Source organism: Lampris incognitus, chromosome 9 (genome assembly GCF_029633865.1).
Source record: "Lampris incognitus isolate fLamInc1 chromosome 9, fLamInc1.hap2, whole genome shotgun sequence".
Lineage (NCBI taxonomy): Eukaryota > Metazoa > Chordata > Actinopteri > Lampriformes > Lampridae > Lampris > Lampris incognitus.
Window position 1 is genome coordinate 50,285,753 of NC_079219.1, and position 144,179 is coordinate 50,429,931.

Sequence of the window (144,179 nt, forward strand, 5' to 3'; positions counted from 1 at the left end):
GGTTTGTCGGGCCCTTTGAGATCAGGAAGGTTCTCAGCCCCGCGGCGGTGAGTCTGAAGCTTCCGGCTTCCTTGAAGACCCATCCCGTGTTTCATGTGTCTCGGGTTAAGCCTGTCTCCCACAGTCCTCTGATGCCTCCGGCCCCGGCTCCGCCTCCCCCTGAGATCGTGGATGGGCATCCCCAGTGGAAGGTCTGCCGGCTGCTGGACGTCCGGCGCTGAGGACGGAGGTTCGAGTATTTGGTGGACTGGGAGGGCTACGGTCCGGAGGAACGTAGCTGGGTCTCCCGCCAGCTCATCCTGGACCCTGGGCTGCTCACTGAGTTCCATCATTCTCATCCCGACAAGCCGGGCAAGTCACCTGGTGGCTCCCGTGGAGGGGGGGGGTACTGTTATGGCTCGCCGACCTCGCGCCGTGGCCCGCCCACCCTGCGCCAGCAGCCAATCAGCTCGTCAGGGCCGGGCTTAGCCGTCGGGGCTGGGCTTAAGTTTGGTGGCCTCCCACACGCCCGTTGTCAGTTCGTGTTGTAACCTCCTCGCAGTAGCGGCTACTCTTCCCTCACGGTCCTTTTCTCTCCGAACTCACCCCAGCCCTTGGTTTATGTTTTCCCTTGCAAAGTTTCCCCGTGGAAGTATCCTGCCGTGTTCCCGTTTTGGATTACCCGTGAGTTTTTCCCCTTGGACTTTCCGTTTTTCTTGTCGCTCATTGCCTTCCTGTGTTTGACTATTTGTACGCGTAAGGAATAAAGTACGCCAGTTTTCGGCTAACCCCATCTCTGTCTGGTGTCGTGCGCTTGGGGTCTTCCACAAACCCTAACACAGCATGTTTCTCTGTGAATTGATATTTCTTTGTTAGTTGATCAGCAGTCCAAGACACCCTAACACTGTCAAACAAATTTTGAAATTATCAGCAAAAAATCTGAACTGGTCTGATAGTTTGAGCAGTGTATGACCCGTGTAGGGAAAGCACGACATGAAACCAGGAATAATTTGTAAAGTAAAAAGGATCTGCAAAGTAAAGTCAGTGTAATATTCATACATCAAGTCTGATTTCACTTGGCTATACAGTTCCCATGGTCTCAACTACTTTCATAGTAGGTGTTTGTGGCACCTGTCGAACCTGCTATTAAGATTATTATATTATCTGTGTAAATATAAATCCCCATTTTTTTATTTTAGCATTGACTAAATAGCTTCTCAATTCTATATTGTATGTCCCAGGAAGTTTATTTAAAGCTTATTTAATTAAGATCAGGGTTAGCACGGATATTCTTACCAGTTGGTTTTTGAGGTCAGGGCTATTTCTTAGCCTCTCTTCCAGGTTTTCAAGAGACTGGCGATCAGCTAATGGCAGCAGATTTGGTTCAACACCCATGTCTTCTTCAGTTACGGATTTCAATCCCTGGACAGTTGTGAAAATGATTTTCATTTGGCCCAACATCATCTCTTGATTTTTGAAACTATTTCGCAGGAGTACTAGGAAGAAAAAAGGGTTTTGTGTTTAAGCAGTTTTTACTTACTGATCCTTATAAAAATGTGTGCAGCAGACAGCAGCAGCAGCTATAAATACAATAAAATACTCACACGTATGAAAACTGGTTTGTGATCTCCTTATAAGTTGATGTGTCTCAGAAGAAACAGTCTTTCTCTGGTGTAGGTTAGTGGAAGTAAGGCTTCTCTGGTGCAGGTCAGGCGATGAAATGCTTCTCTGGCGCTGGCTAGGGGACCCACGGCTTCTCTGGTGCGGGCTAGGGGACACACGGCTTCTCTGGAGCTGGCTAGGGGACCCACGGCTTCTCTGGTGTGGGCTAGGGGACACACGGCTTCTCTGGTGTGGGCTAGGGGACACACGGCTTCTCTGGTGTGGGCTAGGGGACACATGTCTTCTCTGGTGCGGGCTAGGGGACACATGTCTTCTCTGGTGTGGGCTAGGGGACACACGGCTTCTCTGGTTCAAGTCAGGAGAATGGTGCACTCTGCAATCAGCATGATTAACATTAGATTTTTTTGGTTTTGGATTGCAAGGATGCCCTTCCTTGGTTGGTGGTTTTCTGAATGGAATGTTTTTCAGAAATTAGAAATAAATAAAGATAAAGATTTCTAGTGCATTGAACAGTCCATCCATTACGCAAAGAGACATCGCAAAACAGTCCAGAAATCTTTTTAGATTAAAATAATAGCTAATCAAACCCAAATAATTGTAGCTGGAGTTTCCTGTGGTTTTTCTTTTGGTAAGACAGCCTCCTCGCCAGAATCCTTCCATTGGGGATCAGCACCAATTGGATTAAGAATCTTTGGTGCACTAGGCAGTTCAGTTGGTCTACAGTGAACCGGGAAACGACCAAGGGTCGGCCTAGAGGGGGACTGGCCGGCCCACACAACCTCCCCCCGGAGTAATAATCCCAGAGTCGTTGGACGGATTGGCGCTGGCTTCAGCCTCCATGTCTCCGGTCAGCTGAATGGCAATACCTGCATTGCCCTGGTCGACACCGGATCCACCATCAGCTTGGTGAGACCAGGGGTCCTAGGGGAAGAGATACAGTGGATGCCGACAGAAGTAAAGATGGAGACAGTTACAGGTCAGTGTGCTAGAATGGAGGGGAGAAGTAAACTGACCCTTAAGATGGGAGAAATGGAGGTACAGCAAGACTTTTGGCTAGCGGACATACGAGAGAGCTGTATCCTTGGACTGGATGCCTTGAGAGCCAGTGGTGCGGTGGTACGGGCGGCCAGTCCACAGCTGGAGGTGGGCAACCAAGTGCTGGATGCCATTACCGTACGCAGCAATCCGAGGGGCAATAAAGGTGGACCACGAATCTTGTGCTTGGCTTCAGAGCCATGGGAAGGTACATCACCAGAAACGGCCTCTGCACTGGAAGAACTGGCCCAAAAGTGCATGGAGGATTTGATCCAAGAAGAGGGGGAGCAGGTACGGAACCTGCTGATAGAGAACAGACACCTCTTCGCTTCGAGTGATCTGGAGTGTGGCCGCACCAATCTTGTACAGCACCACATTGACACTGGTAATGCGGACCCAGTCCGCCAGAGAGCTCGCCGTCTCCCTCTGATGAAATTTCAAAAGGCAGAAGCAAAGATCCAGGGGATGGCAGCTGCAGAGATCATTGAACCCTCCGATAGCCCGTGGGCGTCCCCTGCCGTGCTGGTTACCAAGAAGGATGGTTCCCTCCGATTTTTTGTGGACTATCGGTGACTAAACAACCTGACCCGGAAAGACTTGTACCCACTCCCCCGCATCGACGAAGCTCTGGACTGTGTGTCGGGTTCCCAATGGTTCAGCTCCCTGGATTTAAGAAGTGGGTACTGGCAGGTAGAGATGGCCCAAGAATCCCGGGCAAAGAATGCCTTCACCATTGGCCGAGGACTCTGGCAGTTCACAGTCATGCCATTTGGCTTATGTAATAGCCCGGCCACATTTGAACGCCTCATGGAGCGTGTCCTTGGCCCCATCCCTCGCTCTGCCTGCGTGGTGTACCTGGATGACCTCCTGGTGCATGCAGCTGCGTTTACTCTCCAACCTCCGACTGGTGCTCAGACGCATCAAGGCAGCCAACCTACGACTCAATCCGAGAAAATGCAATCTACTGCAGCGGGAGACAAGGTTCCTTGGACATGTGGTGGGGCCCGAAGGTGTGTCCACAGACAATGACAAGGTCACTGCAGTCAGGGATTGGCCAACGCCCACCTCAGGAAAGGAGGTGCGGAGTTTTCTGGGACTGGCATCATATTACCGTCGGTTCGTGCATGCCTTTGCAGACAAAGCCCGTCCGCTCCACTAGCTCGCTGAGAAAGGACGATGGTTCCACTGGACTGAAGCATGTGAGAGCTCCTTTCAGATACTCCGGAAAGCATTGACCCAAGCACCAGTGCTAGCCCTCCCAGACAGGCAGCGGCCATTCATACTTGACACTGACGCCAGTGATGTAGGTGTGGGAGCAGTCTTGTCGCAGCCCAGTGGGGAAGGGGAAAGAGTGGTGGCCTATTACAGTAGAGCCTTGAGTAAGGAAGAAAGGAACTACTGTGTGACTTGGCGAGAATCCTGGCAGTAGTACAGGCCGTAAGGCATTTTAAGCCTTACCTGTATGGAAAGGACTTCCTCCTGAGGAATTGATTAAAGCTTTCAAAACGTCGTTCTACTCCCTCCTTCAGACTTACTCTTAAAATTGAGGAAGTTATTTTCCTAATTTATATGGAGCAACCGGCGCCCTAGACTCCGGTTATCTTTACTATACTAACCTTATGACAGAGGGGGGCTCCAGTGCCCTAATCCTCTTTGGTACTACTGGGCTGCTCAGCTGAGAACTATCATTTTACTATACAACTAGAGTTGTTCCTAAATGGATGGAGATGGAATCTCATTCGCGTAGGGTACCTCTCCCTATGTATATGTACTCTGCAAATTTGAAAAAACTAAGAAAACAAACACCTAACCCCATTGTACGGAACATGATAAAGGTCTGGAACCAGGTGCGAAGATATTTGGGTGAAACACAGCCTTTATCTTGCTTCAGCCCAATATGGGGTAATGATAGCTTTATTCCTGGCGGGTCTGATGCTGGTTTCAAATCTGGGCTGATAAAGGAATATTAAAGGTTGAAGACCTATTTAATCCAGAGGATAAAAGTCTCATGTCATTTGAAAAACTGTCCCAATAAATATGGTATCCCACGTAAGCATTTCTTCAAATACTTACAACTCAGAAGTTTCATTACAAAAACCCAAAACCACTTATTGATCAAACCACTTCTCTCCACTCTGGAGATGATGTTTTCAAGAGACAGTCTTGGGAAGACTATTATAACCAGTTTCTATGACGTGCTTCTATGTAGTTCGCCTGAGTCCTCTGAAAAGACGCTTATGGCATACAGAGAAGACTTACAAGAGGATATTTCGATTGAGGAGTGGAGGGATACATGCACGGAAGGTCAAAAACAAACGGCCAACACTCGCCTGAAACTTCTGCAGTGTAACTGGTTAATGAGGACATGTATTACTCCAGTTAAATTACACAAATTCAATAGCAATTTTCCAGATGATTGTACCAAGTGTGAGCAGGCAAAAGGGACTCTATGGCATTGCATGTGGCAATGTGAAAAGATACAAATGTTTTGGGAAGAGGTGAGACTCATGACAGAAGAGATCTTAACAATATAACTGACCCTGGAGCCCAAATTGTTCATCCTTGGTCTGTATCCAAATGGGCATGATATACAGGAAAGTGAGAAAATCTTCTTAAATTTATGTTTGTTACAAACAAAACAATTAATAGCTCTTTCGTGGAAGAACGTTAATAGGCCACGAAAAGTCAATGCCTATAGCATCCGAACTCCTCCCCTTTCTAACCCATCTCATTAACAACCCCCTCCAGGCAGGATGCTTTCCGTCTGCCTTCAAGACTGCTAGAGTCACCCCCCTTCTCAAGAAACCATCACTTAACCCCTCTGATGTCAAAAACTACAGACCGGTTTCCCTTCTACCCTTTCTATCCAAAACTCTTGAACCAACTTTCTTTGTACCTCCACCAGAACAACCTCCTGGACCCCAACCAGTCTGGGTTCATGGTGGGTCACTCGACAGAGACGGCCCTCCTTGCAGTGACAGAATCGCTGCACTCTGAGAGAGCAAACTCCCTCTCTTCTGTCCTGATACTCCTGGACCTGTCAGCTGCGTTCAACACAGTGAACCACCAGATCCTCCTTTCTCCCCTCAAGGGGCTGGGTGTCACAGGCTCTGCACTCTCAATGTTTGCATCCTACCTGACGGGTCGCTCCTACCAGGTGACATGGAGGGGATCTGTGTCGGAGCCTCGCAGACTTGACTACAGGCATTCCACAAGGTTCAGTTCTGGGTCCTCTCCTTTTCTCCCTTCACACGACATCCCTGGGTTCTGTTATTTGCTCGCATGACTTGAGTGAGTGTTATGCCGATGACACCCAGCTTATCTTGTCCTTTCCTCCCTCTGACACACAAGTGGAGACACGCATTGCTGCATGCTAGACTGATATCTCGGAATGGATGACGACACACCACCTGAAGCTCAATCTGGACAAGACAGAGCTGATGTTCCTCCCGGGGAAAGGTTGCCCACACCGAGACCTGGCCATCACCATTGACAACACCGTGGTGACACCAACTCGGACTGCGAGGAATCTGGGTGTGATCCTGGACGACCAACTGTCGTTTGCTGCAAATATTGCATCGGTTGCTTGCTCCTGCAGATTTCTCCTCTATAACATCAGGAGGATTCACCCATTCCTCGCCGACGAGATTGCACAGGTGCTCATCCAGGCTCTGGTCATCTCCCGGCTGGACTACGGCAACTCCCTCCTTGCTGGCGCCTCGGCGTTGGCCATCAGACCCCTGGAGCTTGTTCAGAAAGCTGCAGCTTGTCTGGTGTTCAACCGCCCTAAGTTCTCCCACATAACTCCCCTTCTCATGTCCCTACACTGGCTCCCAGTAGCTACTCGCATCCAGTTTAAGACTCTGGTGCTAGCCTACAGGGCAGTAAAAGGAACAGCTCCTTCCTATCTCCAGGCCATGGTCAAGCCCTACACCCCCGCCCGACCACTTCGCTCTGCTGCCTCGGGATAGCCCCTGCTTGCCGATCGACCCGGTCATGGCTCTTTTCTGTCCTGGCCCCACAGTGGTGGAATGAACTCCCCACTGATGTCAGGACAGCGGAGTCGCTGCCCATCTTTCGGCGCAGGTTGAAAACTCACCTCTTCAAGAACTACTACCCTGTTACTTGTTCTTAGCACTTATTGTATTCACTCATTTAAAAAAAATCTTTTTCTTGCACTTTTACTTTAGCACTAGTTTTGCTCTTAGATGCTTGTTTAGAGGGAAGATGCACTTATGACCTCTGATGACTAGTAGTTCTGATTTCCTACATTAAATGCACTTATTGTAAGTCACTTTGGATAAAAGCGTCGGCTAAACGACTGTAATGTAATGTAATGTAATGTAATGAATGTAATGTAATCTTAAAACAAGACAAAATACTTTGATAACCTTGTCTTTTTACAGTGCATTTCCAATACATTCCCTATGTATTATCATGATTGTTATTATTATTTTAAGTTAAAAGGAGAAATCTCGTTCTTCATATGAAAAAAGTAAAGATGCCAGCACGTGGGATTTCAGTTTGGGATGAAAACATCACATCAAAGTCCAGTTGCCATGACAACAGCTCCCTACCTCTCCCATCCTCCTCCCTCTCCCATCCATCCCACTGCTGCGATGCATCACACCCCCTCCCTCCCCCCTCTTATATTCAGCCCCCCCAACACACACACACACACACACGCACACTTCCTCCACCCATATCCCAGAGACGACATGAGCGCCTCGTCCTTCCGGCGGATAAGTAAATCGTGTTATGTGATTTTGGCGGACACGTCGGGGGTAACGATGTGTTTTTCCCTCTCTCTTTCCATGTAACGTCGCGGTCACCTTCAGCTTTTCCCAAAGGACACGGCGCGCGTGTGTAAGGAGACGCCTCTCCCTCTCTCTCCCTCTCTGAGAGCTGTGTTGTCGTGCGTGGCTCGGTTTGTTTCGAAAGGACCAATACCGGCCCGTTTTATTTATTTATTTATTTTCCTTGGCGTTGTCTTGTTTTTTTTTTTTTGAATGAGCTCTTTTCGTCCCTATAAGGAAAAGCCGCTCTGGGAAAGGAGGACGCAGGACTGAATGAACGAGGAGGAGGAGGTAGGAGAGGAGGCAGACAACACATCGCACTTCGATTTGTCCGAGAAAGAGTCACGGCGCTTCGGGTTCTGCTCACTGTCAGGAACAAACGTTCTGTCAGAGGTGGGCTCATTGCGAGCTGACTCGTTAGGTCCCACCCAGAACCAGCGGAGCCACCGTCGGAATGCGTGACTGAGACGCTCTCGTGTGGACCTGCACTGACCACGGATGCTCTGAGTAAGAAGACATGTAAACAAACGCTCCGTTTATTCAATGCATAACTTTCAGCTGACTTGCAGACGTCTGCACGTGCGTGGTTTTCCTTCTTCTTCTTCTTCCTGTGACCGCAGCAGCCTGCGCTGCAGCCGAGGCTGCCAGTCCCACCCGTCGTGGTTTTATGGGTCAAAATCAACAAATGAAAGCATATGGCTTAACCTTGCCACAGAATATCTGATGCAGACACACAGCGGACGCTTTCACACGAAGCGGTTTACATGATTAACCCGAGTTAAGAAGCTGCCAGACACCGTCCTACATCACCGCACATCTCTGCACACTAGCTGCAGCCAGAGGTGTCGAGAGCAGGGTGCGTGTAGCTCGGGTCCTGCTTGTTTGTATGATAGAAACAAAAGCAATACTATTGGTTTAAGGCAGCAATAATGATAACAGCGGAAATGTGATAAATGTAATGTTTTCCGAGGACAAAGAGCGGTGGCCCTATGGTGAGAATTCTTCATATTTCCATTTACCATTTCATTTACACTGTGTTTTTGTTTTTGTTTTTTTAATTCTAGCTGTAATCCCTCCTCCACTCAGGTCAGATCTGTAGTCATGCATATTAAGAGGAACGACTATATTCGCTAAATTATTTAATGTTGAGTAGTGCATGTAGTTGTTACTGCGCTAACCGAACACCGCTCCAGAACGTTGCACAATTTTTGTGTCTTCCATTTGATGCACAAATTCCCTCACGCGCCACAATATAATTTTGCATCAAGGCAGCCCGAGTCTTCCGTGCTAACCTCACACACTCTGCATGGACCAGACAGGCTGAGGTTCAGAGTCTGATTCAGACTTCGGGAAGGTTGAGAGGTCAGACGAGACAGCATACCATCACCAAAACAAACTTGACAAGCTCACTAACCAGATCCATCGTCCATTTCTGCCCCCCCCCCATTCTGGAGCGACCACCCTTTAAACACCAAGCGTCTACTGAGGAGGAGAAAGGAGGAGGAACCAATCAGGGCGGAGGACTGGACCCCACCGTCAGAGGTAGATACCCCTGGCTGACACTTGGAGGAGAGACTTTTGGTTTTGGCGTTTGATGGGAATGCAAGACCACTCGCTGTGTGGAGGTTTCCATCAACTTGTCCCGCCTGCACCCTCCTTGCTCACATCCTAAGCTGGTTGTTGAACCCGGAATAGTTGTGGTGACCTCGCAGATACCTTGTCCACCCGTGTGTCACTCAATTTGAGGTGTGTGTGAGTGTGTGTGTCTGCGGGTGTGCGTGTGTGCATGTGTGTGCTGGCATCATTGACAGCCAGCCGCTTCTCTACTATCAGGATGTCAACAGTACCGGCGCTGCTGCTACCACTGGCCCTCCTGGCGCTGCAAGGTGAGTGAGCGGTGGCTTTGTTGTCACGGCAACACTAACATTTCTGGCATGCATGAGCCACCGTCCAATATCCAATATACTGAATATGAAGCCTGTGGTGATGCCTAGCTGTTATGGCCCGTCAGGGTCACTGTGTTTACCCCACATCCAGGAGAAGAGAGTGCCCCGTGTAAAATATACCTATGTGTTTGAAACAGCCGCGGGTTTGTGTTTGCGTACCCCGAGTCTGTGTCTATGTGTGGATGTGCCCCCATGCGCTTACTCAGTGCTCACATACACATGTCCATGCGTTTATGTGTGCCGTGTCCCCATGCAGATGTGCAGATGTGCCGGGTATTTGTGGCGGGGAGTTGCATCATTGTGCTGGACTGCTCAATAAAAGCCTCAACCAGCTGTTGTAGCTTTATACAGAGCACAGTGATGAGATGAGGCCATGTGGCAGCATTAAAAAAAGGGAGGACACATGCATTCTCTCTATCTCTCTCTCTCTCTCTCTCTCTCTCTCTCTCTCTCTCTCTCTCTCTCTCACACACACACACACACACACACACACACACACACACGGCAGCAGCCAGATATTGTGTGAAGGAAGAATGGGGAACAGTGTAGATTACTCAGACTGTCACAGAAGGACGTGTTTCTCTGTTGTGCGTGTGTGTGTGTGTGTGTGTGTGTGTCCCTATATAGGTCATGTCCCCATAACCCACAAATGTCTTCCAGAAAACGCATATAACAGTCGTTTGTTTGAGGAAATGGACTGCAGCTATGTTTTCTGGATCTGAGTTGGCAACGCACAGTTTGGCTCCATGCAGCAGCTCCACCTCGTCCCTGTGGCGCGGCGCTACTTACAACTTTAACGTTTGTGCCATTAGCAACATCTCTCTCTCATCCACAGAGGAAGGTGGCAGGAGTGTGTTAGTTCTCAATGTAAAAGCAGTAAAACCCTCCAGGGGCTCGGGTGAACGGCAATAGTGACATGTTTTTCTTAGCTGGCTCAAGAAGGCTAATTATTCTAATCACTGCAAATTATTCTTTGTGTTTCTGCTTCAGTCTGTTTGGGTGTTCACGTGTCAGCGTAAGTCAGGTCGAGGCAGTTAAAGTTATCCATTACAGAAAAGATCAGTGAAAATATTTCTTTTTAAACCTTTGTTGCAAAGGTGAAGTTATACTACATGGTTCAACCCATCCCTTCAACACTGCAAAGTGACCAAAAAACCCCCATTCTATATATAATCAGCAGTTATTTGACTCGAGCCCGTTTTTCTTTTCCAAACAAGTCTCCTTGCATGTTCTCTGCTTTTTTTACTGGCCTTTTTTTTTTGGGTGGCCTGCTGGCATAAGGAATAATCTCTATTTTGCTGATAGGCTTGTGGCTTAAAGGGAACGCAGAAAGGAGGCATTGCATTAAAGAGAGACTTGCAGAGAGCTTATCTCTGTGAGCCAGCCGCCACTTGTCACCCACTCTGACACTGTCATCCATACGGCTACCAGTACATAGACATGCATGCAAACACAAGATGCATTCAAAAATATGCACACACACACACACACACACACACACACACACACACACACACACACACACACCATCCAGACCAGGCGCTCCTGTGTGGTTTCTCATTGCATGTAATGGATTGAGAGTGATAATGGATCCGGGCTAAAGAGTGCAGGACTGGCCAGACTTGAAGGGGAGTGGTGGGAGTGGAGGTAAGAGAGGGCCTCTGCGAGACATAAGACTGATATACAACCCAGATAGATGTCAGTTTGGTACCCTCTCTTGCTAGCAGGTCAGTTCAGGACTGCAGTGAGCACATCTGGAGCTGATGCGGGTGAGGATATCAGACAAGACAAGGCAGTATAGAGACAGGAAATTGGATAGAACCCCCCCCCCCAACAGAGGGAGATAAAAACAACAAATAGGGGGAAAGATATGATAAAGCAGGCATAGAAAATGAACAAGTCAAACCCTGATTACATGCAAAGTGATGCAGAGCATTGGGAAAGGCAGAAAAAAGCATCACGTGGGGGATAGACTGTGAGCTAAATCAAGACATTGTTGAGTACCTGGTGTGCGTTTTCTAACAGTGTCTTTTCTAGTGATGCTCTTTAATTATTAAATAAAAACACTTACCTGCACTCGGGCTTCAAACTCAGTCTGTCTCATACGGCTTGCAACACCACACCCAACCATTAGACGTACTAAACCAAAGCAGTGAATGGGACAGTATGTCCTGTCCTATGTACTTTAGTACAAACTCCCCCAATCAACCAGACTGAGTCATTTGTCCTTGCTTTGACATCCTACCAGTACAGACGCACATTACGATGCCATTCATGGCGGCCTTGAAGAATGCCACAGCACAGACCCATTTAATATTTCCAGCAAATGGTGGAGCTTTACTTGCTGGACAAAAGAGGTCAATGCTAATGGGATACTAGAAGTGGACAGCAATTTGACCAATTGCTTAGTCATTTCGGCGAAGAAACTTAACAAGTTTAAATGACTGACATTACTTTTCCAAGTACTGTTTAGAACATACTTTAGTAGTACTTCTGCATGGGTTGAATACAACAGTCTTCTCTCTACAACTGGTTATGAACCTTTCCCTGCTAACGCTGAACTGACAGCAGGGTGAATAGCTGAATGCATGTTTGCTGGGTCTTAACAAGCGTCAGGTCTCCAAACGAAGACGTTCTTGATTTACGCTCTCCATTTTGAGCGGCCTCTGTAGGGACCGACGCCGCTCGTGGACTACAATACCCATAACTCCCTGCTCAACCTCCCTGGCGCTCTTCACCCACCCTCGCCTTACGTTGTAATAATATTGGTTACAGTAATACTGTATCCGGTGACGCAATTTCGCCCTTAAAACGGCGAGATCCCGTCTCCTGCAGAAGAACCAGAGAACGAAGGACCACGTGTCTTCACGCGACCGCTGGTCTTGGTTTTATTGGACTATAACCTAGTCTTGTCCATCCCATAACCGCCTGTGATTACCGGTTAACGTTTCCTGCAAGCCACTCAGTTTTCACATTAGCAGACGTCCGGATCCTTTTCATTTCTTAAACGTCGACGCAATCGCCAATTAAGACTCATTGAGACCATCCGACGGAGCGCTGAAGATCTTTCAGCTGCCGGAGGAAAAGAGGTGCCAAGCCGTTTTCCCGACGGCCCATTATTCCGAAAACAAAGCCGTTGTTCCGAAATTACACGCCCTCCCTGGAGTTGTTAATTCAGTGCCTGCCGGTGCCCGTAGTCCCAGTGGTAACAGGAGCACTGGGGGCTGTGACCCCCAAACTGGGAGAGTGGCTCCAGCAGATTCCAGGAACAACATCTGGGGTCTCTGTCCAGAAGAGTGCGGTGAGGAAAACACACACCACCCGAAAGAGGGCGAGAGGGAAGAGAGTTTGGTTTCCGCCGTTTTAGTCTGAGTAGAGCTAACCAATCACGTTGTTCGGACTATTGGGGTTTCAGAATAAAAACCCGCTAATGTCCGCCTTAGGTCAATGTAAAAAGGCGGATGTTAGCGGGGGGGGGGGGGTTGGCCAGCGGGAAAAGGGTATAATGGGAACCATGGGCAATCCCCGGAAGTTTTCCGTGGAGCCGCGTTTCCACGCCGGATATCCAGTTAAAGAAAGGTTGAGGCTAGTTCCCATCGATGCAGAGAACGGAAATGGAGTAGAGAACGGTCAACTGAGCATGCGCGAAATGCCTCTACCGTGCCTCCACACGCCCCGCGTAGCATCCAGGCGCTAGGATTCTAGGAAGACCCACCCCTACTCTGCGTCTGATTAGCTAACTTTAACCCTAACCCCGCCCTAACCCTAACCTTAACCTACCCAAACAACGGAGGCAACGAGTACTTGCGCATGCTCAGTTGACCGTTATCTGCATCGATGGGAACTAGCCTCCACCGTTAAGGAAACTTCTCTCGAGCTTGCGCCTCCTGCTGTTCATTGGACAGCAAGGACTCGGATCGCCGAGGAAGAGCTATCTCAAGTAAGGCTGGTAGCAGAGTTCGTATTAGTGGTTGGTCTGATTAGCTCACATGAGAAAAGAGTTTTTAGTTGAAATCATCCTTAATCAAGATACACATTCATTAATTAATTAATTAATTAATTAATTCACACACTGTGATTCATGTAGGAAGGGTTACATAGGCTGATTGTTAGTTTTATTGTTTTCAACTTTTCTTTTATTTGAATCGTACCTTCTCGCTTGAGAAAAGTGCTATTGCTTGAATTCATGCACTATTCAGTTGCGCACACTGATCCACATACAGTTTGCTAGATGGACGTTATTTTGTTCATTGGCGACTCGCATGTTCGTTTCTTCTGTTTGCTACCTTGGTAGGTTGTGCAAACGATCTCTCTCTTACTCTCGACTTTAACACACTGCGCGCTGGCACCCAGCACCCCCCCACGGGGGCGTAGAGAGCGGCCCTCCAACAACGTGCTGGGCGGAGAACGGGCCTTTGCGAGTGCCACCTCAGAAATACGCCTCTGCTCAAAGAAAAACTCAAGCTACATTAAGAAACGGTGCCGTTTTACTATGCCATCGAAAAGGCAAACCCATCTCTGACTACTACTACTACTACTACTACTACTACAACTACTACTACTACTACTATTACTACTACTTTTGGCTGCTCCTATTAGGGGTCACCACAGCGGCTCATCCGTTTCCATCTCTGTCTTCTGCATCTTCCTCCGTCACACCAGCCACCTGCATGTCCTCTCTCAGCACATCCATAAACCTCCTCTTTGGCCTTCCTCTTTTCCTCTTCCCTGGCAGCTCCATATTCAGCATCCTTCTCCCAATATACCCAGCATCTCTCCTCCGCACATGTCCAAGCCATCTCAGTCTTGCCTTTCTTGCTTTGTCTCCAAACCATCCAACTTGAGCTGTCCCTCTAATATACTTGTTCCTAATCCTGTCCTTCTTCGTCACTCCCAATGAAAATCTTAGCATCTTCAACTCTGCCACCTCCAGTTCCACCTCCTGTCTTTTCGTCAGTGCCACTGTCTCCAGACCATATAACATAGTTGGTCTCACAACCATTCTCTGCAAACCCATCTCTGACATGGTTTTCATTTTGTTTGGTTAAAAAATCTGTCTATAACAAAATTATATGCTTATGCTATATAAAATATAAAAACTGCAAAAGCTATGTAAATGAATAATTTCTTATTCGGTATTTTTGTCTTCTACATATATGCAATCATGATTGCTGGGTAATATGGACGTTGTTGTTCAACGTAAGGTCTCTGTTTGATCATGTGATGAGACGATAGGCTACAGGTACAAAAACTGAACGCAGCAGAGCACATCTGCAAGCCGAGTGAGCAGTCAGGCCTTTCACACATAAAAGCAGCACTAAGAAAAGACACGAGAACAGAACAGGAGAAGGTAGCAAAGCTCCCTAAATTAGATTCCTTTGGCTTTTTTTATAAACCGTCCCCAGCGCACGCGCACACACACACACACACACACACACAAACCCTTGTTCCAGCTGTGCGACAGAGGTTGCCTTACACAGGGTGTCATGTAGCTGATGGAGGTTGGTGGTGGATGGGTAATTATGGAAAGAGCAGCTTTCAATGACACGATAACCTTGCTTGTCATTCAAATTGACATGTTACATGGTGCCAGCAGAGTTTGAAAGGAATAAAAGCATAGCCTTTCTCCAAATAATAGTTGCTTTTTTCTTTCTTGCCTTTTTACCATGTTAAGATTTTCATTGGGGGTGCTGAAGACGGACAGGATTAGGAACGAGTATATTAGAGAGACAGCTCAGATTGGACAGTTTGGAGACAAAGCAAGAGAGGCAGGATTAAAATGGTTGGGACATGTGTGGAGGAGAGATGCTGGGTATATTGGGAGAAGGATGCTGAATATGGAGCTGCCAGGGAAGAGGAAAAGAGGAAGGCCAAAGAGGAGGTTTATGGATGTGGTGAGGGAGGACATGCAGGTGGCTGGCGTCACAGTGGAAGATGCAGAGGACAGGAAGAGATGGAAACGGAAGATCTGCTGTGACGCCCCCTAACGGGAGCAGCCAAAAGTAGTAGTTACATAATGCGGCATGGTGGCCCAGTGGTTAGCACATTTACCTGAGAGCAAGAAGGTTTTGGGCTTGAACCCCAGGCCGTACCAGGTCTTTTCTGTGTGGAGTTTGCATGTTCTCCCCGTGTCTGTGTGGGATTCATTTGGGTGCTCCGGTTTCCTCCCACCATCAAAAACACATGCATGTTAGGGTTAATACTCCTGTCTGTGCCCCTGAGCAAGGCAATGGAAAGAAGAACTGGAGTTGGTGCCCGGGCGCTGCAGCTGCCCACTGCTCCTACACAATAGGATGGGTTACATGCAGAAGACAAATTTCACTGTAACCAAACAACTGTACAATGACAGAAATAAAATGTCTTTCTTCTTCTCTCATAACTGAGTGTGATGTAATGTCATGTAGGTCACCTTGGGCCGATCAATGGCATTTATAATCTGCCCTAAATTGAAATCAATATAAGGTAAATCTATAAAACTCAGTGATGTAATCAGATAAGTTTCCCCGAATATTGAATTACTTTGCGTCCAACATCCACAGTGATTCGATTAAACGTCAGATTTCATGAACTCAAATCTGAGTACTCATCACCCACAGTCATCAACCACTTTTTTGACCATGTGCAAACCTATACCGTAGCAGAAACAGAATACTCGCCCATGTCTTTTTGGATATGGCAGATGTGTTTGTGCAGAAGGCCGTGCATGTTTACACACATCATCTCACGGACGCTCGTTTGTCTCTATGGAAGCGTGTAATGATGGCTGGTGGATGCACAGAACGACTTGAGCAGAAAGAAAGAAAGAAAGAAAGAAAGAAAGAAAGAAAGAACAAATGCATGGTCAAACAAATGAATGAGCCAACGAATGAATGAAAGAAAGAACAAATGAATGAAGAAAGAGAAGAATAAACAAACAAATGAATCAGCAAACACTAGAAAGAACAAATGAACAAACGAACGACTGAATGAATGAATGAAAGAAGAGAAAGATGAGAAGGGGAAAAGGAGAGGAAAACAAAAAGAAAGCAAGAAAGATGAGTGCAGAAGAACAAAAAAAAAAAAAAAGAACAAATGTCCTGAGTTCACTACTCTATTGGTAGCTAGCTAGCTAGCTTGCCACCCCTGTTGAGATGGCAGTCAGCTTGTCAGCACTTTTTCCTACTTTAATGTGATGTTGCAACATAAAATCAGGGCGAAAAACAAACTGAAGCTTTTAGAGAAAAAAAAGTAAATAAAAACCCAGGATAACCTGTTTGCCTAAGTGTGCACGCCCCTAAACTAGCACTTTGTTGAAGCATCTTCTGATTTTATTACTGCACACCATTGGCGTTCCTAGGATTTGAGGACATTCGGGGCTTAGCCCGGACCTCTGCAGGGGGGTCTGGAGAGGGGGGGGGTCCTTCACCGGAAAATGTTTTTGATAAACAAGCTCTATGTTGATGCTTTTAATGCACCCTGACGCCTTATTCACATTCAAAGTGCATGTCTTAATCATTGAAAAATATACCCCAAAAACTGCCGTTTACTTCCCAGATGTATTATGATTTGTGATGTTAAAAATAGTTGTTAGTAACTAGCATTGTGTAGAAGCAGAATACTACACAACTGCTATCATCAAGCATTTATTGACATGCTACAGTGCCAGACTAGAGAGAAAAACAGTTAAAATGCATTTATGTTAGCATTAGTTTATTGGAATATTAAATTTTCTTTCACTTACTTGCACAGACACTCACACACACACACACATTCATGCAGTGTAATGGTGCACTGCTCATCTCCATCGTCTGCTGCTGTCTCTGTCATCATGATTGTAGATACCGAATCCGATTCATATCATAACTCAACAGGCAGTTTCAACCATTACTGAAAAGTTACTAGGCTCATTTCTTACCCTCCAAAAAGATAGTTTTTCCCCCTGTCTGTTCAGCCTCTACTCGTCTCTTCCCGCTGTAAATTGAGTCACTGACCGGGGACGTGTATTACATCACTCAGCGCTGACCTTCAGACCCCCCTGCCCCCCCCCCCCACGCACACACAGAGTTAGTTTGGGCCTACATTTATCCTGACAGGCTGTTACTATATCACGAAGACTATCACAATTCCACACACGTTGTTGCTGTTAAGCTTCACGTAGGCTTACGTTTAGGATGATCTACGGGGCTACATACAAAACGTTTGGGGCTTAAGCCCTGACAAAACGACCTGGCCACACCGATGCTTGGCACATCTTGACTTGGCAATATTTTCCCACCCTTCCTTGCAAAAACCTTCTAGATCTGTCAAATTGTGAAGGCATCTCATGTGCACAGCCCTCTTCAGGTCACCCCGCAGATTTTCCGTTGGATCCAGGTCTAGGCTCTGGCGGGGCCTTTCCAAAAGGTGGGTCTTCTTTTGGTGAGGTCATTCCTGTGTTGATTTGGATGGGTCGTTGTTGTGCTGAAAGGTGAAATTCCTCTTTGTCTTCAGCTTTCTAGTAGATGCCTGAAGGTTTTGGGTCAAATTTGACTGGTATTTGGAGCTATTCATGATTCCCTCCACCTTGACCCAGTTCCAGCTGAAGAAAAGCAGCCCCAAAGCATGAAGCTGCCACCCCCCCATGCTTCTCTGTGGGTCTGGTGTTCTGTTGGTGATGTGCGGTGTTGTTTTTGTGCCAAACTTACCTTTTGGAATTATTAGGAACACAGGCCAAGCCTTAGTTTGTCTATTTGAAGAGATTTTCTTCATTCTATTTATTCTTATTTATTCTTCTTCTTTATATCTTTATTCTAGCTGATATTCCAGCTCTTGTATAGCGCCTTGAGTGGCTGTTGCAGCTAGAAAAGCTCTCTATAAAATGCAACTTGACTTTTTGACAACTCTTCCGAGCCGTCCCAGTCGCTGCACCACCCCCTCACGCTCTCTAGACACGGCGCGGGACCAGGACACATCCCCACATCCGGCTTCCCACCCGCAGACACGGCCACACCCCTTTGACAGCTTTTTGTTTTGGGGGGAGGGGGGGTTCTCCTTTTTTCTCCCCAATTGTATCCGGCCAATTACCCCACTCTTCCGAGCCGTCCCCGTCGCTGCTCCACCCTCTTTTGCCGGTCCGGGCAGGGCTGCAGACTACCACATGCCTCCTCCCATACATGTGGAGTCACCAGCCGCTTCTTTTCACCTGACAGTGAGGAGTTTCACCAGGGGGATGTAGGGCATGGGGGGATCACGCTATTCCCTCCAGCCCCCCCCCCAAACAGGCGCAGCGACCAGGACACATACCCCACATCCGGCTTTCCACCCGCAGACACAGCCAATTGTGTCTAGGGACGGCCGACCAAGCCGGAGGTAACACGGAGATTCGAACCGGTGATCCCCGTGTTGGTAGGCAATGGAATAGACCGCCACGCCACCCACCCGGACACCCCTTTGACAGCCTATTTTTGTAAGAATAAAACCATCTGATTGAAATTCTTCCCAATATGGAGTCCTGTTAGTTGAATATTCTGTTGCATGAGACGCTCCGGCACGACTCCGGTTCCGGCACCATTCATTTAGACGCCTGTGTCATGGAGTTTTGGAATTTGTGGGGAAGTAATGGATGCATCGCTTTTGTTCTGCAGAGCAGAGATTCTGCTCGTAAACAAGATGGCTTTAACTCCAAAGAGTAAAGCTTGTTCTTTGCTCTCAAGGAGAAGAAGCGTCCATGTGTGGGTCATTTCTAGAGGAGAAAGACGTGTAGCGGCAGGAGGGCGGAGGAGAGGCAGGCAGTCTGCACACACAGCAGTGCAGGCCAGCCACAAGACGGACTCTTATGGAAACTTCCTCACTCGGCCGGTGTCGAGGGACGTGTCCTGGATGCTTGACATTGCCCCAGGTGGCGAGCGCATGTGTGCACGCAACACTCTGGTGGCAACCACATTAAAGAAAACAGACGTCATCTTCCATCTTCTCCTTCGTTGTCTTCTCCCTCTGCTGCCCTTTCTTTTCTCCTCCATCTCTCTCTGATGTATACAAGTGGACTTTCAAATATATACAAACATCATGTATATACTAGGTATGGCGGTAGACTTGTATTCTAAAGTTGCTATAAGGATTTTTTTCACTGATTATTATTATTATTATCATTTTTGGGGGGGGATTTTTTCCCCCTTTTTCTCCCCAGTTATACTTGGCCAATTACCCCACTCTTCCGAGCCGTCCTGGTCTCTGCTCCACCCCCTCTGCCGATCCGGGGAGGGCTGCAGACCACCACATGCCTCCTCTGATAACCACTTCTTTTCACCTGACAGTGAACAGTTTCACCAGGGGGACATGGCGTGTGGGAGGATCACGCTATCCATCCCCCCAGTTCCCCCAACCGACCAGAGGAGGCGCTAGTACAGCGACCAGGACACATACCCACATCCAGCTTCCCACCTGCAGACATGACCAATTGTGTCTGTAGGGAAGCCCGACCAAGCTGGAGGCAACGCGGGGATTCGAACTGGCGATCCCCGTGATGGTAGGCAACGATATAGACCGGTACGCTACCCGGACGCACAGATTTCCCTAAAAATCTGATGAAAATATTAACAACACAGTGCCGGGGCCACAGTGAGAGATACGTCACCTCGTGGCTGTACTTTTTACAAACGGCTGTTTCTCCAACACACTTCATCTCTTATTCTTCTCCTCCAAACAAGTCCATCAGCTGCCATTAAGATCTGTACAACAAACAATCCTGATGCAAAATGAGGTTGTTCTCGTGCAAAACACAACTGCTTTACACGTAAACGCAACAAAGATCCCAAACTCCTCGTAGTAGCTTTCATGTACAGGCCGTGGCAGAGTGTTTCCTCAAGGCCAATAAAGAATCAGACTCAGTCTGTCAGGCCTGTGGTAAGAACTGTTATACTGATGAAACACCTCAAAACTCCTCAAACTAAAAGCAGGCTGGGTTTGGTTGGACTGTGAAGGTCTAGTAGACGCCGAAATCTCTCGGCTGCAGAGCCAAATAGCCACTACTACAACAAAAGCATTGAAAGTATCTTAGACGGTTAAAGCTGTTTGGCTGATGTATAATTATATAATAATTAAATGGCTTGGTCTGAAAGTGGGCTGCAGCAAGACGGATATACTCTGAGCTAGATGAGGGCAAACACGTATACCCGTACAGCTGCCATGTTAAAATCAGGTCTAATGCTCAGTGTGTATTTATGTCTCTCTCTCTCTCTCTCTCTCTCTCTCTCTCTCTCTCTCTCTCTCTCTCTCTCTCTCTCTCTCTCTCTCTCTCTCTCTCTCTCTCTCTCTCTCTCTCTCTCTCTCTCTCTCTCTCCCCTCTCTCTAAAGTCAGACCAGTGAATAAACTCCATCTCTCTATGTTCTCCGGAGCTCATAATGCTCCACTAAATCATTTATTTCAGTTTTTATCCAGGGAATGTTGACTAAGTATGTGCTGTGCAACTCAAGTCCCACCAATACTGTTAGCACACACATAGTTATACACAGTGTTGTAGTACTCGAGTCCAGGACTCAGACTCGAGTCCTGGACTCAAGCCCTGATTTTCAGGACTTGTGACTCAACTTGGACTTGAGCACTGATGACTCGGACTTGGACTCGAGCATTGACTGCATTTGGACTCGGAAGTTGGAGATGGGGACTCGGACTTATTCATTGACAAAGGCAGTTTTTTTGTAATAGGCCATAATAATGTGGCATAAGATATTGATCGCTATATTAATACCGTAACACTGATCACCACAGTCTAGTAGAATGTGGTGATCAATAGCTTGTTCACGGTGCCAGAGTGGAGCACTGGAGCCCAGCTTGGAACTCGACTCAGACTCAACCTTGATGACTCGGACTCAGGTAATGGCGATTTGACTCAGACTCGAGTCGGACTCTTCTTTGGGGACTCGGACTCGAACACCGGGGACTCGAGACTCGACTCGGACTCGAGGTTTAGTGACTCGACTACAACACCGGTTATACATGATACACATAGTTTACACATAACACACCGATACAGTTGCGCATGACACACACACACACACACACATGCATGTAGTTAGACTACTTCACATTTGGGAGCTCCCCAGTGCAGCCACAGTGAGTCTTCTACTTTTAGCGACTCAACAACTTCACTTTAGCAGTTTAACACCTGAAGTACCCAGACACACACCGGGCCAAGGCCAGTACCCAGACACACACCGGGCCAAGGCCAGTACCCAGACACACACCGGGCCAAGGACAGTACCCAGACACACACCGGGTCACAGACAGTACTCAGACACACCCCGGGCCAAGGACAGTACCCAGACACACACCAGGCCAAGGACAGTACCCAGACACACACCGGGCCAAGGCCAGTACTCAGACACACCCCGGGCCAAGGACAGTACCCAGACACACACCGGGCCAAGGACAGTACCCAGACACACACCGGGCCAAGGACAGTACCCAGACACACACCGGGCCAAGGACAGTACCCAGACACACACCGGGCCAAGGACAGTACCCAGACACACACCGGGCCAAGGCCAGTACCCAGACACACACCGGGCCAAGGACAGTACCCAGACACACACCGGGCCAAGGACAGTACCCAGACACACACCGGGTCACAGACAGTACTCAGACACACCCCGGGCCAAGGACAGTACCCAGACACACACCAGGCCAAGGACAGTACCCAGACACACACCGGGCCAAGGCCAGTACTCATACACACCCCGGGCCAAGGACAGTACCCAGACACACACCGGGCCAAGGACAGTACCCAGACACACACCGGGCCAAGGACAGTACCCAGACACACACCGGGCCAAGGACAGTACCCAGACACACACCGGGCCAAGGCCAGTACCCAGACACACACCGGGCCAAGGCCAGTACCCAGACACACACCGGGCCAAGGACAGTACCCAGACACACACCGGGTCACAGACAGTACTCAGACACACCCCGGGCCAAGGACAGTACCCAGACACACACCAGGCCAAGGACAGTACCCAGACACACACCGGGCCAAGGCCAGTACTCAGACACACCCCGGGCCAAGGACAGTACCCAGACACACACCGGGCCAAGGCCAGTACCCAGACACACACCGGGCCAAGGACAGTACCCAGACACACACCGGGTCACAGACAGTACTCAGACACACCCCGGGCCAAGGACAGTACCCAGACACACACCGGGCCAAGGACAGTACCCAGACACACACCAGGCCAAGGCCAGTACCCAGACACACACCGGGCCAAGGCCAGTACTCAGACACACCCCGGGCCAAGGACAGTACCCAGACACACACCGGGCCAAGGACAGTACCCAGACACACACCGGGCCAAGGACAGTACCCAGACACACACCGGGCCAAGGACAGTACCCAGACACACACCGGGCCAAGGACAGTACCCAGACACACACCGGGCCAAGGCCAGTACCCAGACAAACACCGGGCCACAGACACCTGTATGGAAAGAGTTGAGTGGTTGATTTAGTATTCATTTGTATAACTGTTTACGTGTGGGAAGATAATAGTTTTGAGTGAGGACAACTAAATAAACGGTTACACATTCTCTTAACTGGGCTAAATCACAAGTCAATATTAAGTCGTAGGGATGTTAGTCTTGTCCTCAGTTTCCGTCTGTTTGAGGGCCGCGGCATTAAACCGGCATACCTCAGCAGTGGGATGGCCTTTTCCGTGCTGCTACGTCTGCGAGACAACCTTTTCTACTTTGTAGGTTGCAGGGGCATGCAGCAGAGTGAACTGATATGAGGGATTAACAACCCCCCCGTCCTCCTCCTCCTCCTCCCCCTCCTCCTGCCCCGTGTCAGCAAAATCTCCTAATCTGCAGTTTCTGGAATAATGTCCGTTGCGTAACCCCTTACCTTAGTCGTCCATGTATTATGCAATGGATTTGGGTATTGCACGCTCTGTGTGTGTGTGTGTGTGTGTGTGTGTGTGTGTGTGTGTGTGTGTGTGTGTGTGTGTGTGTGTGTGTGTGTGTGATTCCTTAGTGAGAATAGCAGACATAGATGGTGAGAGGTCCTGAATCAGTTCTGTCTGCGTTTGTGTTGTGTTGGCCTCCTTTTTTTCCGACTCTGACCATCCAGCTGTTTCCTTCGCTCCCTCTTTCGCGGTCTCTCTTTTCCTTCCCTCTGAACTTGCTGACGGTCAGCTGCTCCCTTGCTCCCCCGTGTTTACTCTCGCAGTCGTCTCACCCCCTCAAGTACTGCTTTACACCGTCTCCTTTTCCTGTAGCTTACTGTAAAGCTGCTGTGCATGGTAGATTTTCCTCCATCTCTGTCTGTCTGTCTGTCTCTCTCTCTCTCTGTCTGTGTGTGTGTCTCTCTCTCTCTCATTATATTTCCGCTGTCTTGCAGCCACAGAGCATCAGCACTTTCCTGTCTCAGTGCGTCCCTTTTACATCTCTTCTACCATTTGTCTGATGGCCTATGTTCCTTTGTGGCGGTGTAATGTGTCTCCTCTGTCTGTCTGTCTGTCTGTCTGTCTGTCTGTCTGTCTTTCTGGCTCCTCTGTCTGTCTCCTCTGTCTCCTCTGTCTGTCTGTCCGTCTGTCTTCCAGGTTCTGCCTCCCTCATCCTCTGAGCTGTCCAGTGTGCCAGCCATCTCAAACACCTTTGTTCATGTTTCAGCTCGGACTGTCTTGCCCCTGTATCTGTCTGTCTCTCTTTTGCCTGTCTGCCTCTGCCAGTCTTACTCTGTGTCCTGTTCTGTCCAAGTTCTAACCCAAGCTGATGTGATTGAACTGTTTTCAGACTTGGATCAAACGGTATTTTGTTGTAAATACCCCTGGTGTCTGTTTTCACCTCTGGACAGGACAAATTGCGTTGTCACAACAGTTTAGACGGACAGTTAAAGGAAAACTCCGGCGCTTTTCAATCTAAGCACTATTTTCTTATTGTAAGGGGTCAAACTGAGCAATGGGTACCAGAATCTTTTAAATTGATTCAGTATTGCGCAAGCTAGCGCCAGCTGACTGCCGCGCACTAAGCTGCGGCGTAATCCTCCACCAAATGAGATCAAATAGAAGAGCTCCTTTTTTGGCCCTAGCAGGCCAGGATGTGGCGAAGCGAGTCTGCAGCCCTGTGCGGACTGGGGTAGTTCTTACATGATGTCTGGGATAGACTGAATAACACAGGATGTCTCTCTTTTCATATACCCATAGGGATGGTAAGGGAATCCCTGTAGTTTCCCCGCAGTATTACCGAGGTAGGAGTGGCGAGTCTCCGCAAGTGTGGGTCATGCACAGTCATGGGACGACTCGCGCATAAAGATGACCACAGATGTCGAGGAAAAAAAGGCTAAAGCTCGTCTTGATTTTTCTCCCCAATTGTACTCGGCCAATTTCCCCACTCTGAGCCGTCCCGGTCGCTGCTCCACCCCCCTCTGCCGAGCTGGGGAGGGCTGCAGACTACCACATGCCTCCTCCCATACATGTTGCCAGCTGCTTCTTTTCACCTGACAGTGAGGAGTTTCACCAGGGGGACGTAGCGCATTAGAGGATCACGCTATTCACCCCAGTTCCCCCTCCCCCCCCGAACAGCCGCCCCGACCGACCAGAGGAGGCGCTAGGGCAACAACCAGGACACATACCCACATCCGGCTTCCCACCCACAGACACGGCCAATTGTGTCAGAGGTAACGCGGGGATTCGAACTGGCGATCCCCGTGTTGGTAGACAATGGAATAGACAGCTACGCTACCCGAACGCCAGAAGAGACAATTTTAATTTCTGTTTGGCTCAAACCCAAATCCAACACTAATTACAAAATTGTGTTCATAACCATAAAACCCCCACCCAAATGGGGCTGCAGCATCCAGTTGTACCTGTATTTTAGGAGAATTCAAATTGATAGTATAAAGAAATGGGCCTACAGTATCCAATAGTGGTGAAAACATATTCACGACTAGTAATGTCCACATAGATTATGTAGGCTGCACTACAGATGGCAATAAGTTTCTCAGCGTTCCCTTGAGTTTGATGAAAAACAGAAGGTCATTTGCTCCGTAATTTTCGCTGCGGAGATGCATGAAAAACATAGATAGTATTGCGAACTCGGACAGGATTAAAATCCCTGGGTATGTCTGTGTTACACAAAAAAACAAACCCTGACCTCCCACTGAGAAACTGTTTCTGTCCAAATGGGGCCCAAGAGCCTTAGCCACGATACCAGTCATGTAGTCCTGACTTGACCAATCCATTTCCAGCAGAAGCCTCGCTCTGTAATCCTGCGAGGAGCGAGGAGCTGCAGCAAGACAGCAGTGAAAGTGTGAGCACTGGAGACAAGTACAAAAAAAGAAAACATGAAAAACGTACGTATGTCGCTGCACTGATTGACTGTGTTTGGATTGTCGTTTCATAACTGAAGGCGTCTCCAGGCACTTCTCAAAACAGTCGGAGTCTGTTAGTGCTAAAAAGAGAGAGAGCTCCTTTCCTGAGGAAGGATTTCACTGCAGCTTAGTTGCGCAGCAGTCGGCCGGTGCTAGCTTGCTCAGTACCGAATCAATCTAAATCTGCTACCCATCACTCACTCTGACTCCTAACAACTGCAAAAGTTGGTCTAGGTTAAAAAAAACAGTTTTCCTTTAATCTATTAATTACAGAGGAGGAGATGAAACTGAACAGCTGAACTTCATAGTACTCATTGTTTTGTCCTACGCAGCTCCCTCTGACCCATCTGGTACGCCGAGCTGCTTTAAACAAACACTATGAATTATTGATACCGTTTGCCTCAGGTCTGCTATGTGACTAACTTCTTCTCCTCCCTCCTTTCTTCTCTCTTGTCTTCTCCTCACTGCAGTACTTCAGCTCCTCCCTCCTGCTTCTCCCCTCTCCTGCTTCGGTAGAAATGGCCGTATTATTGAGGAAGGCCACGCTAACCTTTCTCTTTGTCTCTTCTTCATCCTGAATTCCCTCCCTCCTCCTCCTCTTCAACCCACCCCCAACCCCACCTCTCCCTTTTCTCTGCTGCTGTTTCAGCATTTCTGTTTGTGTGCATCTTAATAAATGTCTCACAGAGGGGCTTGCAAGCAGTCGGGTTCCAGGAAGTTGCGAGCGCGCTCGTGTTGTAGCGTGCACGAGGCGTAAAAACTGCTGACGACCGTGCGTCTGACCAGCCGTGTGCTATGTGTTTCCCGCCCCATCCCAACTCATCCCACCCCCAACCCCTGCCCCTCCCTTATCTTATGACTCGAAACAAAACCATCCCCAGAGGGTCAAAGTTGAAAATAGCACAAGATCATTGGTTGAGAGCGCTGCTGAGGCAGAGACATTTGGAGATACAGGTGTGTTACTGTCGGCCGATGAGCAGTGTGTGTCATGGTGATGATGATGATGATGATGGCATATATAGAGTCACGCTTCTATATATGAATTTAGCTTGGTAACTAACAGACAGACTGCCAGGAAATGTAGAATAACATCGCTCACTGCAATCTGTTTATTTCCCCTCTCGGTTTCTCAGGTCAAAAATAGCCCAAAAGTTAGACTGCCTCAAAAAAAGAAAAAGAAAAAAGAACAGAACAAAATGAGGGTAGTGTGATAAACCAAATTCACAACGAAACATACTGAAACGATGAGTGGAAATAAAAAAAAATGCAAGAAAATGGCTATGCCCAATTCCAAAAAAAGAGCATGTAATGAGCGATGGGAGCAAGCACGTAAAACTAAATTTACAGAAGTAACATTTCCAGCTAATATCAAGATAGTTTGCCTGCAATTAGCAAGAAATTGGAAAACACCAGAGCTTTGCCCTTGTATCACCCTTTTTCTCAAGACATGAACACATGACAAAAAGGATGATGGGTACCCACGCCTGGCCCTCTTACTTGAACACTAACACCTTACTAGCAGAATGAGAAAACGACGCTGAATGTTGCTGACTGCGTGTTGTCCATCCTCTCTCTGCTCTAGTCTCTCTGTGCCATGCCGCCTGCGTGGAGGTGGATTCAGACACCGAGGCCGTGGCCAACGAAGGCTTCAAGCTGGGCTGCATCTCCTGTAAGATGAGAGGTGAAGTGCCAGCCACGGCCACAGTCGACTGGTACTTCATGGCCAACGGCGAGTCGGAGTTCACCCATGTGAGTGGTCTACTTGTAGAGATTAGATTCCTTTCAGCTTCAGAATGTGAGTCGTTACAACTATTTCAGTGCCCCCTCTGTAAACAGAGCCAATTCTCAGGAGGTTGAGCAGGTGTGGCCCTGACTTCACAGGACTCCATTGATTGCTAACTAGCTAGCTAATTCGCATTTTGTTAGCATACCAAAACAGACTAGCTGACAGACTGATGATGACAAGTCATTGATTGTCCAATCAAATCACTATTATATTATGTAATTTTTCTGAAACAGTTTAATTGTGATGACAACCAGGAAGAAAGTTTTTCAAGGGGCTTTAGTCATATTTTCACAACAGCAGCAGTTCTAACATTTTGGGTAACTTAACATTCACATTTAAACAGGAGAACATGGTTTTCATGTTTTTCAAAGGAAGGCGCCCAGGAGGGCACCTTCCTTTGGAGGTTTGCCAGGCACGGCCAACTGGGAGGAAACCCCAGGGTAGACCCAGAACTTTCTGGAGGGACTACATGTCTAATCTGGCCTGGGAACGCCTTGGGATCCCCCAGGAGGAGCTGGAGGGCGTTGCTGGGGAGAGGGATGTCCGGAGTACCCTACTTAGCTTGCTGCCACCGCGACCCAACCCCGGAAAAGCGGCTGAAGATGAGATGAGATGAACATGGTTTTCATTGATCTGTATCATCAAACATTGCAGTGTTCATACCAACTAAGACATTTTACATTGATTAAGTGTTTAGAAAAGGTCTGAATGGTATGCACCTTTTTGGCTAAAACTGGGTTAAAATTTGGTTGAAAAATTAGTCTAGTGGACATCTAAATCTGCTTTTCCACAGCAAGGCCAAAAAGTTCTGAGCATGGAAAGAAATGATGGCACTGACATTTCCACTAGTGCACAGTTCGACACGGAATAGCTCCAAACCGTGTTCATTTCTGGATTTTCAGTACCATTTCATCACCGTGGTCAGTGTCGCCAGATGATGCCAGTTGGGAGGATTTAATGTCGTCAGTATTCAACGATAGGTTTTACATTCATGTCACATCCAATGATACCACATCTTACGGTGCCATTATTACATCCTGCTGTCATCCTGCAGCGCGTACTGAACTCACAGCGAGCAGGTGTTTATCTTTTTCGATCAGAAAACAGAACAAGTCAAAAATGTCAAAGACGTTTGAATCAGTTCAACTGGATACATTTGTTGTCAGATACGTTTCATCTCTCAACTAAGTGACATCTTTAGTCTAAATCTTTTAGGCTGAAGATGTCACTTAGTTGAGTGATGAAACGTATCTGACAACAAACGTTGTATCCAGATAGTTTAGTGATGAAACGTATCTGTCAATAAACATTGTATCCAGATGAACTGATTCAACCTCCTTTGATTGTCTTACCTGGATTATTGAGCATGCATCAAGACAAGTCAAAAATGTCTGAATCCATGTCATGGCCAGTGGAGATGTGTTGCAAGTAGGCAGATGCTGTTGCTTGCAGTTATTGTTGCTTTATCTGCGGGACGTCCTAGTCCTGATTTCCGCTTCAAAGTTAATGAAAACACAAACGATGACTGTGCACACAACTCCTTTCTGGCGCGGCATGCAGTGGCTTGATGACAACCTCAGTGCATTGATGGAAAAAAAGGTATAAACCTCACCGTGCCTTGCTTCCATAGCTGCTAAGTAAAACAAAAGCAATTACAAGCATTCTAGCAAGTATTCTAGCACAGTATACAGACTTAAGGAGTGTATCTTAGGCAGTTAAAGTTGTTTGGGCAAAACATGATTATTTCATAGTTAATCAAACAGTTTGGTCTAAAAGTGGGCTACATTTAGCCAGTATATATTCTGAACTACACTACCGTTCAAAAGTTTGGGATCACCCAAACAATTTTGTGTTTTCCATGAAAAGTCACACTTATTCACCACCATATGTTGTGAAATGAATAGAAAATAGAGTCAAGACATTGACAAGGTTAGAAATAATGATTTGTATTTGAAATAAGATTTTTTTTACATCAAACTTTGCTTTCGTCAAAGAATCCTCCATTTGCAGCAATTACAGCATTGCAGACCTTTGGCATTCTAGCTGTTAATTTGTTGAGGTAATCTGGAGAAATTGCACCCCACGCTTCCAGAAGCAGCTCCCACAAGTTGGATTGGTTGGATGGGCACTTCTTTGAGCAGATTGAGTTTCTGGAGCATCACATTTGTGGGGTCAATTAAACGCTCAAAATGGCCAGAAAAAGAGAACTTTCATCTGAAACTCGACAGTCTATTCTTGTTCTTAGAAATGAAGGCTATTCCATGCGAGAAATTGCTAAGAAATTGAAGATTTCCTACACCGGTGTTTACTACTCCCTTCAGAGGACAGCGCAAACAGGCTCTAACCAGAGTAGAAAAAGAAGTGGGAGGCCGCGTTGCACAACTGAGCAAGAAGATAAGTACATTAGAGTCTCTAGTTTGAGAAACAGACGCCTCACAGGTCCCCAACTGGCATCTTCATTAAATAGTACCTGTTAGAGCCTGTTTGTGCTGTCCTCTGAAGGGAGTAGTACACACCGGTGTAGGAAATCTTCAATTTCTTAGCAATTTCTCGCATGGAATAGCCTTCATTTCTAAGAACAAGAATAGACTGTCGAGTTTCAGATGAAAGTTCTCTTTTTCTGGCCATTTTGAGCGTTTAATTGACCCCACAAATGTGATGCTCCAGAAACTCAATCTGCTCAAAGAAGTGCCCATCCAACCAATCCAACTTGTGGGAGCTGCTTCTGGAAGCGTGGGGTGCAATTTCTCCAGATTACCTCAACAAATTAACAGCTAGAATGCCAAAGGTCTGCAATGCTGTAATTGCTGCAAATGGAGGATTCTTTGACGAAAGCAAAGTTTGATGTAAAAAAAATCTTATTTCAAATACAAATCATTATTTCTAACCTTGTCAATGTCTTGACTCTATTTTCTATTCATTTCACAACATATGGTGGTGAATAAGTGTGACTTTTCATGGAAAACACGAAATTGTTTGGGTGATCCCAAACTTTTGAACGGTAGTGTAGATGAGAGCTAATGTGTAGCCACCATTTTGAAATCGGGTCTAGTGCTCAGTGGGTATGGTATCATTCTATGCAGTATCATTCCAGGACTCAGTCATTTAAAAGTTTGTAGTGGTGTAAAACTGAGATTTCTGGACTAGATCTGTGTATTGGCATAGGCAGAGAAGAAAAAGCCCAGAGTCCCATTAAGGTTTTCTTGCCAGCTGGCCAGAAAATTCAATTAAAGTAATCAAGTTCTGCAAGCAAATTAATGAGTATTACATTCAATAAAGTCAATTCTCCGCTTGATATAATAAAGCATGTCAAGTTCAGATAGAGCAATTGACGAATACAGACCACAAAACATAAATTATGACCAAAGGCACCAGGGGCATTGGGTAATGTAGGCTAGAGAAGGCCAAGCCTTCCCTACTACTGGCACGCTACACTGCATACTACTAGGGTTGCCATATGTCTGGCTTTTGGATGAACAGCCCAGTTTTTCAGCTGTATGTCCGGCATCCAGCGTAACATCTGGATGGATGCCTATCCATCCTCCTTTTGATGGTCTTGAATAAAAATCATGCATGCTTGTAAATTCCCTCTCGGAGTGCTACAGCGCGATTTGTTACACTGCGTCTTATGTGAGAGAAGTCTGTGTTTTTATTGGCTAATGGCACGTGTGAGCATTCTGAAAATGCGTATTTACGATCACAGCTATTTTCACCGTCAATATTATTATTTTGCAGGTTATTGGCTGATGTACCTGTTAAATCAATGATCTTGTGTTTCATTGGTTTAATGTGTAAATGCTCGCCAATCACCAAATGTAATGTAGTAACAGTGTTGTTAACGTTGGTACCAGTTGATCATTGAACTTTTCTCGTCCAGTTCACCTAAAGTTAGTCAAGTCAGCCAAAATGCCAAAACGAAAAACTGTTTACAACTCTTGAGTGGAGTAAAGAACACACATTCATAACAAAAAGTGACAAGGATGAATTTAATGCATTTTGCAAGCTTTGCCGAACCGACGATGTGAGCAGCAAAGGAAAGGGAGCTATTGAACGGCATGCTACCAAAGACAAGCACAAGACCAATGTCCATTGTGCTGGTAAATCATCGCTTGCTTAATTTTGTACTCGTTCATCAAATCTGATTACTACTACTTTTGGCTGCTCCCACTAGGGGTCGCCACAGTGGCTCATCCGTTTCCATCTCTTCCTGTCTTCTGCGTCTTCCTCTGTCACACCAGCCTCCTGCATGTCCTCTCTCACCACATCCATATATCTCCTCATTGGTCTTCCTCTTTTCCTCTTCCCTGGCAGCTCCATATTCAGCATCCTTCTCCCAATATACCCAGCATCTCTCCGCCACACATGTCCAAATGCTCTATATCAATCTTGCCTCTCTTGCATTGTCTCCAAAACCGTCCAACCTGAGCTGTCCCTCTAATATACTCATTCCTAATCCTGTCCTTCTTCGTCACTCTCAATGAAAATCTTAGCATCTTCAACTCTGCCACCTCCACCTCCACCTCCACCTCCTGTCTTTTCGTCAGTGCCACTGTCTCCAAACCATATAACATAGCTGGTCTCACCACCATCTTGTAAACCTTCCCTCTAACTCTTGCTGGTACCCTTCTGTCCCAAATCACTCCTGACACTCTTCTCCACCCACTCCACCCTGCCTGCACTCTCTTCTTCACCTCTCTTCTGCACTCCCCGTTACTTTGAATAGTTGGCCCCAAGTATTTAAACTCATATGCCTTCATCACCTCTATTCCTTGTATCCTCACCATTCCACTGTCCTCCCTCTCATTCACACATATGTATTCCATCTTCCTCCTACTGACTTTAATTTCTTTTCTCTCCAGTGCATACCTCCACTTCTTCAGGCTCTCCTCAACCTGCACCCTACTCTTGCTACAGATCACAATGTCATTCGCAAACATCATAGTCCATGGAGACTCCTGCCTGATCTTGTCCGTCAACCTCTCCATCACCATTGCAAACAAGAAAGGGCTCAGAGCTGATCCTTGATGTAATCCCACCTCCACCTTGAACCCATCTGTCATTCCAACAGCACACCTCACCATTGTCACACTTCCCTCATACATATCCTGCACCACTCCTTCATACTTCTCTGCAACTCTTGACTTCCTCATACAATACCACACCTCCTCTCTCGGTACCCTGTCATATGCTTTCTCTAAATCCACAAAGACACAATGTAACTCCTTCTGGCCTTCTCTATACTTCTCAAACAACATTCTCAAAGCAAACATCACATCTGTGGTGCTCTTTCGTGGCATGAAATCATACCGCTGCTCACTACTCATCACCTCTCTTCTTAAGCTAGCTTCTGTTACTCTTTCCCATATCTTCATGCTGTGGCTGATCAACGTTATACCTCTGTAGTTGCTACAGTTCTGCACATCGCCCTTGTTCTTGAAAATCAGTACCAGTATACTTCTTCTCCACTCCTCAGGCATCCTCTCACTTTCCAAGATTGAGTTAAACAATCTAGTTAAAAACTCCACTGTCATCTCTCCTAAACCCCTCCATGCCTCTACAGGTATGTCATCAGGACCAACCGCCTTTCCACTCTTCATCCTCTTCATAGCTGTCCTCACTTCCTCCTTGCTAATCCACAGCACTCCTGATTCACTATCCCCACATCATCCAACCTTCTCTCTCTCTCTCTCTCTCTCTCTCTCTCTCTCTCTCTCTCTCTCTCTCTCTCTCTCTCTCTCTCTCTCTCTCTCATTTTCTTCATTCATCAGCCCCTCAAAGTACTCCTTCCACCTTCTCAACACACTCTCCTTGCTTGTCAACACATTTCCATCTCTATCCTTGATCTCCCTTACTTGCTGCACATCCTTCCCAGCTCGCTCCCTCTGTTTAGCCAATTGGTACAAGTCCTTTTCTCCTTCCTTAGTGTCTGACCTCTCATACAACTCAACATACGCCTTTTCCTTTGCCACCTCTCGCTTTGCTTTATGCTGCGTCTCCTTGTGCTCCTGTCTGCTTTCTTCAAATCAGTCGAATCGAACTGATGACAAAATATCAGTAGCCGATGCAGTTATTAGCTGTGCAGTGTTTGCAGTCAGTGCATACAATTGCTGTTATGAACATAACATTGTCCTCAGTTGGTCAAATATTAGCCTTCCTCATCCTTAGCCCCACCCACCGCCTATGAAGGGCACCATCTACAAACGGAGGCGCTGTCTTGTCCCAGAGTTCAATGGCTGAGATGCATTTATCAAACCAGAGCAGGATTTTGCATTTTTTATGATGGGCTCATTCCCATTCAGTCAGCCACAAGCCACCACACACGGGCTTGCTGAAGGAGTCCACACCCAGTGAAAACAAGGAAGCCATTTAAGCTCTACAGGAAGACTGAGATCCCATTAGCGTTCAGTTTTCATATGGAATCTGCAGCCAGGAAGCAATCAGTCCTGGACTAATGCCAAGTCCATCAAGAAGGACAAGACCCAGAGGTGTGTGCATGTGTTGGGGTAGGGTGGTGACACTTGTTTTCTGATGTTAAAACATGGGAAACACATCGAGTTGGGAGTTCTTGATATGATATTCACACCTACAGCAATTAAACTGAGAGCTGTTGGTTTGACATGTCCTGGTGTGAAATATGTCCACATGGAACAAACAGAATCACAAACTAAAGACTAATGGTCAGATCAGAGGAGGAAAAAAAATATTAGATGAAATCTATGGCTTTGACACCTTAAAATAACCATGGATATTTATAGATCGTGGGAGAGACAGCCATGGACAGGTGACTGGGGGTTAAGAGCACCTTGATCACACTGGAAACTTGACTTCAGCTATTCTCATGCTGCTGGAGCCATGGAAGAGGTCAAAGGTTGCTGGTGAATTTGGAGACAAAAAGTAATTTTGTGATCCTCGGAGAAGTCACATCATCACCAAGGCAAGAGCAAGCAGTCTTGCGTGACCGGGGGAAAAACGTGTAGTTTGGCTTCAGAACTGTTTGATTACTTAACTTTGGATTTTGTTACACTGACTCTTAAACACGGATAGAATATTTGAGTCCCAAGAGAAGAAAAGAATAGCTCACAAATTAGAGAGACTGTGCAAATATGTGCCATCAGGGATGGCTGGTATACATGGGCTAACAGGGCTGCGCCTTCCCTATCTTTTACAATAAAGACAAGAAAATTATTGTTTAAAAAACCTTAGAACAGATTGTTTTATGTTTCGGTGGAGCCAAGACTAGCAACAGCACCAACTATCCACAAGAGAAACACCGTGACAGGATGTATCTAAATGGGCTTGTTTTTTACAGCCCAAACACAGTAGCGTCACCTTCCATTCATCTTCGTGGTGAGTGAGTGACAGGCATCGTGGTACGCCCCCTTGATTTGCTGATCATTTGGACTACATTCATTCAGACCTCAGGCCGCTGACTTCTGACCAATGACAGCAGACGTACAGAGTGACGGTACGTAGAGTGAGGTGCTACTTATGGGGGGGGGGGTTAGCATGAACGAGGTGGATCATTTACTTTATCATCCATTTTCTTCAATGTCTTTGGAGGAAAAATTGGAAGTGAAGAGACGGGGGACACGTCGTCCAAACGATGTTCAAACAACACAACTGGACAAACGACAAAATCACAAGTTTGTATTACTTGGTTTCGACAAAGGGACTGGCTAACGGCAAGTGTGGAAGAATTCACTTTTCTGTTCCCCCATGCTAGCTTTTTGGAGGAGACACGGCGAATGCCCCTTTTCCACAACATGATACCGGCCCAACTCATCTCAACTCGACTCGCAGAGGGTCGTTTTCCATTACCATAACAGTACCCCCTCAGTGTAGCTGGTCTGCACTGATTTTGGTACCTGCTCCAGTTTTTTTGGAACCTAACACTTGACAAAGGTGGTACCAGAACAGTGGTAACGGTTACCAAAATGCCGGTACTTTCCAGTAATGGAAAACAAAAAAGTCGAGTCGATTTGAGCCGGTACCATGTAGTGGAAAAGGGGCATTAGACCCAACAAGGAATTGTGGATTTGAAATATTTATCCAACAAAACTGGGGAACGTGTGTGTGTGTGTGTGTGTGTGTGTGTGTGTGCATGAGAGAAAGAGAAAGACAGTTTTTTGGCATCAGGCCATTCTTGTGGTCACTGCTCTATATAGTGTTGTTGTAGAGCACTCGTTATATAACAAGGTGTATAGTGTGTCGTTGCTGTAACTTGGTATCTGGGATGTGATGCTGCCGTTGCTGCAGCGTGAACTATTGGTGGGGATAATGCATCTGTTAGCCCACCCACCCAATATCACCACCAGCCGTCACTTCCTCATTGAACGGCACACGACTACAAACAAGCCAAGACAACACAAGACAAGACCAACGCCCACTGTGCCGGCAAATCATCCCTCGCTCCATTTTGTACTCAGTCATCAGGTCTGACTGATGACAAAACATCCGCTGCAGAGGCAGTTATTAGCTGTGCGTTATTGTTTGCGGTCAGTGCATACAATTCCTACAATGAACATAATAATGTTGTCCTCCGCTGGTCAAATATTAGCCTGCCCCATCGCCGGCCTCACCCGCCACCTATGGTCACATCCATCCTATATTTCATGAAATGACTTCTGAATTGAATCAGGGTTGACCACAGAGTGCCTGACTCAGCACTTCACACACAGAGAGAGCCTCTGATGGCAGGCAGCACCACACATTAGCCTTCGCCGTCATAAAGCAATCTCAGCAGGGGGAATACTAAAGGTCGATCTGCCCCTCCCTCCGCCAGCGAGATCCACTCACCCACTCACAAGGCGTAGCAGCCATTGTCGCCATTGTCTTCAGTTAAAGAGTCATAAAATCCCAGTCTAAATATCTGCGGTTATTCCAAAGCCATACATTTTGACTGTTTTTTTCTTTTTGCTCTTCTGATCTGATCAGTAGTCCTTAGTCTGTAGTTCTGTTTGTTTCCACGTCAACATATGTCCTGCCATTTCACACCAAGGCGTGTTCCCAACCTTGTAAAAGTGACTCCTCGGACCACAGCTAGTAGCTTAATCTGACGTATTACAAACGACATTAAACTATATAGGAAAACTGTTGTACTCGGATTGTGTTAGCAGATTACCTGATCCAGAATTGGCACCTCTACATCACATTTCAGTCCCCTCTCCTGGCTGAGTAGGAACATCAGTGTTCGTCCCACCGGGTCAAAACATTTCAACGGCGGTTTACAGACTGGAGACTGGGTCCAACCGTTGTAAAGGTGACAGTATTGTGGAAGCTGACTCCATGGTCCAGGTGGATAAAATAACCTATTAATGGAGAAAAATCCCAACCCAGTTTCAGCTTTAAGTTAACTGTGTGTGTTATAGGAGTCGTCAAGACATTGTTTTCAACACATATATTTAGTTCTGCATACTACAGAGGAAACATGAATAGGGTCGCATTAACTTACTGGACCGAGAGATTCCACCTAATCCATCTCCAAAACTGTGACTAAGATACAATTAAGCAATATCACCCCTGAGGTCATGCTGTGATTCGGTCGTAGGTACGAGGCCGCAGGCCAAGTACCGAAGATAATCACAGCCCTGCTGATATTCAGTATAACAGCACGGCCTCGAGTGTGACATTGCTTTTATACAACAGTTCTACAATCGCCATTTATTAGTTAACATTAATAAGCGACAACAGATTATGATTTGTTTGTTTATTTAATCATTTATTTATCTCTGCCAACAAATAGTTATACAATTGCGCTCTTGAACTTGGACCGTTGCCAGGCAACCTGAACACATTTCCCTGCACAGCTTGCTACTTTGTATAGATCTACACATGTTACCGCTGGCTAGCTACTTTGTATCATGTACATTAATCAGGACATTTCCATTTATTGCATAACCATTTGTAATTTAACTCAAATGTTAATTTGTGGAAATATATCCATCTGTGCCGTGCACGTTTGTTACAATCTGATATATTGATAACGACCGTTAATGTAGCCTAATTAACGGTTATTAATGGAACACCTGTGCGGCGGAGTGATACATACAGTTAAAAGTCCCAGTGCTGTTAGACTCAATATCAGCACTCGTGGAATACCTCTTGTCCAATCAAATGACTTGGTTGGAACTAACTGTTGTATAATGAATCTTGTATCACATATCATGACTTATTTATAGTTACAATTGATTAGTGCCATGTCTCCATGGTTTATAATGTCATGATACTTATAGTGTGTGATGACATGGGCTAAAAATATCACCAACTTTGTTCTTGAACGTGCTTTTGTGCACCTTTGTAACACTCATCTGTACCGAATTCTTGATGTGTCTTGATGTGTCCATTGCCCCCCCCCCCCAAGTTTCCCATATAACAACACCCATGATCCTCTCTGGCAGATATACAGCTATGAGGGGGAGATGGGCTACATTAGCAACCAGCACTTCGACGGACGTCTGGACTGGAATGGAAGCAAGAAGACCGACGACCTGCAGGATGGCTCCATCTACATCCTCAACGTGACCTACAACGACACCGGGACCTACCAGTGCCTCTTCAACCGCGTCCTCACTTTCACAAACTACAAGTTCCACACCAACGCCACCAAGCTCATCACCATCACCGTGGTGCCCCGACGTAAGGAAAAATGCATGGGATGCAAACCCCCACCCAAATTCAATTCCTTCTGTTTGGCTTGGTTACTATTTTTTCAGTTTTGAAGCTTTCTTATGGGGTGAGGACAGTGTTTACTCAGGCAGAAATGAATTATATCTTGCACGCCTTAGCTAGTCAAACCGTGTCCTCACTCCGGCATTCCCAGACCAAAGATTCCCAGAGCAAAACAGGAAAACCTTCACATACTTACTCATGTTGAAGAAGTTTGATAAAAGCTATAGTTGCAACAGTGAGCAGACTAAAACTATTTTTGTTTATATTTTCTTCCTTACTTGTCCAGTTTCTCGTTAATTTTTGCTTTGCACTTTGCTTCAACTGCGGTTCGACAACAGATTTAGTTTCCTTCAAGAGTCCCAGACTGTAAATGTCCAAGATGTGAACGGTTTGTAGAAATACACCCTTTATCCTACGAATGCCAATTCTGCACATCTGCAGTCATGCTCTCTTGCTGAAGATAGCAGGACATTATTTCTTTTTTTTCAAATATATTTTTATTGGATTTTAAACAATAAGCAATACTTACAAAGATTTTAAAAGAAGTGCATGATATGTCAGATTTACATGATATAAAAATTATATAGGAACATGACAATCTTATCCCCAGTCACCCCCACCCCACTAGCCCCATCTGCAAGCTGGGATGCGCTGTGTAAGAGGGGATATCTAGTCCCTGGAGTGAAACAGGAAAGTGCTGAAAGTCGGGTTTAGGAAAGAACAATAGGTAAGTCAGTAAAAGGGAGATGGGGGTTTGGAAACTGGTAGCCCTTCACAGGTTATATTACTGATGTAAACTACTAATAAGACACGTTAGTCCCTAGCTAACGGGTCTGATCCTTTAGCCGAGCGGTTAGTGATGTCGCCTTGTGGTGTAGTACACCCGTATCGAATCCCGCACGGGGCAAGAAAATAACTGGTGGCAGCGGTGGGATCCGGAAGTGTGCAGATCTTCAGAAGTCTCTTCGGAGCGCGGGAATAACAAAGTGCGAGGGCGCGCTTCCGGGGAGGGTGACGACTGTAAACTACTAAGAAGACACATTAGTCCCTAGCTAACGGGTCTGACCCTTTAGCCGAGCGGTTAGTGATGTCGCCTTGTGGTGCAGCACACCCCGTATCGAATCCCGCACCGGGCAAGAACATAACCGGTTACACTGACATAAATCAGCAAAAACAATAAGCAGAAGAGAAGGGGGCAGGGATTCTTTAGTTTGGCAGGAGATTCCTAAAGTTTTCCAGGAAAGGTCCCCACACCTTTAAGAACCCGTCCTTGGAGTTACACACTGAGTAGCAGATCTTTTCGAGGTTTAAACAGGACATGATATCGTTCAGCCACCGAGCGTGGGTGGGCGGGGCAGCATCCTTCCATCTCAGCAGTATTGCACGCCTGGCCGATAGAGAAGCGAAGGACAATATGCGGCGTTTGGATGGGGTCAGGTCAGGTGTGCGCCATCCTTGCCAGTGGTGCCAAACAGGGCGACCAGAGGGTCAGGTTCTAGTTTGAAATTGAGGGTTAGGGATAAGGTTTGGAAGACATCTTCCCAGTATTTTTCAAGTCTAGGACACGTCCCACCTACGTTTGTCACAGATGGGACTCACATGCGGGTACATGTGAGATAGTTTGACTTTGGACACATGAGCTCTTGTGCACCACCTTCAATTGTAACATTTTTTGATGACATTTTTTTGATGACGTTGTTGTATTTTGGAGGCACAGAGTTACATTTTTTTTACTTCTGATTTCATATTCAAAATGTTTCCCATTCAGTGACAGCACAGGCTTCCCAATATTACTTAGGTATTGACACCTCATTGCAGTACTACTACCACTACTACTACTACTTCTACTACTACTTTTACTACTTCTACTACTACTACTACTTCTACTACTACTACTACTGTAATGTCCATAGACGCCTTGTCTTACTGACATAAGAATAATTCAAGAACGAGCCGACTTCGTAGGTTCTTAACTGTGTAGCTTTTACTAGCGTTCATCCGACATACAACCTTCATAACATGCGCTTCTCACTTCCTGTATACGTCACACGCACTGCACGTACATCCGTGAGTAGGTCAAGTTAAACACGTGACCTTTCATTCATTACATCTCCCCCTCTAAGATTATTTTCTAAACATTTCTCTGAACATTTACTGCCAACAATTTTAACCTGTATATCACCCCCCTTTTCACAAAAAATTAAAAATCTCCCACAGTACACAAGTCCATACGCCTCACAAATCCAGCCGGATTGCTGGCTTGCTCACCCTTCCAGAGCGAGTAACATATGGTGTGGAAGTTGGCATTTCTGCTGCTCGGGACTCATCCGTGTTTCCACTCTCCCCTGGAGTGACATGGTCAGGATCCCTGCTGACAGAGGTGAGTGTTTTGGGTGTAGCCAACAGGTGGCGCCTGTTCCTTCTGTAATGTTCACCTTGAGCTGTCTCCACTATGTAGGATCTGGGAGTGGAGCTCTGACTGTGAACAACTGCTGGCATTGTCCATGTTTTCTGTCCATCAGGTTTGGTGAGTACTGCGTCACCCGAGTTCAGTGGGCGCAGTGTCCGCACGCCGTTCCTGCGGTTGTAGTAGAAAGCCTGCCTCGATTTGGCTGCGGCGTCAGCGGTTTTGATCAGTTCCTCTTTAGGCCAGGCCGGTTTCAGGTTATGCTGCAATGTGGGTAAGGTGGTTCTGAGTCTCCTACCCATGAGCAATTCCGCTGGACTGGCTCCAGTGGAAGAAGAGGGTGTAGCTCTGTATGTCAACAGGGCGAGGAGAGGGTCTTCCTGCCTTAATATGCTTTTGGCTATCTGAACAGCCCTCTCTGCCTGTCCATTACTCTGGGGGTAGTGTGGGCTTGAAGTCACATGGATGAAATCATAATCCTCACTGAACCTCCTCATCTCTTCTGAAACTAGCTGTGGCCCATTATCGCTAACTACAATTTCAGGGATACCAAAACGTGCAAATGTAGCCTTCAGCCTAGCTACAACCTGACTGCTAGTAGTTGTTGGTAGATTTAGGATCTCCAAAAACCTGGAATAATAGTCAGACACTATCAAGTAGTTTTGCTTTTTGTACTCACACAGGTCTATGCCAACTTTCTGCCATGGTCTGGATGGGAGCTCACTTGACATTAAAGGCTCTTTTCTCTGTGTGTTCTTGTGTTCTCTGCAGAATTGACATTGCTGTATCTTTGTTGTAATGTGCTCTGTCATTTTGGGCCACCACACTGACTGGCTAGCTCTCTCTCTGCACTTAACTATCCCCTGGTGCCCGTCGTGTATTCTGTCTAAGATCACCTCCCTCATCTCTGTGGGAATGACGATACGACTGCCTCTGATGACTAAACCATCTACCTCAGATAACTCCCCTCTCACCTGATAAAAGTCTCTGACTGTCTCCGGCACTTTATCGACATACTCAGGCCAGCCGTGTCTGATGAAGCCCAACACTGTCTGGAGCTGCAGATCCCCATCCGTGCTCTGTTTTATCTCCTGCATCCTTTGAGGTGTGGCAGGCACCTGGCACACGATGGCATCAATGTGCGCTGCAACATCATCATGAGAAGCACCATCTCCGTAGCGCTGCTCTGGGCCTCTGGAGAGTGCATCAGCCACAGCTAAAGTTTTGCCTGGTGCGTATTCAGCCACTGCATTGAAACGCATCAGCCTCATTAACAGTCTCTGGCACCTAATGGGCACATTATCCAAGTCTTTGCTGTTCATGAGAGGCACTAGTGGTTTATGATCGGTGACAAGTCTGAAATTGTCAAGCCCAAACAAGTACTTCTCGAACCTTTCACATGCCCAGACGCTGGCTAAGCACTCTTTCTCGATCTGTGCGTACCTTGTCTCTGCGTCACTCAGCCGTCGGGAACAGTAGGCCACGGGCTTCCAGTGTTCCCCGTGCTGCTGGAGCAGAACGCCCCCCAGCCCGTAGCTGCTGGCATCTGCTGACACCACCGTAGCCTTAGTGACGTCATAAAAGGTGAGTACCGGGGCGGTGGCGAGTGCTGCTTTAAGGTCTTGGAATGCTGTGTTCTGTGCAGGTCCCCACAGCCACTCTGTCGTTGCTTTAAGCAGTCCATAAAGCGGCTGACCTACAGTGGACAGCTCTGGGACGTATTTTGCCAAATAGTTCACCATCCCGAGGAACCTCTTGAGTTCCGTCACGTTCTGGGGCTGAGGAAAGTTCTCTATTCCGGCCACTTTGTCCGGGTCAGGTCTGATGCCTGCCTCGTTGATGATATGACCAAGGAAGCGGACTTGTTTCTGTTTGAACTTGCATTTCGCTTGGTTCAGTTTGAGACCTGCTGTTTCAATGACCCCCAGCGCCTCTGCTAGGCGCCGGTCATGGATTTCCTCAGTCTCTCCATGTATAAGGATGTCATCCATGTACACCTCTGTGCCCTCTAGCCCGGTCAGAGTTTCCACCATCTTTCTCTGGAAAATCTCTGGAGCACTCGTTATACCAAATGGAAGGCGGCAGAAAGCATACCTCCCAAATGGGGTGATGAAAGTGGTGAGCCCCCTGCTGTCTTCATGCAAGGGGATCTGGTAAAACCCACTTGCTGCGTCCAACGTTGTGAAGAACTTTGACCCTGCGAGCCTTGGCATTATTTCCTCCATAGTGGGCAGCACGTATTTCTCACGTTTCATCGCTCGATTCAGCCTCCTGAGGTCAGCGCAGCAGCGAACCTCTTTCTTGTTCGGTTTCGGCACCGGCACCATAGCGGCGCACCATTCTGTGGGCTGAGTCACTTTTTCAATAATGCCCTCATTTTCCATGCGCTGCAGTTCTTTCTTAACCAGTGGTACAAGTGGCAGTGGTATCCGTCTGGCTGTATGCACCGCGTATGGCTGGGCACCCTCCACCAGAGCTATTTTCACTGGGTCTGTTTTCAGCAGTCCACTTGAACCGAAAACTCCACTGACCTCATTCATCCGCTTCACTAGACCCATCTCCACTGCCTCTGGACGACTCAGCAGACAGCTGCCTCTCCCCTTGATCACATACACTGGAAAGGAGTATTGTTTCTCCTTGTATTTGGTTGTGGCTTGAAACTGTCCTATGCAGCTGATGTTTCCACCTGGGCTTATGAAGCATGTGTCAGGAGGTCCCAGTTTTATGTTTGGCTTCAGCTTTTTAAATGTCCCTTGGTTGATAACAGTAGCGTCAGCCCCCGTGTCAATTTTAAAGGTTATTGGTACATCACTTATTGTTAAACTAACAGTCCAATCTTCCTGACTGCTCTCTTTGCCAACTTCTCCCAGAAAGTACAGCTGTTTAACCTCTTCAGTGACTTCTCTCACCGCTTTAGAGTGACATACACGCTCCCAATGTCCCTTTTTATGACACTTGTTGCACTTACTGTTCGTTGCAGGACACTTCCGCTCATCGGTGTGCTGCGTCTTGCCGCACCTCCCGCATTCGTCTACTTTGTTGGTTGCCGGACTGCCGCCACCATGACGCTGTCCGCCCTTTTTGTTTTGGCGTTCGTCCCGCCATCGGACAACATTGACGTTAGCCAGCAGGGCCTCTGGTTGGTTAGCTTGGAGGCTGAGCTGCTTTGTTATTGCCTCCGCCTGGCGCACTTGTTCAATGACTTTCACCAGAGTAAGGTCCGCTGTGAGCTGGAACTGACGGGAGAGCACCTTATCTTTTATGCCCACTACCAGACGATCTCTGATATGTTCATCCCTCTTGTCCCCAAAGTCACAGTGTTCAGACAGCTCATACAATGTCCGGATGTACATCTCCGCTGTTTCTCCTGGCTGCTGGCTACGTTGATAGAAGCACGCCCTCTCATGTATGATGTTACGGCGGGGAATAAAGTAGTCGTCGAACTTTTTCAGTACGATATCATAGTCCACTTTATCACCCTCCGCCGCGAAGTCAAACGAGCTGAATATCTTTTCAGCCTCGCTGCCCATTGCATAAATCAGCGAACTCACTTGAATCTCCCCGTCGTCTTTATCCAGCTTTGTCGCGAGCCTGAAGCGCGAAAACCGTTGTCTCCACTCCGGCCATTCAACGGGGCAGTCAACCTTGAATTCACTCGGCGGATTAAACTTCGGCATGACCGCTCGTGTTCAGATACACAGACTATTCTGACACCATGTAATGTCCGTAGACGCCTTGTCTTACTGACATAAGAATAATTCAAGAACGAGCCGACTTCGTAGGTTCTTAACTGTGTAGCTTTTACTAGCGTTCATCCGACATACAACCTTCATAACATGCGCTTCTCACTTCCTGTATACGTCACACGCACTGCACGTACATCCGTGAGTAGGTCAAGTTAAACACGTGACCTTTCATTCATTACAACTACTATTACTACAACTTCTACTACTACTACTTCTACTTCTACTACTTTTACTACGACTACTTCTACTACTACTACTTTTTACTACTACTACTACTACTTCTACTACTACTAACTGCACAGCCGGGTTCATTTAGGGCCACAGCTCAATATAACCAAAGAAAACTGCATTATCTAAGCGGAAACATGAAGAAAAGGGACATAAAACATTTGTTAAGAACACACAAGAGATGTGCGTCAACAGCCAAGTCCTCGTGTCCACGGCGTCAGCTGAACAGCGTCGACGTTGGCCGCCGTCTGCTGATGTTTGCTGGTCGTCCTGTCACAACCACCAGCAAGCGACTCAGCCACAACCCCGACGGCCTGGCTCAGCACGCTTACCGTCATCACACTTTCACCACAGGGTAACGCACAGCACGTTCATCCACCAGTCACGTTTTTACCAAGCTTTGCAGGAATTTGGGCTTTAGAAATAATTTAATACCTGGAGGAGGGAGTTAGTGTCCTCCCCACCCACCCCACCCCCCGCAGGCTGCTAGTGTTTTTGGCCAAATGTGCAATGCACGCGTCCCTGAAAGTGAATGAAATGGCGACTGCAGGCTGACTAATTGGTGGTTTTCCACTGGCAGGCCAGGATTAGCGATGACCTTGACATAGAGGGACGTCCTAAACAGAACGATGCCCCACTGTGGACAGACGAGGCGATGCGTCGAATTTAGCAGGATCCAGGATATCTATAGAATTCAAGGAGCTCATTAAAGTCTAACCCTCTAAACCTTAACCTAATTTTAATTCAACCTTGAACCCAAGTCCCGACCCGAAACTACACCCCTGCAGAAGTAACGACAGGCCAAAATGTCTTCACTTTGCAAAAATATCCTCACTGTTTTGATTTAAGGTCCTCACAAACATAGCTGAACAAGAACACACACACACGACCGTATCTGCCATCCGATCGTGTGTTTCTCCAGTCACCAGGGGCATGGCGTCCATCTTATCCGAGGTGATGATGTACGTGTCCATCATCGGGCTGCAGCTGTGGCTGGTGGTTGAGATGGTGTACTGCTACAGGAAGATCGCAGCAGCGGGGGAGGAGGCCTTGAGAGAGAGCGCGTGAGTCCGACTTGCAAACACGGGCGCCTACAGAAAATGACACCCATGCGCTTCACTTTCAACCAGTCTCTGAGACACACGCACATGCACACACGCACGCACACACACACACGTGTTCTTGTCTAGTCGCTGAGCAACATCATGCTTATGAAGCTTTGCAGGAATTTTGTTGGGTGGTTGTGAGTTTTAAACTTTTTGTCCCCAGGCACCCCCCCCCCCACCAGCCTCTTATCTGTGCCAGCCAGTCATTTACATTTACAAATCCTGCTGCTGAGCCGTCCAAATGTCCTGATTGTTTTCGTGTTCTCTCTCTCTCTCTCTCTCTCTCTCTCTCTCTCTCTCTCTCTCTCTCTCTCTCTCTCAGGGCGGAGTACTTGGCTATAGCATCGGAAAGTAAAGACAACTGTGCGGGTGTCCAGGTGGCAGAGTAGCGCCGGTAGGTGGAGCAGTTCTCAGAGTCCAGTTTGCATGATCCTGTTTTGAGTCGGCTCTCCCATTTCCTCACCCCTTTCAAACACACAACTTCCATTTTTTGTTTTTATTTTTAGATCGAGGAGCTCCAAAAGACCGCTTTGAGGAGTCACATGTGCACTCTGTCATCCTCCGCTCTCGCCATCAGTCACTTCCCCTCGTCTCCTCCTCAGCTGAGGTGGAAGACTACAGCTGCGAAGGGGAGCAGTGCCCCCCCTCCACTCTTGCAGACTTTCAGAGAAAAGGATGGAAAGGACTTGAGCGTTTCCCATCATGAGCGACGGGAAGGGCGACTCAGTTTGTGGTTACGTGACTGAGACAGAGAGAGGGGGGGGAGGGCTGTGTATATATATAGTTCTGCAAATATGCAAAGATATTCTTCATTCTAAACACTTGTAGAGCTCATATTGTGTACTCACAACCGCATGCTTATCAAAAACAATATGCTCCTGTCTGCCCTGCTGCCAATAAGCCACACTGGAAAATATTCATTTTGCAATGAGCCTTAAAATCTTATTTCTTATAAGGAGAAAAGAAAATGTAGGAACGATGGGAGACAATTTCACACACACGTCCACAATGATGATCAACTTTTCAAGGGGCTTTTCTTGAACCAAACGTCGCGTGCTAGATGCTGGTGGAGTGACCTGCCTTACACTGCCTTCTCATGTTCCGGAGATAGATCATGCTGCTGCTTGCTGCTTGCTTCTCGGAAATTCTTGAAAGCTGAAACTGGTAGAAACTCCCCCGGAGCTTTCTCACCCCGAGTTTTTCCACTCTCCTCAGAAGAAAGATAAGATTTAAAGGCTCACTGCGAACTGACCGACTTAGGACAGACATTGGGTTGCGTTGGGTTTGAGTCCCCTCCTGTGATCGTGTTTACGCCACATCTCACAGATGAGCGTGGATCGTATTCAGGCAGCTGTGATGTGTGTGACTTAACAGTTCACAACTGTGCAGAATGCTGCACAGTTGTGAACTGTTAAGTCACACACATCTGCACAAAATGGAGTTCAGTATGTCCAACCCCCGTCGTCTGTCTCCCGGTCAAAAGCTCTGTGAGAATGTGGCCCGCTATCTTACTGGCTTCTGACAAGGGGGACACCTCCTTTCTCCCCATCATGAGATGCATCCAAGAAGTTGTTTTTATTTTATTTATTTTTACAACCCGTCTTATTTCAGTAGTATTTGCACTCAACTTGCACTTTTGTTTTCACTTCGTAGTCTAAACTGTTTGGGTTAAACTGGACTGAAACATGTCCGGCACTCGGTTCTGTGGCCCCCTACGCCACTGTGAAACGGTACCTAGCAGCGGCCCCAACATTTCCACAACGAAGAAAGGGAGTAAGATGATATTACAGATATGCATGACGGCAGAAAGTCCAAAGAGGAGACCCGGGTTGTTCAGAAACAGAATTATCATTTAACTTAGCGGCATCACGTACAAACTCGACCTCCACCGACAGTCAGGATCTAAACGCTGATACGGACGTGTCAGACCGACCACAGAGCTTTTCAGGGGGAACACGGTGACCTAACGAGCAGGGGGACGGGGTCATCTTATGGGTTGAAGCTGCATGAAACCCGTCTACTACTGGAGGTTGCCTGAACGTGTATTGGACTTGGCCTGTTCGTGCTGATAAATGCTTACCTGCATCCTGCTTTATGAGAAACACGCCGGGGTCTGGAGGCAACGTGTGACTTCCTGTGAGAGATGAGAGGATGATGCTCGCGTTGTGGTTGTTGTTGTTGTTGTTGTGTGTCACCTGAAGTTGTTTCTCACACCCAAAGTAAAACGTCGCCAACGTGTTTGGAGGCAGAGCAACAAAGTACTACACTGCTTCGTTTGTCTACAAGTAGTCAAGTTCTGCTGATGTTGCTGGATCACCTCACACAAATGTCTTAGCGTCTAGAAACTAAGGGCTTTGACCATTGTTATGTTCTACCTGCCGTGGGCAAACGTACCACAAAACCTGACCAGTGCCTCCTGAACACCGTTTGGGGAACCAGACAAAGAGCTGAAATGCGAGCGTTGTTTGAAGCGTTGACTATATGCAGTACAGAACAAGCGTGGCCTGCCAGCGTGACCTCTGGCAGCCTGTTCTCAACCACTGACCGGCATCAAACGGTGGTCTAGTCGTACGCCGTCTTGTACGAAAACTGCTTTTTTATACCACGAGTGGGTTTGAGACGTTTGAAATACAGACAAGGGAACACACACAAGCAGAACCATTTGTATAACTTGCATGTTTACTGAGACGAACTGAGAAAAGGAGAAACGTTTCAGTAGGTTTTGTTTCCCCATCTTGTCGTGTGTATAGGATGCAAGTACAATCACATCTTCCCCAACCAGTAAATCGTTATCATCTCCTCGAAAGGCGGCACGTAACCAGCGGTTATGTAGCGAACAAGATGTACTTTTGGATAAGCGTCACGACAGCTTCCTCTGCTCTGGGACAGTGTGTGAGATGAAGACCGTGCACTCGACACCGTCAGTCCTCCGTGTCTGCACCTTCTCTTCTGGCAAAGAACAACTCGCTTCCACTTGTTGCTCGCCAAACACGATACATAGACCAATAAATTCTTCTTTGAACATGCGTGTCTTACGCAACTGGCTTCCATTGTGAAATGCTTTTATCACATGTGAAGGGTGCAGGGCAGTCAACAGGAGAGAGACAGAGACAGAGAGACAGAGAGACAGAGAGAGAGAGAGAGAGAGAGAGAGAGAGAGAGAGAGAGAGAGAGAGAGAGAGAGAGAGAGAGAGAGAGAGAGAGAGAGAGAGAGAGAGAGAGAGAGAGAGAGAGAGAGAGAGAGAGAGAGAGAGAGAGAGAGAGAGAGAGAGAGAGAGAGAGAGAGAGAGAGAGAGAGTTGGATAGAGACAGTTTACAGTCTAGCTTGAGAAAATGTGTTGCAACAGTCTGTACATGAAGGAGATTTGTGGGGTTGAAATAAGACGTTGTGAACTTGCCTTCAGCCAACAGTCTCTGAGAGTTTGACAGCAGGAAGTAATTCCGGTCCACAGTGCTCAACACTGGACTTGCAAATATGTTCCTTTGATTGCACCATCTTGTGCAACTAGCAATGTCTTCTGTGGGACCACCCAACAGGGACGTGCATGGCCAATAAACAAAACACAAGTATTTGACAGTAATATATATATATATATATATATATATATATATATATATATATATATATATATATATATATGTAGAGAGAGAGAGAGAGAGAGAGGGAGCGTTTTTTTCCAAAATCGTCAATGGTGTTGATAGGAGAGCTCAACTAACAATAACACTATCTCTGCTCCTTACCCTGTTGAGCACTTTTGAGACCATGGACCCAGCGAAAAAAAATAAAAAATATATATATAGATCAGTGGCACAGTGGTTAGCACGGTCGCCTCACAGCAAGAAGGTCCTAGGTTCGAGCCCCGGGGTAGCCCAACCTTGAGGGTTGTCCCGGGTCATCCTCTGTGTGGAGTTTGCAGGTTCTCCCCGTGTCTGCGTGGGTTTCCTCCGGGGGCCCCGGTTTCCTCCCACAGTCCAAAGACATGTAGATCAGGTGGATTGGCTGTACTAAATTGTCCCTAGGTGTAAATCTGTGTGTGTGTGCGAGCCCTGTGGTGGCCTGGCGGCCTGTCCAGGTTGTCTCCCCGCCTGCCGCCCAGTGACTGCTGCGATAGGCTCCAGCATCCCCGCGACCCTGAGAGCAGGATAAGCGATTTGGATAATGGATGGATGGATAATCCAAGACTGTTCACAACCTTGTGGCGACTAATAGGGGGAGGTTCAGTGAGAGGGTTATTTAGCTGCTTAAAAGGGAACATCAACAAATACTATACTCATTCTTTAACAAACGTGTTTGTTCAACATTTCTTTGGACTGTGAAGGCCAGCGGGAAGTTGGGTGTCTCGTGAGAAACGCCTGCACGGTAAATTGTGCCGCTAGGCAAGTGTCTCGCTCAGGGACTCTTTCAGTAGTAGTTTCTGAGAGATGCAGAAGTGGTACTCCCTCATATGCAAAGCCAGGAAAGTGATTCAAATCGTCAAGACTGTTTAGGCTACCACAGCCCCTTGTGTTTAAAACAGACAGACGCCCTTTTCTCAGTGTGTTGGAGACTGAATAAGGAAACAACCCGTCAGTTATGTTCTCTGATCTACTTGAACAGATGGACATAAATAAAGTCTTCAAACCAGACGGTGGCCAGTTAAACTGACCACCGTCTGTTGGAGCAGTGTTGCTTTTGCTTAGCCATCAACTTGAAGTGATTCCTGGAGCGTTTTATTTGACCCACATACTATGCACTTCCCTTCTACCAATGTCACTAATCTTTAAATGTGCAAATAAATACATGTTTAATCTTCAGTTATCTGGGGAAAACCAACCTGAAATCCTGACCTACGGAAACGTCTTTAATCAAAATGAGATGCTGGACTCATTACTGCAGTTCCACACCGTTATGGGGAGTGAAAAGAGTAATGCCATATGAGCATTTTGAGCCCAAGGCTTCATCATCATCGGCGGTCACTCGGGGTCGAGTACGACTATCCTCCTTCTGGGTCCTTGAGGGAGACGCCTGCGTGTGACAGCTTTTTACACGGCGTGGCTGATGCGCCTGCAGCCACCACATGGTCCTTGGCAGGGGGAGGCCAGAGTCCAATGGCATGGAGAACCAGGACGATTGGGGGCCACCCTCTGTTGCAGCCTTCATCTGCCTTCACTGGCGTCGTCTTCCACCAGTTCCACCGTTGAGGTCTTTGTTGGATCACGCTTCATCTGGAACCTCCCCCTTGGGTGACCCTACCAGGAGGGGACGGCTCCTGGACGGCATAGCTCTTGGGATTATTGGTACACACAAGCTTCTCCACCACGACAAGGTGGCGATCCAGGAGAAGGTTTCAATGGACACAAACACACATTCAATGCATGAATGGGCACACACACACACAGAAAAGACTCAAAGACGAAGACTTTGTTATATCTTAGAACTTTTCATTTCGCTCTGTGACATTGTGCACAATCAAATCTTTCAAGTACATTCTCACCCTCGCTACCCATCCATCTTCCTCTCTCCGTGTGCGTCTACCCCCGCCTCCCTAACCCAATAAATACCCTTTAACTACCCACGCACGACCATGCGCAGCAGGGTCAACGTGCTGCCAGAAACTGACACTTTCAGTGCACAGGAGAGAGAGAGACAGACAGACAGACAGACAGACAGACAGACAGAGAGAGACAGACAAGAGGGTGTGATGGTAAGGAGCACACTGAAGAAAGGGAAGTCACACCACTGAGATTCAGAAGAGAGAGAGAGATTCTCAGATCATCAGAGACTTGGAGGAGGGAGAGGAGAGGTAAAGAATGGCCAGAAAAAGTAAAATGGTTTCGAAGTAACAACAAAAAACACAAACATGGTAAAGATACAAAAGGAAAAGAGTGAAAACAGAACTACAGCGGGCGGTCAAATACACGGTACAAGCACAAAACAATACTGCAAACAAAATAACTTCCCTTTTTTTTTCGCAATGAGACTCAAAATGTTGAGTTGGTCCTTTTTTACTTTGTGCATGCATGTATGTGTGTGAGTGTGTGTGTGTTGTTCAGTCTAGCTGGACTACGAAGAAGCTGTTATTGCATCCGTGTTTCTACCTGATCCCATCAAAAACTGTCCCTGAAGGCTTCAAGTCTGGTTCCGTGCAGAAACGTGAGTGGCCAAATGCAAAAAGTTAAATCTCTTAAAGAAATCTTAAAAAAAAAATTAAAACAAAAGGAAAGCAAACTGATGGAACTCGTAACACATTACACAACTTTAGGGGATGTAACATCGAGGACTCCTAATACACACGTGCACGTCTGGTCGAGTCACAACGTGACCTTTCTTTTGCTTGTCTCTGGCGTGCCCCACACTCCGGCACACCTTCTCATTGCTACCATTACAAACGACTTGTTTGAAACATTCAGAAAGTTCTAGAATCACTACTGTCATTACCGCCATGACAAGTAATCACTTGGAGAGTTCACGTGTACACACCAGTTCCCTCTTGGTCCTCGCTGAGACAGCGAAAAGAGAGGAAAAGGAAACACTAAATGACTTGCTTAGAGCAGGACAGGACTTTTTTCCTTTTAAAAAAAAAACTTGAAAAGTCACCGATAATAAATACTGCGCCGGTCCGGGCGAGGCAGCTTGCCGTCCTGACAAACGACCCAGGTAACAGATAAAACCCGGGGAGGTTGGAGTGTGTTTGGGTTTAGATTCACAGCTGAATAATTTCCCTCTAAAAATCAGAGGGGAAAAAAAAAGTGTCTTGCACTGAAATGTTCCTCGTTCTTCCTCTCGTCCGGCACAGAGGGCGGTGGCCTTCACAAGGGACGACATCCGGGATGGACGAGCTAATCCAGGAGGACAGAGGGGGAGGTAGAGACACAGTGAGCGGACAAGAGAGGCAACGCTCTTGTCAGCACTACTCTGTCCATACAGAGACCCCCCCACCACCACCACCACCTTCCCCCCTGCACAGAAAAGGAAGACGCCCTCCTGCCTGTCACGCATTAGCTGGGGGCAGGATCATCCCCAGCTGCCAGGGCTGGGAGGACACCCTCCAACTTCCCCAGCAACTCAGGAACCTTCTCACCAAAAGGTTTCCTCTCGGTCTGGCAACGCTCTCGTGAGAGGAACGTCCGTTTCGGAACAGGACCTCTGCGACGGTGTGTGAAATGCATTTTGGTCAGAGATTCTGAAATGAACGGAGTGTGAGTTCAAGTCTTTGTGAAATGCAGCTGGCCATTATGAAATGTCTCTTGGACCCTGGGAAGGTATGGAGGGTGACAGGCGACACAGGCAGCAGCAGCCTGGCTTGTGAGGAGTAGACAGTCCAGCAGACAGGCCCTCTTGTAGCCCGTTGTATACCGTTCAACATACGTTATGTTAATGATGCACCACTCTAGTTATATATTATATTATTGCTGTGGCGTTGATAGCTACCAGTCTAAACAAACACAAAGTCACAAGAACTGTCAGTGGAGGCTAAAGACTAGCTTTACCTTTTCAAAGCTCTCAGACCAGGAGAGTTATGAGTTACATAGTGGCCTCACAGGTCCTACTTTCTGTTTTCAGTTTGAAGACAGGGACGTGTCAGCCCTCGTGTGACTGACCTGCCACTCGTCCCTGATCGCCAACCTCTACTGCCGCTCTCCCAGGGTCATTTCATAGGCTGCTCTCCTCTAAGAGAGGCCGTTGGGTGAGGTGGGGGGGTGCGACTCAGGGCTCAGGTGAGGACTCTGTGAGGGGCTCCACAGTGGGGGGATCTGTGAGGTGGTCCCGCTGCACCTCTGGTATTGTGATGCCTTGGTGGAGCTTCTCTAAGGACTGTTTCATCTGAGAGTAAGAACAGAGAGACAGCGAGGGTCACGTCAGGACAGGACAGCATACCGTTCAGCTCAAAATGCAACAACACTGCTTTCCCATTGGTCTTTGCAGACATGCATTATGCTCTCTGCTTTGCACAAGTTTGTCACACACACAGGCACACACTAAGGCTGAAATATCTATTATTATTTATTTTATTTTTTTTTGGATTAATTGTTTAGTCTACAAAATGACACAAATGCCCTTCCAAAGTTCCCGGAGCCCAAAGTGTTGTCTTAAAAATGTTTACCGAGTCTTACCATCAGCCAAAAAAAAGTATTTGTTTATAATGAAAGAAATCAGAGAAATGTTAGAAAATGTAACCGGCAAATAGTTACATACAGTGGCTTGCAAAAGTATTCATACCCCTTGAACTTTTCCACATTTTGTCACGTTTCGACCACAAACATAAATATATTTTATTAGATTTTTATGTGAAAGACCAACACAAAGTGGCACACAATTGTGAAGTACAAAGAAAATTATACATGATTTTAAAAAAAAATTACAAATAAAAAACTGAAAAGTGCGGCGTGCAAAAGTATTCAGCCCCCCTGATTCAATACTTTGTGGAACCGCCTTTTGCCGCAACTACAGCTGCAAGTCTTTTGGGGTATGTCTCTACCAGCTTTGCACATCTAGAGACAGAAAGTTTTGCCCATTCTTCTTTGCAAAACAGCTCAAGCTCTGTCAGATTAGATGGAGAGCGTTTGTGAACGGCAGTTTTCAGATCTTGCCACAGATTCTCAATTGGATTTAGGTCTGGACTTTGACTGGGCCATTCTAACACATGAATATGTTGTGTTTTAAACCAGTCCATTGTAGCCCTGGCTTTATGTTTAGGGTCGTTGTCCTGCTGGAAGGTGAACCTCCGCCCCAGTCTCAAGTCTTTTGCAGACTCCAACAGGTTTTCTTCCAAGATTGCCCTGTATTTGGCTCCATCCATCTTCCCATCAACTCTGACCATCTTCCCTGTCCCTGCTGAAGAGAAGCACCCCCAGAGCATGATGCTGCCACCACCATGTTTGACAGTGGGGATGATCGTGTGTTCAGAGTGATGTGCAGTGTTAGTTTTCCGCCACACATTGCATTTTGCATTTAGGCCAAAAAGTTCAATTTTGGTCTCATCTGACCAGAGCAGCTTCTTCCACATGTTTGCTGTGTCCCCCACATGGCTTCTGGCAAACTGCAAACGGGTCTTCTTATGGTTTTCTTTTAACAATGGCTTTCTTCTTGCCACTCTTCCATAAAGGCCAGATTTGTGCAGTGCACGACCAATAGTTGTCCTGTGGACAGATTCCCCCACCTGAGCTGTGGATCTCTGCAGTTCGTCCAGAGTCACCATGGGCCTCTTGGCTGCATCTCTGATCAGTGCTCTCCTTGTTCGGCCTGTAAGTTTAGGTGGATGGCCATGTCTTGGTAGGTTTGCAGTTGTGCCATACTCTTTCCATTTCCGGATGATGGATTGAACAGTGCTCCGTGAGATGTTCAAAGTATGGGAAATCTTTTTATAGCCTAACCCTGCTTTAAACTTCTCCACAACTTTATCCCTGACCTGTCTGGTGTGTTCCTTGGACTTCATGATGCTGTTTGCTCCCCAATATTCTCTTAACAAACCTCTGAGGCCGTCACAGAACAGCTGTATTTGTGCTGAGATTAGATTACACACAGGTTGACTCTATTTAGTCATTAGGTCAACATTCGATCATTCAGCAATCATCAGGCAACTTCTGAAGGCAATTGGTTGCACTCAGAGAAAAGGGGGCTGAATACTTTTGCACACCGCACTTTTCAGTTTTTTATTTGTAAAAAATTTTTTAAATCATGTGTAATTTTCCTTGTACTTCACAGTTGTGTGCCACTTTGTGTTGGTCTTTCACATAAAATTCCAATAAAATATATTTATGTTTGTGGTCGTAACGTGACAAAATGTGGAAAAGTTCAAGGGGTATGAATACTTTTGCAAGCCACTGTATATGTATGTTTACTTGAAAAATGACAACGAATCAGTGAATCGGCTATTCAACTAATTGTTCCGGCGTGAACACACGGACTTCCTCGTTCTACACGGTACTCCTGGGAATGAAGACTCTGACCCAACATTAACCACAGGTTAATCTCACACCTGGGGCGCTCACGCCACCTGTGCGACCCGGGAGCAGCTGCTGTCCATGCTCAACAGGCACCTTTTTAACTCTTTAAGTTTTACTGCCTTGGAGCTTATGTGGAAGTGTTTTTAATCATGAGGGGGAGTCTACTTGGGGGTCTTTGCTGCACTTTGAGCTCTTTTAAGCCAATTTGCCTGTGGACACCATGATGGCAGCGGCGAGGCTGTCAACGCGATCACCTACAGCCGTGAGTTACTCCTTGCCCTTTGACCACTGGAGGTAAGTGACAATGTTTTATACATTTCCCGATTGCGACGAAGCAGTGGCATAAATGCTGAAGTAAGCGGGACATTGTCCAAAGAGCACCGGACGAAGAGAGGGAGAAAGGGTGGCATTCAACACAGACTAAGGAAATATGGACTAAGTGACAGATGCCGGCTCCCACCGTTCCCAACTATTCTTCTCTCTAACATACTCCGTGATTGAGGACATAGATTAAGTCTCTAGCTCATCCACTGAGGACATAGATTAAGTATCCAGTTCATCTATTGAGGACATAGTTTAAGTCCCCAGTTCATCCACTGAGGACATAGATGAAGTCTCCAGTTCATCCATTGAGGACATAGTTTAAGTCTCCAGTTCATCCATTCGCAACAAGATGGATGAACTGGAGCCTTAAACCAGATGTAAATGTGATTTTACAGAAACATGCCTGCTGGCTTTTACCAGGACGTGGCTAGGAGACGTGGCTCGTAACAAGGATCTACACATAAATGGCTTTGGGTACTCTGTTCGAATGGATTGGTCGCCTCTCATTACAAATAAATCCACCGGAGGCAGTGTATGCCTTTACACTGACAGGTACTGTAACACTGTCATGGTCTGGGAGAACATTTTTATCCCCGACCTTGAGCTGCTATCCATCTGACTTTGTCCCTTCTACCTGCCGAGGGAGTTTCCCCAGCTCTTCTTCGCCTTTGTTTACATTCATCCACGGGCGAATGTCTCTTCAGCCACTCAGATGATTACGGAGGTGATCAGCAGACTGGACGCTTTTTCCTGGATGCTCTTTCCCCTGACGCGCCAAAATTTATTTTAGGAGACTTTAATCATTGCCAGGTACAGAAGTCACTGAAGACATGAACAGTGTGTCACCTATGAAACTACCGAGAAGAACTCCTGTTGACTTGTGCCTGGCGTTTTGCCTAAAACCTCCCTTTGGGGCATCCTACCATAATAGTGTACTTCTTCTGCAGATATACAAGACCATCTGTAAACGACGAGAGCAAATAGTGAAAACGGTGAAATGCTGGATGGAAGACAGCATTGCCAGCTTACAAGCTTGCTTTGACTGTACAGATTGGGATGTCTTCTGTAGCTCCTGCTCAAACTTAAATGAACTGGCACAAAGTGTTCCTTCCTTCATATCCTTCTGTGTGGACTTCAACATTCCCTCGAAAAACATTAGTTTTCCCTAATAAAAAATCATGGGTTACTAAAGAATCTGAAAATGTTATAAACAGGAAGAAAAGCATTTTTCATACAGGGAATAGCCAGGAAAAGAAGGAAATTACCAGAGAAGCAAGGAATGAGATAAGAAAAGCTAAAAGAAGGTATAAGGATAGGATGGAACATATGTATAGCAGTGGTGATCTGCAGGCAGCTTGGAGGGGAATTAAATCTATGTCCTCAATCCCGCAGAGAAACGGTGACAGGAAAGCTCTTAAAATTGAGGGGATACTGATCTCCCAAATATTTTTAACGACTTTTATTCCCGCTTTGACAAACATGACTTTTCTGAAAACATCTCTCTCATAATCGTAAGCGTCTCATACTGTGATGTTGTCACCAGTCAGGAATGTGTTAGAGATCTTTTATAACGGGTAAACATCAGGAAGGCCCCTGGTCCAGATCACATTTGGACGCATGTTGCGATACTGTGCTGACCAGCTCAGCGGTGTCTTCCACCATACCTTCCACATGCCACTTGATTGTAAACAAATCCCTGCTATCTGGAAATCCTCTACTGTGATTTAATGACTAAATAATTACCTGTTTGAGATGTCTGTGAAGTATATATTGTGAATACTTTCTACGCCATCACTCAGATACTAGTGGAGCAGCCAACTCCAGCAGTAACAAACGAGGCCGGCAGACCAACACACTGCAGCATTAAACAACTTAAACCAACTCTGAGCTGCTGGTTGTCAGAAGGTAGTGTCCGAAATGCAGTTGTGGGTTATCCACTTGAGAGTTTGTGTTTTCACAGTTATTGTGATGGTTCCTGAGCTGCTGTTTGTATCGTACCTTAGTAAACCGAAGGAAATGCATGCCTAACTCAGACAACACTTTCACAAACACGTGCCAACACATCCCGAGAACAAATACATCAACACCTACATGAGTATATGTATGCACACGGGTACAAGCACAACCTACTCAGGCTTACACACATGCAAGCACACACACAAAACCACACACCTGGTCAAGCAGCGTGACGGAGGACTGGAGGATTTGTTGCCACTTGCTTAGCTGGGCCTGGTGGAACTGTCTTTGAAGCTGTAGGACCTGGGCCCATTCCTGCGCTGTCTGTGGCAGAGGACTGCAGGGAGTAGAGAGCCAGAGGGACAAAAGAGTAGGCAGGCATGGAGGAAAGAAGAGAAGAGTTTTAAACTGTCTCAAGAGTTCTCAATCCATTTGAAGCAATAGTTAAATTTTCAGAATATTTCACATTATCTCATATATTATTAATTATATATTTCAGAACACACCGACCAGCCAAAACATTAAAACCATATGCCTAATATTTTGTAGGTCCCCTACATGCCGCCAAAACAGCTATGACCTGTCGAGGCATGGACTCCATAAGATCTCTGAAGGTGTCCTCTGGTATCTGGTGGCAAAACGTTAAGCAGCAGATCCTTTAAGTCCTGTAAGTTACGAGGTGGGGCCTCCATGGATCGGACTTTTTTTTCCCAGCACATCTCACAGATGCTCGATTGGACTGAGATTCGGGAATTTGGAGGCCAAGGCAAAAACTTGAACTCTTTGTCATGTTCCTCAAATCATTTGTGAAAATTTTATTGCAGTGTGGCAGGGCGCATTATCCTGCTGAAAAAGTCCACTGTCATCAGGGAATACCGTTGCCATGAAGGGTGTACCTGGTCTGTGAAGATGTTTAAGTAGGTGGTACATGTCAAAGGAACAGCCACATGAATGCCGGGACCCAAGGTTTCCCAGCAGAACACTGCGCAGAGCACCACACGGCCCCCGCCGGCTTGCCTTATTCCCATAGTGCATCCTGGTGCAATCTCTTCCCCAGGTGAACGATGCACACACACCTGGCCGTCCACATGATGTAAAAGACAATATGATTCATCAGATCAGGCCACCTTCTTCCATTGCTCTGTGGTCCAGTTCTGACACTCATGTGCCCATTGTAAGCGCTCTTGGCAGCGGACAGAGGTCAGCATGGGTACTCTGACTAGTCTGCGGCTAAGCAGCAAGCTACGATGCACTGTGTGTTGTGATACCTGTCTATCATAGCCAGCATTAACTTCTGTCAGCAATCTGAGCTACATTAGCTCTTCGGTGGGATCGGACCAGACGGGCTAGCCTTTGCTCCCCACCCGCATCAATTAGCCTTGGGTGCCCATGACCCTGTCGCCAGGTCACTGGTTGTCCTTCTTTGTATCACTTTTGGTAGGTACTGACCACTGAATACTGGGAACACCCCACAAGACCTGTTGTTTTGTCGATGCTCTGACCCAGTTGTCTAGCCATCATAATGTGGCCCTTGTCAAAGCCTCTCAGATCCTTACGCTTGCCCATTTTTCCTGCGTCCAACACATCAACTTCAAGAATGGACAGTTTAGTTGCTGCCTAATATGTCCCACCCCTTGACAGGTCCCATTGTAATGAGATAACTCACTTACCTCTGTCAGTGGTTTCAATGTTTTGACTGATTGGTGTATATCTCAAAACTGGAAATTAACCCTTCATAAATGTATTGCCATGATACTGCGAATTACCAATAAGCAATAATCAAGAACCCTGATGAATATTTCACATCCCAGATGGCATTTGCACTGCCGTGTACTTTATACAGTTCCAATACAGCAGAGGCCATGTTATTTTGAGAACATCATTCTGAAGCACTGGATGAGGAGAATAGAGCCACCTGTCAGACACAGAGTAGGAATGCCAGGTCTCCAGCGTGTGAGCGGCTCTCTCCAGGGCATAGAGTTTGTAGAAGAGCAGCATGTTGAGGGCCATCAGCACCACAAGACTAACAGGAAGACAGAGACCAGGACAGCAGTAAGACACTGACCAGACATACAGCTGGTATCAACGTTCAAAAGTGACTGCAGTTCAGAATAAGAAGTGGCGGGTTTTCAACAGCCAGTCACAGAATAAAGGAGGAGCTGAGCAGTAAGAAGACTACATGAGAGCGAGGCACTTAAACCTGTCTTTCATCCCTACCAGTGTTTAACTTTAGAAAAGATGGAGGGCTGTTATACAGTAGTCACATGTGCAGACATGGGTATAGTATCAAAGCCTCTTTTACAGTACCTGACACAGATCCTACGCAAACGCAGAAATGCAGAGAAGAGAGGAACGAGAAAGAAAAAGCAAGAGAGGCACGGAGGAGGCTGTTAGTATGCAGAAGTCGGAAATCCAGCTGTGTCTGAACAAGTTAATTCTTTAGACGTTGGCTGTAGGCCTGAGGGCAGAAAAGCCTAAACAGGTAGAGTCCAACTGGATTCAGAGATCTAAATAGATTAAACACTAAAACCAGTTTAGAATCTGACAAGCCTGTTTAAAACAACAACACAACACACAAACACTAGGAGATATCTATTCACACCCCTGTGAATTACATAGCATGTGAATAGATCATAGCATGTGAATAGATCATAGCATGTGAATAGATCATAGGATGTGTGTATGGGCGTGCGCACACACACACACACACACACACACACACACACACACACAGTTTGTTTAGGTCACTTTTGGGGACATTACATAGACTTACATTCAATCCCTAGCTCTTAACCTTATAACCATCAGAACTACATGCCTAACCTTAACCCTTTACCCTGGTCTTAACCTAACACAAACTAACCCTAACCTTAACCCTTTACCCTGACCTTAACCTAACACAAACTAACCCTAACCCTTTACCCTGACCTTAACCTAACACAAACTAACCCTAACCTTAACCCTTTACCCTGACCTTAACCTAACACAAACTAACCCTAACCCTTTACCCTGGTCTTAACCTAACACAAACTAACCCTAACCTTAACCCTTTACCCTGACAACCTAACACAAACTAACCCTAACCCTTTACCCTGACCTTAACCTAACACAAACTAAGCCTAACCTTAACCCTGACTTTAACCTAACACAAACTAACCCTAACCCTTTACCTTGACCTTAACCAAACAAACTAACCCTAACCTTAACCCTTTACCCTGACCTTGACCTAACACAAACCAACCCCAACCTCAACCACTGACCAAAAAAAAAAAAAAAACACAAACAATTGGGACAAAGGTGGTTTCTGGTTTTTCTATCAAAACGGGGATGGGGGGGCATCCAGATAGCGTAGTGGTCTATTCCGTTGCCTACCAACACGGGGATCGTTGGTTCGAATCCCAGTGCTACCTCCGGCTTGGTCGGGCAACCCTACAGACACAATTAGCCGTGTCTGCGGGTGGGAAGCCGGATGTGGGTATGTGTCCTGGTTGCTGCACTAGCGCCTCCTCTGGTTGGTCGGGGCACCTGTTCGGGGGGGAGGGGGAACTGCAGGGAATAGCGTGATCCTCCCACGCTCTACGTCCCCCCGGTGAAGCTCCTCACTGTCAGGTGAAAAGAAGCGGCTGGCGACTCCACATGTATCGGAGGAGGCATGTGGTTGTCTGCAGCCCTCCCCGGATTGGCAGAGGGGGTGGAGCAGCGATCGGGACGGCTTGAAAGGTGGAGTAATTGGCCGGATACAATTGGGGCGAAAAAGGGGGGAAATTTTTAAAAAATAAATAAATTTTAAAAAAAACGGGGACGAGACCAAATGTCCCCATTTTGATAGAAAAACTGGTACACACACACACACACACACACACACACACACACACACACACACACAAAACAACATGTTGAGTATAGCATCAAGTCAAGCTCCAAAATCTTTTTTTCTGAGTAATTACTGTATTTCCGGGATTAAAGTCGCACTGGAGTATAAATTGTACTCAGCAAAAAAACACGTTGTTGTGAGGAAAAAAACGAAAACAAAAAAATCATACAAGTTGTTTCGGTGTATAAGTCACATTTATATGGCAGTACAATATTTTTAAGAGTCACAAGATTAAACTGCGCTATCTAGTGGCCTTAGTTGAAATGCAGTGCATTCGTCTGACAAAAATTACGTTGTGTATAAGTTGCTTTGGAATATGATCGCAGGACCAGATAGACGAGGGAAAAACAGCGACTTATAGTCTGGGAAATACGGTAATGTGTAGGGGAAGTCTGGATGTAAAGTCATGAATTATCCGCTTGGTATACATTTTGAGTTTCTTTTTAGATTTAAGAAGACAGATACTCTCTTGGACAAAAAAAGTAACCAAAGAGGAAGAAAAGAACAAATCTGTCATCATTTATGGACTCTAATGGCAGCCCTCAAATTTCCAAAGGCAAGTGTATACATGTTTTATAATCACAGTCAGACTTACATGAAGCTGACTATGAGGAGGATGGTGGAGATACTGTTGGATCCTCCACTCCGCGACCTCTCTCCCAGCTTCATGTACTGAGCATCTAAAAGAAAGGACAAGTCAAAGTCAAAAAGGTTTTTAAAGAAACGTTTCTGTGATGCGCTTCCCAAATGCACCACTAGATGGCAGCATATGCATGTGATTCACTGTTTGCCTGTTACTTACTAGCTTCTCTCCTGTCCCTGTCCTCGCCTACTCCCCTCTCCCCACGGTCTCCGGCTCCCATGCCTGCCCCCTCCCTCTCCCTCTCCCCCTGCCGCCTAGAGCAGGTGCGTTTGCGCCGGCGCAGGCCTGGGGGGGTCTTGGCTGTGTCGATGCCAGCCGCCTCACCCGCGGTTACCACAGAAACCTCTGACTGCAGCAGCGTCTCCAGCTTGCACACCTCGCTCTCTGGGGTGGGGGGTCAGACCGAGACAAAGGCAGAAAAATGAGTGAATTCAGTTATCCGAAAACACAGAGCAGATGACAGACACAAATATGTGCTCTGCCCTATGTGATTTAACTGCCAGGCCGAAGCCTCCAGTGCACCTTAACAGAGGCAAACATACCACAGGGCTCACGGTCTCCCATTACATGGAAATCTGCGACTTTTAGAGGGGCAGTCAGTGTGGAAACAGCTAAATATAGCTTATTTTAGTGGTGCAATATTATGTCTGAATATTTTAACTTCGTAGGTGGAGGACAGGGTTGTTTATGTGCATTACTAGAGGGGATACTATGGGAAGGTTAATTATGCTGTTAATAACTGAGTGAGGGTCAGTAATATTATAATTTAAGTGATGTGACTTCAAGCAAGTGTCAGCTAACAATGCATGCACTGCATTCACCCAGAGGGATGAAAGAGTGACATTTTTCTATGGCTTACAAACTACTTACTACCTTTGTGATCAAATGCGGTCCAGAAAGGTCACAAGGCAAAGTGGAATTTGTGAAATATTAAACACTGAGTACACCAGGGCCCATATCGGTTGGGGACTGGACAGGGGCTAGGGTGGACTGGAGGTAAGTAATGTCTTTACAAGTATCAGTAAAACATGGTGTCACATTAGACTGGGGGAAGATTTGGGTGAGAAATTAGTATGTTGACTGGTGGGTGCACTGGTAGGTAGACACAGAGGGTAGACTGTGGGACTCACCCATATGTCTGTAGTATTCCTCGATACCACTCCACGTGTTCTTCTCAATAAGGGCTTTCACCAGACTCCAGGGCTGCTTCCTGTAGCAGATGTCTGAAGACACTCTGCAGAGAGGCAAAACAAACATTCCGAGTTCACAACAGTTGTAATATACACAGTCTCCGCACCAGCACCACTCCTTTTGTTTAAAAGAGGGGTGGACAGTCTGCTCAAACCTACTGACTGGTTTATTCATCATCATAACCGCTCTACTTACTGTTATGTTGCTATTCTTGTTCTTTTATTAGATTGTGGGGGAACAGACAGGGAGACACAGAACACAAAGATAACGTCTGGTTTAGATTGTGGACTGGTGGGGATGGGTGTGTTATGACCAGCTACAGAGATTAGACTGAATCACTCGGTGCAGAGTTCTGATTATGGATTATTGGCCTCAGATGTAATGACATGAAACCGATCAGGTGGGGTTAATGCTGGCAAAAGTAAAAGAATCAACTTTGTTGCCAGTTTGAGATAATGGAATTACAAACCCAACTCGGAAAAAGTTGGCGTGGTATGGAAAATGCAAGTAAAAAAAGACAGCCGAGATTTCCAAGTTCACTTTGACTTGTATTTCATTGCAAACAGTATGAACACAAAGTGTTTCATGTTTTGTATGGTCAACATTTCATTTGTACATAGACATCCATTCCTGCAACACATTCCAAAAAAAGTCGGGACAGGGGCAATTTAGGGCTAGCAATGAGGTAAAATAACTAAATAATGATGTGATATGAAACAGGTGATTGTTATCATGTTTTTTGTGCAAAAGCAGCATCCAGGAAAGGCCTAGTCCTTTAGGAGCAAAGATGGGAATGCCGAGGATCACCAGTTCGCCAACAAATGCGTAGGAAAACTATCGAAATGTTTAAAAACAATGTCCCTCAAAGAAACCAACCCCGCCACTGAGGATGCACAAGCCAGTGCCTTCTTCGTGCCAGTCCCAAGCCTGGATAAATGGGGAGGGATATGTCAGGGAGGGCATCCGGCGTAAAATCTTTGCCAAATCAAATATGCGGATCATAAAGCAGCAGAGGAAGATGCAGAAGACAGGAAGAGATGGGAAACGAATGATCCACTGCGGCGACCCCTAACGCGAGCAGCCAAAAGTAGTAGTCGTAGTAGTAGTAGTAGTTGTTGTAGTAGTAGTAGTAGTAGTGGTGGTAGTCGTAGTAGTAGTAGTAGTTCCTCAAAGAACAATAGGAAGGGATTTGGATATTTCACCCTCTACAGTGCAAACATAATTAAAAGATTCAAGGAATCTGGAGGAATTTCAGTGCGTAAAGGGCAACGGCGCAAGCCTAAGCTGAAAAGCCGTGCTCGCCGAGCCTTCAGATGACACCGCATCAAGAACCATCATTCATCACGATATAACCACACGGGCTCAGGATTACTTTGGCAAACCTTTGTCAAGCACAACAATATGTAGTTACATCCACAAATGCCAGTTAAAACTTTACTGTGCCTAAAGGAAGCCTTATGTTAACCGTGTCCAGAAGCGTTGTGACTTCTCTGGGCTTGGAGGCATCTGGGATAGACTACCACACAGTGAAAATGTGTATTGTGGTCAGACAAATCCGTATTTCAGGTTTTTGGATGAAATGGACGGCGTGTGCTCCGGACTAAAGAAGAAAAGGATCATCCTGACAGTTACCGGCAACTAGTCTCAAAGCCAGAGTCTATCATGGTATGGGGTTGTGTCAGTGCCCTTGGCAAAGGTAACAAACTTCTGTGATGGTACCATTCATGCTGAGAGGAACAGAGATTTTGGAGCAACATATACTCCCTTGCGACCCTGAGAGCAGGACAAGTGGTTTGGATAATGGATGGAATGGATGGATATGCTACCTTCATGACATCTTTTTCAAGGACGCCCATGTATATTTCAACAAGACAATGCAAAACCATATTCTGCACACATTATAAAGGCATGGCTGTGGAAGAAGAGGGTGTGGGTGCTGGACGACTGGCTGGTCTGCAGCCCTGAGCTGTCCCCCCAATACAGAATGTGTGGCGCATTTTGAAACAAGAAATGCGACAATGAAGACCCCGTACTGTAGCACACCTTAAGATGTGTTTGCAGGAAGAATGGGACAAAATTACACATGAAATGCTTCATCACTTGGGTGTCTTCAGCCCCTAAACATCCTTTAAGAGTTGTGAAAAGAAACGGCAGCATTACAAAGTGGTAAATGCTTCACTGTCCGAACTCTTTTTGAAATATGTTGCAAGAATCAAAATTGAAACAAGTGTTTAATTAAAAAAAAAAAAACTCACGAGGTAAAACATTAAATAATGTGCTGTTGTCTTCAATTTAATACAGGTCAAAGATAATTTATAAATCACTGTTTTCGGTTTTAATTTTAATTTAACAAACCATCCTAAACTTTTCTGATTAGGGGTTGTGTTTTCATCATTGGGAAAACTGGGAAAAAGAGATTTGATTTAGTTTATGCCTGCATTATCAACTGATATGTAGAATGAATCTAACACATTCAACAACACAATGTGACTGTGATGGAAAATGTATTAGTAACAGAGTTTCTTATTGGAAATGAATCATCCTCAGTGGAGAGTGACGCTTTCAAAGCATTAACAGTGATCTTTTGTCCCCAGCATCAGCATTTCTATGCTCTTGACCCACCTGGCTTAGTGTGGTTTTGAAACCTAGAGTCATCTTCAAATTGTCGGGGGAAAACCCCACCAGCCTAGGCTACACACTGCCAGATGAAACCCTACCTGAGCCGGCTCTTGTGCTTGTTGATGGAGGTGAGGCAGTATCTGTGGACAGTGTAGAAGTAGTCCTGGTAGGGAATGCCTGATGTGATGACCTCCGAGTCCACCACGTAGCACTCACCTCGTGCACTGCTCTTGTAGAGCGTCTGAAAGCAGAGTGAAAAGTCAACATGAAGCATGTGCAAAGCAAAAACAGAACATCAAAAATGGTTTACTTAATTCCCACCAATTAAATTCACTATCCTCTTAATGTTGCTATAGGATTTACTCTGTCTGTATTGTCACAGATATACTCGGCTTTGTTGATGTGAGCCTAGGTCCCAAGGTGTTTTGTACTGTGTGCTGTATCACCTAGAATATTTCTCCCACAGCGGGATTAGCTATTTATACTGCCTAACAATAGCTAAACTGCTGTGGTACAAGTTTTACTGCACATCAAGGTCACTATAGTATCCTATAAGAATACAAGAGTCCAAAAATTAAAAATAAATAATTAGGACTGCATGATACTGGAAAAAACTCACACTGCAATACTATTTTTTTCTGTGATATATAATCACAGATAAAAATGTGTGTATATAAATAAAAGAGAGCCAATTTCTTTTGTCATTGTACCTTACAATGAATTGTATTCTTACAAGGAAATTTGTCTTCTGCATTTAACCCAGCTGCAGCACCCGGGGACCAACTCCAGTTCTTCTTTCCATTGCCTTGGTCAGCGGTGCAGGCAGGAGTATTAACCCTAACATACATGTCTTTTTGATGGTGGGAGGAAGTCAGAGCACCCGGAGGAAACCCACGCAGACACGGGGAGAACATACAAACTCCACTCAGAAAGTACCTGGGATGGCCAAGAGGTTCGAACCCAGGACTTTCTTGCTGTGAGGCAACGGTGCCTTGATGCAGACCTTGTTAACCCGGGCGACGTCCGAACCGGTATAATTCTATTTGTGTTACTTTCACTCATGTCTGAGGTAGTTGGCTTGTATAGCATTATTAGTCTAAGCCGCAGACTCTTACATGATACTCATCCCAAACCAGGGTTTGAACCCCCAATCTCCAGCGTTCTTACCTAATGAGCTATCCAGCTGCTGGAAGTCCCCAAGTCCAAATGGGAGACACCGCCAAATGTGATTGAGAATGGCAGAGCTAAAATCCTGTGGGATCAAGTTCCAGACGGACAAACAGCTGCTGGCTAACCAACCAGACATTGTGGTGGTTGACAAGGAACACAAGACAGCAGTAGTGATCAACGTAGCAAGCCTGAGTGACGGCAACATCAGGAAGAAAGAGCACGAGAAGCTAGAGAAATACCAAGGGCTGAGGGAAGAACTAGATCCGACGTGAAAGGTGAAATCCATAGTAGTCCCAGTGGTAATAGGAGCTTTAGAGATCCCCAAACTGAGGATCACAGTTGTCCTACCGTGACAACTGAAAACTTCAGTGCACACGTGGCACACAGCAGGAAGAGAAGGATCAACATCAGACAAACGCACATCCTTATACGGGTTGGAAATAAATGCTACAAAATACATACGGTCCAAAAGTCACAATATGTAGCCTGCACGTCACCAAAATAAAAATAAAAATAAATGAGAGAAGAAGAGAAAAAAAACCCCACCTGGTCTTAAAGATAACATACAACTGACGTTGCTTTTCGTCTTTCAACCAGATCTTGCTTTTTGGCGTTTTTCTCCTGTTCATCACTCATTTTCAGTGAGGGTTCCCACTCTTTTCTAGAGATCATTTTCCAGGACATTTTCAGTGATGATCTAGCTGGTATAACAGACAGGGATCGCGCCATACACTAATGCGTTCCTCTCTGGAAGTCTGATTTAAAAGACATGCAGTGTATGGCTATAACTTATCTATGAGATCATCTCTTACATGCTTAGAAATTATGACAAATTGATCATAATGCAAACATACCTGCAGATGTGCAGCACTTCACTTTATTAGTATAATAACCAACTTACATGGTGGTCTGGGCAACTCTCACCTCAGCCTTCTCTTTTCCCCTACTTTCTCTCCCGTCTCTTTCTCTAAAATATAAAAATTGGGCCAAGTACAAAATAAACAGCCAGCAATAGTATCTGGCACCTGCCTTACTAAAATAAAATAAAATAAAACAATAAGAAGAAGAAGAAGATGATCAGTGAGCTGAGCTGTCTTGTGCTCCTGAGCTTTTTCCCTGTTCACTTGTGCTGGACATTTGTAATGCTGTGCTTCCATGACAGCCACTTTCCTTACGTACAGTGGCTGTTTGTGGCTCTTGGTTTGCTGGACAGCTACTTCCTTCCCCTGTGTCTTTTGAAGGTGTCACCCTCATGAAATGTGTTATTCTTCTCTCACTGCTTAATTGTCCAGCAACTTTGACATGGCTTTGCCCTTGTGTAAGACTCTTGACTTTTGTAACTTGTGTAAGACTCTTGAGTGCTGAGATGCCCATATTACCAACATCAAAAGACTTGCTGCAAATCTTGCAATATGTCCTATGCTCATCTCCTGATACTTCCTCTAGCCAGTCCCTGAACTGGGGGTCTTCTCTCCAGTCATTTTTGAACTTGCACTGTCTTGACATTCTGTCACTCACTCCTGTAATTAGAGGACAAGAGGACAATATTTCAGTTTATGGGCATACCTTTTATGTTTTGTCAATACTTTTGCTACTATCTCCTCTTACTGGTATTTTGTTTTCAATTTCTTGCCTTGTTTTAATATTGTTGTTATATTTTTATTTTTTATAGTATTCCATCATTGTATCTTATTTTGTTTCTTTTGGAAAGCCCTTTGTGCTCTATGCTTGGCAAGTGCTATGTAAATAATGTATCATTATCATTATTATTAATTTATAACCTGAATACCTTTATTCTTATGAATTACATTAAACCACTGCTGCCTGAACACCATTAACACAAATAGTAGCCTACAATTTTGCCTACTGACAAATCTAGACTCAACTTTACATACCTAAATGTACGAGTCAAAGTTAGAGGGCGTTTCTGGGATTATTAACTAGCTAGGGATGTGAGCAACGCAGGTTTTTGTTTTCTGTTGTTTTGTTTCATTTACAAATCAATCTGGGGGCAATTTAGACAGCCAGCCAGCAAGGTAGACTAAATGTTCGCCAGGTATACAGTCATGGAATACTCCGGAAATTTTACAAGGTAGATCGCTGCTGCCTTGAGGCCTGTCAAGCCCACAACAGACATCATTTGAACGTCTGGTCAACATTTCAGAAGAAAAGCTCTTATAATAAAAACGATTTCTGATTATTACTTTTACTGTCGACACGGAGAACATGTCGAAAGTCGGTCGTTTCGTCAACATATTTTTTCACATCCCTATTAACTGCCCCTGACTCTTCTTATCAGTTTATCACACCACACTTTAGCCCCATTCAACCTTAACAACACAGCACTGCGTTTGAAGAGATGGCGCTAGCAAAGTAAAACATTACCGTTAGCCAGTATTTAGCCGGTGTTTGACTCACATACAGCTGGGCTCCCATTCGTTGTTTTGACCCTGGCTTCCCATTCATTATCATCCAACTCTCTCAACAATGCCCAACACACGTCTGAAACCACTGCTCCTAGCCAGAGTTGAACACAAAACTTCAACCTCTGCAGGCAAAACAAGCTAGCACGTAGGGATGGTGAAAACTCACAGACTTGAACTTGGTCTGTTGCATCGCTTGCATACAGTAGCTAGGGGCTTGCTGAAATCCTTCGCCTTTCCTGGATAATTCACCTCAAATGCGAAGTAGCTCATATTTCCTGTTTTCTTTGTCAATCAAATTCGGTCACAGAGGCTTGGCAAGCCGTAGGCTACGTGCCGTCTTTAGTTTAATAAGCTACGCTCACAATGTGACAAGAAGACCAAATGGAGCGCATGACGACTCGAGAACTGGGAGCTCAATGTGGGCTTCTGTGCGTGTGAGAGATCGGAGCAGGTGAGAAATATGGGAAATATTCGTTTTGGGGAGCTCTGATAGAACGCCTCGTAGTTAACGCTAAGCTAAAGGAAAATAGAAGAATGTTGAAATAATTTTCCAGGACAACACAAGATTTTCCAGGACGCATGGGAACCCTATCAGGTTGTGGTCGATGACTAGCGGGTCCTGCTTTGGTTGTCTGATAAACTGATCAAGAATGATTGTGATTGGTGGGTCGCTGTGCGTGCATAGCCTGCATGTCATGCACTAACAACAAACTGTGTCCAAGAACTCTTAAATCGGAGCAAATCATGTGATACTAGACAGACTTCTCTTGTAGACTGTCAAGGAAAATGAGAACGTGTGGGTTTTCCTTTTCTATCAAGCAGCAAAAAAGTAGCATGAGTTAATCTGCCTTACTTCACATCGCACGTCCTGCGATGTGACTACTGCACATGCGTACATCGCGACGACGATGCTGAAGAGATACCGTGCAGCCCTACAAACTATTCTATACTCTAAGTAAGGGATAATCCACAAAAAGGTAGTCTTCCGCTGAAAAATGATGACCACCGCGGAGGTAAAGAACCTGCTGATGCAGCAAAGGTCATTATTTTTCAATAGATGGCCACTTCAGAGTAAAGTATGTTGCTTAATATATGCATTTTACCCCACGAAAGAAGTCAATAAATTAAAAGAAAATAATCATCTAAAATTATTTTGACTGAACTATTTTTACGGGACAAGATTAGCCTACAAAGGCTTCATGAAACATGAATTTAGAATGAAACAGGAAGGGTGATGAGGAGGCAGCTCGACACAAAGTCCACTGTTCAGAAATAACCAACCTCAGAACATTTCAATCGACAAATCAGAATCAAGTATCCAACATAGCCGTTCTAATATTAATGTTCTGTAAGGAAATGAAGATATTGAACCATGTCAATAGCAAATGTAATTTCATTCTAGCAACCATTTTGCCAGAATATGCACCAAATCTTTCCACTTGCTGGATATCAGCAACAAATTGCTGAAATATAGTCCTTTACAACAAATTTAACTTCTCCTTTTTAAAATCATACACAACATTTACATGTTCATTTTAGGCATTTGGCTGATTTCTGCAGAGAAATTAATTTAAATAGTGATGACTAGGGCAGAAACAAGGAGGTTGCACCACCAAACCTACATGTATGTCCAAACATCACTTGTATAAAACCTACACTGGAAAACACTGCCCTTTTGTCTAGGCTTAGGAGCCCTTGATCTAATGTCGCTTTATTCACTGGTAGAAGACTTGGCTGTCAAACTGAGCGAAGGCATGCGTCTGACCTGCGTCTCCACCACGGGAGCAGTCTTGGGACCCAGCGGGTTATTGATGGCAATAGTGTAGCTCAACACACGGCTGGTATTCCCACTGCTGCTGTCCTGCCGCCACTCACCCACCGACAAGTCTGTGAGAGAGAGGAGAGAGAGAGAGAGAGAGAGAGAGAGAGAGAGAGAGAGAGAGAGAGAGAGAGAGAGAGAGAGAGAGAGAGAGAGAGAAAGGAAAAAAACAAAGAAAGAAGGCAGAGACAAAGAAAACAGACAAATGGAAAGGGAATAAATGACACAAAGACCAAGAGACAAGGTTCAAGAGAGACAGACAGAGAGCAAAAAGAAAAAGTAAAGCTCAAGATAGAAACCAAAAGGAAAAGTGAAAAAGGGGTGAGACGAGTGCGAGAGAGTGTGAGAGAAAGATAGGGCCACCCCACACTCCTTCATAAAAAAAGAATGAAAGAAATGCCCCAATTAGAGTTCCACAAAAAACCCCAAGCTGGCAGAGGCTCCAATTGGGGAGGCAACCGTCCAAGTGACCTCCCCAGCTTCGCCTCCATCGCTACAAAACGAAAAAGAAGTTGGCAGTTTGTTGTCACTTATGCTTTAGGACAGTGTTTCTCAACCGGGGGTCCGCGGGCCCCTAGTGGTCCGTGGTGTAATTGCAAGGGGTCCGTGAAAATAAAATATCTTTAAAAAAAAGATCCTATGACATTTATAGAAATAGGATTATTTTACTCAAATGTGACTGAGACCTTTATCTACCTAAACTATAAAGGGTAACAGGACTTTTTTCTCTAATTACATCTGTTTCACAAGTGTAATTTATTGTATTTTAATAAGAGATCTCGCTCCCGTTTGCATTGTTAAAAGTTACTGCATAAAAATTCTGTTGTTACATATATCTGAAAGTTACTGAATACATATTCTGTTTTGTTACATATATCTGAAAGTTACTGGATAAGAATTCTGTTCTGTTATATCTAAGTTACAACTGAAAGCTCTTATTTTTGCCCCAAAGAGTGAATAAATGCTATAATGCAATTTAAAATGCAGTTTCTACTGTTTCTATCAAATTGCAACCCCCCTCCCCCAAGATCAGGTGGAGGGGCCCTCAGGGTGGATCAAAAATACGCAGGGGGTCCAGGACCCCAAAAAGGTTGAGAACCACTGCTTTAGGACACATTACTCTGAAAGTCTGCGAAAAAGGAATTGAGGCATTCCGGAGGGAAGTTAACACGCTGTAAACAGAGTAGCGGGCTCATTAAAGGCCCAGTACGGTGACCTACAGACGGGAGGGGGGTGGGCGCACACACAGCGCCTGACATACTGATAATCACTGCTTCTTCCTTTATTAGCGGGACTGGCTGCCGTGACAGCACGCCTGAGAGCAGCAAAGTGTGAAACATGGAACTAAAAAGGAGCTGACATGATTGGTGGGTTCAGGAGGGAAAAAAGTCAGAGAATCTGGCCATCTCTCTCATCACTGCTTGCACAACACAGAAATAAACATGAAACCTAATGTCTGCTGTACATTGGACAAAATACAACACAATAAGATCGTAGAGGAATCAAACTAGCAGCTGATATGACATGCTTTTCCTCCAATTCATTCAAAAGTAAGTGACAAGAAATTCAAGGAACTTATAACAGAGTGCCACTGATGTGCAAAGGCGAGGGTATGTGACAATCTGTCTGTGTGTGTGTGTGCGTGCGTGTGTGTATAATACATTTGTGTGTGTTAAGTACCAGTGAAGTGGCGCTGGGAGAAGAGGTGCTGGATGAATTGTGTGTCAGCAGAGAAGAGCAGGTCGTACAGCTTGTCCACGCTCATGCGCAACGCCTTGTTGATATGCAGCCGCCCACTCAAGTCAGCACAGAACGACTCCACCTCGCCTAACAGACCGCCACGAAATCAAGGCGGGGGGGGGGGGGGGGGAGAGAGAGAGAGAAAAAAGATCGGTTATCACTGAAAAACCGATACCGTGTGAAGGGATGTTGACACACTGAAAAACTGATATCGTGTGAAAGGATGCTGACATTGTGAGTTTTGAGGGTAACTTCTTTGTAACTGTGTGATTACTGAGAATGTAATCATTCAGGAAGTTCCACCATACTGCTCACAGGTGATCTTCTGGGGTATACAGATCACTTGTTTAACAGATAAAATTGGGAACAACAGCTCTATTCATCATGTTTGTCGTCTTACCTGATAGCTGCAGTTAAACATGTGACAGGACAAAATTACAACGACTATCAGAATTTAACAATGTTCAAACTTCAGTCAACCTTGAGCTCACACATCCAAAGGAGCGAGTCTCAACAAAACTGTCCTGAGCCACCTGTGTGTCATACACTGAGTACCACATCCTCAATAGATACCATGTTTCCGCAGTAGTGCTTTCTGGGTAATTTTAATTTCCATACCTGCCCCACAGTAGTGGTCTAGGTCACAGTGAAATGACAGATACTGAAGGTCAGCGCAGGTCACAGAGGAAATGATGGATACTTTGCAATCACATAATCATTCAATTTCATACTATATTATCTCATCTCATCTCATCTCATCTTCACCCACTTCTCCGTGGTCGGGTCGCGGTGGCAGCAAGCTAAGTAGGACACTCCAGATGTCCCTCTCCCCAGCAATGCCCTCCAGCTCCTCCTGGGGGATCCCAAGGCATTCTCAGGCCAGATTGGACATGTAGTCCCTCCAGTGAGTTCTGGGTCTACCCCAGGGTCTCCTCCCAGTTGGCCGTGCCCGGTAAACCTCCAAAGGAAGGCGCCCAGGGGGCATCCTGATCAGATGCCCAAACCATCTCAACTGGCTCCTTTTGATGCGAAGGAGCAGCGGCTCTACTCCAAGCTCCCTCTGGATGTCCGAGCTCTTCACCATATCTCTAAGGCTGAGCCCAGACACCCTACAGAGGAAACTCATTTCAGCCGCTTGTATTCGTGATCTCACGCTTTCGGTCACTACCCAAAGCTCATGACCATAGGTGAGGGTTGGAATGAAGATTGGCTGGTAAATTGAGAGCTTTGCCTTCCGGCTCAACTTATACAATATTAATATTAATCACTTTTAAAAAGACAAAAGAAGGGGGAAATCCAAGGGATTTCACAGCAATGCTTGACGCTGGAAGCAGGACGGGTGGAGGATCGTACAGAAACGTGTCCTCCACAGGAGTCTTGCTTGGTCAGATCAGGATGGGACGTATACGGGGATTAGCCAAGATAAATGCTTTTATGTCAGGGTTTAGTGGTTAATTTGCTCTCAGATTACTCAGCTCTGAGGAAATTAAACTCAAAATGGAAATATCCTGAAAATCTTGCTGTGCGGTATTTTGTACAGACTCTTTATCTTCCTTTTGTTAATTAGATACTAGACATTAGACACTTTCTTAGGTCCTGTGCACAGAAATGAAGTTTGATAACCAGGAGTAAAGAGTATCTTACTTGCCCACAGTGCCATGGCTAGTGTCATGGAGAAAACTGTTAAGTATTTTAATGTTACAATTCACTGCAGTTTTGAGTGAGAAAACTAACAGACAGTGGTACTGATCCCACCAACACTTCATATTCTTGCACAGTTTCTGTTTTTGAGGAAACATCTAGTCACCCTATTTAGTAATCTGATGAACTTTAGTTAAATGACACTCACTCTCTTCCTGTGTGTCTGAGGAGTTGCTGGGGTCTGTTGGTAATTCATCATCATTTGTGATGTCCAGCGAGGACAAGTTTCCCAGACTGGTGGCCGGAGGAGGCAGCATATGACTGGTTGGCTCTGATAGGCTGTCCCCACCCTCTTCAAAATTCTTAAACAGCAAGAGGGAACAAAGATGCACAAAAGAATGGTTACTTAGGTTGTTAAGGACATCCCGCTCACCACCATGTGACTTATGGGGTGAGGGCCTGAGACAAACTGATCGCCTGTTGACTTGCCCCGAGAAGACGTGCTACTGCAGCCATGCCAGCTGACATGAAATCAATTTCCAGTCAACAGACAACTTCTTTCATTCAATATGGAATGGCTTGCAGTAGATTTGCCCATATCCAACTTAAAGGTTAGGATGATTTATTTTGAAGTCAGGAATGTTGTTGAGCATACGTCGACAAAAACATCACTGATCGCTTCAGTGTTGAGAAACTTACAACCATGCTGAATCTCCTCTCTGGGCTCCAATGAGTTTAAACCTTCAAAGGACATAACATACCTCCTTTTTGAGGGCAAAATAATCACAGCACAGTCAAAACAAATCTTCATCCATTATATTTCTATTTAGAACACTTTGCAACTGGGAAGAGGACAGTAAACTTCAAATAGGTAGGCCAGATTTCATTATTCATTAATTATTCATTAAGTGGCATTTCTCTCTCAGCTCTCTCTTGATGTGTGTGCACGCACATGCGTGGTAAGGTTTCTGTGCATACCCTAAGATTAAATCCTGTAGGTGCCCCTGAAGGCTTAAACAACTGACCAACGACCATTGGATTGACCATTGGATTGTGTTGGAGCCCAGAAAGAAGATCCAGCAAAGTGTTACATTTCTCAACACTTAAGAGATCAGTAAAGTTTTTGTCCATGCGATATCAAATGATGCACACACAAAAAAGGCAAACTAACCCTTCAAGACTACACAACAAAAACTATACAAGCTGTTAGAGCAAAAATAGCTTGACATAGAGGCAGCTAGAAGAACTAAATATATCTTACTTTATATGACGTGTTTGTGTGTGTGAGTTTTGCAGTTTTATATATGTTTGTGTAGACAGACAGGCAATGGAACACTCACAAAGGAGACAGCAGCAGAAATTGGAGCAGAGGCATTGATTTGTGTGTTGAAGGGCAATGAACTTTGGGAGCTGGGAAGGCTAGGTTCCAGAGGGTCGGAGCTGGATCTGCGGCCTGACAAGGAAGGGACCTCTATGGGAGGACAGGAGATAGAGGACAGAGGAGAAGAGCCCCCGAGGCTGGTGGCTGAGGGATGGCTAGCCGGGCTGCAGGGCACTTGGGCGGGAGGGGAGCTGCCCACAGAGGGAATGGATGCCGAGCTCAGATCCAACAGATCTGTGACTGAGACCGACTCATCTCCTGGCCTGAGAGGGAGAAAGATTGCAAGGGAGGAAGAATTAGAGAGAGATTGTTATGAAAGAATTTACAGCATATTTAATTGTTTAGACAGGTAGCATTTAATTTAACTGCCAACAGTATTTAAAGAGGTATATATTCTATCCAGACTAAAAACAACAGTAATCTAATGCAAGTCTGCCATTTGGCATGCTTTACTCTCTCTCTCCATCTTACACACACACACAGACACAATCCATAAAGACTGATTTAACCTTATAAACAACAATCTGGCATATATTACACACAGCAAAATGAAGACATATGTCATGGGTGTTCAGTAAGTCTGCTTGCAGGTATACAGTCACATCAACACTTACACAAATGTCATGTCCTTTGACATATCTACTTCAATATGGACATCTTTACTCTGATGCATGACTAGTGTGTCAAACTCACTACACAAACATTAAAGGTGAATTTTACACTCATGACATGTACTTTTATCCAATATATATTCACATACTTAAACACACACACACACACACACACACACACACACACACACACACACACACACACACACACACAGACATTCCATATATTAAGGAGACAGCTGTGGTCTATGGTACAACTATTACACTTGGGCGGTATCCATATTTTCACACCGTCATACCGACCTTACACTACACCACAGTATGGGGTATACCGTATTAATAATAAGGTATATAAATAAGGTCATAAAAAGCGTTTGCGTTCTGTGAACACGTGTTACTGCACGGTGGCAGCACTGCGCTAAAACACTTACTTTACCTTACCAACCAAAAGTTAATTTATTGTGGATATAATAACAAAGAAAAACAGTCAAAGTCAAGATGACCTTAAGAAGTGGGTGTCAAACACGGAAACTTTCGTTCTGGAGCTTTTATTATTCAACACAGTGGCAACGGTCAAAATAAAGTGTGTACCCCTAAACATCGTAGCAATGGCAACAGTAAATTACAAATGAAAAGCCGAATTCTAACATATATCACAATAGGTCTAATTGTTTTTCATAAATATTTATATTTTAACATTGAAACATTCTTTTTTTAAAAACAAAAATATTGCGTGTGTAGGCCTGAACAGAACAGTCAAAACGTAAGCACAAAATTAGAAAAATGTAACGCAACACTCACATACAGTGCATTCTAGCTGCTTTTTGCTAGAATGTCCAGCATGTCCACCTTGTGGGGTTTAAGCAGTGAGCGCCGGGGAGTGACGACACTGCCTGCCGTACTAAATACGTGCTCCGATGGTGTGCTTGTGGCACAAATGCAGAGATAATTCAGTGCCACTCTGGCCATCAGGGGGTAACTTGAGGTATTGGCTCTCCACCAAATTAACCGCTCCTCCTCTCCGTCGACCACTGGCCCCTGTAGATAAGCAGAGAGCTCTGCCGCGGCTCGCTCCTCAATGGAAGCGGCGGATGTTGTTGAAGCCCTTTTCCCCTCCAGAAGACTTTCCAAACTTATGTTCTTTTTTGGTTGTGGCTCCAGTTCCTCCTCCTCTTCCTCCCTGATGGTCACCGCCAGACTAGGTGCCTGTCGGCCAAGGTTGATCATTTGTTTTTCAACTTTCCCTTTTGTCTCAGCCAAAGCTTCATCGTGATCTCCGCGGTAGCAAGGATCTAGAAGAGTGGCAATGTACATCGATTCTTTGAGGTCATTTTCATATTTGGCCTTCAACTTGGTCAGAATTCCGGTTTTCAGTGCAGCTGTCAGTTCGGTGTCTTCCTGTGACTCCACCAATACATCGTTTTCGAGGTGTTGAAGCATCGGCAGAAGCGAGGACAGTCAGGACACTGTAACATATTCTCCACCTGATAGATAATCAGTGAAGGCACTGACAGGCTGGAGGGCACTGTTGATGGACTCGAGCACATGTACGTCTTGCCAGGTAAGTGACGGCTGAGCCCGTCGATCATCCGCAAGGACCTGTCGTATGGCCTGTGCTTGCTCCAAGATGTGCCCGATCATCTTCTGCTTTGAACCCCAGTGGGTGGCGCAATCCTGAATAAGAATACGTGAAATCAATATTCAATATATGCTCTAATATTCTACACATCTAAATCACACAATCAAAGTGGAGAAAATAATAATAAAAAATATATAGGCTACAGAGTGATCCAACTTAAATCTAACCATTTATTATTTGCGACAGCCTGACTCCATCTGAGGAAATAGGCTACTCAGTCATGCTGTGCATGCTCTAAATGAGCCATTCCTGAAGCTATATTAGTGACATGTTTGTTAATCTGTTATTAATGACTGATAGATCAACACCATGGAGCTGTCTTTTCAGCGCCAGAGCTGTCTCAACAACGGCACTAAAATGCTCATTCATGAACGTAGGCAACTATATATCAACCAAGATATTTACCGTGACAAGGGCATGCTCCGGGAGACCAATTTCGGCTTGAGCTTTCCTGAGGTCCCGTTTCTTCTGCCAGCTATGAGCGAAACTGCCGATAACTGCATGGCAGACTCCCAGTGCTCGATCCGTTCGCTGTCGTTCGTCCCGGAGGCTATTGGACACGGCGATGTTCAAATTATGACCGAAACAATTTAGTCATGGCCATTTCAGATTACTGGTGATGGCAGTGTGGATATTCGCAGCATAATCTGTTGTAATGCATGAGAGCATTTGGGTGTCAAGTTGCCAGTCTTCCAAAGCATCATGGAGCGCATCGGCGGTGTGGTTCTCCAGCAGGAAAGCTGTCTGAAGACACTGCGACTCCATCTTCCAGTCAGGGGGTAATTATGTGTACAGTCAATGACATAAATGAGGTCATGTTGATACTTGACCATGAGTCAGTTGTTAGCACATAGTATACCGCCCCCTGGATCAACGTTTTCACTTCTATTCGTACATGACTACATCTCTGGGATGACTGTCCGTGAAAAATATTTCCTGCCTGGAAGTTCGTACTGCTTATCCAGTGTATTGACCAGGTTAATGAACAACTTCTTTTCCACTGTGTGGAACGACACCATTTCTTTTGCCAAGTAGCATGTCACTGCATCCATGCAATCTCTCCATCGTGCACTGTTTTTTTTAATATTTTGTGGACCTTCAAAAAGCACCCACAATCGTTTGTTGCATTGTCACAGCAGGAATAGATGAAGATGGTGTGGGTGGCGCAGGCCTACTCCTACTCAACTCCGCTGATTTGGCTGGGTGGTGATTGCGTAAGTGAGATGGGAGATTTGAGGTGTTCCCCTCCTTTGCGGTGACTTATTTCTGACGAAGTCAATATGTAGCTATGTCGACATATTTTGGCTCCCCCCTTGTCATCTGGCTCAAAACCAAAATACTACCATACAGGAGCCTTCACATTTTTTTAGCAACCAAATTGCTACAGCTCTCCATCTTGTTGCTTCAATTCTGTCTCTCAAAAGTTGTGAACAACACCTCACGTGAGGCACAGCGCGGGAATCTAAGTGCGCGTATGCGAGAGTCATTCTGTTTCCCGACTAGATTTGTCAGTTACCCTCGACTTTTTTTCCCCTCCCAAAAAAAAAAGCAGTTCATAGTCTTACGAATTTATCATAGTTCATCCGTTGATTTTCTACCAATTGAACATTTGAAACCAGATAAACCAGTATTATGTGAATAAATGGCAGACTTTGCTAAATTAATGAAGCATTTGGTAGGGGGCGGGAACACCGGTAGGCTACTCTATTACACGTTTCGCTGATCCAACTATCGCAGAGATGCGCAAGTGGAATGAGCATGCTCGCTTAAATGAAAAATTGGGCGTGGCGGTATGGGAAAATCATACTGCCGTGTCAATTTAATACCCCGGTATACGGTATTTTCGGTATACCGCCCAAGCCTAACAAATATCTGGTGTGATTTCGTATCCCATCAAAAGTCACAAGTATAACATGGACAACATTTGGCTATTTGTATGGGTGCGTGTACCCACTTACAGTAGGCCGTTCACGTGCTCGGCATTGGGTGAGACGTAGTCATCGTCTTCACTAGTGAGGCCCAGCTCAGTGCCGTAACACTGGTGGACGATGTTCCATAGCTCCCTGGGGGAAAGAGGCTCCGGGACAAGCACGAAACATTTGTTTACTACTGAATTCACAAAAATGTTCAAAAATGCAAAGTTCTTATAACATCTGTGTCAGCATGCGCACATGAATGTTACCAATGATACTTTACTTGGGATTTATTCACTTGACGAATCAGCAAATCACCCCCCCCGCCTCTTCATATGGTTTGCTACTCTGAAATGTACGCTATTGTCCCTGTCACGAGGCAACAGGATCAGGAGCAAGGGGGAAGGAGAGGAGGTGGTACCTTGTCCATCAGCGCATTCTGCCACAAACGGAAAATCATCATGTAGCTGCGATCCCTCGCTCCAAAAGACGTGAAAAAGTGCTGAGATGGCAAATACCGTCAGGAGGAAGGAAGGAAGGAAGGGAGATGGCAGACAAGAAGAAAGGAAAAGAAAATGTGTCAGTTAATTTGACAGATGCTTGTCCTCTCTCTTTGTCGCAGTATCCAAGATCAAGAGGACTCAGCTCATTTCATAATGTTTCGCAAGCAAAACAGACCCAACTTCCAAAGTTACACACTCACAACACAGCTTAACAGATTAAAAAAAAAAAGATTCCCAAAGGCATCAACAGTCTTCATCTGCCCTGTAAATATCCCAACAAAGATATAATTTTCTATGAAATCACCCCCTTTTCGCTGTGATGTCAGATAAACTTTCAACTTAGAAAATATGATACGACACCCTCCCAATACACAACATGGAGGGGCAGAGAGCTGATTCGCCGCCAGTAACTGACCTTGTCATGGTCAGTGCTGATCTGGATGGCATTGGGGATGAGCTTGGCAGTCTTCTCCTTGGTCAGCGAAGTAACGTCTTTCAGTAGGATGGTGATCTGGAACAGATTCAACGAGTGCAGGCTTGTGTGCGTCCTTATCTCAACAGTAGAAAGTGCTCAGGCATATCTAAACTGCCCAGCAATTGAGTGCACCAAGACAAATACATATACTATGGCTGATGGCGAGATGTCTATCGGGCCTGATTACACGCACACGGGCTTGAGTGTGGTTTGAGTGTGCGTGTGTGTTTGTGTGCACAACTCACAGTGGTCTCCCAGCGGAAAATGTTGCTGTAGAAGCAGAGCCAGTTCTCTGACAGGTAGAGACGGCCTTGGAGCAAGATATCTTTCTGCAGCGCACATGAGTAGTCTGGGGGAAGCAACACAGGGTAGCTGAGACAGCGACGCACATAAAGCCCCGCGCTGTATGTGCGTGAAACAAACCTTAAAACTTCATCAAAGACGGATGGCTGGTCTAACTAAAGTAAACGTTATGATTCAAACATTTATAAAGCTGCTAATTCCACTGTAAACAAAGAAATGCGATTAGATCAAACTTCCTACGAACTTCCACGATCAGGCCGGACCACAAGTCTCACAGGATTGAGACTGAGAGCAAACTAAATCCTTTTTTTAGGATTTCATGTGTACTTGTGAAAACATTGGTTAAGAAAAATGGTTAATGATAGAATAACAAGTAAGAAGTATTGATGATTAACTTGGGACGCGTATTTCCCTTCTTTGGAAATGAGCTGATAATGATCGCGGTAGACATCCAGCAATGGAGCTTAGCCAAGATGTACACCCGTCAATGTACATTAACACTGCACGAGGATATAAAAAAGGCATGAGCCACGAGTTTGTCTGACTCCATGTAAGTAGGACACGTAGTAAAAATTCTGGGAAATGAACTTTCCCATCACAAGACCACTTCCCTAAACTTCAGGCTACTGATGCACCAGTTCCTTAAAAATCTAAACATTGGAAAACACTTTTCCTTCCAAAAAGGTCATGTAACAATTCTTAGAATTAAATAACTCAAAAGAACTGCTGTGTTGTTAACCAATGAGCAGCATTTTCACCTCACGTGTTTGCTGAAGAACAAAAGTGCAATGATCACAGCCGTGTCACCCACCGACAATGAGGCGTTCTGTATCAGGCAGCTTCTTGAAGAGTTTACGAAAGTCCTCGTTCCGCTGTTTGTATGTAGGACTGAGAACCTGAAAGGGGATAGGAAAAGTGAGGAAGACCCTTAATGCAAGCTGCTGAGTTGCCCGGGGCAAAGCCTTTAGCCTTTTATGCTAGGCTGGGAAATTTGGTTAGCCTAAATGAATGAAAGGAAGGAGAATTCAATGGGGCTTAACTTTGAAACTAAAAAGGAAAATCCTGTGCAAAGGCTGATTTTCAGTCTTGGTTAAGGGGGGAAAAAAACAGCAGGGTGGTTAGAAAAAAGAGCCCAGCTTTTCAGCACCAATTGTTCCCATGTCATTGTCAAGTGGTTTCACACTCTTGTGTAGGAATGGTCTACCATCAGCAAAATAAAGAGCCCTGGAGTGGAAACGCCTGATGAAGAGTTCTTAAATGTATACTTACACTGTACCAGCTCTGCATTTTCTGCAAGAAAAAGAACAGCATTTTCAGTGATGAACAGTCCCCAATGCTTTCTAGCACAAAACATGGCTTTGAACAACTAAGTAATTCACTCATAATTGTTACTTCTGAAACAAACACTTTCTTCAGGTATGGGAACTCAACAAAAACTTGGTTTTGTATAGCGCCTTTCAAGGAACCCAAGGATGCTTTACACTAGATAGGAACACCAAAAGGAGAAGAAAAAAAAAAGATTACAACAAAGATCAAAAGACTACAGACCACAGGCCTTAGTAAAAAGGTAGGTTTTCAATAGTCTTTTAAAATTGTCCGAAGAGGCAGCGTTGTGGATCTCTGCTGGAACAGTTACAGCAGTTAGCATATAGGCTACTGCTGGGGACTGCCAATTTGAATATATTCACACGTGACCCTGACAGACCACTCAACAGGCTAGGCCCATTTTGTTTGACTTGGGTCCTGTTCTGAGCGGGCATTTAAATATGTTCTGAGTGATCTGATCATGAGTGGACAGGTCTAAATATGGGTCTGAATGCATGCAATGTGTCTTCAAGACGTCTTGAGATCTGATCACTCAGGATGAATCCAGAGGTGGCCCAGGAAGCAGACAGACAGACTGACAGACAGATATTTTATTGATCCCGAGGGAAATTAAAGCATCATTACAGCTCGCATAATCCAAAGGCACACAATATCACAAATACACACAAAAGCAAGAATATAAAGCAAAAACTAGAGGAGTGCACTCAGTACAGTGCAGATTTCCACTGGGCATACGTATCTCCACTTCTCTGTCCACGCACAGAAAACCAGTGTTTTTCCTGCCATTATAAAAATGTTGCACAGCGCCCAAGTTGACTGAACGGAAAATATGGGGGGGGGGATTTTATATGTAGCAGTCAAGCTAAAAAAAAAATCTACCTAATAAATCAAGCAAAGATAAAAAAAATCTGCCTAATCAAAACATTTTGCCTGTCAGTCTGTGGATGCAGCTTCCTTGGCAGACCCTCGCACGAAAGCGACCAAGTCTAATATGAAATGACAGAGATGAGGCTGTCAAAATTTCAAAGCCCTTATTAAAAAAGACATCAAATGTGTTTAACGGTCATGATATAAAATGAACTAGAAGAACCCCGCTACAATGTAGCGGTTTGGTTATCCACCCGTCTAAATCTCCCTCCTCTTCATCCTGCCAGCTAACCGCCTTCCCCCTGCCCCTAACCCCCCCCCCCACTCCAACTCCCTCCCCCCAAATGCTCAGAATCATCTGAAATGCCGAGAAAAGTGGTTTTTAGCCATTTTTAGAAAATGCATATTTTGCATAATTATGCATAATTATTATAATTATTTTTATTTTCTGCTATTTTTCTGGTCCTCTCTGGAACAATACCTACCACCTCCAAAAAAAATTAGGATCATAAGTGCATTTTTGCAAAAATGCATATATTTTGCATAATGCCAAAACATTTCTAAGTCCCAGAAAAAAAATGTTATATAGGTGAAAAAATCAAAGATGCTCAGAATCATCTGAAATGCCGAGAAAAGTGTTTTTTTAGTCATTTTTAGAAAAATTCTTATTTTGCATATTTATGCATAATTATGCATAATTTTAATTTTCTGGGATTTTTCCCTTACTCTCTGAGACAATACCTACCACCTCCAAAAAGAATTAGGATCATAAAGTGCTTTAGTTTTCGGTCCCGCTATCTACACTAATTAACACACACACTAAAACCCCACACACACATTAAGAAAATATATGAGTAGATTAAAATGGGCCTGAATTTGCCATGAAGGGGGTTAGGAACATGGAAATTTCTTGTTGAAGCATTGTTTATGCCTCCAGAACATTCTAAAATGACCAAATTAATTCCGCATATTTTTTGCATATTCCACATATTTTATGCATATTCCGCATATTATGCATTTTTAATTATCTGATATTTTTATAGGTGCCCCTGATCATCCCCAATAACCTCCAAAAAGAATCAAGGCCCCAAGTGCTTTAGTTTGGCCGTTAATAGACTCTCACACAGACACACACCACACACCACACACACATTGTGAAAATACAGGAGTAGATGAAGGCAAATGACTGCTCTGCTAAGTGACTTTCATTCATTCTAAAGCAAGATAACAATGTCAAGATAACACATCTCAGCCATGGGAAGTGTTTCATTATAGCTACTGAAATGCTTTCCAGCTGTGACTGTGATTAATCCTACTCATGAAATTGTATTTTTATAGCGGAGTTTTAACATTGGAAACTATGGCAATTCTGCGTGACGGCGAGGTGAATAAAGCGAATTATTTTTGGTTCATCCGGTGTTCTCCTCCAGTTCGCCTGTGCTGAGATCAGCAGTGAATGATTTGCTGGCTTGCAAAATACGATTGACTTCTTGTTTACTTTCAAGACTCATACCCAAATACATAATGTGTTGGTTTTGACGCGGTCGCTGCCCACTCTGACACAACCGTAGATGTGAGTTGCACATGCGCACGGTTGATTCAGAGCAGGCAACGATGGAAAGCAGTGTTGGTTGAGTCAGCTAGAGAGTGAATGAAGACAGGGAGTGGCGATAGTGAGAACAAACGTTTTCCGAAGGTTTTTAATCACCACAATCACATGTAGTCCCTCCAGTGAGTTTTGGGTCTACCCCGGGGTCTCCTCCTAGTTGGACGTGCCCAGAAAACCTCCAAAGGAAGGCACCCAGGGGGCATCCTAGTCAGATGCCCGAACCACCTCGACTGGCTCCTTTCGATGTGAAGGAGCAGCGGCTCGACTCCAAGCTCCCTCCGGATGTCCAAGCTCCTCACCCTATCTCTAAGGCTGAGCCCAGACACCCTACGGAGGAAACTCATTTCAGCCACTTGTATCTTCGATCTCACCTTTTCGGTCACTGCCCAAAGCTCATGACCATAGGTGAGGGTTAGAACGAAGATTGACTGGTAAATTGAGAGCTTTGCCTTCTGGCCTCTTCACCACACAGTCAGGTACAACATCGGCATTACTACTGATATTGCACCAATCCGCCTGTCAATCTCCCACTCCATCCTACCCTCACTCGTGAACAAGACCCCGAGATACTTGAACTCCTTCACTTGAGGCAACAACTCATCCCAACCCGGACGGGGCAATCCACCATTTTCTGGTAGAGAACCATGACCTCAGACTTGAAGGTGCTGACTCTCATCCCGGCCATTTCACACTCAGCTGAAAACCACCCCAGTGCACGCTGGAGGTCGCATTTTGATGAAGCCAACAAAACCACATCATCTGCGAAGAGCAGAGATGCAATTCTGAGGTTTCCAAAACAGACACACTCCTCACCTTGGCTGTGCCTTTAGATCCTGTCAATGAAAATCACAAACAGAATCGGAGACAACGGACAACCTTGGCGGAGTCCGACACCCACCAAAAACAAGTTTGACTTTGTGCCGAGAATGTGGACACAACTCTCACTTTGGTTACTGTCACTGGTGTACTAAATTGGATGCTTCCATTTACAGGTGTTCTCAAAATATTAACATATGGCTACATTACCATAGACCATCTATATAGAATATAACTTAACACATAATATTTAGAATGATCTATTTACTGTTATTTAACCCCCTAATAAACACATAAAACATAATTACAATAAATATACATGTACAACAAACTATCAAACCCCCCACTCTCCTATCCTATTACTTGGTCCCTCTTGGAATGTTTGCTGGTATGCGTACGCCTGGGGGACTCTTCTGGCTGAACACCCTGGCGCAAACACAGGACAGGTAAGTGTTTATGCAAACAACTTAAACAGTGTTCACTAAACTTAAGTACCAGCACACACTTCACACCACAATATTATAGCACATAGATGTTACTACTCAAAAACAGAACTTAATTTCAACCATTGTTCGTCAACTGTTAACAAACATATGCACAACAGTATTGTCAGAGTCTAATCTAACTCCATTCTCTTTCAGGCAGGGCTGAGTACCTACCACAGCACCTACCAGAAGACAATAATCAATCATGGTTTAAAATATTCAATAAATATTCAATGAATCTACTACTATTTTCAGCTGCTCCCATTAGGGGTCGCCACAGCGGATCATCCGTTTCTATTTCTTCCTATCCTCTGCGTCTTCCTCTGTCACACCAGCCACCTGCATGTCCTCCCTCACCACATCCATAAACCTTCTCTTTTCCTCTTCCCTGGCAGCTCCATATTCAGCATCCTTCTCCCAATATACCCAGCATCTCTCCGCCACACATGTCCAAATGCTCTATATCAATCTTGCTTCTCTTGCATTGTCTCCAAACCCTCCAACCTGAGCTGTCCCTCTAATATACTCATTCCTAATCCTGTCCTTCTTCATCACTCCCAATGAAAATCTTAGCATCTTCAACTCTGCCACCTCCACCTCCAACTCCTGTCTTTTTGTCAGCACCACTGTCTCCAAACCATATAACATAGCTGGTCTCACAACCATCTTGTAAACCTTCCCTTTAACTCTTGCTGGTACCCTTCTGTCGCAAATCACTCCTGACACTCTTCTCCACTAGGGCTGCACAATATATCGAAACTCTACCTTCATCGCGATATCAACATGCGCGAGATACGTATCGCAAAGGACTGCTTTAACTGCGATAAATGGTTTATGCACGTGCCATGACTTCACACTGCATACTACTAGGGTTTTGTGTTGACTTTGGTACCCCCTTCTGGAAAAAAGGGCGGTAGTGTCACTTGGCCGTTTTCGCCTCGGTAACAACAAAATAGAATGTAAAAAATAAAATTCTAACATTAGTTACTCACTCTGCAAAACTGGTAAGACATCCGTTTTAAATGGAGACTGTTAGGTAATCATTTATAGTATAAACTCCTAGTAGCTGCTATATCTAAATAGGCCTAGATGTTCTGTTAAAGTGATGAAGAAACCATATTGCCATGCAACCAAGTTGGTGCTATTTGTTCATTGTCAATATAGCGGCTGTAGCCTGGGGCATTTTTTTTTCTTCTTCAATAAAACCATGTTGCTGGAATGGAAATAATGCATTTCTTTTTTTTTATTCAGTGTGCATAGGCTGTTCATTGTCTGGGGTCTATGTTAGCAGCAAACTTAAAGCAGCAAGACATTAAAACTGTATTACTTCAATATTTATGTACCGCGAATCATATCATCATTGCAACATTCAACAGCGTTATCGCATATCACGTTTTCCTAATATCGTGCAGCCCTATTCTCCACCCACTCCACCCTGCCTGCACTCTCTTATTCACCTCTCTTCTGAACTCCCAATTACTTTGGACAGTTGACCCCAAGTATTTAAACTCATACGCCTTCGTCACCACTACTCCTTGCATCCTCACCATTCTACTGTCCTCCCTCTCATTCACGTATATGTATTCCGTCTTGCTCCTACTGACTTTCATTAGTCTTCTCTCCAGTGCATACCTCCACCTCTCCAGGCTCTCTTCAACTGCACCCTACTCTCACTCCAAATCACAATGTCATCCGCAAATATCATTCAACAAGTAGAGTCATTAAGTATTTTATACAAAATGTGCAATTAATACAAAAACCCAGCTGTGCAATATTTACAAGGCCAAAGCCACCAGTCACTAGAAACAAAGTGCCCTTTGTTATAAGAGCATCTGCTATATTTCTATACCACATTTATACCACACACATACATGTCAATGTACAGTATGTCCACAGCGAGGAAAAAGAGAAGTGTTCAGAGAGCAATAATCTGCAAGGAAATTAAATGGGACAAACAAGGGAGGGGATGGCCAGAATCTCAAATCTAAATAACTGCATTGCATTATGAGTCAAGTTTACTGCCTTAATAATAATACCAGCAATAATAGTAATAATAATGGGCCATCCATCCATTATCCAAACCACTTATCCTGCTCTCAGTGTCGATGCTGGAGCCTATCCCAGCAGTCATTGGGCGGCAGGCGCGGAGACACCCTGGACAGGCCGCCAGGCCATCACAGGGTCAACACACACACACACACACACACACACACACACACACACACACACACACACACACACACACACACACACACACACACACACACACACACAGGGACAATTTAGTACGACTGATTCACCTGACCTACATGTCTTTGGACTGTGGGAGGAAACCGGAGCACCCGGAGGAAACCTACACAGACATGCGGAGAACATGAAAACTCCACACAGAGAACGACCCTGGACAACCCCCAAGGTTGGACTACCCCGGGGCTCGAACCCAGGACCTTCTTGCTGTGAGGCGACCGTGCTAACCACTGCGCCATCCTGCCGCCGTAATAATAATGGGCAGGACAAAATTGCTTTTGTAAATTTAGTTGGGCCAAGACAAGAAAGAAGAGTTTTTTTTTAATGTGTCACAGACAGAATGGGAGTAATCTTGCGACCTTGTCCTGGATATTTGAACATTTCAAAAAGTCCCATATATCAACAGTGCGGCAAACATTTTCAGTGCATTAGAAAGACAAGAATAGAATGGATGATGTTATCTATTGCCAGTGTTCGGTATATTACGTACTAAATAGAAGCTATATGAACGTTACTTGCATACTGAGCGGCAACCCAAGATCCTATCACAAGTGACCCTTCTCGAGACGCCTTTGAGTTGAGACGTTTTGTGATGTCAGGTGTGAACAGCAATCAGTCTCACCTAGATCTAGACACAATATGGATATATTGGATACAAAACACCAGGTCTGAACAGGCCCTTGACAGCTCTTACGCTATTTTCAAGTGACACTGTAAAGGATTCACTTTTCTGTACAACTGTTGAGCAAATGCCACTGAGCAGGATTAAAGAACCAAATAAAACATTTTTTGCTGATACACATCTACGAATTCTCCAAGAGTATGTTCTAAATTTACTACCTGAAAAGCATGCACTACCTATGTACTGCTCTTGGGTCAGCACAAAAACTAATGAGTCTACTGGTCTTTATCTATGTCTGTTAGATCAGGAGTAGATGAAGATAGAATAAGATTATCAGCATTTTACAGTCTGCAGACATACAGCAGCAATGTACCAGTTAGAATGGCTAACATAGCAGGCCAATAGAAAATGTAAAAGAGATTTCAAGATTTAGTCCCAAAAATGTGGTGTTGACTGAATGACCGCTAAATGACTGCTGCCACACACTCAATCTGTGAGTGTGAGTGTATGGTGTATGTGTCTGTGTGTCTGTGTCCTGGTACCTTGGCATTGCGGCTGAAGTGGCGGGTGGCGAGGGGGTAGGCAGAGGTGAGGGAGGAGGCAGAGGGTATGGAGGGAAGGGGGCTATCAGAGCCCCCCCCTCCTCCACCTCCTCCACACCCTCCTCCTCCACTGCTTTTCTCCCCTCCTCCCTCACTCTCACTGGTCCTACTGCCCCCCAAGACCCTGCGCCGCAGGGAAGGAGAGCTGCCAGGGGTGCTGCGTGGAGAATTACTGGCCGTACTGAAGACAGACAGGAGAAGAGGAGAGAAGAGGTTAGAAGAATAGACACCATTTCATTTCTGAGGTTTCCTCTTTACCCCCTTAAAACCCCTGGCCTTTGCAGAGAGGCTGCATGTTACAGATTTTATATTCAAGCCATGCAAGGTAACAACTTAGACTCCCTTTGACAGGCAAGAACAAGGTCAAAGGCTCAACTGAGCTTGTTTCAGCTCGCGCAGCAATCTATGGAGATAAAGTTAGGCTATTTACAGCCATTCACTGAGGGGCCATAAGCCGGTCTCAATAAAGAACTGTGGAGCACACAGGAGTGAGTGACGACAGCACCAGCAGTGTACGCTGAAACATAACCGTAAGGCTGAGGAGATATTGCGATGAGATAATTCAGAGGATTTCTTCTAAAGCATCTCAGTGAAGGTTGCGGGGCAAAAAGCTGAAGACATTAAAGTGAAACTTGTGTTCACTCAGGTTTTTCTATTGAGCTTTAAGCCTTCATGTGTAGCGACAGACAAAGTTATACTGTTATCCACACCCTGAAGAAAGCAAGAAAGACATGAATGCTTGTGTAACACTGGTGGAATTAAAAAAAAAAGCCCAAAAAAACCAAAACAACAACTTGGCCATGCTTGGGCGGGGGGGGGGGGGGGGTGATGAGAAAAATAACTGAATCCTGTTAAAATCAACATGTTTCATCCGTGAATGGGCTTTACTGCAGCCAAAATACGTGCGTCTCATGTTACGGTCATAGGCCCAAGACAATGACGATATTTATGCCACAACACAGTCGCCATGGTTACACTTTCCTTCCTGTGAAAGTAAAGCACAAAGCATTTTCAGTCTTTAAGTCAACTTACAAATCTTTTAAACAGAGAAAACACACACACTGACTTCATTCTCAAGTCAGCTCAGAATATCATAAATCACATGACACTGTCCAGGAGCGCTCCAAAAATACTAAGACTAAGTAGGGACTGAGACGGCCTTAGCTTATGATATTGTCCAAACTGATGATACGCTGATGACACGGCTAGAGCAGGTCATTTACTCCTTCTGTATGAGTAAGTAGGTGTTTGATAATTTCCTAAAATAATCCAAGACAATAAATCTGAAACTAACTGTATCACTGTAGCTCCCTCCTTGTGGTTCAGATGAATGCACACATACATTGACCCAAGACTATCCATTTTAGCCCCACTTTTAAGATACATACTAATTTTCCTCGGGACATCTTCTTGCCTTCACTCTATTAACATGTCATCTTTTGGTATTGCCTGCCCTTCCTCCTCTCGCATTTCCCCTTCCAATCCAACTGGAGTGTCAGTGCTGCCAGGGTAGCCTACAGCTCCTACCCTGCAGAACATTCTGCCGTTGTCCTGGCGACCGGAGGTAAGGGGCTGGAGTATCAGCAATAAAAACCAGCATCTCTATGGTAACGCCACTGACTGTTGGAGCAACCCGCTCAGCTCCAAGATGGACATTGAAAAAGAGTGGCTAAACTGTATGCAGCATGCTCTGATACCGCTGCCAGAGTTGTGGTTGAGGAGTGCATCTTTGATATTGTATCATTTACACAATTGGTACACCACTGGTTCTCAGGGACCACCAGTACTGCAGGTTTTCTATTGTGCCAGGTTGTTAATACATTTACCTGTTGAGACAGTTATTCCAGCTTATTCAAATCAGGGAGGGTTTTTTTTTATATGTATATTTTTTTGGCATTTTCCACCTTTATTTGATAGTGATAGTAGAGAGAGACAGGAAAGGCAGGGGAGAGAGAGGGGATGACATGCAGAAAAGAGCCCGGGCCGGATCCAAACCCAGGCCACTGCGGTAAGGACTCAGCCTTATGCGTTACATGCTCTACCAGGTGAGCTACCAGGTGAGCCACCAGGGCACCCCTCAGGGAGGTTTTTTACCTGGAACAACTGGTGAACGTAATGAAGTACCTGCCAGAATAGAAAACCAGCAGGACTGGTGGGAACTGAGGTTCTAACTGAGAACCACTGGTCTATTACAGCTTTACTATTTTAAGAGCTATAGTAAGTGGTATAATGCCCTCTCAAACAAGGGCACTGGAGACTTAATGTGCTTGGTCTGAGTGCATTCTAGATGAGCAAGACCAGGACCGTCGCCTAATCGAGCACGTGCTCGTAAGAATCTGTCAGTGTTTACAGACCAACACTAAGGCCTTGTTCAGACTGCAGGCAAATCAGATTTGTTTCTCAAATCAGATCTTTAAGACAGACTGTCCGCACTGTTATTTGCAAGGGATCAAATCAGATTTGTGTGTCTAAACATCACCAATCTAGCTGCATGGGTTGCTGTGGTAATGACGTAGGTGTGAGTAACTACATTCGCTGGTGACGCGGTTCACCAACGTGGAAGCACGAGAAACGGAAATCCATCATCTCACCTTCCAAACAATCACACAGTCAAGTCATGGTGCAAAACTCCTCCGTCGCACCAGACAAACTCAGTGACGGAGGAGGCTGGTATACATTGCGATGTTCTGTGCTGCAGTCGTGGCGGGCACTTTGGACTTGTCATTGTGTGTCACATTGCAAGTGACGCAAAAGACAGTTTGAAATCCGATTTGGGTGGCCAGAGCATCCGGACTGAGACACATCTGTAGAAATCAAACCACCAATCAAACCGGAATTTCAAACCACCTACAAATGTGCTTTAGAGCCGATTTGCAAAATTTGCATTTCATTTGTTTTTGTTTTTTGCTGTCCAGACTTTCTAAACTCAATCTGGATGCAATCTGGATATGCCAAAAAGTGGATTTGGGCTGGCACTCTGAACAAAGCTGAAGGCTACATTCAGACTGCAGGCAAAAGTGGCCAAAATCTGATTTTTTTTTTTTGGCCTACATGTTACAGAAGTCTATGGCTGCACAATACTGGAAAAACTCACGTTTTTCCCCCTCTGTGATATGTATTGTGATATGAAAAAATACATGAATTTTCACCAGATGACTTGAATAGCTCCATTTGTTAAGAATTCATCATTTTAGAATGACGGATGATTTTGTGGGGGAGTTGTTGAGAAACTGAAAAAAGAACAGTGCCTTTTTTCGCCAATTTGTACGGGAGAAGATGGAGCCAGACAGGCGACGGCCGAGAACAGTGACGCGCAGATCGGCTATGACGTCATCCGAATCCGCATATACGCATTATCCATGCGCCGCCCACCCGAACGAATTGTTTTCTCCGATTTAAAGACCCGCAGCCGATCACTCATTACCATCATTTCTCAGTAGGGTACATGAAGCATGACGATACGGTAAAATATTAAACCATGTTTAAGGGACCAGTTTTGTGGCCATCATATACATATATCATATACATCCAGCACTTTGCAGCTGTTGCATATGAAATACCCAGCACTTAACTGGTCCCACACGGAAATGTTCGGCCCTTCCTTTTTCTTTGTTTTTAATGCTCCTTTTTTCATTTTGTCTCAGTTCTTTTCTTTTTCTTTTTTTTGCCTCCACTGTTGCTTAAGGCAAATGGACGCCACAATTGGCGCAATGGGAGTCTAGTCTGCTCATTTTTGCCTGACGAAAAATTAAGCTTAAAATATGTTCACATTTTAGAGACTGTAATTTTCTTCATTAATTATGTATTATTTCACCCACCCACAACCCATCCGCTTTTATGACTCGGCTCGCCTGACCCGCGATCCACTAGCTGAGAAGCAGACGAGCATGTCGATGGGTCCGAGAACTGAATCGGGAGGAAATTATTGTCGCGAATTCGGGCGGGGGGGGGGGCAGCCCGGCCGGACCGTCACAGCCGGGGCGCGAACTCAGATATCCCGCACCGCGGGCGACAACGTCGACCAGTCGACTAAAGGGTCCGCTTATTCGTGTACGTTACGTTATGTTATATCAGACAGACGTCTCTTGTAGATTAGTCATAGAACATGAGAACGGTGCGAGTTGTTCATTTGTATCAAGCAGCAACAAATTGCAGCATGAGGTGTCTTGAGTTCATTTGCATTACGCGGAGCGTCCTGCGACGTGACTACTGCGTATGCGCACATCACGATGACGATACTGGAACAATACATCATGCAGCCCTACAGAGAGCAGATCTTTTTCTAAGCAGTGTGAACACACAAATCTGGCCCAAATCTGATCTTTTCCAATCAGATTCGGGCCATGTGGTCCTAAATCCAATACAGGTCTGGTTTTTTTGTTGCAACGCGACCTGTTTGAACAGTCATATCGGAATTCATGCGACTTTCGCAGCACTCTAGATCAACATCCATCACAATCACGCGCTGGCAGGAATACGTGATTACAAAAATGGAAGACAGCTGCGACGGAGGTAGTCAATGGCGGGACAGCGAGGTGTTAGACGTCCGAAGTATTTGGGGTGACACTTCCGTACAAGCAAAACTTGAGGGGTCGTACTGCAACCGGTCTGTGTTTGAAAGCATATCGAAACAAATGGCTGAACGGGACACAGAAGACCGCGGCTGCAGCGCCAGAGAAAAGTTAAGGGCCTTAAAAGCCAAGTAAAAAGAAGCCAAAGACTCAAACCAATGAAGCGGTCATAGTCGGGTCGCCTGCCCGTTTCACAGTGAGTTGGACCGTGTTTTGGGTGAGAAGCCCCGCTGTCAGACGTTACGGCTCTTTCATGGCATTGGCGATGCAGGCGAAGAGGAGCCGTACAACGGCCTGCTGCATGTGACGTCTTGGTAATCATTATTTTTGACCATGCGGGCCAGTTCAGGACCGTGACCAGTTCACACTGGAAGTCTGATATGGGCCACATTTAAAACATAATGTGAACAGCCAAACAAAAAAAAATCGGATCTGAGCAATAAATCCAAATTGAGCGCCAAGGCTTAAAGTCTGAACATAGCCCAAATCCTCCAGCAACCGCAATGGAGAGGCTGAGGCAAGATTACCATAACCTTTCATGCACTTTTGTTTACCTGATACAGCCTTGCCCCCCCCGCCCCCATTCACCCCGTCGTCCCCAACAGATGGTACTAACTCGGTACACGATCGGTAAACGTCACGGGGGATGTCCCGGGTGAACTCATTGAGGAAAACACAAGGAACGAACAAGTCGACACTGTGAACCATGGACAGCATAATGCGGCGAGAAAATAAATATGTAACGGCATATCACTGCTAAAACCTGTAAGCGTAAATGAGATCCACGTGCACGGATGTAGAGGAACCCGCGCGGAACTCAAACAGCCACGCATGCATGTTTTTTTTGGGGGGGGGGGTCCTCGCTTTTCTCCCCAATTGCATTTGGCCAATTACATCCCGGTCGCTGCTCCACCCCCTCTGCCGAGCCGGGGAGGGCTGCAGACTACCACATGCTTCCTCTGACAGTACATGGGAGTCGCCAGCCACTTCTTTTCACCTGACAGTGAGGAGTATCGCCTGAGGGACGTAGCGCTCGGGAGGATCACACTATTCCCCGCAGTTCCCCCTCCCCCCGAACAGGCTCCCCGACCGACCCACCCACCAGAGGAGGCACTAGTGCAGCGACCAGGACACATACCCACATCCGGCTTCCCACCCGCAGACAGGGCCAATTGTGACTGTAGGGACACCCAACCAAGCTGGAGGTAACACGGGGATTCGAACCAGTGATCCCAGTGTTGGTAGGCAAAGTAATAGACCACTACGCTACCCAGACGCTTCGCATATTTATTTTGCGAGCGCTTTCACAGCACTCGCGCACAGAATATCTCTGCCCACGTGAGCAATATTGTAGTGTGCAAGGAGAAAACAATGTTTTAAGCGCGTGCAGAACCCAAAGGAGCACGTGACTGTTATCCCCGCGCGCACAACTACTATCATTGCTCTTGCTCGCAGAACTCACCTGCTCACTCGCAGGTGTTTTTCCTTTTGGGCAGAAAGTGAGTGGACCCAGTCACCACTTTATCCCTAAATGTAATTGGTTACAGTCCTCATGTCTTATGATTGCCCATTGTCTTTGTATTGGCTACAGGATCTAAGTTTAAAAAAAAACAATTATCAGTGTTTTATCAAATTAATATCAACGATGGAAGAAACAAAAGACAGAACTCAAATACATTCAAGTGCATTGCTCTGTGTAAGATGTTTCATATATTCAGGTCAATCTCATTTAAATAGACACAAATCACAACAGAAGTTATTTCAGGGCACTTTTTATACAGACCTGGTCTATGTGGTTTGTCCAAGTGGTGTTGCCGTACCCAGCTGTCCAAACTGGCGGACCCACTCGCGCATGCGCAACTCATATCGTGTAGTGAAAGGGCACGGTGTTTCTTCATCCTTTCTTGTTTACTTGCACCTATACACAGACACCGGCCAATCATAAGACGAGGACTGTAACCAGTTATATTTAGGGATACAATGGCGACTGGGTCCGCCCACTTAAGGCCTTTACACACCAGGGGCCGGTTTTTTATTTTCGTGCAATTCGCACGTCAATAAATTTTTTCGAACTGTTGTTTTTGTCATGAGTGCTTTCACACAGAAAGGGAATATTACGCAGCAAAAAAAGCAACACAGATTTTTTATTTGGAACAAGGTCGATTTTTCTGAATACACTGCGAATAAAGGCATCAACCAATCATGTTGTACGGAATGGACATCACGTCACAAGTCCTGATGACAATGGCAGACCTGTTGATCACCCTGTATGACAAGTGACACAAAAATTATAAATACAATGAACTCAAGGACAATGTGTGGAGGAGCATCGCCGAACAACTAGACTATCAGGATAGTGATTAGCTTTTGTAGTTTACTTTTGGATGTAGGTAGCAAGGCAACGGTGTCAGCAGGTTTGGCAGTTGTCCAGGGTGTCTCCCCTGCCTGCCGCCCAGTGACTGCTGGGATAGGCTCCAGCATCCCGTGACCCTGATCAGGATAAGCGGCTTGGATAATTAATGGACGGTTAGATGATATTTGCTTTTTATATATCCGTTTTTGTTTTTGCTCTTACTTGTTTGATCTTACTGTTGTTTTGCCTTGTCTGGTTTTATATATTTTCTGTGAAGCACTTTATGGCATTGTTTTAGAAAAGTGCAATATTATTGTTATTATTAACTCTGTGTAGCTTTTTACCAGGGCACTGCATACGGAATGTCCAAAGTAACACAAGACCCTGGAGCAACTGTTGCCAGTATGAATAGTTTTGGTGCCAAGTATTCGCAGGCGAGTGTTTCGCATTTCAGTGTTTCCGTGTGGTTTATTCGTCGTGTCCCCGGTGTGTAAAGGCCTTTGCAGCAGAAGAAGAAAACCCACTCGCGAGCGAACCGGTGAAAGTCATGATAGCGGCTGTGCGCCCGGGGATACCAGTCACGTGCTCCCTCGCATTCTGAGCGCGCTCAACGCATGGTTTTCTCCGAGCGGGCTACTGCTCGCGCGGCCGGAGAGGCACTGCGCGCGAGCGCTGTGAAAGCGCTGGCAAACATAATAAGGGTGCGTGGCTGTCTTGAGTTGCGCGCGCGGCTCCTCTACATCCGCGCAAGTGGATCTCAGTTGCGCTCGTGGATGTTGGCAGCGATATGCTGTCATCGAACCAACGCATTTTAACTAACAAAGCGCACAGTTGGGTGCCCACCCGTACGGACACGCAATTGTCAGTTGAGACCGAATGGAATAATAACATCACGCCTTCCGACAGGCACCGCGCAACCACGCAAATTCCCCGTTTGCCTCCAGATGCTCATTGGGTCCTAAACAAATAAGCCGGCGCTCTGTGTGATACAGATTGGTCCCCTGCAGGCGAACATATCATGCACGTCCCACCCATATTGCCAGGGGGACGTGCAGACGGCGACCTTTTTGGCCATGCAAAATGCGCCCATAAATTGGGCTTCACACAGTAAACAAAAGAAGAACAGCGGATGGTGGTGAATATCGCCCCATCGGTAACTCTGCGATCACAACCAATTATAACACTTACTCGAACATGTCATGAGGCGGTTTCGATTCAGCAGATATCCAGACACGTTGTTCCCTACTGTATCAATATGGCACCGGCGCTGCGTGCGGCGAGCAGAACAAACAGACGCCACGGACTAATCCTTCCTTCTGACTCGCTTTGCATTGGGGTTGCCGGATAGCGTCGCGGACGTCATTTCGAAACCGATTTTTTTCTTCCCCTTCATAGGTCGTTCACTTCTGCGGCGAGGTACCGGACCTGCCGCTCACATTCCGTCTCTATACGCCCGGTACAGGGGCTGACGCTGCTGCGCCTATCAGTAATCCCCATTGAGCCGAAACCGAGCGGAGCAGCGAAGAGACGAGGAGGAGGAAGGAGGGAGGGAGGGAGGGAGGGAGGGAGGGAGGGAGGGAGGGAGGGAGGTGACTCTATAGAAGTGAGGGGCCAGGCTCTACTTAGTTGAACTGGGGGACACCGATGTGATAAGGCAAGGAATAAGATAAACCAAGGCAAGCTACAACGCAGTGTTTGAAACCTTTATCATCCGGTTTCACATAGTTTAAACAGGCGATACTGACGCAAGGAAATTAAGTGGGTAAATTAAAATGTGCAGACAGTCATATAGTCGATTAAATACAATGTTAATATGAGGACCCTGGTTAAATCCATATGGTGTCATGTACGAATGAAAAAACATGTAAGGCCATGGCTTTGTAGCACTGCAATTACAGCAGTACAGAGACCATGGCTGCCTGTAGTGAATCCACCTGGCTGTGGCCCAAACCCACCCAATCCCTTAACCCTCAATCTCTGACCATCCCTCTGGATTACAGACCACATCATAATCCACACAGACCTTGGCTAGGGCCCACATCTCCTGCATTCTGCCTCTCCCTCTCTGTAATCTCCTTTTCGGAGGGTCACCAATGGCCTGTGGTAATCTCCGAGTTCATGGGCCAAGTGGGCATGGTAAAGAGGGCAAGAAAGTGTGAACACAGACTAAAAATGACAACCAAAACAACATGAAGGCTGCAAGCATCTGGAATGAGGTGAGAACATACTTCCTTGCCACCCTCTTTCCACTGAAAAAACAGTTTTGAGCGGAAGTCCACTACAGCAGGTCAATGCCTTTGGGGTAATTACTACGAGAGCGGTGTTTTAGGCATACGCTCAGCATGTTTTCAGCATCTGCAATGCAAAGTCTCTGGGGTGACGATTTTCTGCTACGAGTAACTCCATACAAATCCATGATGCAAACGGAAAATAGCTGCCAAGAAACAATGGCGCTGGAATGGAGACAATTGATTGGCACATTTTGAGCATGGCAGCAGATCATAAATTATCAATTTAGGCATCCAAGCTAAATAACAGAGGAATGTGAGCAACTGGGGGTTTAGCTGATCCAAGAAAGGGGTCACGGTGCTGTACTGACATTGAGTAGGAGCCAGGGCATGAGTGGTCACGATTATCATCAAGCATTATCAGCCAATCCCTCTCGCCTAAGGTTCAAAAAGTCAGCGTGCTGTTAAGTTTTACTGTTAGTCAAATAAGCTTGAACATGCAAAGAATTTGACTTGTTGGAATGCTCTTTTTTTTTTTTTAAACTAAAGGCATGACAAAATTCTGAAGAAGTTTGCTAAAAATATCTAAAATATTGAAAAACAGGGTATCTAAGAATCTTTTCATATAGGAATACCTAGAGGACAAAGTAGTAAAGGGATTAGGAAATAAGTATCTTTTTACGAAGCATTCACCGATAAGAGATAATATATATATCTATCCATTTTCCAAACCACTTATCCTGCTCTCAGGGTCGCGGGGATGCTGGAGCCTATCCCAGCAGTCACTGGGGGAAGGCGGGGAGACACCCTGGACAGGCCGCCACACTATCGCACAGGGCCGACATAAAACACACACACACCCACACACATTAATACCTAGGGTATTAATGTGTTGGTACGGCCGATTCACCTGACCTACATGTCTTTGGACTGTGGGAGGAAACCGGATATATATATATATATATATATATATATATATATATTGTCCTTAGGTGTGTGTGTTGGCCCTGTGATGGCCTGGCGGCCTGTCCAGGCTGTGTACCCCCACCTGCTGCCCAATGACTGCTGGGATAGGCTCCAGCATCCCCACGACCCTGAAAGCAGGATAAGCGGTTTGGATAATGGATGGATGGATGAAACAGCCTTAGAAGATTGTATAAAATGTGGTTTTAAATACTGCATGCATATACAGTTTATAAATATAGTTTTGGTTAAACAGCGATATACTTCCAATACAGCCTGTCGTTACTTCATAAAGGAGAAGAAGTGGCAGTGTCAATGGCATGATACTGCTAGTGGTAGCATTTGGAATTTAATGTATATGTGCTGTTCCAGAATATCTGTGTAGCAGTTCAACTGTTATAGGGGCTATCACTGACGCGTTTACCTGGTGGTTTTTGATGGTCTGGCATCGCTTCCAGGAAGGAATAAAAATTAAACTATGTGGTGGTCAGCGTAAGAGGAGCTAGCCATCATCTAAAACCGTCTCTTGGAACTGTAGTCATAATGGGCTCACGGTGGACATCTTTTAACTGATGGTCGCATGTCGAGCAGCAGCATCGGGAAGCCAGCTGCTTTACTTTCCATCTGTATGCTGACTCACCATCATCTTGTAGCTCCTTGTCGTGTTATCAAAACAAATTTGTTCAGTTCAGCTCAGTCACTTTATTGTCCCATATGGAAAACTTGACTTGCTGCCAGGGGCACAAGATAAAGCAACACAAGTAAAAGCCAATTAATACATCCTGCATCATATGCTACATATCGTAGTGGAACTCAACATGTGATGCTTGTTCACATAAAACTAAGCAAGGCGAAGTCTCTGTAGAGGGAACTCCCTTTGCAGTGGTACTGCATGAAAACCACCTGCTCTGTGTGGTGCCAAAGTAACCGTGAGACCTAATTATCTCAGAAAACATCAAGTTTCGAATGCCAATAAACAGGATGCTATGAGCTTCAATTGACATCAGCAGCTCCCACAGCTTCAGCATAAAGGTGAAAGGACCAAGCACGGTAGTTAGCATACTAGTCACCCAGCAGCTGACCTGCTGTAGAGGCAGTTGGAACTGATACACTCGATGCTGCAGATAGTAAAGGTTTGCAGTATCAACCCGGTACATCTGTCCTGATCAAGCCTCAACAAAAAACAATGCACAAGTATGCAGACATACTCTAGGAAAGTGCCTAACAACATATTCCTCGAGTCAGCATCATGCTGACTGACCCTGGAGTTGGTGTCACATCTTTCATTGCTGAATTGCAGCCACCCACACATCGCACTGTCGGGATGACCACTGCTGTGTTTACTGGGCAAATAAATTGTTCAGCATTTCTCAACTGAGAAAACAGATGATTGTAGAATAATGAACTTTGGCCAGAGTCTTATAGTGCTGTCACAGTCATCAAACTCTCAATTGCCCCTCACGGGCAATTTCCATCACGATGTAGATGGTTATCATCTGTATGTATAATACAAAAGCGGATCCATTTAGATTCCTTAGAAGCATACAGTTAGCCAGTTTCTGCCCCAGCAGTATTTCTCTCTAATAGTAGGCCAGCAGCAAGGCATATGACAGTGTATTAAATTCCAACATGACTTTTGTTTCATGTTGATAAAACAGCTTAGTATGCTTTTCTTCTACACACCTACCCACTCTGAAAATTCACCTTAGAAATAGAACAAAATTAAATCATGTTGTCACATCACAGGACCCGTCCTCTCCATTAAATCTATCTAAGGGGCAGTTAAAAGATTTAACATGAAAATAGAAAACAATAAACAGGGGACGGACTTGAATTTTAAGATCTTGTGATCTAACACCAGGTAACATTAGTCTTTTTAGTTTCATTTTAAATACCAGTTCTGGTTTATTCGTCCTGTATTTTGAGTTATTTCTTTTTGATGAGCATGACCCAAACATTCAGCACAACCTAAATACAGGTAGTCCCCAGGTTACAAACGCCCGACTTACCAGTGCCCGTACTTACGAACCACCTCCGTAAAGCCTGTTATTTTAAAAGAAATCCAGTTACACACAATGGTTCGTACTAACGAATGGACAGACTACTTTGTGCGACGCTCAAAACACTGCGTGTTTCAGGTGGTCCGTCGGAGAGAGAACAACGCCATGCCGTCGTCGCCATTTTAAGTCAGATCACGTATACGCTGTTGTGTGCGTTGTGTTTTCACTTAAATTTTTCATGTGTTTACCCTCGTAATGATGGCTTCAACGTGTAAATCTGATGCGAGTGATGGGGATGCGTCAGAGAAAAGGAAAACGATCACGACTGAAACGAAAGTGGAAATAATGAGGCATCCAGAGAGGTGAAACACTCTTATCATTTTTTTTTTTTTTTTACTTACCTGGTGAGGCTGGAGCCCCGAGCGGGCTCTCGTTTCTGGCGTCAAACGCCGGTCACAACCCGCTCCGGGGGCAGTGGCAGGTGGGGAATTTGAAATGTAAGAAATGTTTCCTTAATGTTTTTTTTATACATATACACACATTCTCTCTCTCCATTATAAATACCGTACTGTATGTAGTTACATTTATTATTATTACTGCATTATTACATTTATGATGTTTTAGGTAAATATATATATATATTATATGATAAAATATCGATACACTCAAGTATCGCGATATTATCTTTTGTGATACTGAATCGATTCTCAAAACCACTATATCGATTTTTAATTGTTTACATGTAAAGGTTCGTGACAAACATGTTGTGTTGTGTGTAAGCCCACGACCGCTAGATGGCAGTGTTGTAATCGATCTTCAGCCATTTGACTCGTCCACTGAATCGTAACCCCTGTATCATGATATGTATCGTATCGCCAGATTCTCGACAATACACAGCCCTATAAGACAAAACAGTTGACTAATTGACGCTAGATGTGAACTGTACATAACTGTTCCGACTTGCATACAAATTCAACTTACGAACAGAATCAAAACGGAACTCTTTGGCAATCCGGGGACTTCCTGTCCTCTCAGACAAACACATTGCTGACGGACAGCCCACTGCTAAAAGGGGACCTCACAGCAGAATCAGCTACTGGCTGCAGCACACAGGGGCCATAATGCACTACTGTTTATAAGGGTGGATGGGTGATAAGAACATAATAACCATATTATAATGTTGCGACATTTCCTAATTCACTAGTGTCGTCATCATAACATCCGGTTCTTTTCACATGGGCTGTTTTTTTTCTTTTTTAATAGGTCTTTGCTAGAAATATGAGCAAGGTTAATTAGGTGTGTTAAAATTTTTATATGTTCAGAGGCTGAGACAAAAAATCTTTAAATTCTCAATGCGTTAACATGGGCACTGCCACTAGAGATTACAAAAAAACAAGATTGCTGGAATACCTCCTGTTGCACTGGTCTAAGTCAGTTTTAGTTAGGAGTTTCATCTCAACCTATTCTAGATAAATAAGCTTGTATCTTTTTGTATAACACATCTTCAATTGTCGCATCACCCACAGCCCGGTCAGCTCTGTCTTTATAGAGGTGGCATGCTAAACAAATCTCACTCCCCTTCTGGTAGAAATGTGATGTTTCCAAATGTGAGAACAGGGGAAATTAATCAATAAAAACAGGAAGAAAAAAAATCGGATGTTTTCAACAACTAGACTACCACAAATAATTACACTGGATAAAAGTATTAATCATGGATGGGCCATTGGAAATATACGGGTGAGTTTTGTGAAAGTAATAAATGCAAATACAAATGTAAATGGCTCTAGAGGAAACTATGAAACACAGTTTTGCATTCAATGTAAGCTATACTATAATATACTGTGGTATCCACAATCTACCTATGCAAGCAAATCATTACAAAATTTTAACCATTATTGGATCACCACTCCTGGACAACTGATCTATATTGAGGTTAGTAGTATTTCAATTAGATATATTGTGGAACATGAAATCTCATATGTGGAGTGACTCAATAATAAATTGGCCCAATTTCTTTAAAAGCCCAAGTTCTCATTATCGCCTCTCAAACCATGAAAAATATCCTGCTTCACGGTTTAAAAGTAAAGTGTCGAACTAACATCATACGAGGGGCAGCGAAATCCTAACCAAGGTCAAGACAACCAAAACAATATAACTGGGTCAATAAACCGGTGGTTAAATGAAGAGGACAAGGCCACAGCTGTTCATGTGGAGCAAGGAGTGAACCACCCTCTACTTGCCCTCTTAGCCCTTTGATGGGTCCATAACACACATTGCAGCACCACCAGGGCCATCCTCTTATTGGACCGGTATGACATAATCAGACAGAGAACCCACTCCCATTGGCCAAAAGTGATGTCATGCTCCACAGGCAGGATGAGTGGTGCATAAACCCCGCCTCTAGCTCACTGTGACTGGCCCAGCGCCGTTTGTCTCCATGCTGTATCAGCACTGTGTTTATTCGATAACTGATGTTTACATTTTATTGTCCTGCTGATAGAAATGTGCTATTTAGTATAACAATTTTTTCTTTTAATTTTTATTAAATATTCCTTTGTAGTTAAGTAGTTAGCATGTTGACATGTAAACAACAACATGAAACATGCTTACGCTGATATTATATTATCTGAACATCAGCCAGTATGTCGTCTGATGTCACACTTTGGCACAAATCAACTAGGGTTAATCAGGATTTCAACAGCATAATCTGTCCTCTATGGTGTTAGCCATTAGCTAATTAACTCCACCATGCTCCAAAATAGCCGGCCTAGAGAGGCATTTAAACAAAAATTGAACAAGTATAAATACATTTCTGCCAAACGTTGCTTTTTCCACCCACACTCACATAATGACGGGCCATTTAATTCATTCTCTCTCAAAAATCTAATCTGTTCTCAGGAGGTATGCAAATTAGCTGAGGTTTTGTAGAGTCATAAACCAGCATACTGCCTAAGAGAGTAGAAAATGTGCCACTGATGTTGTGAACACCCTGTTCTGAGACACTCAGCCCTCAGAAGTGCTGTGGCTGTAAGATAAGGTGGCACATCCCTGACGGGAGGACCTTCAACAGCAACAGCATGACTGAGTCTGAGGTGCTTGATGACAAGTAAAACTATTGTTAATCTAGCCCTCAATTTTTCTACTCACAGTGCCATGGTGTTGGGATGAAATGTGGTTGGCTATATTCCTATATTAATATGTTACTAAGGGCCAACATCAGAGCACTAACCTGCAAGCATCCCAGTCAGAGTCTCTGCTGAGCAGGCTCCTGAGGGACCAGCGGGATCGCCGGACAGGAGACGAGCTACGTGACCAGGATCGAGATGGAGGCAGGAGGAGGTCTTGGGAGGGGCTTTCCTGAACAGGCTCTTCTCCCTCCGTATGAATGGCCAGGGAGGGGGAAGGCAAGGGGCTCTTCTGTCGAGCGGTCTTTTTCACTCCAGCCTCCTCCACTACAATCTGTGGCATTTCTTCCCATTGGCATTTAGGAGAGCTGCCTCGCTCTTCTTCACTCTTCTTTTTGGCTCGGCTCCTGCTGCGGTGGGGTCGATGGTGGCGGTGGGACCGGGTGGGTCTGGGGCTAGGGGAGCAGGACCAGGACTCAGTGTCTGAGGACGGTGGTAGGATAGTCAACGTTGGGATGGGAATAGGCTGAGCCAGGGTGCTACCCTCCGGACCCGCTGACGAGGACATGCTCATCATGGCAGTAAACTCACCTAGTCTAATTTTCTTTCTGAAGTGGTTTAAGAGCCTTGACGAAGGCTTGTTGCATCTCTAGAGGTGAAGCTAACCATGAATAAGCTGAAGCGTTACAGTGCAAGTTACTCTGAGGACATGTATAGGAAAATACAATGCCTCTTCTGTCTTTTAGAAAATGAGATGAAGCCTTTTTTATCTTATAAACAACCTGTAACAAAGACAAATCTTTCTTTTGTTTCCATAAATTCAAACTGCTTAAGGTCAATTCTCCAGAGCAGTATGATGGGTGAACAGAACAATACACAACAACATTGTCGACTTTCTTCCAATGTCAATGATGAGGCATGGTGGGATATGGGAAGCTGGAAGGTGCCCCGCACTGAATTTGAAAAGCACGCCTTCTCAAATCATCTTCTTGAGGCAATCCTTTTCAGTTGTCTAGTATGGAGGGGCCTGGGCCGGCTAAGACCAGTTGCCCTGTCATCCGGCTTAAGTGGCAAGTTTTTGTGCCTCACCTCTTCCTCTTCTGCACCTCCGCTGCAGTCTTATGGCTCTTCCTTGTCCTTAGTATGCTTCCCGTCCCTCCTCCCCTTAGCAGACTTCACAAGGCTTGCATTTGTATAATCAGTCTCATCTTTGCAAGAGTTGAACTCTCACAGAAACATCTATGGTTGGTGGTAGCTGGCTGGGGGATGAATAGAAGAGAGACTTTGCATTCAAAGGGCTGGCCTACCTTCAACTTACATTTCCTTAAATGGCATTGAAAAAAAAATTGTATATTACACCAATCTAAATTAATGAATGACTGTGAGGCAAAGGCTAGGCTATTTCTGTTGCTTCATTGATACTTCTTTCCAACCAGTTCTGGGAACATGAGGTATCATATGACCTATGGTTTGTTGTGAAACATTGTTCCCATTAAGGGGCAAATCAATAGGGCTATGTCTACGATAGGGTAGTTTATGTGCCAAGATTTATAATGTCTGATTTTACTGTTATATTTCATTTTTATTTTAGCTAGAGTGCATTCAACATTTACTCCCTTCAATTATTAACACAGAAACACTGCAAACCCATAACCAGAACATTATAATGGACTGAGACCACTTACTGCAAGTTTGTCAAAACATGGTAACAAATGCTCAGATGAACATCGAGCCCAGTTGTTACGGAAAAACTCTTAAATGTCACGCCCCAGCACCAAATCCAGACAAAGAATCAGGAAGCAGGTGCACTAAAAGCAATTATTTACAACCAAATCCAAAACCTGCCCAACCGTCAACCTCTCATTAAAAGGATAAATGCTCTCATCTCACAACTGTCAACAGAGGTAATAGACAACAACAGGGGCACTTGCCTTGGAAATCATAGTCCACACCTCAAACAACCGTCTATTTACTACGGGAGGACACAAACATAGACATCGACACAGGAAAACTTCCATTATAAACGAGCCTTCAGACGTGATGTATGAGTGTTGTGCCACTCTATTGTTTATCTTCAAAGTGGGCACTTCTAAGGCAAAGGCCGAAGCAAGCCTGACAGTATTTGCTGTGATCTGTTTGAACAAGAACAATCTTGGCATAGTCTTGTTTGCCTTGAGTAATCCATCATAATCTCTGTCCAACCCTCTCGCTCGGCCTGGTGCAGGCCGTCAGGCGCAGGACAGACACAGTCCACGCCAGAATACAAATTGAACCCAGCATTAAGCACAAAACTTCAGATACAAAAGCAATTCGGAGACCCAAATCACAGTTAAAAAGTGGTAGCTTTTTTTTTTGAGGTTTAGACCAAGTTTCCTTGAATTAAGCTGCCTCGAAGCTCACTTGGTTTTATTTAGACTCCTGTTAAAAATAACTTCCATTTACTTTACATCACTAATGTCAACGTGTCTTTGTCATGTGTAGAGTGTGACGTGTGGTTCACTGTGTTATGTCTCTTAGTTCATGTGCTACTGTAATACAGATCAATGTCTGACTTGATTGATTGATTACTAGTTTATGTGTGTCTATTTGTGTTACTGTGATACTTGCTCCAACATTGAAAATCAATTTCCTTTCTGAGGACAATAACTACAAACGTATCTATCCATGCAGACCAACTGTCTCCGTGCAGATCTGATTGGACGGTTCTTACCGAGTCTCACTGTGTGCAGCAAAAGCTAAAAGAAGAAAATGGTCACTGACACCTGATGTGACTTTCCGGAGCGTTGTGAAACCCCGACAGGCCCAAGCTGAGCTGTATTGTCAAGAGATGGGCCAGCCAAAATCTGACTGCCCGTAAAATGAGAGTTAGTCGCACTTTTAACGCCTACCTCCCATTAGACGAATTCCCTCCGTTTCTGTTATCTTGTTCGGCCTCGAAAACGAGCCGGGCCACGGTGCGGGGCGTGATGTTGAAATCCACTTTTTCACAGGAACACATCAACATCATCAGAAAGACACCTACCGGCTCACGGCTAACCGTTAGCCCTGCCCGGCTAACGCTAACGGAGTCAGCCCAGATACCCCCCGACTTCTGAGTCTCAAAAACAGGCCACCGTTTCCAGCAGAGGGAGAACCCAGTCTTCCATCGCTTGGTTTAAAAGCATCCTTTTATAAAACTTGGTCACCCAACTAAACGTCTGGTTAAGACTCTTTGCAGCGTTGCCACTTCACGCTAGCTGGCCACATTTAAAGTCACACGCAGACAAACTTTTGTTCCCAAGTAAAGCGGAACGAGTCGGGCCGGCACATCCAGCGTGGCGAGGGGTGCGGGAAGGAAACGTCAACAGCCGAAGACTCGCTTTAAGCGCCTCGTCCCCGCACACTTCAAACTCCTCTCACGCTTTTCTACCGCGCAACGCGCGGTGTTTTCACGACGGTGACTTTAAATCGTCCTGACAACAGATACATATATACATTTACACAAAGAAAAATACCCCCCCCCACGACTCCCTATATGGTACACCCCGAGAAAGTAACTGTTCAGACGGCGAGGGTCTCTGGGCGTCCATCCGACATCAGTACGTTTTCCAAACAAAGCCTTCGTACATCTAATCCAGCCTGAATCGTCTATAAAACACGTATTAATGTAACGTGTACGCGCTGATTCTATGGTTATAATCGGTCCATATGAAGACTGAACACGGCTGAAGCGTTTAATAACACATTTGGTGCCGGAAATCCATTCACTAGGTTCTTATGGAAATGTAATAACAGTCTAAGCACACGTGGCTTTTTGCAGAGATTAAAAAGTGCAAACGACACTGCGCTAACTGTTCAAACACCAGACGAGCTGGTCCGGCTAAACCCGCATCGTTCCGTGGCTTTGGTTCTGAGTTAATGTGAAGGGATTTGGTTCCAGACAAATCAATTCATTTGTCCGGTTAACTTGCGCTTATGGCGACCTCTTGTGTCCGAGAAGGTTGCATGCGTTACTTTTGTAACTTGTTTTAGTCTTTGCCTCACAGGATAGCTAGCACGACTGGGGTTCAAACATTCCCTAAACATGGAATTACTTAACACTGTGAGCATATATGCTACAGTAAATGTCATGTCTTAGTTCTCCATGAGAGCAACACACCCAGTCAAATTCCTGGTATGCCATTTTCTGGTCCTGACTGATTCTAAGGCACACATGGCATATAATTAAATGAGCTGTATGTCTCACCTTTTGCCTCACAAGGCAGCATTGCTTCAAATGGCCATACTGTGTTATCTCTGTCTGTCTCTGTCTCTGTCTCTGTCTGCGCTGGGAGACCTGAGATATGATCTGCTCTTCTCCAAGCACAGCACCGAGGACAAGTCACCTTGCCTGAGGAATGAAACCAACAGAGGAAATTCTGACAAGAGCCTTTTATCCATAGCAGTGCATGGAAAGAGACATAATTTAAGCCTATGGGAGTGCATGGATTTAACATGGACTTGTAGATTGGATTGACAGTTGAAATGCATCAGCTTTCAAATCAGCTGGTATTGTAGATCTACTTAACAGACAGTTGTACTGTACTTTCAACTTCATTTTGGTACGGATGCTTGCAGCCCACACAAGTACACTGTTTCAGCCTTGTTTATAAATAATTAGGTAATCACATTAGTCTTATAAGTATTTTTTCCTAAAGATATTATTTGCTCAAGTTGGACAAGACACCGACTTATCCATCCTCATACTTAAGACAACAAACAACCAGTAATTTATTCTTGATGACAACTATATATTAAAAGTGAAATGATTGCTCAGTTGGTAAATAAAGTCACTTTGATCATTTAAACAACTCTGACTTTCAGCAGAAAATTATTTGGCAACAAAATATATAATGTATATGCTGAAACATAGTATATTCACCTTTCACTCTCCAGTCAGCATCGAAATTGGGTCTACGGTCTCTTCTGTGTCCTTTTAACAGACAATTGGGCATCACAGTGACTTGGACTGTGATTCGCAATGACTTGGCATTTTCAAATTCTCCATAGGCACAAGGTTATGTTTCTTATTCAAAATCCTCTGACTTCATCTTGCAGTAAACGTTTGGCCAGCTCCACTCCGGTGAAGGATGCACTGTGTTATACAGTTCCAGGGCAGACCAGTCCATCTGAGCTGGGGTTGTGTTGCCGAGTGCTTTCCGCCGCTGGAACAGAGACTGGAAACTCGATCTGGGCTAAAAATAAAAATCACCAGCATAAAGAGGAAGGAGGTGTGTCACTCACTGTGTGTATGTGTGTTTATGCATGTGCATATGGTGACAAAGCTCACACACACACACACACACACACACACACACACACACACACACACACACGTACAGCGTTTATCCTATGTCAACATTTCCTTGAGGTTTGGCTTTCCCTCGATGTGCTGCCAACCCAAGGTCTCTCTTCCTCTCTCTCTCTCTCTCTCTCTCTCTCTCTCTCTCTCTCTCTCTCTCTCTCTCTCTCTCTCTCTCGCTCTCTCTCTCTCTCTCTCTCTCTCTCTCTCTCTCTCTCTCTCTCTCTCTCTCTCCCCCCTTTGTCACCGCTGCACTCTCCCAGTCACATGTGTGTGTAGCTGTCAAAGTGAGCAGCCATTGCATTGTTGGTTTGTGATTATCATTCATGTGCATCAACAAGGTCAGAAGTGACACAGACTCCAAGGAGAGCCGAGCGCTTGCCCGCGTCACGCCAACCGACAACACCGTCGACCCTCAGCACAGCCAAATAACACACATGCTGTACCATTTCTGGCAGAGACATGGGCCACATCAATTCAAAACTTTATTGCAGACTCAGGGTCCATAACGAATAAAGACAAGGTGGGGAAAAAAAACCAAGAGAAGAAAGACTAAAGCCATAAAAGATAAGAACCACGGGTAAAAGATAAACCCTAGACAATACATAAACACAATAAAATAACATACAAGGAACAAATCAGTGTCTTATGAGAAGGCAGCTGTACCAGTGGTCCCACAGCCGGGATTGGTAGCATGTGGCACTGAATCTTTCTATTAGTTAAACCCGTGATGATTCAGTCATTGAGCCGGCAAATAAATGCATACATGAGATTTCTTAGAAGAGCTTGAAAGGTACTGACTCCTGCAGCCACAAACATCTCACTTGCACTACACCATCCAGGTCTTGTTAGCAGTATTCTCATAGCATCATTATAAGCCGCTCGAAGCCTCTGTAAGCTTGCTTTTTTGTAGTCTGACCACAGGTGTGCAGTATTATATCCTACCCATGTCCTGTTTAAATCTGGTTATTTAAGCATATTCACGGCATCTCCGTCACGAATCGCAGTGTAGCATCTTCAAGCGTGAAGTGATACATTCAGCCCGGGTTGCTCTCGCACACGGCCTCCAAAAATCTACCAAGTAAACCCCTCATGTTATTCATCACATCCACAGACGGACTGTAGTCACCCCACGTGTGTCTTCTTGTCACCGTAGCCGGTGCAGAAGAAAAGGCCTTCAGTTAGCCTCGACCAGTGTTGTGTCAGCCTCGACCCGAACGGCCTTGTTTGACTGAGTGATAGTTGGCACTGACTTACTTTTAAAGCCAAGACCAGAGGTAGAAGGTCTGTTAAAACACACTGTGTGACCAGTTCTACTTAAACTAACTGAACCAGCGGAATGGTAACGTGTGAGTGAAAAGTCAAGCATGAAAATTCCCCTTGTGACAAAACACAACATTCATATTTCCACAGCTAACATTCCCAGAAAAGACACATCGACGGTTTCATCTGATGTGCTCCTATTGCTCCTTTGAGGCCGATTCAGTCGAAAAAACATGTTCCAACAAACTACAGTCTCGAAAGCCCACAGCTTCAACAAGTGAACCATCAACCTGAAGCCAGAAGCTGCTAATAAGGGGCCAACAAAATTCACAAACCATATTGGATTCCAAACTGAACAAGAAATAAACATTGTGTATGCAGGAGAACACCATGTGATCAACTGAATGCAATTTTGGGGGCGCACTTGCGTTGATGTCAGCCAGGTCGTGGAGGACGTTGACCTGGATAAAGGTCGCATCAGAGTCTACACTGCGAGATAGATGCACACGATAAGCAAATAAACACACATCAGCATTTGCATTTCTTTTGCCGCGTTTCTCTGTGACTCGTAAAAACAGAGCTTTTTCAAAGGCCGGTTAAACAGATGTTCATTCAAAGTAAGCCATTACTAGGTATAAAGCATGCGCTGTAACAGGCTTTGTAGGTCATTTGCTATTGAAACACACCACGGCTGACATAAAGTAGGTAACAGACAGCCTGACGTTCAAGGTCTGGGAGTTTTCTCACTGCGCCTGCAACAATTACTTTTAAATATATAGCTAAATGGAGGCTTAAGTCAAATGTGACTATTTCGAGCAATGCTAATCAGACTGAAAGCTATTTTAAAAGCTCTACTTTGAGTCCTGCTCCACATAACCAGCTCTGTAGTCAAACAGGGAAACTGGTTCGGAAGTAACTGTTCAAGAATTTTCAACAAACTATACTGATCTATATTAGGTACTTCTAATATCTACTACTACTACTACTACTACTACTACTACTTTCGGCTTCCAATATTTAAAGCCCTGAAAACAGTGAAACAAATCAGCAGCAGAACTTTGGTTTGGAGTCCATGTTCATTATGATGCGGTGGAATGGAATAGTGAACAGGCAGACCAACCTTAATCCAAAAACTCAGGGCTCAGTCTGCAATGTCAGGAGCACTTTTCACCTGAAAAGCCCATAAACAAGATACTGAATCCATACCACGTACTCCTCTCAGATATGAAACCACCATGTATGCAGATAATGCAGCTGCATTGGGGTGGGGCCTGCAACAGTTTCGGGCCTGCACATATGGACCCCTCTTTATCTCACCACTATCGTATCAAAGACCTCGAGCACCGAGTCTATGGTATACAGTATGTTAAAAAATGTGCAAAGTGGGGCCGCACACAACTATGGATATGTGTACTACTGTGTAGCAAAATTCACACAGAAGAGTTAGCTAGCTGGTGAAGCATCAAGACTTCGCGTAGTGAAAAGCCTGGAGAGAGCACCTATGTTGTTAAGAATTGGGTTCTGGGTTCAAACCTCAGGCTGTACCAGGTCCCTTCTACAAACCCCAATTCCAATGAAGTTGGGGCGTTGTGTAAAACATGAATAAAAACAGAATACCATGATCTGCAAATCCTTTTCGACCTATATTCTATTGAATACACTACAAAGACAAGATATTTAATGTTCAAACTGATCAACTTTATTGTTTTTTGCAAGTATTCACTCATTTTGAATTTGATGCCTGCAACACGTTCCAAAGAAGCTGGGACAGGGGCAACAAAACACTGGGAAAGTTGAGGAATGCTCAAAAAACACCTGTTTGGAACATTCCACAGGTGAACAGGTTAGTTGGAAACAGGTGAGTGTCATGATTGGGTATAAAAGGAGCATCCCCCCCAAAAGGCTCAGTCGTTCACAAGAAAGGATGGGGCGAGGTTCACCACTTTGTGAACAACTGTGTGAGCAAATAGTCCAACAGTTTAAGAACAACGTTTCTCAACGTACAACTGCAAGGAATTTAGGGATTTCATCATCTACAGTCCATAATATCATCAAAAGATTCAGAGAATCCAGAGAAATCTCTGCACGTAAGCGGCAAGGCTGAAAACCAACATTGAATGCCCGTGACCTTTGATCCCTCAGGCAGCACTGCATTAAAAACCAACATCACTCTGTAAAGGATATTACCACGTGGGCTCAGGAACACTTGGGAAAACCATCGTCAGTTAACACAGTTCATCGCTACATCTACAAGTGCAAGTTAAAACCCCAACCATGCAAAGCGAAAGCCATATATCAACAACACCCAGAAACGCCGCCGACTTCTCTGGGCCCATGGCATCATGGGTAACTTGCACATCTGTGAAGGCACCATTAATGCTGAAAGGTACATACAGGTTTTGGAGCAACGTATGCTGCCATCCAAGCGACGTCTTTTTCAGGGACGTCCCTGCTTATTTCAGCAAGACAATGCCAAGACACATCCTGCACGTGTCACAACAGCGTGGCTTCGTAGTAAGAGAGTGCGGGTACTAGACTGGCCTGCCTGCAGTCCAGACCTGTCTCCCATTGAAAATGTGTGGCGCATTATGAAGCGCAAAATACGACAACGGAGACCCCGCACTGTTGAGCAACTGAAGTCGTACATCAAGCAAGAATGGGAAAGAATTCCACCTACAAAGCTTCAACAATTAGTGTCCTCAGTTCCCAAACGCTTATCGAGTGTTGTTAAAAGGAAAGGTGATGTAACACAGTGGTGAACATGCCCCTGTCCCAGCTTTTTTGGAACGTGTTGCAGGCATCAAATTCAAAATGAGTGAATATTTGCAAAAAAACAATAAAGTTTATCAGTTTGAACATTAAATATCTTGTCTTTGTAGTGTATTCAATTGAATATAGGTGGAAAAGGATTTGCAAATCATTGTATTCTGTTTTTATTCATGTTTTACACAATGTCCCAACTTCATTGGAATTGGGGTTTGTATGTGGAGTTTGCATGGTCTCCCTGTGTCTGTGTGGGTTTCCTCCAGGTGCTGCAATTTCCTCCCACCATCAAAAAGACATGCATGTTAGGGTTAATACTCCTGTCTGTGCCCCTGAGCAAGGCAGTGGAAAGAAGAACTGGAGTTGGTCCCCGGGCGCTGCAGCTGCCCACTGCTCCTATACAATAGGATGGGTTCACTGCAGAGAACACATTTCACTGTCACCTACAATGACAAAAATAAAGTGGCTTTCTTCTTCTTTTCTTTCTTTCTTTATTAGTTATTTGAATAATAATTAACGTACACATGTTTTGTGTTTATAAGGCCTATGCGTAGACATGAATAATCTTGACAATGTGTGAGTGCACCATCACCGCTTATGTTCTCATTTGTGTAAAGGTACACTGTCACCGATTATGTTTTCACCTGTTATGGTGCTCCAGGACCAGATTTTGTTAAGTAGGCTAGTCTATCACCATCTCGGCCTTGCTATTAGGACTCCTCTTCATGCCGGTCTCCTAGTAATCATTTCATTTAGATTCAGCTGTGCAGTGCATTTCACTGTTGCTGGCCGTTTTATAGCTGCGTGCTTTCACTTCTTTCAGTCGCTACTGACATGAAGTTGTGTCATGTCTGACTGTGATGGGCAGGCCGGGGCCCGCTTTGACCATCTTGAATCTGGAACACTTCATTTGTCATGTCACTTCATTCACTTGCGTATGTAACGATCACGGATGGATAGACTCGCTAGCCCTTGGCTAACGGGTCGGACCCTTTAGTTAACGACTGGTCACCCGTGGTGCGGGAGAGCCGGGTTCGCGTCCTGGCTGTGGCGGTTCCCGGGCTGCCCACCGATTCGCTACACGTACATGAAATGAAACAAAATGCCATTTCCCCCAGCTCACATCAGTACAATACAAAGACAAAAACACATCCAAAAGCTACAAGGACACACATATCTAAACTAACACACGTATATCCAAACTAACACATACATCCAAACTGAACAACAAAAAAAAACTGTCCAAGGGAACGAACGCCAGCCAGGATGAATGTCGGAACCGCCGGTCTGCATGGGCTAGCAGTTAGCTTAGCCCACCCCGCTTCCGCGTCCTGTCAGACCGCCCTCGGTGTTTCCTCCTCAGGCGCAGCTCCGGCAGGGGCCGTGGTCCTTGGGTCCATCGGACAAAGCAGACCAAGCTCTCCAAGCCAGACACCCTCGACACACCTCCCCGAGTCCTCATGACGACATCAAAACACCGCAGTCAAGACCAGGTGAGGCCGGTCTGCATGGGCTAGCAGTTAGCTTAGCCCGCCCCGCTCTCCCAGCCATCAAACGCAGACAAAACTTAGACGCAGACGTGGACGAAGACGCTGCATGGACGGTACTGAGTGAGGCAGCTGCAAACGCGAATTCGCGCAGCCATCTTTCCACACCGGAAGCGGAAGAAATCAAGGCCCTGTGCTGACTCGTTACGCCAGTGACTGCTCTGCTATTGGTCCTGCTTTCTGACCTACCCGTGGAAGGAAGGTAATGGAGGCCAGGAAAGTATCACATATCATTAAAACATGAATCATTAAAAAAGATGATGCCGCTGCCTGGTCAAAACCAAGCCAGGCATCAGCGATGATGTAGGCCTGCCAATAGTTCCCTATCTGTTAGTCCAAACCGATTTGTTAAACAAAAAACATTTGCATGTTGTTCTTTGTTTATTCTCTCTGCGAAACAATGGGGGAGGTTTGCCATGGGAAAAGGTCAGTAGTTCTGACAAGCTGTGTGCCAGCCCTCATGAAAACATGGCATACTTCAGGTTCACCTATATAGCACGTTGCAAACACACGGGCAAATCAAAGTGCTTTACATTACAGGCATGAAAATACATTAGATACAGAACAAGATGACAAGATTAAAAAACAAGGCAAATGTTTAGATGGATAGATAGAGAATTAAACAAAAGTAATTAAAGGACGAGCACAACTGGTAAGATAAAAGGCTAATCAGGTGGAGGCAGTACTTCCACCTAAAACCCACCCTAATTCAGTCCCAAAGTGCATAGTTTAATTGGGGAAAACTCACAGGAAGTGTTTTTTAAAGTATATGTAAGCACGGAAAAATATGCCTGTCTTTCCTGACATGTACCAAAATAAACTGTGTGTGGACATGATCTTTGACTTTAAATAAATAAACCGGTAGCCTTGACATAATTCTTAACATTGAGTCATTTTCTTTAACTTTTTTTTTCTCTCGTTGCAACTTTTAAGTGTGCACTAAAACGACTGCAAACTAACTACAAAAGTGCAAACAAGTTATATTTGGAGATTATTTAATTTTCATAGGGTAAAAAATATCAAGTCGACACCTCATTAAAAGTATACAAGTATCACCCTGTACTAGTGTTCCTGCCTTTTGCATAGTATTAAGTATTAAACAAGTCTCAAAGTACAAGTAAAGATGTAGTATACAATTCTTAAATTTACTTTTTTTGCAAGTGTCACAAAGATGTACACGTATACACTTGCTTATTTTCATTCCGAAAGAGGTATACTGCACTGAAGTAAATTTATTTTTTCTAAGGGAATACAAAACAGAAAGCACGTCTCGGGTACTGAATCCACCATGGCATCCCCACAAAGACACTAGTCCCCCTTCATTTGTAGACTCCGTCCTCTGCCGGAGCCTTCTTGTATGCAAAAATGAATGAGAGCGCGCAAGCACCGTCTTATTGTGTGCAAGATGCAGCGTGCAGTGTGCATTTCCACTACTCGAATGCCATCTTGGCCATGGGACACATGGATTCACACACTCTAAATATAGACGTCTTAAATTGAGACCTGGCCACAGCAGAGACTTCAAACTACCCCCCTCAGAAGAACAACAAGGGCTCAGTTTTTGTCAGGGTTTGCCCGCTTCAAGGCGCACCAGCGTCGTCATTTTCACAACGCCAGTTTCTAAATTTGGAAACCTATAGATTGGGACGGCTGAGTCCAAGTAGTCTGCATCTGAGTGACAGGGGCAGAGGGGGGAAAAAGGGCCCTCTGTGACGAACATGGAGTTGTTTATGGACTGGGAGGAATTTTAATGTTTTAACCAGACAAATCTGGGACAAAACCAAGTTGAGTGTTTTGTTACAGCTCCCCCGACCCAAGGGAATGATTCGACGTTTGTTTCTCGCCGTCGTCTTTAATCTCTGTGGTGAGTACAAGAGTCTTACGGGCTGTCAATCGTTTTGCCCGTGTAGTTTATAAAACAGAGGTCATTTAATGGCTGTTTAAGGAGATCGGATGGACTTTTAATATGAGGATGTACATCTTGATGTGGGGATGTGCGTCTCTCATAATGATGGAGGTCTTGTTATAATATTCAGCATCTTCTTGAGTGGGACTCGTGGGCCTTCAGGCTCTTGAAACCTTACATTGTGTGAAGGTGCATATGCAGAGTAACAGTACAGCGCAGTGTCTTGATGCATGCTCAGTAATCCAGGTAGGAAAATCAAAGAAGGTTGAATCAGTTCATCTGGATACAATGTTTATTGACAGATACATTTCATCACTCAACTAAGTGACCTATTCAGTCTAAACTGACCGCAGGGACCCCCCCCCCTATAAACGATACACCTGCATAACGACCGAAACCAACGACCGGTTTCATATGCAAATGTGGGTGTGACCATTAACTAGAGTTTCAATGGCCAAGGACTCCACAGTCTACACCCATCTACAGGCCAGTCAAGTCAAGTCAGGTCCATTTTATTTGTATACCCAATATCACAAATTTGCCTCAAGGGGCTTTACAGCAACACAACATCCTGTCCTTAGACCCTCGCATGGGATAAGGAACAACTCCCTAAAAAAAAAAACCTTTAACGGGGAGAAACAATAGGAAGAAGCCTCAGGGAGAGCAACAGAGGAGGGATCTCTCTCCCAAGACAGAAAGATGTGCGATGGATGTTGTGTTTTACACAATTTACAGAATACAACACTAAAAGAAGATAACAGAATTATGATGGAATTACAAAATCTGTGAAGAATATGATGAGCAGGATGCCAAGCGGCGTCCAGACGCCACCGCAACAGCCGGTCAGTTTCGACCGAAGAAGTCACATAGCTGAGTGATGAAACGTATCTGTCAGTAAACCTTGTGTCCAGGTGAACTGATTCACCTTTCTTTAGGTACAGCACAGTCTTCTGTAAACTAAAAGGTGGATAAAGCTTAAACTGTAGCAAATAACAGCCATTCAGTCTATATAAACAAGAGGGGGAAAAACAATACTATGAATGTACACCTCATTTTCTTCTGAAGACCTAATTTCATGTAACTGTAATAGTTTGATAACGCCCAACATAATGTCAGTTATCATGTAGACATATCAGCTTATAAAGAAAAATAAATTGTATTTTAGAAAGGAAGGGAGGGATTATTGTCCACTTCGTCCTTCATATGGCCTACATGGATAAACTGCAAGGATTCCTAGACAGCATGCATCCGAAGTAAGGCAAGCCAAGGCAAGGCAAATTCATTTATAAAGCACGTTACACACACACACACACACACACACACACACACACACACACACACACACACACACACACACAGCCCACTGCCCATCCTCCTCCCTGTCCCTGGTTGCCTGTTTTGTCGTTTACATGTAAATCTGAATAATAATATTGCTATTGTGAGGTGCTGGCTGGGCCTTAAAGCAGCCGGCAGAGAATAACAGCTAATAATTTGTTTGTATGATTGATTTGTTCCTTTTGTTACACACCAGTTTGGGATTTTGTTAGGGCACGAGGTATACATACTTCCTTCTTTTTCTCCTTCTTCTTCACCCTGTGATGATGATGATGATGATGGTTGCTGTAGTGTCTCAGTGCCATGGGGGCTGTGCGGAGGTGGACTCCATGACGGAGGCGGTGCTGGGGAAGAGATTCCTGCTCGGCTGCATCTCATGTAAGAGGAGAGAGGAGGTCATCGCTCACACCACCGTGGATTGGCACTTCAAACCGGAGGGAGAGGAGGATTTTCGGCATGTAAGTATTCCACTCCTCCCAGATCGTTGGCAAGTGTATGCTGTAGAGGAACGCTCGCCCCCACCCCCCACCCCCCCACACACACACACATCCTGGGACTCCTGGGTTGCACATATTGATATAAAGAGTCACCATATAGGTCATTAACGTACCAGATGAATTAAATTACTACATACTGCATATAGTGTGTACTCTCTTCCAGCACACTGTTAGTATGTGAGTACACTGTACAAGTTCTGTTCGAACATACTACTTCATCATAGAGGGGTCCTCCCTATAGTCCCCAGGTCCTATAGTCCCCGGGTCCTATGTTCCCCGCTTTGTATGAGACCGGGGAATATCGGACCTTTTTGTATACAGAGGGCCCTATATTCCCCACTTTTCCCCAAAAGGGTCCTATGTTCCCCGTTTTGTATGTGCAGGGAAACATGGGACCTTTCTTTATAGAAAGGGTCCTATGTTCCCCTAGGGCCCCCGGGGAACATAGGACCCTATTTATAAAGAAAGGTCTCATGTTCCCCGGTCAGCAGGTTTGACGCTGTTTGGCGCAAAAAGTGCATTTTCAATAATGCATTATTTAGGGCAGATTATTAAGAAGACAATGAATCATACTATTTCTATTTTTATATCACAAAAACGAATTCACAAAGTCCAGGTTGGCTAAAGTATGTGGAAACTTTCGACACTAAACCAATTTCAACTTATTAGGCTATAGCCTATATTTGGGCGCATAACCCACCCCGGTAGTTCTCTGATATTTATGCGTGAAATGTGTCACTTATCAAGGAAAATGCGCCTCGCCGAGTAGGTGAGCTGGCTCGTCTGTGTCTGAATGTAATATAGTAAGCCTGTGCTCCTTGGGCAATTGTACCCGGGCGTAGCTCAGTCGGTAGAGCTCTCGCCTATGGATCGCAAGGTCGTGAGTTCGATCCCGGGTGCCGCCAACTCAGCGTATGAGTAGCACATTGTGCGAGAAGTGCTGGGAGCTGAGGAGAGGTGTTGTGTTCTGTCCTCAGCAGTCCATCTCCCAGAGGTCTAGCGCATTGTACCAGGGATAGACTCCTGCGTAAGCTGGCTGATATCGACAATAGGCCAATTCTGACCCACTTCTTCTATGTTCGCTAGAAAGCCGTCGTTCCCATCATAACCACACCAGCTTATTGGGAAAAGCATCTGACAGATATTAGCTAGAAACCATCTGCTCAGTAAGGCCCTTTAAGCATCATAATTGTAATGATAATAATAATAATAATAATAACATAATAATAATAATAATAATAATAATAATAGCCTAATAATAATAATAATAATAATAATAATAATAACAATATAGCCTTATATTAGAAATGCTAAAAATTGGATAATTGAAATATTTATAATTATAAAGTGGGCTAATATGGTAATAACAATAAAATAATAACAATATCTGCCTGGTCTCTTAAGATTCTAAGATGCTGTATGCTACAGAAATAACGGGACCTAGGCCTACGCTAATGAATACGCCTTTTTGACAAAATATGAATGAAAGGCTAATCAACAACGCTAAAGCTGAATCACAAAACACATATTGCTCGAAAAATAATTTATAAATAGCCAAATGCACACATGATTTCGAGTTTGGAAATATTTAAAACTTGTCGTGGATGTGTGGTCATCTGCACGCAAGTTTCCTGGCGTTCTAAACCACATGATCAAAGTTCACCAATGTCTAAACCGCCCGCCAACTTGCAACAGTTTGCAACAATCGGTTGTTATCGGCGATAACTCGTGGACTCACTGTCATGTGCTTACTAGCCTACAAGAAGACAAACAATGGCGATAGTTATGGATGGTGATCGAGGGGGCAAAGTGTTGGTACATGAGAACTTCAGATATCAGAAGCACCGCACCAATCAAGACACCATTAGATGGAGGTGCTGGAGGTGGAACTGTAGAGTGCCACTGATCACAAATAGATTTGAAGTGGAGGACGTGGATGCTAACATTATTGTGCGCGATGTTGGGGAACACGTGCATCCCCCTGACGGAGAAATGGTGCACCGTGCAGGATTCCGACAGGGGGTGATTGCAGAAGTTGCGAGGGAGCCAACAGTCCCAATCAGAAGGATCTATAATGCGCAAAGGGTCCTGCAGCGTCGGCAACGTCAAATCCAGGGTTTTAGCCCCTCTTTGTTGAGTAGCCTAATGGACTAGGACTACTCATTTTGATTTTTTGAAGAAGAAAAAAGCCTTAACGTTAGGCTAGTTAGGCCTTGGAGATTTTTATTTTAGACCATGCCTTTTCTGGGGGGCTTCTGCCATAGACCAACCCTTTTTCAGCCAAGCTTTTACTAGAAGCATTTTGTTATTAATAGCCTATTATCAGTGTTACTATTGTTAGTATTATGCCTGTAATTGCTATTTGTTATTAGGCTTCTTTTATAATTAGGCTATTATTATTATTATTATTATCATTATTATTATTATTATTAGGCTGTTATTATTATTATTATTGATATTATTACTATTACTATTATTATTATTATTATTAAAGAAGAACATCAAAGGATGTAAGGTAGCACTTATCAAATGAAAAAAAAGACACAATTCTCTATTTTACCATTTCATTGTTTGGCATCAGTCATTAACTTGGCCGGGTGGTCTTCTTCAGAAACCTTAATGACTGATGCCAAACAATAAAATGGTGAAATAGAGGACTGCCTCTGTTATTTTTTTACCATTTGGTGAGTGTTACCTTACATCCTTTGATGTTCGTCCTTGATTCATGTTTTTGGTTTAGCACCTCCACAAGCCTTTAGTTTTTTGAGAAGCACATATTATTATTATTATTAGGCAATTAGCCTATTGTGTAAGGTAGGCGGCCCCCGTTGATGGATACTTTGTGCTGGTCCTAAATTCCAAGTCCTGGTCTAAGTTCTCTGCCTGAAAAGTTCATTATTAAAGTCTTTTTGAAAGAAAGTCTGCCAAGTGATTTAATATGGAAAACGAACTGCAAAGTAACAAGAAAGTGGCTGAAGTGTCCAGTGCTGTGCAAACGGAACTCTGAGTGAAGGTGGAAATGGCTACTGGTTATACTGGTAGGCGGGCCTACTGCAAGACACACTTGCGTTGATTGCCGACTGTCCATGCTGAGCCGGAGAGCCAACTAACTAGGCCTACTGCAGTAAATATTGGTAAGAAATAACAATAAAGCAAATTACAGCCTCCTCTATAGGCCGAATTTGGATACGCACTCAAGGTGGCCTGCGATATACAACAGCCAACAATGGTAATACGGCCTAATTTAATCAGCGGAGGAATAGATTGTCGTAGCCTACAACTCAGCCATGACCCCAGTTTTTATTATTTTGGACCCGTTAAGGAAATAATTTGCAAAAAGGGTTCTAAGTTCCCCGGTTTGTTCCTCGATTGGCAACAGCGGGGAATATAGGACCCTTTATTTGGAAAAAAGGTCCTATGTTCCCCTGGAAACAGCGGGGAATATAGGACCCTTTTTCCAAAAGAGGGTTCTATGTTCCCCGGTGTCTATTGCAACCGGGATTATAGGACCTTTTTAGGGGAAAACGGGGAATATGGGACCCTTTTTTTTTCGAAAGGGTCCTATGTTCAGGACCCGGGGAATATAGGACCCGGGGACTATAGGCACGGCCCCGATAGAGCCCTGTCACTTTCCTCTCAGCTCTTTGCCAGTTAATGACCCGGTGGGCACAAACTTCTACTGCTGTGGTGACCCACAGATTTTATTTTTATTTTTTTACGTGAAGATAAACAAGGTTTTCATCACTTTCCACTTGGCATAACGTAACGTAATACTTACCTGTAAACTGTTCCACCATTCTGCAGGTTGGGTTGCGTAACGCCCTTCACCATCGTTGGTCGTTGTCGTGACGTATCGCAGTGCATTGTGGGAGATATGAATGCCGGCGTAGTGTCCAGTGTATGCCGAAGATACACCGAATACGTGGAAATGTCTCCGCGTGTAGTATGACGTCCGGGTATTTCTCGCGTACTATCTGATGCGTACTATGGTGTCGGACATACTCAAAACACCCGCCTACTATTTTGGGGTTACTTGTATGTGATTGCGGATGCAGCCAACGTCTCCCACCTGGGACAGACAAAGAAACAAACATCCTACCCACCACAATGTGCTGTTGACTCAGCTATAAAGAGCCGGCCATTTGATTTTTTTATTTCGATATTGTCGCGGGACTGGGTTTAGATGTTCTTATATTAAGTAGTTGGAGGCTGGGAATTATGGTGCGACAACACAGTCTCTGGCGTTAATTAGCCGGGCTAGGCTACGGGTTTAGCAACCCACCTTGCACTGCTCCTGCAGTCTGCAGACGATGACGGACGCTGGCTAGCCTGGCTGGGATGGTCTCACTCTGCAGACACTCGCACTGTCACTGGCTGCACACTCTGATCTCTCTCTGGGGGCTGGTAATCACTCTTACTGGTTCTATTATGGTCGTCGCTGGTTAGTCACTGTCTAGCGTCAGCTCAGTCGAGGTGTAGGAGTCAGGAATGTTACGTCTGATCGCTAACACGTTATGCTAAGCTAACACTGTGTGACAGTCTGTAAACCACTATAACAACTAACCCACGCTGTGCTGTGCAATGGATAACAATAGGCAGCACGCACGCATTCCTAAGTCTCTTCTCATTGGCTAACAGGGTCTCGCGTTACTTTAGTCAGACTGTCTGTCTGTCACTATCCGTCAGGGAGCTGTCCCGCAACACTACCCCCCCTTTAGATTGTTGAGTCCCTTCAACATAAAGATAAAATAACTCTGGGAACTAGAGTCGGAATTACACCCGGGACAAAACACCCGGCACACAACTAGGCCCGGAACTAAGGGCGTCAAAATAAACTGGTTGGGTGGTCACTATTAAAGTAGGACTCCTGTGACTAGCCTAGTAACCCCCTAAGTCAACTAGTCACGTCCGTCAAGATCAGTCTCGAACAGAGTCCCGGAGCCAGGCAGGCGGCCGGACTGGTCTGCCCCGTCTAGTGGTGGGGAGGGGCAGGGGCTCAGCAACGTCTGCTTCGGCTCCCTCTGGGTCAGGGGCGGAAGACTGCCCGCCTGGAACACGGGCTGCGGCCTCTCGGCGTCGAGTAGTGGTCGGCTCCCCTGGAGAACTGCTGGCAGCCAAGGGCGGAGACAAGGAGGGAGACACCTGGGCGCTCGTGGGGCTTTCATGGGGCTTTCGTGGGGCTTTCGTGGGGCTTTCATGGGGCGGGGTTTCCTCTGCCTCAACCAACACGCCCAAGCAAACACCTCTCCTTAGGGTCACTTCGCGGGGCGACAAGTTGCATAGTCGCACAGGGACTCTCTTGGCAACGTCGACTACTACACTGCCTGAAGAGACTCCTTCTGCAAGGCCAGTGGGCTCCAGGACGGCAGAAATTCCTGGCTTTGGGCCTTCCACTAGACCCCAGACGTCGCGTTCGCTCTCCGCTGGTAAAGTCGAGGGGCACTCCAGCAGTACTCTGGAAACCGTGTACTCTCCTAGCGACCTGCCTATGACGACAGTGCCGATCGGTTCTCCATCAACGTGTACTTGTCCTCCGACCGAAACTGTGACTCTGGCGGCTAGCATAAAGTCCAGACCCAGGAGAAAGGGGTCGCGGATGGGTGCGACGTAGACGTCCCAGTCCTTGGTCTTACGGCCCAAGCGGATGGTGACTCTATACTTCGGAGTCTCGGTCATTTCTTTCCCCTCCTCCGCGTTCCTCAGGACGGCAGTCCCCACACTTGGCTGACCAGCTAGCTCCAGCTGATGGAAGGTGTCTTCAGACATGACGGTCGCCTCCGCGCCGGTGTCCACAACGCACTTGAGTTCCAGTTTGTTGACCGTGATGGGCACTACCAGACTAGGACCATCTCCTGCTGCTCGGTTTATGCGGGGTGCTGGCTGGCTATCGGCCTTTTCCTTGACGTGAGGGCTCGGTGAGCGGGAGGTGCAGTCTCGTTTGAGGTGGCCCTGGCCTCCACACTGGTAACAGGAGCCTCTAGGGGTGGCGCCCGGACTCGGTGATTGGTAACGCCGCTGCCCATTAGTGCTGCTCGCCGGCCGCTCTAGAGTTCTGCCCCGTTCCTCCTTCTTCTGTTCGGCTGTGTCGGATGTCAGCTGCGGGGGGGACGGTTTCCAGGAACGCCGCATTTCCTGCAGCAGCGCCGCTACCTCGGCTTTCAACTCCTTGATGTCAGCATTTAGGTCGGACTGCGTCGCGCCGGTGGCCGTCGATGTCGGGTTTGGCGCTCCCCCTTTACGCTCATCATCCCATGACACTCGGCGAATCCGCCCCTTAGCTTCGCTCTCCCTTCCAAGCGTTGCTCGATAGTCGTATTCTCGGGCTTCTACCTTCTTGAGGGCGTCTGCCAGGGTCTTAGGTTCGGGGCCCAGGACTTCGTAGGCGATGTTTTGGTTGCGCAGGCCTCGCAGGAACGCCTCGGCCGCGAACTCCTCCTGCAGTCCGACGTCGACCCCTGGATAGGCTAGCGTAACCAGCTTCCGTACTTCCTCTCCAAATTCAGACAGGCTAGTCTCCTTCCCCTGCCGAACCTCGCTCAGTTTACGGCGGGCAGTACTTTCGGGTATTTCTCGTCCGAAACGGCGCCGTAGCTGCTCCACCAGCTTGTCGTAGTCCTCGCGGATAGGAGTCGGTTGCGCCATAACGAATGACATAGCACCTTCTCGCAGTCGCAGGTAGAGCATGTCCAGGCAGACTTCCTTGCTCCAATTCTGCTTCCGGGCCATCCTCTCAAACGGGCCAATAAAGGAGTCCCAGTCGCCCTTCCCATCGTAGGTAGCTAGCAGCTTCACTTCACTTTCGTGTCCTACTTCTCTCCTGTAGCTACTACTCCGGTCCCGACCGTTCCCTACCACTGGACTATTTGTTATGACGGATGGCGGCCCTCCGGTACCACCAGTAGGCGGCGCCGCGTCACCCCGGCTGGGCGTGCTCAGGAAATGGTGACTCCCTTCCGGAAATGCGTTCCGGGCTCTGGCGCTCCTACCACCCCGCTCCGCTGGAGTACTGGTGACAAGGGGTTTGGGATGGTGACTTCTGTTGCGGCCATCCGCTACTGGGCCGACATTCTCCATTCCCGGGGGCAAAGCATATTCACGGGGTCTCACATCCGGTCCGTCTGGACGGGGGACCAGTGGAGTAGTTAACTCCATGTCCTGCACCTCCAATGTTGTAATGCTATGACTGGCTCCATGGCCACTATCAAAGCCCTCCTGATAGCCATTGAATGGCTGCAGGGAACTAGGGAGCGGGTGGAGTCCCGTGCTCAATTGCTGCACAGCGGGAGGTTGGGGATGTGGCACAACTCGCCCGACAAGTACCCCTTTAAGCATGCACTTCACCTCCTCCATTGATTGTTCCTGCTTTTCTTGGTTAAGGAGGGACCGCTCAAACATTTGGGCTAGACGACACATCTGCTTTTCCATTTCGCTTTCCACAGCGCTATCCTCTCCCCCCCCCCCTACAGCACCGTGCTCCACGTGCTCGATCTCCTCAGTAGGTTCCAACATCATCTAGATCACATGCAACGATGGCCTTGATAAAGTGCTACTGCACGTAATTAGCCGGTTGCTAGTTAGCAAGGACGCTAACGTAAATAGCAATAGCACCGCTATTCTGTATGGAGACAGAATGCAATCCAATTTCACCACTTCTGAACACCACTTGTCGCGGGACTGGGTTTAGATGTTCTTATTTAAGTAGTTGGAGGCTGGGAATTATGGTGCGACAACACAGTCTCTGGCGTTAATTAGCCGGGCTAGGCTACGGGTTTAGCAACCCACCTTGCACTGCTCCTGCAGTCTGCAGACGATGACGGACGCTGGCTAGCCTGGCTGGGATGGTCTCACTCTGCAGACACTCGCACTGTCACTGGCTGCACACTCTGATCTCTCTCTGGGGGCTGGTAATCACTCTTACTGGTTCTATTATGGTCGTCGCTGGTTAGTCACTGTCTAGCGTCAGCTCAGTCGAGGTGTAGGAGTCAGGAATGTTACGTCTGATCGCTAACACGTTATGCTAAGCTAACACTGTGTGACAGTCTGTAAACCACTATAACAACTAACCCACGCTGTGCTGTGCAATGGATAACAATAGGCAGCACGCACGCATTCCTAAGTCTCTTCTCATTGGCTAACAGGGTCTCGCGTTACTTTAGTCAGACTGTCTGTCACTATCCGTCAGGGAGCTGTCCCGCAACACTATATTGTAGCGAATTCGAGGTGCAACGCAACCACAGGAACTGCCGCGGCCGGGAAGCGAACCCGTGTCGCCCGCACCGGAGGAGACATCGCGAACCGCTCGACTACAGAGTCAGACCCGAGTGCCATTGGCCAGTGTGTCTACTTATACATGGACGTTACAATATTTGATCGATTCCCGTTGGGAAATTACGCTCTGCATTTAACCCATCCCAGCTGTGGAGCTAGGAGCAGTGGGCAGCCGCGGGGCCCGGGGACCAACTCCGGGTCGTCTTGCCATTGCCTCGGTCAAGGGCACAGACAGGAGTACTGACCCCAACGCGCGTGTCTTTTTGATGGTGGGGGAAACCCGAGCACCCGGAGAAACCCCACCGCAGACACGGGGAGAACGCACAAACTCCACACAGAGGCCGACCTCCTAGACAGGGGGATGACCCCCAAGGTTGGACAACCCCGGGGTTCGAACCCAGGACCTTCTTGCGGTGAGGCAACAGCGCTAACCACTGGGCCGCCGTGTCAGTTTCATCTTTTCAAAAGCATCTTATAAGAACTGCTCTTACAGACTGGCTCCTATGGCTGTTGTGCTTTTTACCCTTTTTAAGCTCATTTAGTCCATTTAACTTGAGTCCAAATGAGCTATTGTTGGGTGTGAATGTGTGTAGCTGTGTGAGTTTGACACACATGCCGAACAGACGTCCCCTGAACTCAAACGACCTCTGTGTTGCGTGAAACAGATCTTCCATTATGACCACCCTGAGGCCAGCATCCTCCATGAAGGCTTCAGCAACCGTATCAGCTGGAAAGGCACGAAGGACACGGATATTCAGATAGGAGCCATTTCTATTCTCAACATCACTTTTAATGACACGGGAACGTACCGCTGCACCTTCCACCGCAGCCTCTTTCTGCCTTTGTCCAATGAGAACGTCACCGTGGAGAAGGAGGTGGAGCTCAGCGTGGTAGCTGTAGGTAAGGCTGATTATCTCTATAAGAGTCATTTTTTAACACCATTCTGCATATTTATATATACTTTTAGATACATACACATACACATACACAAGCACTTGTGCACACACAACACATTGACACTCACGCACACACATTCATACACCAAGACACACACACAGGCTACACACACATGCACATACATGTTCACACAAAAAAAGCACTATGCGCATGTGTGTGTGAGAGAGTTTGATAGTGTGTGCAAGTGTAGCTGGGAATTATGAGAATTATGGCCTACACGGCCTCTCACCAGGCAGTGTAGGTAGGCCATGACCCCCTGATGAAAGGCTGTGCATTATGAATTACGGCCTACACGGCCTCTCACTAGGCAGTGTAGGTAGGCCATGACCCCCTGATGAAAGGCCGTGCATTATGACTTCTGACCTACATGGCCTTAAGAGAGGGTGTGTAGGCCGTAGTTCTCAGCTACACTCTCTCATACACTATTTGGCTCTGTGATGGCCTGGCGGCCTGTCCAGGGTGTCTCCCCACCTGCCGCCCAGTGACTGCTGGGATAGGCTCCAGCGACCCCGCGACCCCAAGTAAGGGTAAACGGTTTGGATAATCAATGAACGAATGAATGAATACTTTTACTCAATGTAAAATGTAGTGTAAAATGTAATGAATGAATACTTTTACTCAATGTAAAATGTAGTGTAAAATGTAATGAATGAATACTTTTACTCCATGTTTTTCTATCAAGATGATTGGTCCACATCATTCTGTTTTTTTGTTGTTGTTGCTGTGAGCAGCCATAAAACACGCTGGTTTTAAGGGGTTGTGTGTAGTTTCTACCTGAGCGCTGGCCTCCAGCTGAATAATGAGAACAAATCTGATAGAGAAAAGAAAAACCAATTCAAATGGAAAGGTGGCGGACACACGGCATGTTTGTCAGCATCTGCTGATTTCGGATGTCGTATCAGACACTGCAATCGCTGTATAGTTCTCTGAAGACCGCGAGAGGTTTTTTTTGGGGGGGGGGGTTACGTAATTTACCTTGTTTCAGTTCCCATTCAGTAACCCCTCTTGATATTTACTCGGCATATTATATTTCAAGCAAGCCATAATATTACACACACCGTCGCCTCTTTAACACAGAGAGTGGTTGCACATCTTCTCACGTGACATGCCTCTGCCTCTGTAATGCTTTACGATTGGCTCCTCCCTTGCAGCCAACCGGGAGCTGACGGCGATGATCTCAGAGATCATGATGTTCGTGCTGATCATAGTTCTCCAGCTGTGGCTGATTGTAGTTCTGGTCTACTGTTACAAGAAGATCTCGCAGGAGCACGAGGCTCGGGATGCTCACAAGGCCTGGTAAGTCCTGTCATCTACCCTGAAGGGGACTGACATGTACTCTAAAGGGGATACAGGAGATGTGCCCTACAGGTGACGTGTCATATACCCTTAACGTGAGGTGCCCTAAAGGGAATATGTCTCATTCCATGAATGCCTGCAAAACAGATCTGGATCAGTCACACTGCCAACTTTCAAGTGTCCACATATCCCACCCTCAGTTAAGCAGAAGACATGAGATCATAGAGTATCTAACATGCACAAAGCGTGCCGTTTATATACATTGCCAACACGGCGTTCAACTGCTCGGTTACGTGACGGCTTCACCTCATCTTCTCTGAATTATAATGTTCTTTTTCAGTGTTTCCAGCCTCTTAGGGTCAAAAGGCAGCTGTGATGGGGTACAAATAGAGTAGCTCCAGTTCTGGTGAGTCAATGCTCCTGTTACAGATTATTTTTTTGGCTTGCAAAAAAAAAGCCCGTTTGATGAAAATGTAGTCGAAATATAAGGTTATACAAATGCATGCTGCTTTGAAAACGGCAATTTGTCAGTAATGGATATATTCATTCGTATCTTTAAGGGAAACAAGAATCTTTCTGAAACTCCACAAATGCCAAGATATTTCAGCGGGAAACTACGTCCAAGAATTGAGGCGTGAATGCCCCTTGCACGCAAACAGAGGGGCATACGACTCGTATGAAAACTTACGTAGGAGCCAACAACCTGAATGAGTAGACTGAGAACACCGTTTTTGTAAATGTCCACCAGATGTCTTTGTGTGCTGGTGTCTCATTAGACCAAGCGGCTACTGTGATTTTCCGGAGTCGGCTGTAACTGTTCCTGAATAGATGGCTGTGCCTTGCCTGTGGTCCACTGCCTTCTGCCTGCTCTCACCTATTGACTACAGATCTTACCGGACCACCACACGGTCTCAAATAAACCTCTGAATCCTGAAGGGGCCGTCTGGTTGTTTGTTCACAGCTGCTGCGATTGGTCCTCATAACCACATGGTGATGCTCCGTCTGGAAAACATGGTTTTTGTAGAATCAAGAGATGTAAAAACCAGGTCCAGAAAGTAAAAGTCCAAACCATGTACTTGCTCCACTCGTGCACTACACCAGCAGATTCTAGTCAACACCACTCCTCAACTAGGTGGGGGAAACTAGCTAATGACATCAGCTGGTTTAGTGACATGGTTGGAGCAAATACACGGGTTGGACATTTACTTTCTGGACCTGGTTTTTACAGCTCTGTAGAATATACAAACTGTTTGCGTGTGTTTTCTGGATACTGGATCATTTCTGAAATCGCCACATCTAATCTCACTGTTAAACTTCACAAAACACAGAAAACACAAGAACCCACACTGAACAGGGAATACCAAACAAGATGTTTGCAACTGCAAACCCCTTTAACTTCCACTGCACACACACACACACACACACACACACACACACACACACACACACACACACACACACACAGGGCAGAAGGACTGGGACAGCGGGTGAGGGAAGGGCGTTTGGAGGTGAGCGTGCTGTAATTCAATCTTGTCTGAGAACTGTTGTCGTCTGTCCAGCCTCGCCCCAGTCTGAAAGCAGCCTTGTTCTGCTATAGTCCAGCCCCGAAGCATGATATCACACACACACACACACACAAACACACACACACACACACACACACACACACACGTGCATTGCAGCCATGCACTGCAAAAGCAAGAACATGGTTAATTCTTTCACCACATATCCACACCGCCATTCCCGCAACCCCCCCCCCCCCCCGAAACGCCACAAGAAATATGTTGCGATTTCATTGTTCACCCAAAACTGAAACATATTTATCTCCAGGACACTGATCATCACGAATCAAGTGGCCTACAGAGGATGACAATTGCTAAATTTGGATAAAATAAGATTACAATTCCCCTCGGTGTTTTTAACTTGTTGGGCGTGCCAGATGGGTGGGGTTTCAATAGGTCATGGATAGCGGTTCCAAATCCAAATCCAATTTGTTTGTGTTTTAAAGTTTATTTGTTTTGCAAATGGAAAAACATACTTGACCCCGGTGTTAATATGATAAATATCTAAGCTCTAAAAACATGCTTGTAAACAATTTCTACGAGAAATTAACCTTGACAAGTGATTAATCCCCAACGGACAGTTGACGCCTCTGGTTGGCGCCTGATCAAGGATCAGCCCACACCAAATGATGCTGACGTTTTGACCTTGCCCTGTGGCCTCCATATTTCATTAGATGTGTTGACATGTACAGAAAGTCTTCTCTGGGTATGTGCATGAGTAGGAGGGAGGACGCAGGGTGAGGTCAAGACAGAGAAGTGTACATTTTGAGTGAGCTAGTAGCTGGGATAATGCAGACCTGCTTGGCAGGTCCTAGTCCTGCGAGAGTTGTAGGCGCAGAGATCCGACTGGGACTTTTCGTTTTCTATTGATACTCATAGCACCGCAACCTACTTACTGATCTTCGAAAGGTAAGCTTATTTTCTTTCCACTTTACATTTCTGATTTAAAATAATCCGTCACATCTCAGTCACGGTGGTGAACTTTCACTTTTCCATACAACGTCAACCACCTTTAAACTACACCCTAATTTCTCTTGGCAACATTTAAAGGTGAGCCAAGACTAGAGGCCGGAGTGAAGGGAGAATAGGTGTTGCTGAGTGAAGACCACGTTTCCAGTGTTTCCACGTCCCAAGTGTTTAGCGCATGTAAGGTCAGACACAATGTCGAATAACATGTAATCAGTTATCATTCTGAAGTTCTCAAGTTCACATAAATGCTTCTCTCCCTCCTCACTGGCCCCAGCTACACCTCCCTCAACATCCGACACAGGACGGAGATGTTGCAAATCAACAACACGGCGCTTCAGTCTCTCCTGCTCTCCTTTCTGCAGCGTTGCCTGAATGGTACGGAGAACGCCACCTTGCAGCAGCAGGCTGTCAGCCACGTCGGCGGGGCGAGGGCACACAGCCAGTCGCAGGGCATCGTGTACATTTTGCTAGTAGTTGGCATGTTCAGCTTCTTCACATTTGGCATCATGCTCAGCTACATTCGCTCCAAGAAGCTGGAGAACTCTCATGACCCCTATCACCAGTACATCGCACGTGACTGGACAAAGGCCATAACCCTCCCCGGGGCCATTCATAAGGCGCTGCAGGGTAAATCTCCAGCTCACGCAGCCAGTGGCAAAGATCCTGTTGTCATATGTAACCCTGTGGTAATGGAGACGCTACCAGCCTAAATGAAAGCGCTCGTTTTATCGGAAGGCTGACGCAAAATCCTGAAAGCTGTGAACATGCGATTAAAGGCAAGATTATGATTAACCATAACTTTTAATGTTACATAGCAACCAAACATTACAGTATTCTGTAATTATACTTCTAAATTATTCAGGTCTGTAATTTCATAGAAATAACTTGCGTCATAGAGCCATCCCCGACTATAACTAGTGCTTACCACACCTTTAATTACTCTTCCTTTTAAATCAAGAAAGTACAGTAATGCGGCACGAGAACGTCAGTCAAGTGTATTTACCTTACTGTAACATGATTCAAGTGTTGTTTGGGAAACAGAACTCATTAGCAAACAGTAAGATGGGTTTACTATTACAGTGTCATGAATGACAAAAAATTAAAGACTATTTCTTTGACATGATAAAATTGAGTGTAATAAATTTCAATATTGGAAAATAAATACTGGTTTTAAAAACAGCTCCATCCTGTCAATACCCAAAGTTCATTTGTTTGTTTATTTGTTTATTTATCGGGATCCCCATTAACTGTGCCCTACAGCACCGCTAGCCTTACTGGTGTCTGCGTTTTCATCTGAGGAAAGTTTGTATCCAGGACATCAGGCCTCGTTTAGTGTTTTTCTGCCTCAACGTTGCATTAGCCCTCTTCCTCCCCTCCTTCCTCCTCTCTCTCTCCCTTTCCCTCTCTTTGTCTTGATCCTGCCTGTGCTGGCGATCATATTTCTCAGCGCGCTCCATCTCTCGCGCCAGGCTGAAGTGAACTATTTGCATGTTTAGCATTGGTACAATGAGGTTGAAGTTGTCCACCATCTTGTTGAGTTTCACAAACTCCTCTCCTACAGACAGACACAGCTGCTCCCACTGAGCATGCTCTGTGGGTTTCATGGGGTCACCCAGCCTGGCCCTACCGTCCAGCAGCCTGTCACGGATCCGGGTGATGCTCTCACGGATGTCACGCTGTGTTACAATCCAGGGTGGCTGGTAGCCATTGTCTATGAGGATGCGATTGAGGTTGTGGGTCATTGGATCGGCATACGGATTGTGCTGAAATTTGCTAAGAGGCTTTCCAGCTCCGCTGAGGTTTCGAAAGTCTCCGCGGGCCATGGACTCCTGGATCAGGTCCTCCACGAGCCTTTCCACAGCCTGGGTGATCTTGATCTTGTGGCTACGCTGACGCATATCTCTTTCCACGAGTGCCCCTTCAGCAGCTGCTGCCCTCTCATGCTCCCTCTGCCGGTAGTCCAAGACTTGCTCCGCGGCCCGATCCACACGGAACTGGCGGTACTGGCGTTCACGCTGGCTGGGCGTGCCTGAACCAACACCTTCATAGCTAAGGTAGTGCCTGTGTTGAGGTGCCATTCCCTTTGACTTATCGTCATCTTCCTCTTCCTTTGCTTTACCATGTTTCTTAGCATGACTCTGATGTGCCAGCACAGCGCGGTAGGCCTCTTCCACTCGAGCAAACAGGACTGCATCTGCTGTTGCTGTCCCTGAGTCGGGATGGTAAAGCTTAGCCAGTCGCAGGTAGGACTCTCTCACCTGTGCAGGGGTGCTGTTTCCGTTGTCTGGCAGCTGCAGGAGTCTGTAGCTTTCTTGCAGACTGCGGCTGATCTTGGGACCATAGCTGAGTGCTCGTAACAGCACAGAGGGTCGAGGTCGAGACAGTAAGAATGAAACGCGGCCACGGCAGACGTCACTGCAGACGACCAGCAGCTGGAATTTGCAACTCATAGCCTGCAGTTGTGCAAAGGCACACACCTGTGGAGCACAGTAAAATGAGCAGCTGGTCAGAACATGATGACCTTTACATTTACTTAAAAAAAACGTGAAATTGACTCTCTTGTTACATACTAGTTAGGTTAACGATTCGAAAATAAAAGATCCCAGATATGACAGTCTGGGCAACCATGCGTGACAGCAGCAAGCCACGACGATAGGTGTGAGCCATTCAGATTCAGACAACAGAAACATTCTCCTGCAACTGCGAAAGCGTTTGGACCCTGGGCCACCATGAGAGCTGTAACAAGTCAAGCACGTTTGTGTGCAGATAGCAATGTTATAACCCATTTTCGTCTAACCCAGCACATTTCTCTTATTAGTAATGTTAACATATTCGTTTTACTTGGGGGTTCATTTGCACGTGTCCTTTATTACACTCTATCGCCATTCTATCTTTACTTTTCGTGATCTTGCTCCGTTACTGTGTATTGTCCTGCTAAGGTCTGTCTGTCTGTCTGTCTGTCTGTCTGTCTAGCTAGCTAGCTAGCTAGCTATCTGATAGTGTTAGGCTGAGTGACGCCGGAGCGAACCGATTCGTTGTTAATTTCAACGCAGTTGGCGGTTTAAATCAGAGACCACATACCTGTTCAGCGCAAACTCGGCAACGCTCTCATGTCCCCGTCAGCACAAATTACAGAGAGGAGAAATTAAAGGTCAATAATATTTTCAAGAGCGCTTACGTATTTCCGGGTACTCGCTCTTCTTCTGCTGTAAAATTGCTTGGCGGACTAAACGCCACAGAAAATGCTGCCCTCTATCGCTGAGACGGACGCAACACTGAAGCCACAGATGGCTAGATAGATAGATAGATAGATAGATAGATAGATAGATAGATAGATAGATAGATAGATAGATAGATAGATAGATAGATAGATAGATAGATAGATAGATAGATAGATAGATAGATAGATAGATAGATAGATAGATAGATAGATAGATAGTAGCAGGACAATAAAAGAACAAGAGGACGGCTATAGGGCAATATCATATGGTTGTTGCATGGTGTAAACACATGGTGTATGTCCTATGTATTACATAGAAAGTACAATTGTTAAAGAGAACCATCAAGCAGCAATGATAAATGAAAGCAGCCGGACTCGGTGAAGCAGCAATCATTGGCAACGCTGTCTTCGGGAGGGGGGCGGAGTCGGCTTGTGTTCGTCATGTGAATGCGTCTCTGTGTGTGTCGGAAAAACAGTGGTTCGGCTTGGATTCGCCTTGTCACGAAAGTGGGGAGGCGCTTTCCTTCGAGACTGCCGGCCGGAGAGATGCAGTTGGCGAACGCATGCAATACGAGGGTGGGTGTTTGAATTAAAATAGGGATCAATTGGCCACTAAATTGGGAGAAAAAAGGGAAAAATCAGAAATAAATTTATAAAAAATAAATAAATAAATGAAAGCAAGCATCACTAATATATGCAATGCGCGTCCTTAAACAACAGGTACAAGTCACAGAAAGTGGAATCAGTTCATCTGGACATAACGTTCATTGAGAGAAACGTTTCATCGCTCATCTAAGCAATGAAACGGTTCTCTCGATAAACGTTGTGTCCAGATGAACTGATTCAACTTTATGTGATTTTCTGACCTGGATTATTGAGCACGCATAAAGACAGCTGGCATAAGGGATGCTTGCATTGGGGTAAAAATGTGTAGAAGTGAGAAATGCTTATATAGCCACGGCCTTGTAGGAGTCCATTCAACACCTTCCCAGCTGACTGAGACTGAGGCAGTCTGAGGCTGCCTGATGGCAGTTGGGATGAATGACCTCCTGCATCCTCTCCTGTTACCAATATTTTATTAAATGAAAAAGAAACAAGAAGGATCCCTATTTCCCTCACTGACAAATGAGGAACCATTATCCTCATGATGGCTTCTTGTTCATGATGCCGACTAGTACATAGCCTATTCTGGATTTGTGGCAAAACCGACTGGAGGCCCAACAGAGTTGGTGCCACTCTGAAACCAGTTTTCCCGGCCAAGAGTCGGTTATTTGGCTGTCGAAACAGGAAGATGCCCTGTGATGGTCTGGCGGCCTGTCCAGGGTGTCTCCCCGCCTGCCGCTCAATGACTGCTGGGATAGGCTCCAGCATCCCCGCGACCCCCAGAGCAGGATAAACGGTTTGGATAATGAATCGATGGATGGATGGATGGATGGATGGATGGATGGATGGATGGTTCGATAGTTCGATATTAGGCACCTGCTCCGAACCAGCCCTCAAACTGCCTTGGTGGAAAAGGGGTATTAGTGAGCTACTGAGGGTTATACTGCAACTGCTGACTGCGGGTCTGGTTTTAATATGCTGAAAGATATATTAAACATTGTTTCGAGTGAATTCAGGCCAACAAATACAGATGAGTTCTTTTTATAGATTTGATATTTACTTTTGCTTTCACAGAAATGTAATTACACATAAGCATGACTCTCTCTCTCTCTCTCTCTCTCTCTCTCGCTCTCGCTCTCGCTCTCTCTCTCACACACACACACACACACACACACACACACACACACACACACACACACACACACACACACACACACACACACACACACACACACACACACACAGCAGTCTGGACTGCCCACATGTGCTACCTGCTGATTGTTGGTGCGCACTGCAGCTAGTGCTGGATAAAGAAACTCTCCCAAAGTCTCCCCCTACCTCCTCCCCACCTCTCCACTGCCGCCCCATGGCCTTCGCCGCAGCGGCAACTGAGCCAGATGAGTCCAGTTACATCTGTATGCACACTGATGGGTCTTAACACAATGCATTCTCTTGTTCTCAGGTGTGGTTATGATAACTGTTTTGTAAGTTATGGAGGAAATTGTAAGAACATTTGTAGGGACACCAAGTGAAGGGTTTTTGGACCAGTGCACAAATCAGTTGGTCAAAATAGCGGAACACTACAGTGCTGACGTTGGTGACAAAGGGAGTAAAAAAACTGTTAAGGCAAATTTGAAGTTTAATTTGTTTAAGATGAAGGTGTTGCTTGGCACTATTGACATGGTGGAAGCTGATCCTATTTCCACTAGCATGGAGGACTTGCCTCTGCCTTTAATTGCGGGTCCCGGTGTGGGTTTGACTTTTGAGCAGCAGGAGTTGCTCGGGCTGTTCATGCAATTTGAGATGAAGAAAGTGCTGTTAGTGGAGAAAATGAGGAAATGAAAGGAATAAATGAATGAGGGAATGAAACTGAACAGGGGAAAATAGTAGTTACCTGGATGTAACTCCAGTTCTATGAGTATGTGTGTAGCCCTCTAATGAGCTTTGCTATTGGTTTACCCTATCAAGGCTCCACCTTGGCACTTGAATGGACAGATCTTTGCACTCACCGCCCAATCAGGTGGTAGGCATTCCGAGCGCCCACCCCCTGCAAAACACTAGTGTCTCTGTTGCTCGTCTCCTTCTGAAACTCAGCAACAGAGACTGGGGCCAGCCGGGCTTGTGCTTACAGGACTATACACCTACTCATAGAACTGGCGTTACATCCAGGTAACCACTATTTTTATGTTGCACGTGCTTAGCCCTCTAATGGGCTTTGTTATTGGTTCACACCTAAGGCAAAGGCTGAGGGATGAGTGTACCCCCAGCTAGGCCCAGACTGAAACTAGCCTGACACCAGCCACAATAGTAAAGGTTGAGCACTGCCCACCATCAAGGTCTTGTACCATACTGTACCAACCAATGCAAGGCTAGACAGATGCCTTGCAATGGTGGTAATATACCACCAGTTCCCCACTAAATGGTGGTATATTACCACCATTTTGTGGAGAACTGTTCTGTGATCGCTAAGCCACTCTTCCAACTTACCTCAGGGGTTAGACAGCCATGCCAAGCTAGTGGTAAAAAGCGTCCGAAAGCTGTTCACAAACTGACACCTGCTGATTGGACTTCAGAGTGTAAACAAGCGTCCGAGACTTTGAAACATGCTCTAGTTGACGAGGTTTTGCTAACCCATCCTGATTTTACTAAGCCCTTTATTCTATCTGTTGATGCACCCACCAGTGGATTAGGGGCTGTGCTTTCACAGGTTCAGGATGGCTATGAAACAGCTAGGCCTATTGCATTTGCTAAGTCACTGAACCATGCTCAGTCCAAGTACCCAGCTCATAGACTTGAGTTCTTTGCCACGAAATGGGCCATCCATGATAAGTTTAGTCATTGGTTGCATGGGCACAAATTCACCATGTGGACAGATAATAATGCACTCAAATACATACTGACTAAACCAAAATTGGACGCGTGTGCACATAGGTGGGTGTCGAGGCTGGCGCCTTTTGATTTCGACATCTAGTACATTCCAGGGCCCAAGAACACTGTAGCTGATACCCTGAGCAGAGAACCTTTTGTGAAGAGAGGGGATTACGCACAGGTTGACAAGAACACGCTATGATGTGCTGTTGAAGGAGGCAACTGGCATCTCTGTGCTCCATGTACAGGGTATGTTCCGTCTCTCAAGGGAGCTGCCAGAGATGGGGAGGCAGCTTCAGCCTACCTCAAGTTCGTCCGGAGTCTGTGGGGGTGAGGCTTGTGACGTGGGTAAGATATCAGGGGAGGAAGTATCAGCTGTGTTGGATATGCATCTTCATTGGCATGATAGTGTTTTAGTGGTGGAGAGCCCACTGCCTGTTCTCAGTCACGAGGAACTACAGGAGATGCAGTCTCAGGATCCTGTTTTGAACAGAGTATGCTTCTTTGTAGACAGAGGCCATTGTCCATCCCGCAGGGAGAGAGTTCATGAGTCTGGGGAGACTAACAGAACACTGAGGCAGTGGGGAAAACTCACAAACCGGCTGGGGGCCCTCTATCATGTTTCTAAGCATCCGGTGAGAAAAAAGAAAATCTTCCAGTATGTTGTTCCAGTTGCTCTGAGGAGTGAAGTGCTGAAAGGTGTACATGATGATGCTGGTCACCAGGGGCAGCAACGCACTTTGTGGCTTGCCAGGCAACATTTCTACTGGGAACATACAACATGAAGTTGTATGTTGCTCAGTGTAAGAGGTGTGTGTTAAACAAGGCTGCCGGGCCAGAAGCCAGAGCTCCACTCATCTCAATTGTCACAACCGCACCACTGGGGTGAGTATATGTTGATTTTTGGTCAGCAGAGGATGCTAATAACAAGTCAGTTGAGGTGTTGGTAGATACTGACCATTTTACTAGGCTAGCCTGTGCCTATCCCTGCCCAAACCAAACTGCTAAGACTGTTGCCTGCATGTTATGGAATAACTTATTTTCTGTATATGGATTTCCGGCACGTCTTCACTTGGACCAAGGGGCTAATTTCGAAAGCTCACTCATATCTGAGCTTCTACGGCTGGTAGGTGTCGAGAGGTCTCATACCACACTGTACCACCCAATGCGTAATGGCCAGGCTGAACGCTTTAACCGCACCCTGGGAACAATGATCCGAGCTTTGCCTCCACGTTCAAAAGCAAAATTGCCTCAGATGCTAAACACACTGACATTTGCGTACAACTGCACCATTCATGAAACAACAGGGTTTCCACCCTTCTTTCTGATGTTTAGTCGCACTCCTCGCTTGTCTGTCGATGTGATGGTTGAAAGTGTTCTTAGATGGGGAGACTGTAGATGTTGACAAGTACGTCCAGTCGCTTGGGAAGGATCTGAGGGAGGCGATGACAGTAGCTCAGAAACATATTAGTAAACAACAGGCTAAGCAAGCTGAGGGGTATAACTGAAAGATGAAGGGATTCTCTGTTGAAGAAGGAGACAGGGTTCTGCTGGCAAACAAAGGTGAAAGGGGGAAAAAGAAATTAGCTGATCATTGGGAGAGTGCAGTATATGAGGTTATAACAGGCCTGGAATTAAGTCATTTTTAGAGCAAGGCCACTTTGGCATTTGATGAATACAAATTTATTGGGGCATCACGGCCAAAATGTAGGGCACTAAGGCCAAAACCAATGGTGCAATAACAATAAGTGATAATTACATTGTATGAAGACAAAACAGTATACAATCAACACTGAGGAGCCAGTGAGTTGAAAAACGGTACTGAGCTTATTAAAACTGTGCCCTGAATGTTTGACTTCCACAAAATGCTGTCTGGGTCCAAATCAGACAGTCACATCAGTGAAGTACTCAGTGGATGGTAAAATGGGCTAAGGGTGATCAAAATTAATCTGAACAAGTTTCAACACACCCATGTGTAGGGCATGCAACTTTTCTTAGTATAGTCTCATATTATAGGGTTAGTATCAGGCAAGCATCCTCCATTGTAGCCAATCAGAGTGAGGCTCTCTAACACAAGGGAGGGGGAAGAAAAAGAGAAGAGAAGCAGTGTGCGAGAGCTTTGCGGTTGTGTGTGGGTCGCTGAACGAAATGTTTTTCTAATAGAAATACGAAATCTAGAGAGAGACGGACACGTACTGTACGTGGAGTGAATGTGTTACCGTCTACAAAAATCCTTTGGGACGAATTCGTGTTTCTTGGGGTGCGTTGGGGAAGGTGTCCTGCTTGGAGGCTGCGAGTGACCACCAGCTAGCATGAATTCCCCCGACTAGTAGTGGAGTGTTTGAAATGGTCATGGACTGAGGACGTGGAAGTCGGTGTTTCGTCGGTGCCGTGAGTTTCAGAGGAACATTTGCCATTGTTGTAGCGTGCATGAGTGTCGTGTTGCTAAGGGACCACTCGAAGACACACGTCTGTTAGCATACGCTTCTTTACTTGAACAACCCACGTCACACTCCTTCTCCCCTCTTAGTCACTTACATCCTATCTTGTCCTCTACCACCTCCTACTGTCCTCCAACTGCATCAACTCAAGACATCGCAACGAAGAGGATTCTAGACAGACATTAGTAGACAGTGTTTTAGTGATGGGACTCTCTCCAGCGCTAGCTTAGTACCGCACTGGATCAGCCTATAGTACTAACGTTAGTCTATTTGTCAGTGAAGCTAGCTAGCTCACTGGTCGTAGTGGCTCGTTAGTTCACAATACTGGGACTCAGCGTGTTCGGATGAACTGTTGGATGCTCAGAAGAGGACTCGGAGGACAGTCGTGTTTTTTGGTTTAGTGACAGAAGATTGCTGCCCGAGTGAACGTTATTTCAAGAGCAGTGAGCGTTGAACGCATTGCATTGCTGTTGGCGCCATCGAACATCTACAGTGGGTCACGTAGACTACACGCACGTCACGTGGTTTGCCCTGCCGTACAGGCGTCTCTCCAGCGGCTCGTCTCGTATGCCCAGGACTCGTCAGACTGGTATTTGTGTCAATTTCGTTATTACTCATTACTAGACTGTGTTAAAAAAAAACCCACACTGAACTGTTTATGTTTGAACATTAATTGGTTTTGAGACTCAACATTTACAGTGAGTTTCTCATTTGAGGTTGTGTTGATATTGTGTATACCAATAGATACTGTGTATACAAAGAAAGTCAAACTCTGTTTTTTTTCCACTTAATTTAATTTAATTTAATTTTTTTGTTGCTATTGTCATCCTATAGTATTACATTCAATTAATACTAAACTGTTGTTGCCTATTGATTCATCTGTACTGTGTTTGGAGTTTAGGGCTTATTACAATACTGACCTGAGGGTTTATAAGTATTTTGGAGTTGTGTACTTACCTTGGAGTAGGGGCGTCTCAACTGTCCTGTTACTTCTGGGGAGGCAGGGTTATGCTGAGTTGGACCCATAGCACAGCATACACTCTACACGTCAGGGGCCGCCGTGTCAGATACCTTAGCGTGAAGCCCACCCCACGATATCGTATAGGGTGTAACGTGCTGACCACTCAGTTCAGCAGGATAGGCATCCACATTCGTACCCACGTAGGTACTGAGACTAATTGCATTGGGAATGGGGACCCAGATCCCTTCATTAACCTAATCGTTCAAGGTAAATAAGTACTATTACTACCCCTACAAGGCGTGGTTTATTATGCCCACTACACATGCAACTATTAGCATTTGAGTCTGAGATCATAGGAGCAGTCACAAAATTGGTTATAGGGAAATGGCTGAGGCCACATCTCAAAAAGATTCCTGTTCCCTATATAGCTGATTAGCCTAATTGTTGAACTCCATCTCTGATTAAGAGGAATCCTCCTCAGGTGTTACAGAACGACTCCATGGGCCATAAGGCTGAACATTTGGACGCCTCTTTTTACTGCAGCTTCGCTATCAAACACTTCAGGCTTATGTAACCAGGTTAAAATTAATGTTTTTATTTTATTTTGTTTGAGTATGAAATATCACCAAATCCTGTCTGTGTGCTGTTATTTGTGTTTACTACATTTTATTTTATGTCATTATTTACTTTTATGTATGTTTTATAACGACCGTCATATACCTGTACTGTCGCTTTAAGAGAGAGGTCTTGTGGGTACACGGAAGAGGGAACACGGGAGAGGCCATTTTTGTTT

General features: G+C 45.6%; 4 protein-coding genes across 4 annotated transcripts; 2 read left to right on the plus strand and 2 right to left on the minus strand.

Annotated features, from left to right (window-relative positions):
* The first annotated feature begins 2,622 nt into the window (after positions 1-2,622).
* scn1ba (sodium channel, voltage-gated, type I, beta a) lies at positions 2,623-46,030 on the plus strand. Its single transcript, XM_056287005.1, has 7 exons — positions 2,623-2,928; positions 3,007-3,206; positions 7,855-7,940; positions 27,283-27,449; positions 37,884-38,121; positions 45,458-45,599; positions 45,964-46,030. Exons 1-7 carry the CDS (start codon positions 2,623-2,625, stop codon positions 46,028-46,030), a joined length of 1,206 nt encoding a protein of 401 aa, XP_056142980.1.
* Positions 46,031-50,713: 4,683 nt separating this feature from the next.
* gramd1a (GRAM domain containing 1A) lies at positions 50,714-108,778 on the minus strand. Its single transcript, XM_056285661.1, has 19 exons — positions 108,499-108,778; positions 90,311-90,551; positions 83,066-83,086; positions 82,608-82,692; positions 81,739-81,842; positions 81,434-81,529; positions 80,937-81,017; positions 80,561-80,679; positions 76,312-76,615; positions 75,180-75,333; positions 73,271-73,417; positions 71,537-71,658; positions 66,274-66,416; positions 63,496-63,599; positions 62,525-62,749; positions 62,318-62,402; positions 59,764-59,871; positions 58,065-58,185; positions 50,714-53,445 (listed from the first exon to the last, which is right to left on the minus strand). Exons 1-19 carry the CDS (start codon positions 108,615-108,617, stop codon positions 53,329-53,331), a joined length of 2,496 nt encoding a protein of 831 aa, XP_056141636.1. The 5' UTR covers positions 108,618-108,778; the 3' UTR covers positions 50,714-53,328.
* A 9,239-nt stretch (positions 108,779-118,017) lies between these two features.
* si:ch211-225p5.8 (uncharacterized protein LOC555567 homolog) lies at positions 118,018-131,697 on the plus strand. The gene is made up of 6 exons (XM_056286708.1): positions 118,018-118,367; positions 120,036-120,202; positions 129,175-129,409; positions 130,618-130,762; positions 131,103-131,168; positions 131,323-131,697. The coding sequence occupies exons 1-5, from the start codon at positions 118,325-118,327 to the stop codon at positions 131,155-131,157; spliced, it is 645 nt and encodes a 214-aa protein (XP_056142683.1). The 5' UTR covers positions 118,018-118,324; the 3' UTR covers positions 131,158-131,168; positions 131,323-131,697.
* A 2,351-nt stretch (positions 131,698-134,048) lies between these two features.
* Positions 134,049-136,481, minus strand: dnajc28 (DnaJ (Hsp40) homolog, subfamily C, member 28). Its single transcript, XM_056286819.1, has 2 exons — positions 136,375-136,481; positions 134,049-135,770 (listed from the first exon to the last, which is right to left on the minus strand). Exon 2 carries the CDS (start codon positions 135,741-135,743, stop codon positions 134,583-134,585), a length of 1,161 nt encoding a protein of 386 aa, XP_056142794.1. The 5' UTR covers positions 135,744-135,770; positions 136,375-136,481; the 3' UTR covers positions 134,049-134,582.
* Between the last annotated feature and the right edge of the window lie 7,698 nt (positions 136,482-144,179).

Excerpts from the sequence above, each read along its gene's own strand:
- scn1ba (XM_056287005.1), top strand. The coding sequence starts at position 2,623 with ATGGGAGAAATGGAGGTACAGCAAGACTTTTGGCTAGCGGACATACGA. Across the intron at positions 2,929-3,006 it reads TCCAAGAAGAGGGGGAGCAG|CACCACATTGACACTGGTAA; the intron begins GTACGGAACCTG and ends AATCTTGTACAG. Across the intron at positions 38,122-45,457 it reads CATCACCGTGGTGCCCCGAC|TCACCAGGGGCATGGCGTCC; the intron begins GTAAGGAAAAAT and ends GTGTTTCTCCAG.
- dnajc28 (XM_056286819.1), bottom strand. The coding sequence starts at position 135,743 with ATGAGTTGCAAATTCCAGCTGCTGGTCGTCTGCAGTGACGTCTGCCGT.
- gramd1a (XM_056285661.1), bottom strand. The coding sequence starts at position 108,617 with ATGATGTTGATGTGTTCCTGTGAAAAAGTGGATTTCAACATCACGCCC. Across the intron at positions 73,418-75,179 it reads CTCAGACACACAGGAAGAGA|GCGAGGTGGAGTCGTTCTGT; the intron begins GTGAGTGTCATT and ends GCGGTCTGTTAG. Across the intron at positions 66,417-71,536 it reads CTCCCGTGGTGGAGACGCAG|ACGCTCTACAAGAGCAGTGC; the intron begins GTCAGACGCATG and ends CTCTGCTTTCAG.
- si:ch211-225p5.8 (XM_056286708.1), top strand. The coding sequence starts at position 118,325 with ATGATTCGACGTTTGTTTCTCGCCGTCGTCTTTAATCTCTGTG. Across the intron at positions 118,368-120,035 it reads CGTCGTCTTTAATCTCTGTG|TGTCTCAGTGCCATGGGGGC; the intron begins GTGAGTACAAGA and ends TGGTTGCTGTAG. Across the intron at positions 120,203-129,174 it reads GAGAGGAGGATTTTCGGCAT|ATCTTCCATTATGACCACCC; the intron begins GTAAGTATTCCA and ends TGCGTGAAACAG.